The 144,179-nt window shown below is 39.3% G+C and overlaps 1 protein-coding gene across 3 annotated transcripts; it reads left to right on the top strand.

Moving 5' to 3' along the window:
* The first annotated feature begins 35,540 nt into the window (after window positions 1–35,540).
* Window positions 35,541–137,644, top strand: L3MBTL3 (L3MBTL histone methyl-lysine binding protein 3). Of its 3 annotated transcripts, none has more exons than XM_087718501.1 (22): window positions 35,541–35,627; window positions 56,144–56,255; window positions 71,735–71,846; window positions 80,025–80,184; window positions 81,558–81,681; window positions 82,559–82,643; window positions 84,494–84,585; window positions 87,149–87,253; window positions 88,092–88,227; window positions 91,344–91,435; window positions 93,158–93,309; window positions 96,354–96,430; window positions 98,194–98,279; window positions 100,386–100,496; window positions 101,916–102,030; window positions 102,646–102,748; window positions 115,472–115,621; window positions 117,477–117,614; window positions 130,063–130,151; window positions 131,713–131,876; window positions 134,861–134,923; window positions 136,469–137,644. In XM_087718501.1, exons 2-22 carry the CDS (start codon window positions 56,154–56,156, stop codon window positions 136,610–136,612), a joined length of 2,400 nt encoding a protein of 799 aa, XP_087574627.1. In that variant the 5' UTR covers window positions 35,541–35,627; window positions 56,144–56,153; the 3' UTR covers window positions 136,613–137,644. The 3 variants fall into 3 exon arrangements, with proteins under 3 accessions (XP_087574627.1, XP_087574625.1, XP_087574626.1); XM_087718499.1 differs by lacking the exon at window positions 35,541–35,627 and adding an exon at window positions 37,661–38,073; XM_087718500.1 differs by lacking the exon at window positions 35,541–35,627 and adding an exon at window positions 47,814–48,137.
* Window positions 137,645–144,179: the final 6,535 nt, after the last annotated feature.

The raw sequence follows: 144,179 nt of genomic DNA, 5'->3' as shown, positions 1-144,179 counted from the left end.
TGAAATAAATAAACTTATTCTGCAAGAGCCACAATTCCCTGCAGCAGTCATATCCAAAATATTCCCCAGGTATGAATTATATCTGGGGCATTCAGTGCAAAATATGAAATGCATCCCACGGAACAAAAACATAGTCTTTAAAGTGTAGAAAATAAATGACAATTTCCTACACAACTCATAGAAAGAAAGAAAAACTGTAGTATGTTTAGAAGCACCAGCATGGAAACATCTTTAGATAACAGTGAAAGTAGATATGAAACATATCTGTAACCTAGGGATAAATTAGATATAATACTGAAGATTAGTGAATAGGATTATCAACCTACATTTATTTTTAACAGAGCTACGGCGAGAAAATGGGGACTATTATATTGTACAATTTTCCAAATGCCTGATCTATTTAATCCTTATCCCTTTTCTCATATTTTCCTTATCAACACGATCAACCTCTCAAAATTGAGACATTGCATGTACCAGTGTGCCATGGGTGTGAAAACTGTGGTCTTCCAATTATGGAATTACAATTCTCAGTAGCTTCAGTCAGCTTGGCCAATACTGAAGGATTCTGGGAGTTGTAGGATAGCTAAACATAGAGGCCTGTGGTTTTCCCACCCCTACTGTGCAACCAAGGTCATAAATTTTTTCCATCCTCGGTTTTTTAGAAACGAAACCTATCATTTATTGCTTTGATAACCACTATTTATATATAATCTTCGTTTCACAGTTTTGTTTTAAACTAGGTTTAACTGCGAAAACTACTATTAATTCAGTCACTTTCTTAGGCCATTGTCAGATGTATATCAGATCTGTCAGAGAAGCAAGCTAAGCATCCTTCCTCCACAGAATAACTGATTATCTTTAAAATAAAGCTGTTAAAACCAGATACAATTTCAAAGGTCTCATAAACCCGGAACCTGCTGAAATCTTGATTAAGAAAGAACGTCACTTAGTTTCAGCCTTACATCAGGAGGATGTACATAGGGGTGGGCTGCTGTGGTTTGCCCAGGTTCAGGAAAACCCATAGCTAAAGCTATGGCCGGTTCAGAAATCCTCCAAATCCCACCCCTGGCTGGCTATTATTGAAGATAACAGAGTTCTGTGTGTCTTCAGTGTTTAGTCACGCCAGCCACAAGACCACAGAGACGTCTTCGGACAGTGCTGGCTGTTCGGCTTTGAAATGGAGATGAGCACCACCCCTTAGAGTCAGGAATGACTAGCACATACTGTATGTGCGAGGGGAACTTTTACCTTATAGATAATCTTAACATTCCAGTCCATCTCTTTCAATATATTTAGCTTTTAAAAAATCCTGACTGGAATTGATCGTACCAAATATTTGTTAACATTCAAAAACTATTTGTAAGGAAGCCATCTTTCAAGCATGTGAATTACCTTGCACTATGTGATTTTGAAAAATTCCCCACTGACTTGCTCAGGGATGGACTCAATGCACATACGTACAATGATCGGTGATAAGAGTTGAATAGAATCTATTACAGATGAAATGAGTAAAATAAGGTACACTGTTGTTTGGTCAGCTATATATGATAAAATGTATCCCCTGAAACAGACAATAAATAATGGCACACATCACACCTTTGATGCAGTTCAAAAGAAGGGATCTTAGAGCTGAGTGCTGTAAAAGCCATTGTTACCAGAAGTATTCTCTAGAGCCGGGTTTCCCAAACCATGGCAATTTTAAGATATGTGGATTTCAAAATCAAGGGTGGCTGGGAAATTCTGGGAGCTGAAGTCCACATATCTTAAAGTTAACAAGATTGGGAAAACCCTGCTCTTAGAGTAAGTGGTAATCAAAGGTATCTGCCAGGAAAGTTGCAAAAAAAAAAGATAGTTGGTTTTTATAGTCACATCATGGCATCCAACTTCACTTCTTTTATAATTCTGCAAAATAGCAATAGCACATATGCTTCCACAGCAATGCCAGGATCAATCCATTATTTGAACTGTGTCAGCTATCTTGGGCTTCCAAAATTCCCAATCTCTGGGCTCCAAGTGATTAGCTTGATGGGTATTGAGTGAGCTGGCCCAGCATATTTTACTGTGAAAAATGGCCTCCGGTGGGGGTGCTTATTATTAATGTTTGTGTCTACAATCCACAATCTAAAGCTCTTCAGAGCAAATATGTAATGCAGACCATTGGAGAGTGAAACCCAAATAGGAATATGAAACTATCAATATCCATAAGGTTCACACTGTGGAGAGAAAAATGCTTATGGAAAAATAATCTCAATATTTTTAGAGTGATTCACTCCTTATTAAACATTATTTTGTTAATGATGTGACTTGGGACTATGTAAAGGAATTCAGTCTTCTAGAATAATGCCATTTGTGCCTACTTGGAAGTTGCTCCTTTTACATTAAATGTGGATTATTGTAATGTCAGTAGGAATAGGACTGTAGATTTAGAGATACATGTGCTTACACACCCATATGTAAAATTGAAATATACATTTCTGCCTCAGATTTCCAGTAAAAATTGCATAAAGCATCCAGCAACAGTGATGCAATTAAAACAGAGTAATAAACTATAACAATGCAATTACAGCATAAAATCATGGGAGGTGGATGGAGGTAGATTACATTACAATTCAAAACAATATAGATAGTCAGTTAAAACCAACTTCACTATGGTTACAAGTCTGGTTATAAACAAAGATGGTCTCTGGGAAAAAACCTTTTTTTTTACTAAGGAAATGAGTTTAGTAGAGATGAGTCTATCTTGACTCTCTGACAATTTGCCATGGCCAACTCACTACAGTCAACTCACCATGGCCAACTCGCTACAGCCAACTCACCATGGCCAACTTGCCACAGGACAACTTGCCATGACCAACTCATCACGAGACAATTCGTTGTGGGACAAGAGTTACACTAATATCAAAGAAAAGGTGGGATAGAATTATTAAAGAAAGGAAGCAAAAGGAGGGATTGAATGAAATGTGAATGACAAAAATTAAAATATTTATTTTGACTAATTAAATTTAATTGTTAAATTGTCCTGCGGCTAGTTGACCAGTGGCAAGTTGGCCATGACAAATTGTCCCAATACAAGTTGTCCATGGGGAGTTGGCTATGGAGAGTTGGCTATAGTGAGTTGGCTGCAACAAGTTGGGTTTGGCAATTTGTCCCATTCCAGGCTATCTTATGCCTTCCTAGTCAAAGCCATCCAGAGCCTAAGAGCAACCGATGAAAAGGCCTTCTCTTCCAGTCTTGTCAAATATGCTTTTAGTTGGTGACAGACTAGACAAACAGCTTTTTCTGAGAATCCCAATGCCCTTCATTCCAAGTTACATCATTAACCATTAACAAAAAAATACTTTGAGAAACATCTCAAAGTATATTTATGGGATTAATCAAACATTCGTGCCCTACTTTTTTGAAAATTGTTTAAGGGGCTTGCAAATACAATATCAATAAGCCTGATAAAGACAAAAGCAAAAGCCGTACATTAAAAAAAAGCCAGCAGCGGTATGGCTTTAAAGCAGAAATGACCCACTTAAAAATAAAAATCATAGAGATAAGTTAAACATTGAGACACTGTTAGAAATGTCTTCAGCAGACATCAGAGGCTGATTTCCAGACTGTAGGCTGTCAGGATAAAGGGACAATTTTCCTAGGATAGAGGTAAAAAGAAAGAAAGCTAATTGCAGATTCTTATCAATTCCTGTAGAGGGAATAGAAGGGCCATAATGGTGGAAGCAGAAAGGCAGTAAAAGATCTGGAATCTAATGATTTATGACTATATATTTCTTTAAAGGCACGTGCTCTGGAAGAACTGTATAAAGGGAATTGGACAATATGCTTGATTTTGAATTGATTCCAGAGCATCAACTATTCTGAACAGAATAATGCAAAAATCTCTACATTTGGTGTCATGGAGAACACCAGGTTAAGAACCCCCAGTGTCCCTGGGACAACAATTTTGTCAGCAAAAAACAATCACAACCCCCCCCCCACACACACACCTATTTTGACATAGAGCTCTAACACTAAACCACAGTCTCTGTTCTTATATGTGATAAAAAAGAAGGGTCAGCTAAACCATAAAGTTAATCAAGCACTGGATCCCACGTAAAACGTATTTAGCAAATTTTACATCATTACAAATCTGAATTTTATTATAGACAACCTGACACTGATAACTATTTCAATAAATAAATAAATAGTGGCTATGGAAATAAAGCATAAAAGAGCCGTGTTGGCATAGTGGTTAGAGTGCAGTACTGCAGGCTATTTCTGCTGACTGCCGATTGCTGGCAGTTTGGCAGTTCCCATCAGTTTAAGGTTGACAGCCAGCCATTCTTCCGAGGTCGATAAAATCAGGACCCAGATGGTTGGGGGCAATATGCTGACTCTGTAAACCACTTAGAGAGGGCTACAAAAAGCACTGTGAAGCGGTATATAAGTCTAAGTGCAGTTGCTATGCTTTATTTTTTTTTAACAATCAAAAATATTTCACCAGGGAAATAAATTCAATATTATTCAATTAGGTTTCTGGGGGGGGGGGTTTGGTAGCAGAAGCTTCCTTATTCAACTTTCATGTATCCGTTTCCCAAATCTCATCCAAAGGATTCTTGAATGGGAACAAATCTGGGAGGGTCACCTGAGAAGCTGTATGTAGGAAAAGGAATTCAAAATATCTGTTCAACCCAATAACATCCCTTTCTCATTAATATTTATTTACAATAAATTTACATGTTGGGATCAATGGTGAGATTCAATTTTTTTTACTGCCGGTTCTGTGGGTGTGGCTTGGTGGGCATGGCATGGCTTGGTGGGCATGGCTTGGTGGGCATGGCAGAGGAAGATATTGTAAAATCTCCATTCCCTCCCCACTCCAGGGGAAGGTTACTGCAACATCCACATTTCCTCCCAATCAGCTGGGACTTGGGAGGCAGACAATAGATGGGGGCAGAGCCAGTCAGAGGTGGTATTTACTAGTTCTTCGAACTACTCAAAATTTTCGCTACCGGTTCTCCAGAACTGGTTAGAACCTGTTGAATACACTTCTTGTTGGGATTATTGTTGTTATCTTCCTGCATCTGATCACTTACTGAAATACTATTGTGGAAGAAGCCTTATTAATCCTTTGCAGAAAAGCAACAAATGGTTCTCTAGTATTTTAAAGACTAACAGCTATATTGAGGCATAAATACATGACTTTATTGGACCAAGTGGATTGTGGTACTTGAACACTTACGTCACCTTACATTTGTTAATCTTTAAGGAATTCCTTTTCTTTGTTCAATTTAAATCAAAATTATTTCTTTGCATTTGCCAAACCCACTAGGAATCCTTAAAGCAAGGGATTTTTTACCCTTTGCCCCCAAAATACAACTTTCTTCTGAAAGCTCCAGTCTATTTATGTTTTTAATAGAGACCAGGTCACCCAATCATAAAGTTTATGTACAATTTACAAAAAAGTAGATCATAAAAGTGTCCCATTTTAAAACAGCAGCTATTTTCATTCAACTAAATCTTGGCTTGAAGTATCCATGCATTCTTTAGAATCACTGAATGAACATTTTATACTTGTTTTTACCAATGTAAGATAGATAGAAATTTATTTTATTATGTTTTTGCATGGGGGTGGGGAAGAGAAAAGAAGGGAAGGGATTTTTGTTGTTCCAAGACTTGCAATGGCCTGGAGCAGGGCACTGATTGAATTTTATTTTGTTTTGCACTCTTCTTATTGATCAACTGGTGGGAATGCATTGATTGACTTGTGGTGTTCCTCATTTCCTCTGTGTGAAGATGGAGAAACAATGCCATGTGAAGCGTTCATTACCACAGACTTGCATATTTATTTTTCAAGTATGAGATTCATATCCTAATATAGTTTCAGTTTAGTCTAATAATTTAATAATCATATGCATTTTATGTTACGTCTAATTAATTAGGTTTTCTCAGTTGTCCATTGTTCAAATAATGAGCCAGGGAAGATGATAATATAAATCTGGCCACTCTAACTTTCTGTTATTTCAAACTGATATATTCCAGCTCTGCTTATTGTTGGGTTTTAACCGAGAAGCTGGGTTTATATGGTTTTGTACCCAATATGGTTATGGAATGCTTTTTCCTTTTAGGATCAGTCCATATTCAACCATCAGTTCTCCTTTCTGAATCGAAAAAGCCAATATTATGGGAGAACTTGATCTTTGTGTGTATACCAGGGTGTCAAATTCAATTTTATTGAGAGCCACATCAGGGTTGTGTTTGACCTGGGAGGGCTGTGTGTGTGTGTGTGTGTGTGTGTGTGTGTGTGTGTGTGTGTGTGTGTGTGGCTGGAGGTATGGCCAGGGTGGGCGTGGCCAGCTTAACATCTCATTAAAGACTCTGTTTTTGGCTGTGACGGCCTCCTGCAGCCCTCTGCCAGTGAAAATTGAGCTCAAAGAAGCTGTGCATGGCCTGCCCAGGGTCTTTTTTGCTGGCAGAGAGCTGCAGGAGTCTGTCACAACCAAAAACAGAACCCGGGTGGGTCACACGTGGCCGTCTTGAGCTCTGTTTTTGTTGGCAGAGGCAGTGCGGGTCGGTCCTTCACTGTTTCCAGAACAGGCTCGCGGGCCAGATCTAAGGACCCTGAAGGCTGGATCTGCCTCCCGATCCTTGGGGTTTGCCCCATTTTATGACCTTCCTTGCCACAGTTGTTAAGTGAATCACTACAGTTGTTAAGTTAGTAACACGTTTGTTAAGTGAGTCTGGCTTCCCTATTGACTTTGCTTGTCAGAAGTTTGCAGAAGAGGATCACACGATGCCAGGACACTGCAACCGTCATAAATATGAGTCAGTTGCCAAGCATCTGAATTTTGATCACATGACCATGGAGATGCTGTGATGGTCGTAAGTGTGAAAAGGGGTCATAAGTCACTTTTTGCAGGGCCGTTTGTAATGTTGAACAGTTATTAAACAAACTGCTGTTAAGTCACAGGCTACCTGTAGTCTGTTTTATTATATTCTTTTCCCTTTTTCAGTCTTTCTGATCTCTAATTTAACTCTTGGCAATGAGAAACAATGGTAAAAGTTTCTTTCTTGGTTTGAGAATACATTTGTTGTGCAGTGTCAGTTCTCAAGTCAGATAATCCACAGGAAGCCTTATTTTTGTCAATACAACTCTTCTCACCATCTAGGATCTATTGACCTTTAGCACTGTTGCTCTGTTTGCATCAGAATATTTTGCCCTTGCTGCTTGTGGGAGGGTAGCCTTTTTTTACTTCAAATATTTAGCTAAAATTATGGTCTTGGGGCAATTTACGTTTTTTTTTCTTTCAAATCTCTGAGAAGAATTAGGATGTCTACTAACAGGCTATAAATCTGAGGAAATGTGAGACATGACACGCTTTGCCTCTAGGTTTTTTTGGAGACGATTGTTACCTTTGTCTGTGTCGTGCCTTCCGTATCAGGTGAATTTTGATATTGCTTGTGCTTCTTCCCAGGATAAGGTCTAAATAACCAACTTTTTCTTTGGGTTTATGTATTCATTCATTTCATTTATACGCTGCCTTTCTACACAAAAGAGAAACAAAAACAGACTGCAAGTTAATTAAAACACGCTATTAAAATTGATAATAGAATGATTATTAAAGCCATTAATTATCCATCTTGCTTTCTGTTCTAGCTTAATTTTGTTGTTGTGGTATTCTGTTATCCTGTTATTGGTGTCTTAAACACAGAGGTGGTATTCAGCCAGTTCTCTCTGGTTCAGGCGAATCGGTAGTGGCGGCTGCAGGAAGCTCCGCCCACACACCCTGACATAATATGTGAGTATTGCGCATGCACAGAAGGTGGTGTGCATGCGCAGATGAAGTGCGTGCACTCACTGTAGGAAAGGGAAGTGAATTCCACCGTTGCTTAAACCTCTTGTCACAAGCTTGCATCTTATTATCCAAGGAGATAAAAAATAACTTATTTAGCTAGGCTGATTATACGTATTGATTTAACTTGGATCCTGTTTCTGTGACTATTATTATTTTTGTGACTTTCTTAGTTTCCCCTATATTCCCCATTTTGCAGTAAACTCGTATTATACCTATAGATCTGCTTAATTGGCTTTAGAAGGAAATTTCTCATTTAAAACTTCCATGTTTGCAAAACTGCATGATTACATAACTACTACTTATGTTTCAGGATCGGCAGAGTACAAAATTTGTCAAGATTTCGGCAGAAAAAATCCAAATTGCCTTCCTTCTTTTAATTAGAGTAAGGTTCAAGAGAAAAGCTCTGGATAAAATAGCTAAGAGTTCTCTACATCAAGGCAATAGTGGCTATAATCCCTTACAAGGAAACTCTAGGAAAAAGAGATATATCAGGGAGTTCTTAAAATATCCTTTCTTTCAAGTCATAAAAAAATGTCTGGAAGTGCTTGGATATATTTGTAAGATTTTACAAAAACTCCAATTGGGTAGTAGTAACTAAAACAAGGTTTCCAAAGTAACTTGGGAATTGGAAATGCAAACCCGTAGGCAACTCTCTGTGTGTGTACGCGCGTGCATGTGTCAGAGGTGGTATTCAGCAAGTTCTGACCAGTTCCGGAGAACCGGTAGCGGAAATTTTGAGTAGTTCAGAGAATCAGTAAATACCACCTCTGACTGGCCGCGCCCCCATCTATTCTCTGCCTCCTGAGTCCCAGCTGATCGGGAAGAAATGGGGATTTTGCAGTAACCTTCCCCTGCCATGCCCACCAAGCCACGCCCACCAAACCAAGCCATGCCCACCAAGCCACGCCCACAGAACTGGTAGTAAAAAAAAATGAATCCCACCACTGGTCTTTGTGCGCGTTGGTTTTAATCATAACAGGAATTAGGAAGAATAGAAATGAGAAATAGATCTGCTGTGGTCCAACTTCAATAGAATTAAAAAAGGAATATAATATTCTTTAGAAATACAACTGCAAAAGGAAGACTTAAGAAAGCATGTTAGAAAAAGAAGACAGAGAACAAAGACGAAAGGTAGCAAAATGAAAGAACAATTCAGCTATAAAAGTAAAAGACTTGCTAGAGCAGAGACCTATTCACATGACCTGCAGCACGAAGTAAAAAAAAAAAAAAATCAAGGAAAAGGAGTCCCTGCAGATTTTGCTCCCCTAGTTGTTGCCAACTATAGGGGTGGTGTTCTTTTCCATTTCAAGGCCATTGAGCCTGAAGATATTTCTAAGGCCATGTCCCACCAAAGTGGTACTTATTTATATTATTGCATTTGTAGGCTTTCAAATTGCTAGGTTGGCAGAAACTGGAACAAGGATGGGAGCTCATCCCATTGTGTGGAACTCAGGGCTCGAACCTGCGCTGCTGGCTTTCCAGCCAAAAGCCCGGCATCTTAACCACTGAGTTACTGTGCGCCTGCAGCATGAAGATGCACTGCTAAATATAGGATATGCTCTCAGGGTATTGTCCCATTCCCAGGTAGTTGCAGAAGCAGCTTAAAGCAGCTTTAAATCAATTCCAATTTTAAAGTAGTGTTTTCCTTTTCTTCCATGAGACATATCTTGTCATTGATACAATCTACAATGCTTCACTGCTGATGCTGAACTCAGAACTGGGATATGCCCAGCTCCAATTGGTCACTTGATTCTGCTGGAGCATGCCCTTTCTTCACTGGCCATTATCCCTGTAGCCATGTTGACATAAACTGCAACAGAGACCCACACCTGACTTCTGACTTCTGAGGCATCAACCCATGTCAAGCTCTTAACATTAATTGACAGCATTAAAATGTGCTGATCAGCCATTTTATGGGTTCCCTGTAGGTATTGTTGGAAAAAAATGCCCTTCTGGGTTCAGTTCCAAGTGGGGAAAAAGACACTGGAAACATGGAGGCTGCTTGGAAAGATCGTTTAATGGTGAATAGGATCATGTGGCTTGAGCTCCTGAACAGAAAAGGAGGATCACATGCTTCCAGGCGTTGAGTGAAGAATAAGGTGACCAGATTTTCAGATTGGTAAAGAGGGACACCATTGACCGGGAGGGGGAGGGGGGGCTTGATTAAGAATTTTATATTTGGTCAAAAGGTCACCCCAGGACACTGAAACCATCATAAATACGAATCTGTTGCCAAACAAAATTTTGATCACGTGACCATGAGGATGTTGCAATGGTCGCTAAGTGTGAAAAATGGTTGCAACAGTCGCTAAGTGTGAAAAATAGTCATCAGTCACTTTTTTCAATGCCATTGTAACTTTGGTCACTAAATGCTTTCCCCCTCCTCAAGACACCTCACTTCTTCCTTAATTCTTCTTGCTTATCTACCTTCACCTTATCCGTATTCTGCTCTTTCCCTCTCTTCCTTCCTTTCTCCTTCCATCCTCTCTTCTTTCCTCACTCACTCCCTTCCTCCTTTTCTCTTCCTTCCTCCTTCCATTCTTTCAGCTTCCTTTCTTTTGCCTATCTACCTTCTCTGTCTTTCTGCTCTTTCCATCTCTCTCTTCCTCTTTGCTTCTGTTCCTTCCTCCTTCCATCCTTTCACCTTCCCTCCTTCCTATTTCTTCCTTCTTCTTTCTTTCTGCCTATCTACCTTCACCTTCTCTGTCTTTCTGCTCTTTCCCTGTCTTTCCTCCCTCCCTCCTTTCTTTCCTTTCTAGTTCCATCTTTTCTTCTTTCCTCTCTCCCTCCCTTTTTTTCTTCCTTCCTTCCTCCTTCCTCTTGCCTATCAACTTCATCCTCTTTGTCTTTCTGCTCTTTCCCTCTCTTCCCCTTCTCTCCCTACCTCCTTCCCTCTTTTCTCCCTCCTTCTTTTTCTTTCTTTCTTCTGCCATCTTCCTCTTCCTTCCTCCTTCTATTCTTTCTCCTTCCTTCCATCTTTTCTCCTTCCATCTTCTCCCCCCCTTCTTCTTTTCCTTCCCCCTTCCCTCCTTCCTTCCTCTCCTTCCCACTCTCTCCTTGGGAGGGGTTGGGGGCGGGGGGCAGCAGAGACCAAATAAAGTCAGAAAATCTTATTAAAACTTTCCTATTTGTTGGATCGCATTGCTGCGAACTTATAAACCAAATCAGGGGAACATTTTGCAACCAAAGGTGCTGCAAGGAAAGTGGGGAGGCAGCTCTGCCATTTTGCAAGGAATGAGAAACGGTGCTTTAATCCGAAGGAACTGGAATTGGAACCGCAGACAGGGAAAGAAAGAAAGAAAGAAAGAAAGAAAGAAAGAAAGAAAGAAAGAAAGAAAGAAAGAAAGAAAGATCCTTGTAGCACAAAACCCACCTTTGCATGGTTGTGAGAACATAGGTAAAACAAAACAAAAAAAAAGCACAGGGTCCCTCCGCCCTCTGAATGGGACTCAGAGTGACTCCGATTTGAATAGAAGGACATGGAGCCGGGCGGGGAGATAAGCACCTTCATTTGCACTCTCTGAGACCATGATGCTTTGCGAGGAACAATCCCAGGGGCTCCCCGTGACTTTTTGCAGATTTTTCCTTTTGTGCTTAAAAAAAAAACAGGACTTTTTAAAAACGCCACAGAATGAACTTTCAGGCTGACAAAATGCAAACCCTTCCTTCCTCCTCCTCCTCCTCCTCCATCACTAACAGCTGGGGGCTCAGAAATTGGAGTGAAAAGCCAGTCCTCCATCTCTTCCCTCTTCCTGGATTCACTCCGAAGTTTCTTAAATCTCTCCCCCCCCCTATATATATATATCTGTTTGTCTCTCACTCTCTGTGTGGCTCTTTGCCTCTATCTCCCTCCCTCCCTCTGTCTCTCTCTCTGTCATTCTCTGTGTGTGTCTGTCTCTCTCTGTCTCTCTCTCTGTCTCTCCTTCCTCCGTGTGTGTGTGTGTGTGTGTGTGTGTGTATCCCTGCCCCCGTGGATGGGCTCCGGACTAGCAGAGCCTCCTCTTCCTCCTTTTTAACCAGGCGATCTTCGGCTGCTGCACAATCCCAAGGGCATGCGCTGCCCGATTTGCTGAATCCGGCGCGGCTTCAGAGAAAGAAGACATGCAAGAAAGCCCCCCCCCCCCCGCCGCTGCCTGAACGTTTGAATGAAGGAGGCTGCAGGCTCCTTTGTCCTCGGCTATGCAATTTTCTTTTGTTCTCTGCTGCCCGAACGAGTGAATGAGGCAGAGGGAGAATGAAAGGAGATTGCGTCCCTTCTGTCTCCCCGTTGCTTAGAAAAGCAACTCCGAGAAGGTCCTTTGGTGGTGGCGGCAGACGTCCTAGAACCTGCCTGCTAGCAAAGGACCTTCCCAGAGTTGCTTTTCTGAGCAACGGGGAGACAGAAGGGACAAAATACCGGCCGGCCGGGATGGGTATACAGGGCTGGGGGCGGGGCAGGCTTACTTCTGGGTCCAGTCACAAAAATCGGGACTTTTTAAGAATGCCCCGGGACGCGGGACAAATTGTGCAAAATCGTGACTGTCCCGCAAAAATTGGGATGTCTGGTCACCTTAGTGAAGAAGAATAAGAGAAAAAAGGACTTGCTGAGAGTTTCTGAGTTTTTTATACTCTCTGTTTGGCCCCACCTCTCTGTTTCCTGTTCCTGTATAAGAAATGTATTCTGATTGGTTGTCAGACTCCCAGGGGCTTAGCTAACTTTGTAGGTTGTGTGTCTTTTGAGTCCCAAGCTTGGTTGAGCATTGCTTCTTCCCAGGTGCCCTATGGTAAGACAAGTAAAGGGCTAATACTATCATGCCTTAATCCCATTACCCTGGAGCTGAAGGAGGAGATCTTTGTTATGTAGAATAGAGTGACTTAGGCATTTTAATGGCCCATTGACAAAGGTGGGAGCTATTAAGAGTGAGTCTGTTTCCTACCTAAAAACATGTTTCTCCATTTCTTATCCAGGGAAATATAATATTCTGCCTTTTCAATATTTCCCAGGATATTTCATTTTTCTAGGAGAGGGGTGGGTGCAAACTTCCTACATTATGGCTTCAGAACAAGGGCTAGATTTTTAAAAAAATATGTGTAGTGTAGTTTTAAAAAGCGCTGAACTTATGTTTGTAAAACTAGACTTATGCTCTTTCATGAGATGAATTATCCTGCAAGGCAGAAGAAGTCAATCTAAACTAGGAATCTGTACAGATTCTCAGTCATCCAGATCATGGTTGTCCCAAATGTGTTTTTTTAGGAGGGAACTGGACTTTCTGTTTTTTTTTCTTTTGAACCTATTTCGTTTCTCATCCAAGAAGCTTCTTTAGTTCTGACAGGATAGCCCTTCCATTCCCCATTATCCTGTCAGAGCTGAAGAAGCTTCTTGGATGAAAAGTGAAACGTCTTCAAAAGAAAAAAAACAGAAAGTCCAGTTGCCTCCTGAGAAAGCTCCTTTGGGACTGAACTAGGAACAATGGTTAGGTGATGCCAGCTGGTTCTGTTACCAAGGAATACATTATTGGTTCTTTCGATAGCATGTTTTACAATAGCCATGTTTATTTTTACTATTTCAAGGTACTGTTCTGTCCATTCTTGCAATGTTTTATTCTTCTCCATGCTACTTTTATTCCCTAATCACTCACTGCCATCACCTTCGTGTTCCTAATGTTCTTACATTACACTGTAGAGCTTGAAACTAATTCCCAAAGGGAGCAGTCTAGTTTCATACTATATGCTTATCTTAGGTATCTTACTGATGAATTATTTTTGTATCATACCTGTGTTAAGAAATGATTACTATTAATAAAGTTGCTATTACAAGAAACTAGACTTCAGTGTGGAGATATGAGATGCCACAACAAGGATTTGAAAGAGTGACTCTTTGCTGATAACAGGTAATAGATAATAGATGCAACTCAGGTTTTGTTTCTCAAAAGAGCCGGATTTTGCTTTTCTGTTTTCACCAGAGTCTTCTCCATAGCTCTTAGGTAACTTCCTCTTTGCTAGTTTCATCCAGAACATCATAGATGGAACATTAGACTTTACTGTACAAAGTCTTCCCCTAAAGGCTGACGTTCACTTATCCCTTTCGCTTATTCTGTAAAACTGAAAATAAATACTCAGAGAGCAGGGAAAAGATCTACCTAGGAAATCTATGCGGAAGACCAAGATGAATGTCTTCAACCCTCTAAAAGATGCTTAGTGCTATGCCAAAATAGGACTGAACCCATGTTTAATTATAGCCTGAACAATAGTTGACACACAAGAAGACTGGGACTATGAAGCAGCAAAGAAAAAGATGATTATCAATCTCTTCATCTTCATCTTGCAGGTCAGCCATCCTTCAATTTTATCAGCCACACTCGATAGACGACCAGAACAAGAAATCATCTTCACATGAGAGCTAAAGCTACTTTCATTGAGATTGTTTATAATAACAATCTCAGAACCTATGACCCATCATTCAGCCCAGTGGTGGGTTCCGGATCCCGTCGCAACAGGTACGGTACGTACTTACTGCCTGCGAAGTTCCAGCTGCTTGGCGGAGTGTTGCGCAGGTGCCGTACACTCCGTGCGCGTGCACGGAAGCCCCGAAGAGCTCAAATACCGGTAAGGAGTGCGGGCAGGTGAGTGGGCCCTCCGGAGCACAGTACCGGAATGTTATCCAGTGCTCCCAGCAGGCACAGGCATACCACTCATAACCACCACTGATCCAGCCTATTTCAGAACATGAGTTGTTCTCTTTTTATCACAATTTACCGTACATGAAGAGAAGTTCTTGAGAACCTGAAAGACTGCACATACTCTGTCTGATTTTTGAGCCTAACAATTGTATTATCCAACAGTTATAATTTTTAAATAAACTAGAGGTAGTCCTCAACTTACAACTTTTCATTTACAACTGTTCAAGTTACAACTGCATTGGAAAAAATGTGACTTATAATTGTCCTCATGCCTATTGCAGCATCTCCACAGTGATCAAAATTTGGACACTTGGCAACTAGCATATATTTCTGACAGTTGCAGCATCCCATTTATGACCTTCCCAGATGGTTTCGGATAAGCAAAGTCCATGGGGGAAGCTGGATTCACTTAACGACAGCATGGTTCACTTAAGAACTGCAACAATACACTAAACAACTGTGGCAAACAGTTGTAAATCTGGGGCGACTGACTTAACAACCATCTTGGTTAGCAATGGGAATTCTGGTCCCAACTGTGATCGTATATAGAGGATTACCTATATTGAGAATCTAATGCAGGAATCGAGGGATATGGTTGTTACTTTTGTGTATATGTAGTTAGTTAGGATATCTGAATGAATGTCCTTTAAAGTGCTTACCATTTGGCAATGTGAGAAAAACCCTTAGTATTCTTATCAGGAGTAGTCTAGTGCTTTCCATCCATGAATGGATGTTTTAAAAGCAATCGAGAGCAAAATAGCTAGAGCCCTGTAAGAAGTCAACGCATCAGTAAATGGTACAATTACAGGAATGACTCACTGAAAAACTGGCTTAAAGGGTTGAAGAAAAAGAATCTGGAAGAGATGATACTACTAACGGATAGACACCAAAGTCCAGAGCAGTTCCAGAACACCAGCTACTTAGGAATCCTGGCCAGTTTATAATGTATTCATCATTCTCATTCAGAGTAATAAAACTGGATAGCAAAAGCATTAAGACGGCCCTTTGCAATAGCTCAGTTAATAAGAAATATGTTCAATCTTTACATTCATATGCAAACCATTTAAATCAATTTTGATGGAATAAATAGGATTGTCGTTACTTTGCTCTGAAGGGGGACACATCTACAAACATTCATTAGTAAAATGTTGTGTGTTTTCTGCAAGCCCTATTGTGGGGGCTATGAGAAAAATGATTATTGATTCTTAGCATTTTCTGCAAATATATTCTGGTCATAGAATTTTTAAAATTGTGCATTGCTCAATTTTTAAAACGGCATAGAGTGTGCTTGCCTATGTGTCTGCTCAGGCATGAATCCCCACTGAATTTAAAATTGCAGCTATGATCAATTAATTTCTGGAATAGTAGTCAATAAATTGAATTATCAATTAAATTTGTGTAGGTATAAATCAGGATTCCTGATTTTAAAATTACATTTCTTTACTTGAATGGATGATATCCATGTTTGGTTCCATATTTTAAAAAAACCCAATTCTAGTCTCTCTTATTTTGAAGGTGACTGATGAAGAGCAAGGCACACCTGAGACATATTTGATAAAAAGAAGTTCTTTGGATTTAATCTGAGTTAAGAATAAAACCAGTCACTCTTATGACCTTTTTAGGGAGGAAGGGAGAAAGAATATGACCATATTGATTTTCCTTAATCTCTTGGTGATTTTGGATGGTCGTGACTACAATAGTTTCCTAGACCAGCTGTGCAAAAGGCATGATTTTCACAATGCTTCTGCGCCTACCCACATGATAGTATTCAGAGGATAATGCAAGGCAATTGTACCCGATCCTCATGGCAATTAGATTCCATTTTGTTCCCATATCCAGATGACATTGCTGAGGGAGGCTTCAGCAGTATGTTGAAGATTCCACACCTATTTTTAAAAAATATCATCTGAATAAGGAAATATGATACTGTGATAGGGACAATACATTGAATCTGAGATTTGATCAACTAGACTTTCCCATCTTCTTTTTTCCAATAATTGGGAAGGTCGCTTACTGTATTGTACTCTCCTTGAAAGACTAGGAGTTTTATCTGGAGTAACTCTATTGATGGATGCTTAAATGGCCTTTTCCAAGGAAAGGCTGTTCATCAGATACATAACTTGCTCTCAGTTATCTCTACACTGGAAGCCTTCATCCTGGTTTCTTACTTCCTGCTGTATATGGGTTAGCATGAGAATTATATCCAATGTAAAATGCAATGCAAAGTTTGGCAAGCAAGTATGCTGCAAGCAAATAGAGTACTTATTCAAAAGACATCATCCTGACTGGTGATTTGCTCCCTAGTTTTGTTCAGAATACGTACAATAACATACAAAAATGTAAAGAATTAACTACTTGGACAAGGAAAGGAGTCTTCCTTCTGCACATTCTTGCCCATCAACAAAGATTTACTGGTGATACTTCTCTTGAGAACGCTGCATCTGCCAATGAACTGCTATGCAAGACCTTGACTATGGACATTCTCGGTGCAAGCCTCCAATCTACCTATCTGAGACATTTCCTCCCTAGTGAGATTTTTTTGATTCCTCCTTAAAACCTATGTCCCGAGTGTTCAGTTATACTACCCTACTGTCAGTGGTGGGTTTCAATTTTTTTTAGAACCTCTTCTGTAGGTGTGGCCTGCTTTGTGGGAGTGGCTTGATGGCCATGTGACTGGGTGGGAGTGGCTTGGCAGTCATGTGACTGGGTGGGTGTGGCCAACTTGTAAAATGTGGTGGAACTCACTTAACAACGCTCTTGCTTAGCAACCAAAATGTTGGCTCAGAAACTCTGGCATCTGAACCACACAAATCTTAAAGCTGTCAAGTTACAAGACCCTTGCACCCCTAACCCTTTAGGAAAAAACCCCCCAGGGGTGTTCAAACTTGAGAGCTTTAAGACTTGTGGACTTCAACTCCCAGAATTCCTCCTCTCGCTCTTCATCTTGATGATGTGCGGACAGATGGGGGAAGGGAGCTGGAACCGGTTCTAAACGGCACTGTACATTTGTGGAACTTCTTCTATAGAAGAGGTTAGAACTGGCAGGAACTCACCCCTACCTACTGTATTTCTGAAGAAGTTTGGTATTTTCCTACCTCATAACTTTTAAGCAGTTCACGGCCTCAAGCATGGTATTTTAGAGGCTCTTAATTGAATTATTTATATTTTAATTGTATTTAATTTATTGTTAATGGTTTCCTTCTTTGAGATCGGTTTATGGAAAAGTGGGTTAAAATGTCTCAAATAAAGTTTTGTTGTGAGACAGCTAAATGCCTGACTGCTATTTTCAACACTATGCACTGTACATTGAAGCTAACATCATGCAGGCATGCCCTTGCTTGAGTTGGCCTGATCCCAACTGTGTCTGGCCAAATGTATGGAGTTTTTAATTCAGTGATGTGGTTTCCCTGTGACATTTGGGTTAGAAGAAAGAGAGTAGTGTTCCACTTCCCCATTTATTTGTTGATAAGTAGAGGTTTTAAAACTTTAGGTTATGACCCCTCAGGGGGGGTAGATAGATTAGAAGGCTAGTTTTGCCTTGGGTATGGTAATAGAAATTGGACTTTCAAGTATTGCTAAACTAAAGTATTAGTTTTCCACCTACCAGCCTTTCTTAAGAAAATGACTATAGCCACCCACATTACTGCAATGTTATTTGTGTGCTTTAAGTATCTCTTCTTCTGCAGCATGCAGAAGTATATCCATTATCTTTTGAAGAGTAAAGAGATGTCTATATAATTGAAGCTCAGTATTTTCATCCATTATTTTTTTTTTATATTTCTAGTTTTAAACGGAAAAGGTTTTGTTGGGTAATAAAAGAAAAATAGGGGAAATAACATCAATAGTGATGATAAAGTTATGGCTAAGTCAGTGTTGGGTTTCAATTTATTTTACTACTAGTTTGCGCTTGTGTGCTCGCACAATGCTTCTGAGCATGTGCAGAAGTGTCCGGGCGGGTGGGCGGATCCCCTGCCGCTGCCACTACTGGTTCACCTGATTCAGGGCAAACTGGAAAAAACCCACCTCTGGGCTAAGTCAAAACAATAGGAATCTTTTTATTCCACAAGCGTTTTTGCCACAGGACAAGAACAATCTTAGTGTGTTATTTATCAAAACAACATCAACAGCAGACCACTGTCCATTTACAATATGAAGCCAAACAGACCAAAACCATCCATATGTAGAAACAAGTTCATGGCAAAATAATACGATTCTGTTATTGTTATCCGAAACTGATTCAATGTAATTATTAAAAATAAAGTGTGTATTTTATTTTGCTTAGCCCTAATCCCAATAAAATCATTGGTTTAGTTTGGAGGAGGGTGGGGGAGTTTGCACATATTCTTTTATTCTTTTAAGGATTATCCTTTTCTTTTAAGAAGATATTATCCCACAACCTTTAAGAAGTCCTGTACTCGAGTGCAACTATAGGGGTTCAAAATTTACTCCAATTTCTAATATTTGTGGTCTTTTAGACCAGTGTTTTTCAACCTTTTTTGTGCAAAGGCACACTTTTTTCATGAAAAAAATCACGAGGCACACCACCATTAGAAAATGTTAAAAAAAATTAACTCTGTGCCTATATTGACTATATATAAAGTAATTTTCCCACGGCACACCTTACACTATGTCACGGCACACTAGTGTGCCGCGGCACAGTGGTTGAAAAACACTGTTTTAGACTACCCTAATGTTTTTGTTACAAAATTAAACTGGATGAAACATTATACTGCTTTGAGAAAGATTGAGAAAAAGTATATAAGAGAGATATACATGCTAATTTGATGATAAATTGTGGCTGTTGTCTTTGAACTAATTAGAATCCAGAGTATAAAAACACTTACATTATCACTAGCTATTGAAGTAAACTCGTGTTCATAATAAATTATTAATACTGAATAAAACAGGCTTGACTGTATGCACATTAAAACATGATGTACATACTAATTTCTGAAACTGAGAAAACTACATAATCAGCAGTTCTGCAGAAAAATGTTTGCCAGGACTCTGAACATTCTCATGCTTACTAATTAAAATGAGTGTGAACTTTTTTTTTTACAAAATGTGTGTGAATGTGACAAAGAAGAAGTTTAATGATATTTTGAATGCTGCAAAATAAAAGTAATTGAGGCCGAACAGGATAGCGAAAGCAAAACGTCACATTCATATATTGTAAAAGTCACTTGTGATGATTGACTTGAAGCAAACGATTGGTTTTTCATCCATGTTGGGCTATATAAATTAATTATCCTGGAAGCATAAGTGACTGTTCTCTCCCTTGCTAGCTGATAAGGACAAAGAAATCTTTGGTAAAGATTTCACTTATGAAAGAAGTGAATGGAAATAACTAGGATCCCTTTATGAAAAGATTCTTAGAATACAATTTGCATCTTTAGGCAATTCTGGTACCAAACCTATAGATTTATGTAAACACTACATCTCAGGAATAACTTGTACTGCAGTAATATATGGCTCCAACTTGCGATATTAATTACAATCAATTTTAAAACATGCTCCAAGTTAGTATATGTTAATAAAGTTATAGTAGCTATTTCTTATAATAGACGATACGTTCTTGAAACAATGCAGTCTTGGCAAGCACTGTTCCTTCTATTAAGACCCCATACAACTATTATTCTCTATTTTTGAATCAATGTTGTAGCCTTGAGCTTCAATAGTTCTAATGTGAAAAGATGAGTGATATATTTTATTTATTAGCTACCTTACATATAAAGTCTTCCGGATGATAAAAGCAGTATCACAGTATAATGCTGAAAAACCCACTACTTTTGGATAAGCGTGAGATGTTGTGATGCATTTATAAAAGAGATTGGTTTTCATCAGTCTGGCACATCTTGCCCTCCACTTGCATGTTTTTGTGGGGAGGACAAATATTTTTTGTATGTCACTATATTATTTTTGTATGTCACTATATTAAAAAGTTCCCTGGATAATTTAATTTATTAGTAAGCACAATTTGAATTCAGTCTACAATAGACTATAACACTGTGTCAAACCAACAAAAAGTACCAATTCCACCCCACCCAAAACAAAGCCATAAAGTATCTCATACTTAAAAAAAAAAAAAAAAACAGAGAGGCCCAGAATATATGAGTCATTCAAAAAGTTTCAGTGACAGTGAACTCTTCACCTAGTTTTCAAAACAGCTGTCAAGCACTTGGGAAATCAGGAGATTCAGGCAGTTCAAATGAGTATAAAGATTTATTGCAAGCTTAAGCTCTCTACAAAAATCTGACCAACTAATGGTCAAAGGAAATGAGCGGGAGATAAGAAAGGCACTCAAGGTGAGCTGGATTTCTTGCAGGCACACAGAAACTCATGATTTATGATGTATTTGACCTCACCCTTGAGCTCAGCTTGGTCATCTCCTACAAAAGCTTAGATCAGGCAAAAATGTTCCTGCATTCCCCTCCCCTCTTCCCCCATCTCCAATTCTCATTAAATTTGATTAAAGAGCATGTTTCAGCAATTGTGTTTCGAGGGAAAATAGTTTTGGAGAAATCTCATGACTGGTATATAGTATTCTTTCACTTTTAGTTATAACTTGGTAAGAAATGAATATATTTATATAATCATCTCTACGTAATTTGCAGCCTGCCTGATTAGTCACATGTCAATTAATCCCAATAGATCATTCATAAGACTACTTCCTTCCAAGGTAACTAATACAATACAATAGCAGAGTTGGAAGGGACCTTGGAGGTCTTCTAGTCCAACCCCCTGCCTAGGCAGGAAACCCTATACCATTTCAGACAAATGTCTATCCAACATCTTCTTAAAGACTTCCAGAGTTGGGACATTCACAACTTCTAGAGGCAAGCTGTTCCACTGATTAATTGTTCTAACTGTCAGGAAATTTCTCCTCAGTTCTAAGTTGCTTCTCTCCTTGATTAGTTTCCACTCATTGCTTCTTGTTCTACCCTCAGGTGCCTTGGAAAATAGTTTGACTCCCTCTTCTTTGTGGCAACCCCTGAGATATTGGAACACTGCTATCATGTCTCTTAAACTAGACATACCCAGTTCCTGCAACTGTTCTTCATATGTTTTAGTCTCCAGTCCCCTAATTATCTTTGTTGCTTGTTCTCTGCACTTTTTCTAGAGTCTCCACATCTTTTCTACATCGTGGTGACCAAAACGGAATGCAGTATTCCAAATGTGGCCTTACCAAGGAATTATAAAGTGGTATTAACACTTCATGTGATCTTGATTCTATCCCTCTGTTTATGCAGCCTAGAACTGTGTTGGCTTTTTTGGCAGCTGCTGCACATTGCTGGCTCATATTTAAATGGTTGTCCACTAGGACTCCAAGATCCCTTTCACAGTTACTACTGTTGAGCAAGGTACCACCTATACTGTACTTGTGCATTTCGTTTTTCTTGCCTAAATGTAGAACCTTACTCTTTTCACCATTGAATTTCATTTTATTAGATAGTGCCCAATGTTCACGTTTGTCAAGATCCTTCTGTATCTTTAGCCTGTCTTCTGGAGTGTTGGCTATTCCTGCAGCTTGGTGTCATCTGCAAATTTGATGAGTTCCCCATTTATTCCCTCATCCAAATCATTGATGAAGATGTTGAAGTGAACTGGGCCCAAAACAGAGCCTTGGGGTACTCCACTGCATACTTCTATTATAATACAGTAATATTATTGCTTGGATCATCAATCACTGATAAATTGTTGAATGCTTTTGCCCTCTGGAAACTGGGAGAATTTATCCATGAAATCATTCTGCCCACAAATTTGGTGGAAATTTTCAAAAGATCATTTGTACCTAGAAACAAAAGTAGAAAATCTAGACTAGGGGTGTCAAACTCAAGGCCCAGGGGCTGGATCAGGCCTGCAGGGTGCTTAGATCTGGCCTGCGGGTCTCCCTGGAAGCAGCAAATGACCAGCCCACTGTGCCTCTGCCAGTGAAAACTGAGCTTGGGAGCCTGTTTTTACTGGCAGAGCATCATGCCACCACAGGCACCCTCCGACATGAGTGACATCGAGCTGGTCATGCTCACCTTGTCCACACAGCCCTGCCCCCCCCCCCAAGGTCAAATACAACCCTAATGCGGCCCTCAATGAAATTGAGTTTGACACTCTTGATCTAGACAAAAAGGTTTTGGGAAGTCTTTCTTATATCTGGTCTATTACTGAAAAGCTCTCTCTGAAGTTGTTTCTTACCTCAGTTCTTTCAGCAAGCAGAGCTAGAATAGAAACCCTGACAAAACCCTTACCATTCAGGAAGTTATGATAGGACAGAAGACATGTTTCGTGAAACCTGGTTTCAAGCTGATCAGATTTCTGAACTGTTGCATCTGAAAAAGTGCAGGAGTGGCATTACAATTAAGAATTAAGAGTTGTAGAATTCCAGATGACTACTCGAGATAGGTAACTCCTTCCTCATCCATGTCTTTCACATGATATAATGATCAACCGGATTATTGCAGATCAAATCTGATAATCTGCTAAAATAGATAAAATACCTACTGTACTTCTGGTTAATCTGGTGGTCCTGTTCTGGAGCAAGTGTAGTTTCCAGACCATGTTTAAAAAGGACCCCATATAAAAGATACTGAGATGGTTCCTTTGTATTAACATACAGTTCCATGCTAGAATGTTTCTATATTCCCCCCACCCCGCTCTTCGGAAAGTGTTTTTCCCCCATCTGTTCCTTCCCGTTTATGCACAATCCACACAATCTTATTGTTACTCTCTATTGTTTCATTTTTCTAAATATCTTTTGTTTGTTGTTTCAGTCTTTATTTGTAGCAATCTTTTTGTGATAAGAGACAGCTGCAGCTGCAACTGCAACCTGTGCTGAGATTTTCAAGGCTCATGTCATTGTGATTTCAAATCAAGCACTTCTTATTTTCAAGTTCACAGCCCATGCATTATTTGCTGTTGATCCTAGTAAGGTGAATTAGTGGTGATTTGCCCCTGAAAAGTCTTTTTATTGTCACAATGTCAGTGGCAGTTGTGGTGGTGGCAGCTGCTTTAATTACTAACTTATTTCCCTTTATCCCTTTTTAATGGCAAAATAGTGTCATAAAAACAGTAAATAACCATCTTAAAAGAAAACAGTGAGAGGAAATGATTAATTTTGTTTCCCTGCTAGGAGGAAAATCTGGATGAGACAATTTGCAGGTGGCAAATGAGAGGCTATTTCTCATTCATTCTCTAATTCTCACCTGATCAAGGGGAAAAATAAAAAAGGGAATGAAGCACAAACAAGAAGCTTTCATTTAGCATTTGAAAGGGTGTTTACTGAATAGAAGGGCATTTACTGAGAAGACATTAAGAATCTTAGATGGTTAGAGGGAAGCATGGCTGGATAAAATTGAAGAGATTAAGAGCTGTGTAAGCCATCCATTTAGATTCTACTTGGATCTAAGTGGGAAAAATTGCACAGACTGCTAGTAAAACTGAAGGTAGAAAGCCACAGTGCAAAATGCTTGAACTATATCTGAAGTTGTGATGTTACACAGTTAACTGAATAAGTACTTGCTACAATTCTTCCATTTTTTTTCTCCCAGCACAATGGCAGTGTTTCTAAGAGTGTTTATCATACATTGCAATTTCAAATCTGAATTTCCCCCCAACTCTGACTGTGTAAACTTTGAATGGAAACCTCTTGAAATAAATGTGAAACGCCCATTTACAAGTCTAAGGAGCTTGGTTCTTAAAGCAGTAAAATCTATACATAAAAACTTACCAGTAAGCTTTTTTTAAAATACATTTTCAAGGCTGTTTCAAACTATTTCTGACTGAGACAAAAAACAAAATGTTGCTTTCTCTCTCATTTCACAAAAGTAACTGCTGTGGTAGATGAATCTTAGTTCAATCCCGAGAATGGAAGATATCCTTTACTATATCATATTTGAAGGTAACAGCAGATGTAATTAAGTTTGCAGGAGTTGAGTTTGGGATAATTTGCCTGTCACATCTTGTTCAGACATCAGCTATCTGCTTCTAATGTGATGTTTTTCAATGTTAGCTACTTTAAGATACGTGGACAATGCTGGCTGGGGAATTCTGGGAGTTGAAATGTTCATATCTTAAAAGTTGCCAGGGTTGAGAAACACTGCTCTCATGAATGAAGTGCTTTGCTAGCCAAAAAATTATAAAAATAAAAGCCAATCATTCAGAATATTATAATTCCTCATTTTATGTGTAGCCTGGAGGTCTGATATGTAATTTTACTGACTGCAAAAATCAAATGGTTTGATTGTTACCTCATATCTGGCCCACAATTGTATAGAGAAGCTATGTATTTACAGTATGAACATTCTCTTTTACAATATTATCTTTTTAGAAGACATTAAGCCCAGACAGTTTTCTGCCTCCTGGATTTATTTATTTATTTGTCACAGACTGAATTGGAAAATACTTTCCATTTCCTTCAGTTTCCAGCCTAGCAGCAAATATTCAGTCACTTTAAATCTGCATTTTAAATAAAATATCTACATTGGAAATAGTAAACATATACATTAGACGGTGAAATCCTTGGTACTCTCTGAGCTTGTTTGCTTGCAGATAATTCATTGCCCAACTAGGTTACATCATCAGTGTTGGTGAGAGTGGGATTTATTCTCTGTTTATGAACATATATGCTAGGCAGGGAAACTAAAAGTGACATGAGGAATTGTACAAAGTAGTTTCTTAATAGACAGAATCTTGCCAGACTAAATCACATTCTGCATGAATATCTGATAAGTGATGTGAAGAATTAGGGAGGATCCTTTCTATGTCTCTTCCTGCATAGCAATGATTCGAGGCTAATGTCGCTCTTTGCTCCTCCCTCCAAAACTAAGCACCAGATTCCATCACAGTACATACTTACAGAATAAATATAGAAATGTATACCTACACACACACACACACACACACACACACACACACACACACACACACACGTTTTCCCAATCAGTGTTAGTGGGGATGAAGTTTTCTCCTTGGTAATTCTTTAATCAGGGTATTGTTTTTTGCTTGATTGTTTGTCTGAAATTAATCCATGATTATCTAAGTGTTGATTGCTGAAGACGTCCCCTCTACAATTCCAACCAGCTCCTCAGAGATTAAAATCAAGGAAAAGCTTCCTTAGATCACAGGAAGAATTTGATAAATTTAAAAGTAGGGTGGACTTATGGAAAGCTACAAAAAATGGCTGAATCCTGCAGAGGAGCTGGCACCTGGCCCAGAAGAAAACTGGGAAGTTTGGCAATCGCTAAATAGACTGTGCATAGGTACAGCAAGATCAAGAGATATCTTAAATAAAGGGGTTACTTGGTGACTTCTGCCAACTGCGCATGCGCAAGCCTGCAGAATATCACACACAATGTACTCTTGAGGACCTGAGGACCACACAGCAGAATGCAATCAAAGTTGTATGCTTCTGGATAAGCACTACTTAAATTAGGCTTATATACACTTTAAATGTTATGTTTGTATGTTTGTACTTATACTTATCACATACAATTTAATAACGTGCTTCTGACACAAATAAATAATACATACATTATTTGCTGAAGATGATGTCTACTGTGTTTTTGTATGCAACAGGAATAAGGAACTTTAGGCCCTCCAGGACCAATTCACTAACATCTGGAAAGCCAGTTTTGCCCTTTCAGACATATTGTTTTATAGGAATCAGACAGTAGTCAATTATTTCTGATTTCCGTTTTCTCTATAACTTATCTGTCTTCCTTCTTTTAAATGTAATGTTTACTGACAAAACTATATTGATATTATATATGATGTTTTTATATTTTATGATTTCTTGATTTTTTAAAAATAATAAGTGCAATGTTTGGAGTCAGGCAACCTCTAAATTGTATATAACAAAGAAATACCGTAAAGTATTTGTTCCTTTCTTCAAAGGGCTGCTCTGTTTAGTAATTTTACATGTTTAATTGAGGTGAGGATGTGGAAAGATAGTATCATAAATTCACTCCAATCCAGCCAAAGTCTCAGACAAGTAACCAGAGAGAACTACAGTATTTCCATGTGGTCAGCTACATTGTCCATATTGCTGGGGAAGGAAGGTGCTAACTTCTCTGCCTGCCAAGAGGAGAGAAAATGACCTAGATTGGACCTACAAAAATGGAGCCTCTCTAGGCATCTCATTTCCATGGCTATTTTTGTTGTGAGTGTCTGTGGCTAGGAGACGGGGGTGGGGGAGAAGCAGAAACTGGTAGAAATGGCAAACAGCTGTAATATTGTTGATCCCCATACCTGTTTTTTTCCCTAGTAGAAGAATGTGAGAAAGGAACCAGTCTCTGGTTCTCTATGGCAGTTGAGAGGAAGTTAAAGAAGATATTGTCTCAAAGCATTTACCAATAGGCTAATTTGATTCACTCTTTTCTTATCCTTTACTCCGAAAGATACTTTTGGATTTAGAATAGAATACAATTGGAAGGGACCTTGGAGATCTTCTAGTCCAAGCCCTTGCTTAGGCAGTAAACCCTATACCATTTCAGACAAACGTGACCCGTCAAAACTGCGCTTGACTAAACCGCGCCTGATTAAACCGCGTCGCTGATTTCATCAACAGGGCGAGAACAGCCAGTGCGGAGAAAGAAGGGCGTTTTAAATAGCGCTTTGAAAGCAAGCCGATTCAACTTAAGGTAAGGGTTAGGTTTAGGGTTAGCTTTAGGTTTAGGGTTAGGTTAAGGGTTAGGATTAGGTTTAGGGTTAAGTTAAGGGTTAGGTTTAGGGTTAGGTTAAGGGTTAGGTTTAGGGTTAGGTTTAGGATTAGGTTTAGGGGGGTTAGGTTTAGGTTTAGGGGTTAATTTTAGGTTTAGGGTTTACAGCGTGCTTCTGTCTCCACGCTGTTGTCACCCTGTTGATGACGTCAGCGACGCGGTTTAGTCAGGCACGGTTTAGTCGGGCGTGGTTTTGTCAGTGAACCACAGACAAATGGTTATCTCTTTAGATCTTAAATAGGGCTGAACACAATCAAGACATCTCTGATAGTGCCAGTGCATGGAAGTGAGATTAAAAAAATGTTGGAAAAAGGGGAATGTCTTCATGAGTTGTGTTATGTCAACACAACTTTTATAAAGGCATAAAAACAATTCCTATTACATTTTTCTATCCATTTTTCTTCAGTTTCTAGTTTCAGTTTTTGTTGGCATTCATGACTCCCACTCTGTCAAATATTAGTCATTTTTACTGAAAGAAGAATGTGCTTCATTGGCATAACTATGTTTTTCATCTTTATTATAACTGTGCTGCAGTGGTGGGCAGGCGGTACGACCCAGTACAGGCGTACCAGAGCCTGCCCGGAGCACAGGGTACCATTCTGGTACGGTGCTCCGGAGAGCCCACCCACCCACCTGAGCTCCTTACCTGTCCTTTAAGCCTTTGGCACTTCCACGCACGCACATGGCACATACGGCCTGTGCAACACTTGTCGAGCAGCTGGAGCATCGAGGAGCCATTGCAGGCAGGTACGACGCATGTGGGCAACACCGGGCCCGTTCCAACCATACCAGTTGGAACGGGATCCGGAACCCACCACTGCTGTGCTACTTTTAAACTCTTTAAATCAAGTATGGGCTTTATGTCAGCAGTTCATGTAGGTTGGTGAGATTAGAGAAAGGGCTCTTAAATTTAACCACTATCTAAGTAATAGAAGTAGTTAAGCTAAGTAGTAGAAAAAATTCATCTCACTGTTAACCCTGACAAATTTTTGTGATTGCCTAGTTACAAAGTGCCAGTGTTTGCAACTGCTTGTGAATTGCATGAAGAGCATTTGCTTTTTAGTTTTCCATTTTTGCAGCAAGAGAGCAGGGAATTCCTCACAAGCAATCAAGCAGTTTCCTGATGAAAAAGAAATGATAGTCATGCTTTTTCGAAAGATTTGTCTACCATTCCTGATCTTTTCCATTACATTTATTTCAAATCTCCATGCTATTCATTGTGAGGATTTGTCTTCATTTTGTTACCTTGATGAAGATGTATTCATAAAGCTGCATTTTCTGAAGTAGAAACTGGATTCACGTTCTATGGTAAATATAAGTATCTCTTACAAACCATGTCCTGCACATCATCTATTGCAGGGGTGTCAAGGCTAGCATGGGTGCTTAGATCTGGCCCTCAGGGCCGCCCTGGAAACAGCGAAGGACCGACCCACGGTGCCTCTGCCAGCAAAAACAGAGTACAGGAGGGCTCTGTTTTTGGCTGAAAAAGCCTTCTGCAGTCCTCTGCCAGTAAAAAACGGCATTCGTGAGGGACGCTTTCATTGGCAGAGGGCTGCAGGAGGCCTTACAGCTGAAAATGGAGCCCAGGGGGGCCACGCACACTCTCATGAGCTCCATTTTTGCTAGCAAAATACATTAGCGGTGGACGTGATGAACCGGGGTCTTGAGGCTGTTAAAGACTGGATGAGAGCTAACAAACTGGTACTCAACCCGGACAAGACCGAGTGGCTGTTGTGTTTTCCTCCCAACAATTTGGCTGACGTTCAATCGCTCAGGCTGGGGGGGGTCAAAATTTATACCCCTCAGACAGGGTCCGCAACTTGGGAGCCCTCCTGGACCCACAGCTGAGTTTTGACCACCACTTATCAGCTGTGACCAGGGGGGCATTTGCCCAGGTTCGCCTGGTGCACCAGTTGCGGCCCTACCTGAACCGGGAGGCCCTCACAACAGTCACTCGAGCCCTTGTGATCTCTAGGCTGGAATACTGCAATGTGCTCTACATGGGGCTGCCCTTGAAGAGCATCCGGCGACTTCAGCTAGTCCAAAATGCAGCCGCGCGAGTGATTGTGGGCGCACCACGGTTCGCCCACATAACACCGATCCTCCGTGAGCTGCGCTGGCTACCTGTTGGTCTCCGGGTGCACTTCAAGGTCCTTCTTACCATCTATAAAGCGCTCCATGGTAGTGGATCTAGCTATTTGAGAGACCGCCTTCTGCCGATTACCTCCCTCCGTCCCATCAGATCGCATAGAGTAGGCCTCCTCCGAATTCCATCCGCCAGTCAGTGCTGACTGGTGACTATGCGGAGGAGAGCCTTCTCAGTTGCAGCTCCGACGCTATGGAACAATCTCCCCGTGGAGATCCGCACCCTCACCACCGTCCAGGCCTTCCGCACAGCCCTCAAGATCTGGCTATCTCGTCAGGCCTGGGGATAAGACTTTACTCTCGCCCCTCCCGAATGTTGAATGAATGTTGGGTTTTTTTTATTGCTAATTATTTCTATTCACATTTTCTTTTTGCGTTTTGTCCCGCACTCCCCTCCCCTATTATTGTAAGCCGCCCTGAGTCCCCTCAGGGAAAAGGGCGGCCTATAAATGCTTAATAAAATGACATATATTTTTTTTAGCAAAATCGGCATTTGATCACACAAGTGACATGAGCTGGCCACGCCCACCCTAGTCATGTCCACTCCACCTCCCCCCCCCAGGTCAAGCATAACCCTTATGAAATCAAAATGTGCTATTGTATAATTAATGTGAGTATACTAATTGGCATCATTTTCTTGATTTTAGCATGCATGATGTTACTTGCATTGCCCCTCACCCATATGGTAAGTCATAATATGATTTTGTTGGTTTTGACTTAGTATATTGTATGATCCGAGCCTTTGTGATTAGAAAACCATGGCTTATAACTTCAGCTGTGCTCAAGTGATATTTTTAAGTCAAGATTTATTTGATCATTGGTTTATAAAAAAAACCCAATTGTTAGCTGCGTTCGTACAACATCCCAAATCAAACCAAGCACTATCTCCTTATGGCTTGCTTTTATGTGTAAACCCAATCAATTATGGCTTACTCACTAAACTGATTAAACAAACCTGTCAGTATAAAACAGTATTATATGTCTCATTTATGTGAAGGCGAGATTCGAGAGACATCTTTGGATTCTCCTGGTTTATTGCTTTCTGTTCAGTTTTTATTGGCTTTTATAATTTTAACTGTGCTTTGATGTTTTAGGTTGTAAATTGATGGAAGTCATTTTTGTTAAATCTATTAGTATAGAAACAAAATAGTCTGAAGATCATTTTATTCAGTTTATTTCAGATTCTGTATCTTGACAAAAAGAAACATTCTTTTAACAAGATAATAAGACATAATTAACCTGATATGTATATTCATGCCATACCATAATGCAATTGAGTTGCCTGTCTTGCAGAGTGAAGCTTGCCATTACATAACAGCTATTAAAACGTGATTTAGGGTTTAGTGTTTTGTCTGAAGGCATTGATTTATTTAAAATATTTATTCATATTAACTCTATATCCTCCCATTTTATTTATATAATCTGTTAAGGTGCTTATAGCAGTGTCCAAGGAGAAAATAAAAAACCCTCAAAATGGCAGCCACAACCATGTGAATGAAACCCTGCATGTTTTACATCAGTGTTTCTCAACCTTGGCAACTTGAAGATGTCCGGACTTCAACTCCCAGAATTCCCCAGCCAGCATTCTGTTTTACATGCATGACAATTGTGGTGTGGTTGTGGCTGCCATCTTGAGATTTTTTTTAACCCCCTTTTGAAAAACAACCTTAGTTGTTTACATAAATTAATTGTAATGTACTCAATAAACCGGGGTTAAAGAGGTAGTATAAGGTGTGAGTTCAGTCCACCTGCAGCATTCAGCATATAAAAGCTCTTTTCTTGGCTAAAAAGACAAAGACCTTTGACAAGCATTAGCATTCTGCAGTAAAGTCAGGCTGCTGACTGGCCAACATCACTGACACTGCCAGCCTTGCTCTTCTTCTTTTCCCTTGCAAATTCTTCACATTTTATCACATTTTTCTATAGCTGAGAGATAAAATAAACGATGAATGTATAATTCTAAAAATGTATGCATGTCCCCATGCTGCTTTAAAACATTTATAAAGAGGTAGACAATACATGCCTAAGGTTCAGTATTGTCAGCATTTTGGGACTTTCATTTATATCCAAGTACATGTGTGAGATAAATGGTGAAGCTGGATTTGCAATCCTGTAACAAAATTTTCAGTGTTGTTAAAAGCTACTTTTTTATTTATCTTGCTCAAATAACATCCATTTTGACCAGCATATTTGTTTCAGTTCATAGCCTCAGAGTTGTGTTTTGGGTCTGTACTCAACTCTCTGGCAGAGAAGGCCTGAAGCAAATAATCTAGCCTTGCTAGAGAACTAACTTTATGAAGAAACAATAAAAACAAGAAGATCAATCCACTCTGACTCCATGTGATCAGAACTTAATTCATCAGAGTGCCGTATGACCAGAGTTTGAGACGCCGTGGAGTGCATACATGCTTTTCAAGATTTGAATTTAAAAAGATAGAACATATTTCAGCGTGACCTTTTGGCTAGGCCTACAATCGTATCTTGGCAAGAATGATTATGTGTTTTATTACATGTTACACAACTAACTGATTTTAAAACAAAGAATTATGATGTTATCCTTCTTACAGAAGTATTATTCTAGGTTTTGTGCATGCATGGTATCAGGTTGCTCCAACAAAATAGTCATCCCATATGGTAGCCAAAAGCTTACAAATATATAGGTTGAATTTGGTGGCTTTAAAGGCAGAAGGCTAAATCTTGCTATGACGTTCAAAATTACAAAGGTGAGAATGGTGGCTGAGTGTGGTGAGATTCAGAAAAATATTCCAGTTGTTGTAATCAAAACTTCATTCTAATATCCCTCTCGTGATTAATTGCTCATTTATGACTTCTTTTTGTTTCCATTATAGTTTTATATAAAAAATTATTCTTTCCTAGGTGTTCTGTTTATGATGTTTCTTGTTAGTATTCAGCTAAGTTCCTCAACAGTAATTTGTGAATCCCATGTTTGTGAACATAATAAACCTATATAACATACAAAACACAAATTTCTTCCTTAGGCCTATTTCTTTCCTTCCAAAAAGAATTGGGAAGGAATGGGATACATCTCTAGAATTAGTAGACCATGAATGACCAAGTTTCTTCCTAGTCAAAATGGCAGGATTTGCATGAGGTTTTAAAGCACCTTCTAACACAGGGGTCCCCAATCCCAGGCCACAACACACTACCAGGCCTTGAGCTGTTCAGAAACAGGCCATGGAAGTGGTGGGCAAGTGCAAGGTGGATGCACATGCCCACTGCTCATACAAATGGAGCTGCACATGTGTGCATACTTGCCTGCCACTCACCCATCCCATCCAGCCGGTCCATCATATCTTGTGTGAATCCAATTAAAGGAGTCTGGGAGGTGAATTTGAAGCAATATATGTTTTAGGCATTTTTACATATGATACTAAGTACAGGTAGTCTTCTATTTACAACTATTTGTTCAGTGACTGAAGTTACAAAGGGCCTGAAAAAAGTGACTTCTGACTGTTTTTCACACAACCATTGCAGCGTCCCTATGGTCACGTGATCAAAATTTGGATCAAAATTTGGCAAATGACTCATATTTATGATGGTTGCAGTGTCCCGGGTCACATGATCACCTTTTGCTACCTTCTGATAAGCAAAGTCAATGGGGAAGCCAGATTCACTTAACAACTGTATTACTAACTTAACTGCAGTACTTCACTTAACAACTGTGGCAAGAAAGCTCATAAAATGGGGAAAATTGACTTAACAATTGTCTTGCTTAGCAATAGAAATTTTGGGCTTAATTATGGTCATGAGTCAAGGCTATCTATATGCCTTTTTGCGAAGGTTTTAATATGAGGTATCATGCACTAAAATGAAGAGATTTTTAATTTTTTTGCAATAATTTAAATATGAATTGATTTGTGTACACACATTCACATAATTTGGCAATGTGTTAAATATATTTCTTAATAACAAACATTTAAACATAGAGTTTATTATAGATAGCTTTTCATACCTTTCAACATATACACACATTCTGTCATTTCTGTTTATGCTTTTTAAATCAGATACAGTAGTGACAGACTGCACTGATGTAATCTTTGATGAGAAGATTAATAATAACTCTAATTCTACTGTGGCTAGAAATAAATCATGCTATTAAAACTCCACCCATTATTTCTAGGAAACCGTGTTTTGATCCTTTTTTCTTTGATGGTATGGAGTAATTCAGATTTCAGATCTAATAAATAACTTATTACATGGAAAATTTAGATGGAATGTAGGATTTATACTTTGGATCAAATAGCAGGTGAAGATGATTTTTAAAAATCCTTTTCCATTATAAAGGAAAAATATTATTTGTCTGGGATGGCACAGTATAGTAATTGTACATCTATTACACTTCGTCCTTGACTTACAACAGTTCTAGTGACCATTTGAAGTTACAATGGCACTTGAAAAGTGACTTATGGCCATGACCATTGCAGCATCCCCAAGGTCACATGATTTACATTCAGACACTTGACAACTGGTTCATATTTATGACAGTTGCAGTGTTCAGGGGTCATGAGATCCCCTTTTATGACCTTCTGACAAGCAAAATCAATGGGGAAGCCAGATTCACTTAACAACCATGTTACTAATTTAACAACTGCAGTGATTCACTTACCAGTTGAGTACTACCTGGTATTGCTACCCCAGTTTGGACATATGTCATTTTCAACCTCAGAAACATCTAATCTACTACAATGGGTAAATCCTACATTTCATACAAATTACTCTTTATAAAATTCTCTTGGCAGTCAAATTAATTTCATATGAAAAGTTTAACGGCAAAAATGGAATAAAGAATTAAAGGTTTTGTCTAAACAATGAGAACAGTTAATTTTAATAGCAAGAATTGAAGTAGATCTTAGAATGTGTCTTACTTAACAAAAATAGTGTTTTGGCTTTATTGGGCACTGCTTATGTAGAAAAGAAACATGAAAATTGTTCTTTGAAGATGCATTGAAATTGATGTTTCTTTTAAACATCTTGGTAGTGTCCTATTAGAGTTCAATTTTGGGAGGAAATTATAACATATATAACCTTTGACATAAGGTTTAGCATTTTCATGTTTAGATCCTACTGCATGAAAACTGACATCTGAACAAAAAATAGTGGATTCTCCATGCTGAATTCATTTTGCTGTTGTTAGCTGCAAAGTTGTGTCTGACCCATTGCGACCTCGTGGACAACGTTCCTCCAGGCCTTCCTGTCCTCTACCATCCTCTGGAGTCTATTTAAGCTCAGTTAACTCCCTCCGGCCACCTCATTCTCTGTCATCCCCTTCTTTTGCCATCATTGCCAGCATTGGGCTCTTCTCCAGTGAGTCCTTCCTTCTCACTAGGTGGCCAAAGTATTTGAGTTTCAACTTCAGGATCTGGCCTTCAAAAGACTGTCAGGGTTGATCTCCTCTAGAACTGATCTTCGCAGTCCAAGGGACTCTTAGGAGTTCATAGTTACAACAATTGTTCTTCAGCTCAGGAAAGACATGGCCCCCAGGTACACAATGGACTGTAGAGTCAATGTCATTCATACATGTTTGAGTTGTTGTTTGGTGGAAAATAGGGAATATTGTGTTCATTTGAGACCTTAATTATAAAATAATAAAAGACAGGATAAAAAATATCTAAGAAATAATTAAAGAGTGTAATAAAATATGGCTATCATTTATGAAAATAATTGGATAGAACTTTTTATGCACAAATCCACGAATACCTTTTCTGTTCTGTATTTCTCTGTTTTTGTTTTCTTGCTTTTTTTCTTTCTAACTTTGTGTGGGACTGTTGTTTTTCTTCCTTTTTTTTTGGCGTATCCAATCAATACCAGCAAAATAAATAAATAAATAAATAATGCAACCCACCGCTCGAAACGTGGAGAGAGTTCAAGGCTGCCCCTCAGACGTTTTTCCCTCTTATTTCTCTTCCACGGTTTCCTTTCTATCGCTATTGCTCCCGACGCACCTTTGAAGATGGTGATCTTGGCGGATCGGAGCGGCGGCGCGGTGAGGGGAAAAGAAAAGAAAAAAAAACCCACCCAAGATTACGGCTATCGCCTGCCTGCCTTTCCCAGAGTCTGAGACATAAAAGCGAAGGGAAGAAAAGCCACTCCGGCGGCGGCGGCGGCGGCAGCAACAGCAGCAGCAGCAGTTTCCCCTTTCCCCAGCCCTGACTCTACGGGCGCATGCTCACTTGCGCCCGCAGCCCTGGACCATATTTGTCAGGACTACTCGAGAGACGGAGAAAAAAAATAAAGAGAGAGAGAGAGGATTTGGGGGGGTAAGGAAGCGGCTGGTTCGGATACGATCGCTAACCCATTAACTGCAATTGCACAATGCTCGGGATGGCTTTGAAAAATTGCTTCCGTTCCTTCGCTGGGGATGAAAGTTGAGAGAGGGGGGGGGGAGAAGGAGATAAAGGAAGGCAAGCGCACCTCCTCTACCTCCCTCATAAAACGGGCAAAAGCGGGGAGGGGGGAAGGTTTATTATTCTTATTTAAGAAATTGGGAGGGAAGGCTTCCCCTTCAACGCACCAAGCGAAGGAAATGGAAGTAATCTGGCGAAAGTGGCCAGATGACTCTGAAGTGGCCGAGGAGTGGGTGGGTGGGTCGCGGGGAAGGAGGGGGGGGAAATCTTTCCTAAAATCTTAAGTGCGTGAGAGTGAAAGAGGAACAAAAGAGCGAGCGAAGGAAGAGGGTGCCTTCTCCTTATGCGCCCCCCCCCCTTTCCCCGCCCGGGCTCTGCTTTTTTCCCCACCCGAATTCTTGACGGGCATCGGGAGCGGAAAGGGGGCAGAAGTGGCCGAGAAATAAGGAATCGGGCAACCCAGTCGCTCACATATTGATGTGGAGGGGTGGGGGGGGGTGAGCGATTTGCGGCGTCCTGCCCTACCGCTGGTGAGCCAGGGAATTCTTGACACTTCCCTAGGAATGCCGGGGAGGGGGAGGAAAAACGGGTGCCGCCACAAAGATTTGGGGGTGTCGGGCGAGAGGGGGGGGCGGCGAACGGGAATCGTGCATCCCAGCGCTCACTCTCTTATGTTTTCAGGGGGATCCCTCGGGAGGGAGAATAACGCCTTGGGAAGGAAGCACCCAGGTTCGCTTGCAGCGGGATATACCGGTTGAATGTGTAGCATGTGTTGTGTCTCCTTTTGCAGAAGGGAGGGAAGGGGAGAGGGGAAAAAAAGGCCTGTTCCGATCAGCGCGTAGCAGCCGCCGCCGCTGCCAGCTTCGGAAGGGAGGATTATTTTGTTCGCGAATTGGGGTAATTTCGCTTCCTTGTCTCCCTTGTGCCGCTTATGGACTTTGTGGCGTTTGAGTGCGCGCGTGGCGGTGCACCCGTGCGCGCGTGTCTCGGGCTATAGAAATATAATACCGAGCTCCCCAATTCCGCCATTTTGGGCAAACTTTGCACACGCACGCACACACCACACGCGCAGAGAGACGCGCCTAGCAGTTTGTAGTGAGAGGGAGCGCGCGCGCGCGGACGCGCGGGGAGCGGGGGGGGGGGGAGAGAAGAGAGAGAGAGAAAAAGCCTCTCGATTCCTGTGCATGTCTTTCACTTAAGTGTAAACATGTGTATGTGTATGTGGTGGGGAGCGGGGCTCTTCCCGAGGGAGAAGAGTGCAATTCGAAGGTTGTCAGCAAATACACATACACACAAAACCCGGCCGGTGAAAGATACGGCGGATGGTCGCTGCGTAATTTTCGAGGCAGCGGGAAGATGCCTCGTGTGAATTCCGCTTGCCACTCGCACCTGGGTGCCCCTCGCGCTCTCCAACTTTGCTTGCCCGCCTCTGCTTTAAAAAAGCGTCTGCGCTTCCTGGGAAGCCTATGAATGAAACGGGAGCTGGAGACTCGCGTTGCACACTTGTTCGCCGCTCGTTCGCGGGGAAGGGGGGGGGGCATCCTTCCGAAGCTCGCGTCGAGGGTGTGAGAGAACCCGGGCCCGATCTGGGGCGCGTAAGGGTAGAAAATAAAGAGAAATTACGTGCGTCTTTATGCGTGGGCGCTCCTGCGGCCCCTTGTTTTCTTCCCAGTCGCTTATATGGCAAGAGGAAGGAGGGTGACAGGGGAAAAGTTTGAAAGGAGCCAGCGGTCCCCAGAGGGAAGACTCCCTCTGTCCGCCCTCTTTTCTCGGCCTCAGGTTTGGGGCCGGGCTAAGAGACTGTCTCCCCTCTCCAGGAGGGAGGGGGGGAATCTGGAGTCCGCCCAGGAGAAGCCTGGATCAAGTGAGGCGGGGGAGGAGAAGAAAACAGCCTTGACCCCCCTTTTTTCTCCTTGGAGTCGAAGAGGGACCTGGGTCCCCCCCCAAACTCCCGTGGATGGGGGGGGGGAACGTGGAAGGGTGTTTCCAAAATGAGGGGACAAAAGGCTTCTTGAGCTGGCTTTCAGCAGCCTCCCCTTCCCGGTTTCCGTCGCAGCCGCCGTAAGAAAAACGGGACTCGATTAACAAACAAGAGCCTTTCATTATGCAACTTCCTCAGTCGAGCGGCCGGTTTCTCTCCTCTCGCTCCTGCCCCGCGTACACCTTTTTTTTCGCCCGCCGCACAACAACCGCGCCTCCCTTTCGGGCTTTTCCCTGAGGATGGAAGGGAAGCCGGTCGTAAAAAGTTATTTCGGGCGTCCCAGGGCGAGTTGATCCGAGCTACTTTTCATTTCTAAAGAGAGGAAAGAGGCAGACTCGGTGGGGAGGGAAGGAAGACAAATCCCGCTGCAACCTGAAGGTAGGCTTGCGTTGGGGGGGGGGGGAGCATAGGGAAAGATGCAGGCAAAAGACCACATTTTTCGGCTTTCCCCCTCCCCCCGCCGCTCTTAATTTTAGAAAAAGTCATTGGGGGGGGATCTGACGGGCTGATCACTGTATTTCTTCAGGAAAGTTTCAAGTGCAGCAAAAATGTAGTTCAAAACTGGCCAAGGAGGGACCCCTACTGGTCAGACGTAGGCATTCACCTTGGGGAGCAAAGTTCAAATTTAATCCTCAAGTTTTTAACAGAGACTGTTTTTCGCTGGGTATGAAAAGGAAGAGAACTAGGCAAACAGTTTGAAAAGCATGTCTTTATCTTCTCTTCCTAACTGTTGTTTCCACTGTTTATGTTTTGTATTTCAAGTAAGGAAGAGTGATTGTTATTGAATAACTTAATAGGTAAATATATCTGACAGTTAGATACAATTGTAGCTACTAGTTTCTATTCCTTATTTACCGTATATACTCGAGTATAGGCCGACCCGAATATAAGCCGAGGCACCTAATTTTACCACAAAAAACTGGAAAAGTTATTGACTCGAGTATAAGCCTAGGGTGGGAAATGCAGCAGCTACCGATAAATTTCAAAAATAAAAATAGATACCAATAATGCCATTGCCCATTGAATAACATATACAGCCTGCCTGTGCCCATTAAATATACAGTAGCCATTGTAAAAATTTGCTCTGCATAACAAATTATTATCACACAATACCGGTGTATTCAATGAAATACTTCACTCACCTCATGATGCTGATGTCCCGCTGTGATGATGATGTCCCGCCTCCTATGACACACGGCACAGTGATTCCTATCATTGGATCACTGTACCAGAGGAGGTGGGACATCGCTATGTGGCTGCTTGCCATAACAAGGAGGAGGTGGGACATCGTTGCAGAGCGGCAGGAGGGGGAGGAAGGGGAATCGTAAGATAGCCCTGCATTACATTAGAACGTGAGGAGGGGGGATGGTGCGGTGCACGCTGCGCGGCAAACTGACACAGAGGGAGGGGAAACTCAGGGGCGCTGGGCCATTCACGAGCGTCATCCAGCGGCATGGCCCCGCCCCTTTTTCTCCTCCATTTCGGACAAATTTTTCACTGACTCGAGTATAAGCCGAGGCGGCTTTTTTCAGCTCAAAAAGTGGGCTGAAAAACTAGGCTTATACTTGAGTATATACAGTAGATTTCTTGTTAGTTCTGGTCAATTTCACCGTTGTTTCTAAAGCTAATGGCGATAGAAGGGGACCTTAAAACAGCTTTGTTTTGTTCATTAATATATAACTTTAGGCAATATTATGAGATGCTCTTTGCAAGTTATCTTTGAATTGAAACTTAGATTTCCTTATAAAACTTGGAAGTAAGGTAAAGTTATGCCTTTTGTATATTTGAAAATGGCATTCAGAAATGCTGAAACTAGAAGCTGGTTTGCAAAAAGCTGAAGCAATGAAATTCTGTAAGATAAAAAATTAGAAAATTGATGGAACATTTGTGACAAATTAATCGTGTGGATTGTAACTTGTTTCAAGACCTGTTCTATGGATATAATGCCTGTGAAGAAGCTGTTCTCAGGCCATTTCCCTAGTAACTACTTATTACCTTCAAGCACCATTCAGCTATTTTTGACATAATATAAAGCCTGTTTATACTGAGGATTCTGACTTTACTCAACTGGCTGATTAAAGTTAGCTATTTAGATGGTGTTGAAAGAATCCTCCCCCAATAACAAACTTTTGTGAGTGTTGTAAAAAGCCAGAATCATAAAAACATTTAGTCTCTGATCTTCCTATAATATTATTCATCATCCTTTCAGTTGTTTATTTTATTAAACAGTTTGCTTCATTCTATTTGGGCATTTTCAGTAATTGTACATGTGAAAAATCTGATTGGATAGCGGAAAATGAGGCCCCTGAATGAATACTCCCAGGAGATGGCACTGCAGACCTGCTGCTCAGCCCCTTGGTCATTATGGAATTCTGGTCTTTATGCTTTTAGCATCTTCTTAAAGCTTATTGAGGAGGTCACCTGGTTCATGTCACCATATCTGATCATACCTAGGTCTAGCCTTCTTCCAACTAATGCTGTGTTGACCACTGAAATCTTGAACATGCTAAATGGGCTATTGAGGGTGAGTTGAGGTGAGACTATTCTTTCCATTGATAGACCAAATAGTGATTGAAGGAACTTTTTGTTCTAGTTGGAAGAGTTCTATTTCATGATTTGGGAAGGAAGGAATGGTTGTTGTGCCTACCAGTGCCATGGTTGGTGCAGAAGTTGAATAAGAAAATTAAGGCTGACAAGAGTTGATTTTAGCAATCTAGGGGTCCATGGCACAATATTGTAATCTTTTGTGAGGCTGCGATTGATTAGTTACATAAAGTGCAGTTATTATCAATATATAATTCCTATTGCAACCAATTATATGAACATGACTCTAGTTTAATATTTGGATCAAATTCTACTGTGTGTTCCACTATGCAGAAATCTAGTCCAATGGGGACATAAAAGAAGGCCTTTCCAATGGTTGTAGTTAGATTGTGGAATTATGTCTGTAAAGAGTACAGATTGCCTCATTTTTGTTTGGTTTTGTGTGTATGCTGAAGGATTTCCTCTTTTTTTTAGCTATTCAGTGATTTCAGATATGATTACTACTTCTCTGATAGTGATTTTCTTTTTGCTGCTGTTTTTTAGCGGATATTTTAAACACTTTTAAACTAAATATTATCTTGGGAGCTTTTTGGTGAAAAAGGACAAGTCATAAACAATCTAATAAATTAATATAAAAAGTTTGAAACATTTAAAATTTGGTTATTAGAAGGCCTTTTTAAAACAAATATCTTCAAATGCATTTATTTATTTAAATTTATATGCTGCTGTAAGCCAAACAATGCTATAAGGAGCTAATGATCCAGAGTTAGCATTCTCTTCATTTTTGACCTATTCACTCTTAATTGGGAGAGATAGCCTTTCAATTGTAAGGATGATATATTCTCATGGGGGTGATACAATATAGGGATATTTCCTTCCTGCATTTCCATGAGATGCATTTTAGCTTATTGTAAGTCTTGATAGTGCTGGGAATATTGCTAGTCCCTGACAAGTAGTATGACTTCATTTACTCTCAGTTTAGCTCATTACTAAATCAATTAAATAAATTACATTAGGATAGCTTTTTCACATAGTCCGATGTATGCATTAGGAAATAGTTGTTATTTTAAAAATTGTTTCATTGAATCAGTCTGATTCAAACAGTACATTTCAATACATTAAGTTGCCATCAGTTTTGGAAACGAGATTACTTGAATGCAAGATAGTGTTTATTATGTTTTATTTAAGAGCTTGGCCTTGAGTTGTTCTTGAGTTGAAATGAACAGGCTTCTCCTGATGTATGTTGGCAAAAACAGTTTTCTGATTGATAATAAGAATTTCTTTCTTTCTACACATTGCTTATTTTGCCCTCTCTGAATAGATACTCTGAATAGTGCTATTGCAAAACATACTGTATTGATTAATGTTGAAAGGTTAAGCAATGCTATCTCATTTAAAACTTGAAGAACAAGCTAATCGGTTGTAGAACAAATCTGTAAATGGCTTAGTAATGCAGTAAATTAGATGTTTAAGAACAAAATATCATTAATGCTAGAATTATTGTCTCAATTTATTTCCAAATAAACTGTCTTTAGAATGAATTTACAAGATTGATGCTGAATGCCAGGCCAATGTAGCAGAATGGGATAAGTAACTGAAGATTCCATAAATAACAGCGAGAGTCCATAGCATAATATATGATCTGTGAAAAAAATCATAAATGTTCATTGAGCATCTTTTGTTTTTTCTTTTTTCCAAATTTGAATTTTCAGTCTTATTATTGCTGTATAACATACTGCCCTGCACTCCTGTCCATAGCTTGAGGGGCTATCTAGTTATTGTATTTTTGTGCTAGGATGAATTGGATTGTGTATTAGCTGACTTGCTGAACTGAAATTATTATTGCAGTGGAGACCTTCATTCAGCTTCAGAATGAGGCAAATTTTCTGCTACAATATAAGCGCTATGAAAATGTTTTTATAAATCCGTAGTTAATTTTTGATTTGATTATTGTTAGTTATCCATAGTGTGCTATAAGCAAATCCATTTATCTCCCTCCCCCCTTAACAGTATATATAAACAAAGGAAAGAGATGAGATTAGCCAATACTCTTGTCTACAACTCAGAGGAGTTCCAAGATTACCTAACACAAGCCTTAGGCATGCAGGATACAGTGAGAAGAAAATTAATGGCATTTATGGTTGAAACAAAATACACCAAAGCCAAATATACTGAAGGCTCTGACAGCCAGAAGTATTCCAGACTAAAATGGGGCAGTCTGCACTGTTGACGTGTTTGCAGGTGAAAGAGTTACATCTGTGAGTGATAGATTCTCCGTTGACTATCTAGGACCAAAAGCTTTGGATTGTACATACAGCATGATTCTGTGCAGACTGCTTTGAAAGTAAATACAGATAGTCCTCCAATTACAACAGTCCATTTAGTGACCTTTCAAAGTTACAGTGGCACTGAAAAAACTGACTTTTGACCAATCCTCACAGTTACAGTTTGTAGGATCCCCATGATCATGAGATCAAAATTCAGATGCTTGGCAACTGGTTCATTCTTGGGACCATTGCTGTGTCCTGGGGTCACATGATCTCCTTTTGTGACCTATTGACAAGCAAAGTCAATGGGGAAGCCCGATTCACTTAACCACCGATTTATTAACTGTTCAACTGCAATGATTCACTTAACAACTGTGGCAAGAAAGGTCATAAAATGGGATAAAATTCACTTAACAAATGTCTCAATTAACAAGAGAAATTATGGGTTTAGTTGTGGTCAGAAGTCGAGGATTACCTGTACCACTGAATGCCATTCATCTTATTGCTAAAGAAATAGTTGTAGGCGCTTGCCTAAAATAGATTGCCAAAAATAATGAAACTAATTATGATTATGCAGCATCAACTTCTGCGATGATGTACTGTAGATCGCTTTTCTCCAGGATAATTGTTCCCAATCTGGTCTTTCTAATATTCCAACAGCATACCCATTGCTGCTGTAATTGAGTTCTCTTGCTTGCCCTCTTGTTCACGTTGACTCTGCCTTTCCCAGCATGAGAGAGACAAGAAAGTTAGGTCTCTGCCTAATATGTCCAAGTATGATAATTTGAGCCTGTTCATTTGTGCCTCAAGTCAGAACTCTGGGTTGATTTGTTTAATGATTCATCTGTTTGTTTTGTTGACTTCACTGCAGTTCCAAAACATCAATACTGTTTCTACTCTGTTTCTTCAAAGGCCAACTTTCATAAAGTGTCCCAGGCAAAACCACTGCCCCCACAGTTCTAATCTTTATACGTATAGACCTAGGTCAGCTCCACGGTGTACAGCATATCACATCAAAAAAGTAACTCCAAAGCATAGTTAAAAGTACTTTATTATATTGCCAATTGTAACAAAATTTCTGCTTGTGCTTTATTTCGGCCCCCTTCCCTGCAGTGCTGTGAATGGAGGAGGTTTTGTTAGAGTTGTTTCCTCCTCTCTTCAGATTGTTATGGACTTCAGCTTTTCGCCTCATTGCATTAGGAACTGATCAAGGTCATCTTCTTTGCGTTCTACATCATCATCTGAATATCTTTTTCAAGGCCTTCAATGAACATCCGAGGCTTATTTCTTGACTGCTGGGTTTTTTGATTGTTGATAATCAGCCTGAAAGCAAGCTATCTATACTTCGGTATCTGCATTATCAGTTCTGGGGCTAGTTGCTTATACCTGTTCTTCATTAATTTGATCTTTTTTACTATGTGATTCCCATGTTTTCACTTTGCTCCTTGAGTTTTCAGTTCTAGATCTGGCAGCTCCTTTACAACTATCAGCATAGTATAGTTTGCTGTGTGTCCCGTCCCCCCCCCCCAATTTTAAGTCATGCTCCTCTTTTTTGAGTCCAGCCTCCATCAGGTTGAATAAATAAGGGGAGAACTCATAGCGTTGTCTCACTCCTTTTCTGATCTGAAGCCAGGCTGTCTTGCCATTTCCATCTGGAGTCAGGCTTCCTCTCCTACATATAGGATTTTACACAATGATAATGAGAGTTTTACAGATTCTTCTTTTGTGACTTGCCACAAATTTCTATTCCATCAATTCCTATAGTGTTTTGATAGTAATTATCTAACTGATCAAATTTTATTTTCTAGTACTAGAGGTTATTGTAAATACTGCAGGGATTATCTTCTAAGGTATTTGGGAGATGGATATTTCTACTGTACAGAATGTCAGTATATTTGCTCTACTTTTGCTTTGTCTTCTTTGAATCACTATCCTATAGCGTACAATTTGAGGTTGGAATTCCTTCAGAGTTCAGAGATAGTTTGGAAGACTTCCCTCCCCCCCACAATCTATTTCCATCCTTGATGTTTTGTTGTAATGCTGCATGTTGTCTCTTCCAATAACTCTCTGAAATTCCTGATATCTTTATCTTTCTTGTCTTGGACTTCTTTCTTCTCCTTAGAAGAAGAATTCTGTCCTTTATTCCTGAAATCTAGTTTTCTGTTCTTTTCTTTGGCAGTCTCTTTTTCACATCCATCCTTATCAATTTCTTTGATTTCATTCTACAATTTTGGTCCCCTCTCCACCCCTCTAGTGATAAAATGAAGGACAAAGGCCTATGGTTGAAAGATTGATTGAATTAAAACTCTATTTATTGCTGATTATCTTGAATTAAGAAGAAAGGAATAATTCTACAAGAAGTCTGCAAGACAGTCAATACTGGGAGGCTTTTGTATAATTGCCTGTGGACTAGGCAGACAGTATAAAAACTTGACTTTTCAACCAGCCTGTAAGGGAAGGAAAAATAAAAGATGATGAGATTCCCCTCCCCCCCTCCATCTCAAGTTAAGATCGTTCAAGGGAAACTAGTAGTTTGGAGTCCAGCTCTGATCTTTCATCCTTCTGGCAAGCTTTTCTTTATGCCAGGAAACTTTTCTGAGCAATCAGAAAAGCTATATCTCCTTAACAGACTGGACTTGAGCCTGGCCAGTGTGACCATGAAGTGGGCAATTGGACTTGCAATGAAGCCTAAAGAAGGTAATTGGGCCATGGAGGATTAAAGTTAGCTCTGGGGCATACCGGTTGTAACTCACCACTGATATGTACATACACAGACATACTTGTATGCGGAATTTCACTGGAAAACAGTGTGAAATTGTGACTAATTTAAAATATTGCTATGAATCCCCTTATGTGAATAAAATTTCACAAATATGTTTGAGTGATTTTTGTTATACACAGGGCAGTTAACCAACATAGTTCTAGACTTAATTCAGGTTATTGGTGAAATCCTATACAGGTAGTCCTCAATGTACAACCACAATGAAGCTCAACATTTCCACTACTAAGCAAGCCGGTGGTTAAGTGAGTTGTGCCCCATTTTATGACCCTTTTTGCCACAAGTGAATCATGTGGTTCTTAAGTGAATCTGGCTTCTCCCATTTTTGCTTGTCGGAAGCCAGTTGGGAAGGTTACAAATGGTGATCACATGTTCCCCAGATTCTGCAGCCATCATAAATATATGTCTGTTGCCAAGCATCCAAATTTTCATCACGTGACTACAGGGATGTTGCAATAATCGTAAGTATGAAAACCGGTGTTAAGTCACTGTTTTCAGTACCTTTGAACTTTGAACAGTCACTAAACAAATGGTTGTAAATCAAGGACTATTATGTAATGCCTTTCATAGTCTGGTTCTCAAATATTTTGAAGAATAACTATCACTTTTGTTTTACTTGACTTCTTAAGCTTACCTTCTAATCTTCAGGCAAAATAAATTAGCGGTGAGGAAATGGCTTTCATCTCGTTCACGGCCTTGGATCAGCTCATGTCTCTGATCCAAATTCCACACTATATTGGCCCTTTGGAGGATGTATTTTGGCTTCACCCTTTAATTCAGCTGCTTACTGATTTTAGGAGTGTATTTTTATTAATACATGTTATTGACTTACATTGTTTTCTTACATTGCTTTTATTCTATGACAGGCCTGAGAAGCTTCAAGACCAGGGGTCTCAAACTCAAGGCTCGGGGTGCTTAGATCTGGAAACATCGAAAGACCTGCCTGCGGTGCTTCTGCCAACAAAAATGGAGTCAGGAGGGCTGTGCGCCACCTTCCCAAGCTCTGTTTTTGCTGGCAGTCCATTGCAGGAGGCCGTCACAGCCAAAAACGGAGCTCAGGACTGAGGAGTCCCAGTGCCTTTGGAGTTTGAGGGCCTGGCTGGGTAGTTACCCTCTGCTGCCTAGGGCTCTGGCAGTCTGCGCTGCCATCCAGGGCCCTCCACATGGCCTGAGAGGGACAGGGAGGCTCCTCTCAAGGACAAGGTGTTCTCCTGGTCTCACCTTCCTCTGCTGGAGGCAGTGGATCCCCCCAGTCCTGCTCAGGCCACCACAGATGCCCTCAACACAAGTGAGGTCGAGCTGGCCACACCCACCCTGGCCATGCCCATCCGGCCCGCTGAGGTCAAATACATCCTTGATGTGGCCCTCCATGAAATCGAGTTTGACACCCCTGTTCAAGGCAGTTAAGGAATAGATTAAATACAGTCTAGCCAAGGAATCCTTTAGATGGTGGTGCTAACAAAATTCTTCACCTATTCTATGTAGCAAATATTAAATAATATGCTTGACCATATCATACAACATATTATCAAATAAGCAAGATTTGCTTTCATACATAACGTTGACATTGTCTCTCCACTTTTCGGCCTTGAGCTTAAAGACTTCTGAAGCACACCACTGAGGTTTTGTTTCAGATGCTTAATGTTTTTCTCTAAGACATAATAGTACTGGCTGAAATTGACAAGACCTGGGCTAATGAGGTTGGCTTTTCAGTCATTGGAACCCTATTCCTTGGTAATAACACTATATTGCTGTATCTTACTTAGGAATCTCATTTCATACTGAGTTTTTGAAGTTGGCATATTAAAGCAACCTTCCTCATTGGGGAAGACGCATTGGGCTATGAGTCCCAGAATTCCCACTTCATTGTTAATTGATACGGAATTTCTATTTGTTCTCTGGATTCTTCCAAATGAACAGCACCATAATTCTGCATTTGTAATCATGCTTAGCTCACCTGTTCAGGACACAAGTAACTTGTTTATTGTAATCATTTGCATTCATAATTAATGCAACTCTATACCTTAGCAAGAAATGCCAATTCGGTGCATGATCTTTAAAGAGCAAATGCTTCGGTTGAAAAATCTATTTCATTATTTTATATTTGTGGGATACATATTATTTACTGTATCTGGACACTCATCTGAGCATACGACAGCAGCCAAATTATGCAATTTATTATCTTTAACATTTCTGTACTTGTAATATTTTAGAATATGTATCCCTTATAGATATTTCTTTCATTTACTCAATGTTTTATCCATATGTTTTTGGAATGAAGGTTGGCAACTATTTAGCACTTCTCAAAATTCAGATGATTCCCACACCACAATGTAAGAATAAAATGAAAGCACAATTAAAAATCAAAATGGAATCAACATGGATAGTTTAGGTAAGCCATATGGTTCATTGGGGCACCATTATGTGCCATGGCCAGCAGTATGTCCCATGACCTATTTCTTTGGTATTTATTACTTTATATTGAAATTTTGAACAGCATCAAAAGGTTGTCAGGACATAAATATGGTACATGTTTTTGATTATTGTGTTTAAGCGTATTTGATTTGAGGTATGCCTGTGTACCTTTAAAAAAAGGGTGGGAATGTAGGTAATAGAGAGCATTGGTGATGGCTAGGAACAGGGACACTGTTATCTCATTCACAATGAAAACAACTTGCATAGCTTTTAAGGGATGTTGGTTTTAAACTACTGAACTTTAAGTGTTGCAGGAAGTTATTATGAACCCTGGTGGTGTAATGGTTAGAATGTACTATTGTAGGCTGACTCTGCCCACAGCCTGAAGCTTGAACCTGACGGGGCTAGAGGTTGACTCAGCCTTCCATCTTTTGAAGGTCAGTACAATGAGAATCCAATATGCCAACATTATAAACTGCCCCAAGAGTGCTGTAAAGTGTTATTGATACTTTATTGCTATTACATATAGTATATGCAGAAATGATACTAAACTGAAGAATATTTTAAATATATATATATATTTTACAGTAGGCATTTGTTAGAACATAATTGGGTTGGATGCACATATGTATGGATTCACCTTCTGCTGTTTATACCTGTAATTATATAGAGTGCATACCTCATCTTAGAAGCCTAGGCCCAAAATTTGAGAACATAGAAGGGAATTAAGGTACCACAGATTTCAAAGTCTTATTCACATCCACTGATGATATTGATTCAGACCATTAGGTCAAACTGTTTCTATACATTATATTAGTTATACCAATCACAGAGCTTTTGTGTGTTAATAGTTTAGCTGGATGTCATATTTTGTCTGTTGGCAATGAAAGATATGTGCAAGGTCATTCACTTACATGATTTGTTCTTGTGAATTATTGATATATTTTTGGAACAATATTTTAATGTATATATAAGTTTATAATTATAGGGGAAATAGGAGGGAGAAATATTATATTAGATTAGTGTGTGTGTGTGTGTGTGTGTGTGTGTGAGAGAGAGAGAGAGAGAGAGAGGATGGATGGCTAGTGGGATAAAAATGTAGTAATAATCTCATAATATTACAGATGTTAATTTTATGTGTAATATTCTTGTCAGTTTCTTTTGGGTTGTTAGTCTAAAATTAGTGTTATACATATACCTGTACATGAGATAATAAAACTGAAAACAGAATCTTAGATTGACAGTATTTTGATCTGATGCACCTTTTTTTTCTCCGTATGTTAAGGTTTATTTTCATGCAAGTTTCAGTAGTTTTCCTAGTTTAAGAGCCAGTTGATATTGTTTTGAAGGGTGACAACTCTCTCTCTCTCCCTCCCGCTCTCTCTCTCTCTGTCCCTCCCTCTCCCTCCCCCCTCTCTCTTTGGTAAATTGCTTCGTGGAGGTAAATTTGGTCAAATATATAATTAATTATGACAGGTTCTATAATTTAGAGTCAGTTTTAATTTTAAATGTTCGAAATCATGGCACGCTGAAGTTCTCAAGATCATAGCTTTTGTGATCATACAACAGAATAAATATTTGACTATGATTTGGATTGTAAACATTAATAAACATCAGCAATTAATTTAATTTATGTAATTATCATAAATATCTTCACTTTCGAAACTTTATCCTACATTTTAAAAAACGTATATTTTTGTGCTTCTTGTAACCAATGAATTCATCATAATGATGGATTCATAGCTAAAGGATATGTCCTGTTAAACTCTTGGTGAAATCTTTCTTACAAGTAAGGATTATTGTATCTCAATTCTGTTATCTATATGTATATGTATATGTATATGTATATGTATATGTATATGTATATGTATATGTATATGTATGTGTATATATATATATATATATATATATATATATATATATATATATATATATATATATATATATATATATATATATATATATATATATATATATATATATATATATATATATATATATATATATATATATATATATATATATATATATATATCTTTTGGATCTGACTGAAATAAAATAGATTAAATCTATATTCATCTCTCTTGTTCTTACAGCATCTGAAATTATAAATTAAGCAGTTGCATAATTAGGACCCTTTACTTATGAGGCAAAAGTTAAAATGGAGATTTTGGAATTAAGAATATTGCTAGGATTTATCATGTTTAAAAAAACTCCTTAAAATATTTTATAGCACTTCTCATGCCAAGCATCTGCCAGGTCTGTGTGCATTAAAATATTGTGTTTGCAGTAAAACTCATAAAGCAATGAAAAAAAAATTAACTTTGTAAAGTATATAAAAAGGCTATTATTGTAGCAGTGTTATTAGAAGGCATCAAATGCCAGGGTAAATGTTTTTATTTAAATATTTAAAAATATCCCCAAATAATATTAGGTATGTCCAGGACTTCTGGGGAAGAAACAGCAAACTGAAGACAGAACGGAGCCAATGAGTATGGCAGAATGAAGAGACGGCAAATGGACCGGCTCTTCAGAATACTTTTACAGTTAGGGAAATGACTTGTGAGTGCACACAGGTTCTCCTCATGAGGAGTCCATAGAGCAATGGTCTTCAGCAGGTTTAGACCTCTGAGAGATGAGAGTCACCATTGTCCAAACCCAAGGTGCATGCCTTTATGGACCTAGGATTTTTGTACTTCCCATTCTAATAACTTTATGAAACTCTAACTGTGTTTCAGTGTTTAGGAACCTTTGAAATGACAAGAGTTGTAGCCTTGAATGAGTTTCCTTTAATTCTTAGAGAAAAAAACTTTAAATGTAAGTTTAAGAACTTTAAAAAAAATCTTTTTGGGAATAAACTGCAAAAGAGCGATCAATTTTGGAAAATTACAAATGGACTAAGTTGACATGGATTTGAAATAAAATTTTGGAATTAATTGTAAAAATTCTTCTCATGGGAAAAAGCTATTGTTTTGAATTCTTAAAAAAAGATGAAACTTTCAAAGTTGGATGTACTCGGGGGAATTAAAGATAACAAGATTACAATAAAGGACAAGAATATTTAAATTTGGCTTATTAAAACAGAATGGAGCAAAATACTTCAATGTTGGATGTTGTCAGCCTCTTGCCTTGCTGCTGCTTCAGCTACCATTGAAACGGAGAGGGGGGGCATGGTATTTGGGAGGGGAATCATTATGTGCTGGAGGAATATTCTAGAAGCTGTCCTGACCATCTCATTGCGCATGTGGAGGAAGGGAGCTTCCCGCCAAGGTTAACTGTCCAGCATTCCACCCTGATGAGGTTTTTTGAAGATATCTCCCACCTGACAGTTGGGTGAATTATTATTGGACTATGGACTGGGGTGCCAAGGGGAGGGGATTGAACTATACATGATATTCATTGCTTTCGCGCCTAATTAACCAGACTCAGCTTTGCTTTGCTACTATTCGTTTGTAATTAGTAAAAATACACTTAATTTCAAACAAATGGAGTTGAGTGGTTTCTTGTGATTTTTTCATGTTCCTTCTCGGCGACCCTGCTATCACCTGGTATTGCGATGTCTATGATTGTGACCTTATTTTTCTCAACCAGTGTGATGTCTGGTGTATTATGTGCCAATATTTTGTCTGTTTGTATGCGAAAATCCCACAAGATCTTGACCATCTGATTTTCAGTGACTTTTTCAGGCTGATGTTCCCACCAGTTTGTTGCTGTTTTAATATTATAATTTTTGCACAAATTCCAATGGATCATCATCATCATTATTATTATTATTATTATTATTATTATTATTATTATTATTATTATTATTATTATTATTATACAATTGTATCACAGCGGCCAGTTGTTTCGCCGGATTTGGCATTGGTTACTAGTCGGGCCCCACCCAGGGGCCTAGGACGTATTATTATTATTATTATTATTATTATTATTATTATTATTATTATTATTATTATTAATGGATTTATAGGCCGCCCAATCCCGGAGGACTCCGGGCGGCTTACAAAAAAAAAAAAGTAATTAGTAAAATATAAAAGAAGACAATTTAAAACATCATTATGCACCCAATCTAGTCGGGGCTGGACCTCAACAGCCCCAAGCCTGCCGGAATAGCCAGGTTTTAACGGCTTTTCGGAAGGCCATGAGAGTGGGTAAGGTCCGGGTTATCGAATCTCCCACAAGGGGATAGAAATAAGGTCAAGGCTGTCACCGAATGGGAGGCCCCATGTACCCGTAAGCAATTAAAGAGTTTTTTTGGGATTTGCTAACTTCTATCGTCAGTTTATTCCCTCGTTCGCTAAGATTGCTCTCCCTATAACTAACATCCTTAAATCGAAAGGAGGGGCTAAGACCAAACCTAGCAAACCATTAGACTGGACTATGGAGTGTCAAGCAGCTTTCGAGAAGCTGAAATGCCTCTTTGCGGAGGAACCGGTCCTGAAGCACCCAGACATGGACGTGCCTTTTTTGGTCCAGGCTGACGCCAGTGATGTGGCAGCGGGGGCGGTACTGCTTAAAGCAAATAGCCAAGGTAAATTACAACCCTGCGCTTAGACCTCTTGCAAACTGACCGATACGGAAAGATGTTGGGCTATTTGGGAGAAGGAGGCTTTTGCTGTTCGTTGGGCTTTAACAACCCAGGGCCATTTTCTAGAGAGTGCCAAACACCCTTTTGATGTGTGGACTGACCCTAAAAATTTGGAGGTGTTGAGTACCCCCAGGAAACTATCTCCCAAACTGATGCGCTGGGCTCAGCATTTCAATAGATTCAATTTTACTTTGAAATACATTCCGGGAAGAAAATTTCTTATGGCTGATGCTTTGTCCAGACTTCCACAGTACAACTGTTCAAAGCTCAGTGTTGTCCAACCTGTCATTCCCACAAAAAGCCTGGCTGCTCCTGTTGTCACTAAAAGTCAAACAACTTCTAAATTGGAGGTCACAAAAGACTTTATCTCTGACCTAAAGGAAGCCCTTGCAAAAGATGACTGGTTCCAGCAACACATGGATGAATGCACCATGAAAGATGGATTGGCTTGGATTGGTGCGAAATTGTACGTCCCTGTGTCCATTAGGACCATTGTACTCCAACGGGCGCATGACTCTCGCATAGCTGGACACTTTGGGTTCGTCAAGACCCTATATCTCGTGAAGAGGCAATTTTGGTGGCCTTCATTGAAAAAGGACATTGAGGCTTATGTGGCTAGTTGTCCCATTTGTGCCGCAGCAAAACGTCCTCCGGGAAAACCCCAGGGATTGCTCCAGGCAGTGGCTCACCCAGAAGCCCAGTGGAAGGAGATTTCATTGTTGAACTTCCAGAGAGTCAAGGGAGTCTGGGTTGTTACTGACTTGTTCTCCAAGCAAGTTCATTTCATTCCTTGTTCCAAAATCCCTTCCGCTAAATCTCTCGCTAAGATGTTCATCTCACATATATATTGCCTGCATGAGGTACCCGACTGCATCATTTCAGATAGGGGTGTTCAGTTCACCTCCCTATTTTGGAAAGAATTCCTAAAACGGATTGGCTCTGCCCAGGAATTAAGTTCCTCCTACCATCCTCAGACTAATGGCGCCTGCAAAAGGACTAATTCTGTGCTAGAACAGTATTTACGTTGTTTCATCAACTACCAGCAAGATGATTGGGTGGAATTATTGCCTCATGCTGAAGTGGCTTACAACAATTCCGTGCACAGTAGCACCGGCTTTACCCCTTTTTGCATGGTATACGGGCAGGAGTTTGTCCCCATTCCAGAGATTCCTTGCGAGAAACCACAAGTGTCTTCACTATCTGAGTGGAATGACCGCCTTCGGGAAGTATGGCCTTTGACACTTCGGGCTCTAGATGCTGCACACCGCGCTCATAAGAAACATGCTGATAAGAAGCGAACTGAGCCCCATGACTATAAAGCTGGTGATCAGGTTTATTTATCCACTAAGTTCCTTCAAATGACTCAAAAGTTGAAGAAGTTGGGCCCCAAATATGTTGGCCCGTTTCCAATCATCAAGATCATCAACCCTGTCTCCGTCCGCCTCCAGTTACCTAAACACCTCAGCCGAGTTTATCTTGTTTTTCATGTTAATCTCCTAAAACCCAAACTTACTTCTTCATTGAGACCCCCTCTTCCGCCTCCACCCGCCCCACTTTTGATAGAGGGTGAGCAACATTTTGAGGTCCGTGAGATTTTGGACTCTTGTAAATGGAGGAACCGTGTTCAGGTCCTTGTGGCTTGGAAGCATTTCCCCCCATCTCACACTGAATGGATTGACAAGTCCCATGTTCGAGCTCCTTGTCTGCTCCACAAGTTCTACTCTACCTACCCTGACAAGCCCTGATTCTTGGATGGACTGCTAATTTTCCTGTTTTTTCCCCCTTCCCACGTCTCTCTTCTATGTCCTGTTGTCTGTCTGTTTGTCTATGTTCTCTCGTTTCTGCAGGTTTGACCGCCCTTTTCTGGAGGAGGGCCGGATGTCAGCCTCTGCCTTGCTGCTGCTTCGGCTGCCATTGAAACGGGGAGGGGGGGCATGGTATTTGGGAGGGGAATCATTATGTGCTGGAGGAATATTCTAGAAGCCTGTCCTGACCATCTCATTGCACATGTGGAGGAAGGGAGTTTCCCGCCAAAGTTAACTGTCCAGCATTCCATCCTGATGAGGTTTTTTGAAGATATCTCCCACCTGACAGTTGGGTGAATTATTATTGGACTATGGACTGGGGTGCCAAGGGGAGAGGATTGAACTATACATGATATTCATTGCTTTCGCGCCTAATTAACCAGACTCAGCTTTGCTTTGCTACTATTCATTTGTAATTAGTAAAAGTACACTTAATTTCAAACAAATGGAGTTGAGTGGTTTCTTTCCTGATTATTAAATGAAGCAACATCTGACAGATGTATTGAGAGATATTGGAAAAAATGGATCCAGAAGTTTATTTCAAGAGTATGCCATTGCAAACAGACTATGTTTTTTTAAAAAGTTATGGAAGAAAAAGTTTTACTGGACAAGACTGAAACTGATTTGAAAGTAAATAACAGGTTATAACTATGATATAGAAAATATTCTACAGTAGATATACAAACCAGGTGATATCTTAAAAATTAAAAGGGATATACAGATAGCAAACCTAAAAAGTGAGCTAGATAACTTTTCTACATTGGATTTTCAATAACCAATTATAGTTTTGAAGAGTTTTGTTAGAGAGGATATGGAAAAAATAAAAATAAGTCAACTTGAACAACATTAAAGATCAAAATTGTAAAGTAAAACAAAGGAATATAAAGCACTTTATTTGATCAAGCTTGAAATAGCTATGTTATCTCTAGTAACTGTTAATGGACTTTTGCTCACCAGGACTGAACAACCAGGTTTTACGATTTCTTTATAGATGAGATGAAATTTTAGAAAAAGAGATCTCCTATTTTACTTTAAGATAAAGTGATAAATTACTAAAATTGTTTATATTTGTAACAAAGGGAGAACTTATTTTTTTCTATATTTTTCTATATTTTCTTTTTCTTTTTTGTTCTTCTGTTCTTTATATATCTTAATTTTTGGCACTTTCTATTTTTATTTTTTAATTGAAACGTGTAATAAAATTATAATTACAATAGCTTGGTTCACTGTTTACAATTCTTTATGTGTTTTATCAAGTTGTTTTTTATAATGAGCTCTATTGGTCAGTGGTTAGAACGCAGTATCGCAGTGGTAGAATGCAGTATTGCAGGCTAATTCACTGTTCACTATCAGGAATTCGATCCTGACTGGCTGAAGGTTGACTCAGCCTTTCATCCTTCCAAAGTCAGTAAAATGAGGACTCAGATTGTTGGGGGCAAAAAACACTATGAAGTGATATATAAGTCTAAATACTATTGCTATACATACTGCTTGGTTTCAGGCTTTTAAAAAATCAGATTCCTTGATAAATTAGCAGTTTTTATATTAGTAAAGTTGGAAATTAATTTTAATTGTTGTATATGAATCATTTTGTGTAATGCTTAAGGTAGTTTTTTTGTATCTTGAAAATATACACATGGATAATATTAGCTTCTTTATTCTAGCAGTGATAGGTTAATTTAACTTTTGGATTTAATTTCCATTAAATTCAATGGGGCTTACTTCTGAATAAGTATGCATGTTCTATCTCCTTTGCATTATGTTTTGACAGTCTCTGAACATAGACTTTTCTGTGCCCTGTATTTTTTCCCAACACTCAATTTGATTCATATCCAAGATAGTGAAGAATCCTAGTCAACTGAGAAGTTTCACACTGTGACATTTTCCTTGCTTCTAAAAAGGATTTTGTGAATTTTGGAATCATGTAAAACGTGTTATTAAATAATATTGAAGAGATGTTTTTTTTAAAAAAATATCTGATAATGCAGTTTTTAAATGGAAAAAATATGAAATTGAATTAGAGATATAACCTTCCTGATTTATTTTACAGGGTATCCACCATGAATGAACCAGCTTGTAGTGGAAATGGGCAAGACTTTGATGTATTTAGTGTAATGGACTGGAAGGACGGAATTGGTACCTTGCCTGGAAGTGATTTGAAGGTACTGTAATTGCAAAGATGTATACAGAAAGATGTACAATGTTTTATTAAAAGGTGTGATTATTTTAATTAAAGAACACAAAAGTATATTACTTTTAATTGTAAAATATTACATAACAGTAAAATAACACTAAAGGGAGCAGTGCATAATATAAAAGAAGCAATAAAATCACCTAGTAAAAACAAGAGCAGCATATTAAACTTAAGTCTTAACTTTAACATCTTAATTTCAAAATGTTAAAAATAATGAGGTTTGCAAAGAAACTCATCTGATAGTTGGAATATCCCCACACAACTACAACTGTCACAACATCTCTACATGACATGATAAAAATGCTGGCAACTGGCATGTATTTAGAAAGGTTGCAGCATCCTGGACTCATTTGATCTCCATTTGCAACTTTCTCAGTCTGCTTCTGACAAGCAAAGTCAAATGTGGGAAGCTAGATTTGTGTCATGACCATGTGAATCACATAACAATTGCCGTGATTTGCTAACTAACTATGGCAAAAGTCATAAAATTGACTGGGACTCATTTAATAACTGTCTTGGTTAGCAATGGAAATTCTGGGGTTGTAAGGACTCCCTGTAAGGATGTCACCTTGTTCAAAACAAATTGAACACCATTTCTTATTCCTTCAAATCATTCATCACAGTTTTTCAATGATTTTCAGCTTATAAAGTTGAATTTGCTTCTTGGAGTTTTATTAAGATGTTGCGTAATATGGAGCATAAAGAAGGCTCTGTGACATTCTCATCCATTGAACAATACAAAAGCTGCACGAACTCCCAATTTCTGACACTTATAGCTGATCTGGAAAGATAGCATGGATTTTTTTTTAAAAAAAAAAAACTTTTATGAATTTTTTATACATATTAGTTAAGGATATTGAAGACTGGTAGAATTAAGGCAAATTGTCCATGAGCAATCTCTTACCCTATTTTTCAGAGTATAAGATGCACCTTTCCCTCTCCCCCCTCCCCCCGAAAAAGTGAGTGAAAATTTAGATGTGTCTTATAGACTGAATATAGGCATTTTTGACCTCCTGAACTCTCCATGTGTCATATTTTTGCCCTTCCCAGCCCCCAGAAATACTCTGCAGGCCAAAAACAGGCCTGCTTTTGGTGCAAATGGGCCGTGCGGAGCACAGCAGAGTGCTTCTCGGAGCCAGGGAGGATGAAAACGTGATACGCGGAGGCCAAACACTATTTTTTTCTTCTTTTCCTCCTGTAAATTTAAGTGTGTATTATAGTTCAGTGCATCTTATAATCTGAAAAATATGAGTATTTTATACAATTTAGCTACTTTAAGTGCTCTGTGTTTAGAAAGCATTATATGAGATTAACTAAGATATTTTCATCAACAGTATCAGTAATCTTCCAATCATATCACAGAAATTTGTGTATTAGTCAGCACTTCAGTGAAGGAGGTTAAAATCTGGAAGATACTGTTTTGAAATTTTTTTATAGCTTCTTTGTGTGTGAATGTTGTCCCTTTCCTCCAGTGATGAAAGATCATTTTGATTTTGTACTGGCTTCAGGTTGTTCTTTCTGCTTCCTCTAATTAGATACAGTAATTGTGCTAGTACTTCTGATACAAAAATGAATATTCCTCTCTGATTTCTCCATTTTCCGCTTTAGTATGTTAAAATAAAATGAAAATTGTACTTTTCTAATATATTCCTATAATAAAATATACATTGGAAGGTGCACATCTATGCATGTATGAACCACCTCATAGAAAGTTTGCTGGCCCAAATATATGAGCATGATTTTGTAAGATTGAATTACAATAATATGCAAGCTTCAACCAAACCATAAAGACATTGTTATATCATGGATTAAGGAACTGTTCTATGAATGAAAACACTGAAAGGTACTCATGGGGAAAATGATGGTAAATGGGACAGGGTTGGAAAATGACATGGTTGTAAAAGACAGTGTCACATGACTGCTGACTTTTGACAGCAATTCTGGCAATTCCAGTTGCAGTTGTTAGGTCAGTGATGGCTAACCTTTTTGTTCTTGCGTGCTGAAAGTGTGTGCACGTGCACAACACTGCATGCTCACACCCACAATACAATGCACACGTCCCCACCCACACGGCTTGTCTGCCTTCGTATGTACATGCAACCCCTAACTGAACTCCCTTCGCACATGCATGTGCGACCCTCTGTGCCCCATTTTGGGCCTAGCAGGCCTTCCTGAAGCTTATTGGGACCAAAAATGGGGTGGGGGCAGCGCAGGGGGAAACCACACATCTCTCGCTCCCCCCAGCTTCCCCTGCATGCGTACGCTATTACAGGTATTATGTCTGCCTTGTATGCAGCTTTATTCCTCTCTAGCATTCATTTCCATTGTTCAATGATGCATTCCCTACCTTTCTAGGATTTACCCCATCTGCTCCTGTGAGGCACTTTCTCTTCCTGTTGGATGTATGTAGTTAAATTCTCGATGGCTTGCATAGTGTTTTAACTGCATTTTGATTAAACAACACACATTGCAGAGATCTGAAAATCAGCAGGAGATGCACACCCATATGTGGTGGAGCTCAGCTGGGGTGACAACTCGTGTGCTGGCAGAGAGGCCTCTGCGTGCCATAGGTTCGCCATCACGGTGTTATGTGAATCCTCCATGGTCATCAGATGTGATGTCACAGGATTGCTATTTGCAGTCTCCTGCCAGATTTCTAATTGATTTTGTTCATTAGAAGCTGGCAATGAAAGTTGCAAATGGTGATCATGTGACCGTGGGATACTTGCAAGCCTTGTAATTGAAAGCCAGTTGCCAAGGTCTTGAATCACAATCACACGGCTGCAACATTGAGTCATGTGGCTGCAACGTTGAGGATTGACCATAAATCTCATTTAGTGCCATAATAATTTCTAATGGTTGATGAACAAATGGTCGTTAACTGAGGGCTAAACCCTAGAAGTCACATCTCTGTATGCTGATATAAAGAATCATCTCCAATTAACACTGCAAAGTGATAAACTTGCCAAATGTATCAGTTGATCGTAAACAGTGATAAATACATTTGTTTCATATTTATTTGGGGATATACACAAAGATATAGTGCTTAAAACAATTCCGGTGAATAGTTCTATGGGGCTGAATGGAGATTTGATTCCAAATTGTCTCCTCAGCTCTAATTCTACTTCTAGACTGCTGTACAACATTTCCATGCTCAGCGTTCAGAATGTTTAATTGAGGGAAATGAAATGTGTCCTATTAAGTTTTCAAGGATCATGCTGTTTTGCCTCTGGTGCTTTCATCTTCTCTCCTTCGTTTCCTTGTTCTCTTCTTTCTAGGCTGAAACTTGAAGTTTAGCGTTAGTCCTTTTGAATTTCTGAATAAATAAAGAGAGGATGTTTCACACCCATGTTTTATTCTTTTTAAATAAGATGTAGGTGTGTGTTTGAGAAGAAAGCTTGGACTCACTTGCTTCTTCCTGTTCAGAAAGGGCACATTTTAAAGACAGTCTTTTAAACCCAGGCTTTCTGTTCTTCGTTGCCTTCGTTGTGCTGAGGAAATGGCTTCTTCCTCCTATCGGTTTGCTTACATTTTGGAAAGTGGCTTTCTAACTAAAATGACTTGGGGTTTCCATTGGAAAAGGGATCAATACAGCTATAATGCCAGAATACTTTGTTATTAATTTATTATTTCTCCAAGTTGTTTAAAAATGTGACCAAGCCTAATGTAGGCCAAATGCACTTTTTTCCCCAAACACCCCTCCCGCACATTCAATGCATAGAAAGTATCTTACTTAAGTATTATATTTTTTTTATTTTTCTACAGCACCTACAGTTTGTCATTGCTTATTCTTCTCTGACTCCAGAATTTGCATTCAACTTCTTCCCACCTAAATATACTTCATACTTTACTCATACTGTACTATTCATGCACAAACCCTCTATTATAGTTGATCAGGTTTCTTTAACTTGGAAGACATGAGAGAAACTCTCCTGCTTTGGAATAACAGTAGTTTGGGGCAATCTTATTAGTAATTATATTAAATAAAAGATGTTGCCCCTTATTTAGTGGTAAAGGTATCATTAATTATGATACTCAAGGAAGTGGATCAATTTTATTTGGATTGCCCCACATTGCTAAATACCAGAGCAGTTTTTAGGGTAGAACTTTGAAAATGAATAGTTTGGAGATGATTTTCTTTTTAGCTTTCTGTCAAAGTTAGAGGCTTTTTTATTTTGAATATTTTATTTATACATTTTTTATAAACATAAAATAATCAATGTCTACATGAACAGTGTGTTGCCTGAGTACAGTTAATTTTGAGAAATAGTAATAATAGTAATAATCTTCATAACATTAATAATAATCACATAATAGTAAGATTTATTTATTTATTTATTTATTTATTTATTTATTTATTTATTTATTTATTTATTTATTTATTTATTTATTTATTTATTTATTTATTTATTTATTTGTCTTGTATGCCGCCCACTCCCAGAGGACTCCGGGCGGCTCACAAAAGACAAGGGAAAGGGGGGAACGAGACAAAGACAACATATTAAAAACAAAACCAACATTCACAAGATTTGCTTATCCGTTTCAATAAACCTTCCTTATATAATTAATCATTCTCTTAAGCTTTTAAAATGCCAACTTCTGTTTCTGTTAGTTAGCTATTGATAAAATGAATCCCATGTTAAAAAAATATTTTGTTTCTTCCTTCTCCTTAATTTTAAGTGTTAATTTATCCATTTCTGCACATTCTAGTATTTTTAATTACACTTTCTTCTGTAGTTGTGAGAGGATCTTAAGGCAATTCTATGAACTTTAAATCTTTAACTTGATCCAGAATTGATGGCTTTTTATAATTTAAAAATGAATTAAGATTTGTATTAAGTGAAAAGGCTTAGAATCACACCAACAACAATCCTAATTGGTGTGGGCAACTTCTTCCTAACCTCAAAAGAAGGCAGATCAAACAGAGATGATTCCAGAAAAAAATATTTATTAGTAGTACATTAAAATACAGGTCCCTTGAATTATCTAAAACAATTCACATTGCACTGTTGTTTTTCTTCTTTTTAGTATAAAAGGGTAGATTATTTATAGAAAGCAATTTCATACATGAGCCATTTTTTCCAAGTGAAGACTGCCTGCAAGAAAATTGGTCTTTCATTCATTATTCAGATTTGTTTCAAACATTGTATGTTACAAAATCTTTCAACATCCAAATGTGTTAGTAAAACATTCAGACAAAATGAAATAAAAATGCTGCAGCAGTCTGGCTTTTAATGCAATAAATAACTTTCATCTCAATCAGAATAGAGCTGGAAGGGACCTTGGAGGTCTTCTAGTCCAACCCGCTGCTGAAGCCTATACCATTTCAGACAAGTGATTGTCCAGTCTCTTAAAAACCTCCAGTGATGAAGCAGCTACAACTTTTGCTGGCAAGCTGTTCTACTGGCTAATTGTTCTCACTGTTAGGAAGTTTCTCCTTAATTCCAGGTTGCTTTTCTTCCTGGTTAGTTTCCAGCCATTGTTCCTTGTTCTGCCTTCAGGGGCTTTGGAAAATAGGTGGACCCCTTCCTCTTTGTGGCAGCCTCTCAAATACCATAATCTTACTATCATGTCACCCTGGTCCTTCTTTTCTTTAGACTAGACAAACCAAATCCTGCAAGCCTTCTTCATATATTTTAGTCTCCAGACCTTTAATAATCTTAGCTGCTCTTCTTTGCACTTTATCCAGAGTCTCAACATATTTTTTGCAATGTGGTGGCCAAAACTGGATGCAGTATTCCAGGTGTGGTCTTATTAGGGTTTTATATAGCGGTACTCTGCTGTGGAGTTTCAAGGTTTGGGACTTTTCCATTTGTCAGGCAAAGCAGTATGTTCAAATCAGAAACACTTCAGCATATTACAATTGCTGTAAACTGTGTAGAGAGCTTGAAAGTTGATACCTTCCAAACTGAAGGGCATATATAAAATGAAGGACCCTGCTTTTCTGAATCACTCTGATGACTAGATACAATCACCTTTGGATTCAAGTGCTCCAATCAAATCGGACAAGCTACAATAATTTAAAATTGCTTCGTGGTAAAGTAGCAGTATGTTAAAACACTTTTTTTTGGGGGGGGGTGTACTTGTGTGCTTTTCAAGTGCCTTGTTTTCGAAGTGACGTTACAAGTATGCTAGTACATTGTTATTGCTAACTAAACAAGTGAATGCATCTATTTTAAAAAGCATTCTGAAAATAGATATAGCTGAGCCTGAGAATACATTCAGAAAGGATGTGTGCCAGAACCTAATGGCCAAATAGAGCTAGCCAGGAATAAATCTATTATCAAATCTGGTTTGCAACTATCTGAAAGTGCCTTAAATTATTCCATTTCCTTTCTTGGAATCTATATTAGTACATTCCATTTACAAGCAGTTCCCATTGTTATTTTGTGATGCAGAGGTGCCAGAGATTTAAGGCCTGGAGGTGCTATTTTGATTATATGTAGAACCTAAGGTAGCAAACAGGAACCAGCTGCAAAAAACATGCCTTAGAATGCTGAGCCCCAGAGGATTCTGCCCCTCAAAGCAAATATCGGTGGATGGATCCTCTTCAGGACCACAGCAGGAGAGAAAATAATTAAATTCTGCCATCTATTTCTGCAGCTGTCCTAATCCACTCTCCCAGCTGCTGCTATTTCCATTTTTAACCACTTGTATGTTAAGTGCAGTTGTCACAGATATGCCTTGCTTTGAGAGTGCAATACTTTGAAGGAAAAGCACAAATTGAAATTTATGTGGTTGAATACAGGTAGTCCTCCGCTTACGAACACAGGATCAGAACCTCAGTCACAAAGTGATTTTACGGCTTGGTGAGGTGTTTTTTTTTTTGCCATGCTTGTTAAGTAAATCAGCATCGGTCATTAAGCGAATTTGGCTTTCCCTCCTTGACTTTGCTTGCCGGAAGCTTCTTGGGAAGGTCGCAAATGGTGATCATCTTACCTTGGGATGCTACAATCTTTGTAAATATAGGCAGGTTGCCAAGTTCCCTGATTTTAATCAAGTGACTGCAAGGAACCTGTGGTAATTGTAAGTGTGAGGGACCAGTCGTAAGTCACTTTTTTCAGTGCTGTTGTAATTTCAAATGGTCATTAAATGAGTTGTCATATGTCGAGGACGAGGTGTAGTGGAGCAAAGTGGCTGGTTTTTTTTCTTGACCTATCAAAGTAATTTTTTCACATGGACAGAAGCAACTTTCTTCAAGGCAAAGGCACCAATTTAAGGATGACTAGCCTCGTACCAATGCTTTATATTTCACAAAGCAAGACTTCTCTCAATGAAACACTGAAATGGAGTGCCTATGCTTTCTATATCCCTACAAACACACATTTATTTTCATTTGGACCTCTCTTAAGATCATAAACTCAATGCAAGTAGAATTTTATCAGGAAAGCAATAAAATTTGGCACAATAGCAAAGAAACATTGCATCAAGAATGTTTATATAATCTAGCATTGGCTGAAATGGCACTAATACCAAACCAATTTTTATATCTAGGATGTTGATATTATGTGTAACATGAGTGAATAGTACATAAAAGTTTTTTAGACTAAACTCTTATGTATACTGTTCATTCTTGAACGTCATAAAAGTGTTAGTGTGTATGTACAGAGCAGAAAATAGAGCCCCCTAGCTCTAAGGCAGGGGTGTCAAACTCAATTTCATTGAGGGCTGTATCAGGGTTGTATTTGACCACAGCGGGCCAGGGTAGGTGTGGCCAATTCGATGTCACTCATGTTGGGGGCACCTATGGGCACCTCTTGAGCTCCGTTTTCAGCTGTGAAGGCCTCCTGCAACCATCTGCCAGCAAAAACGGATCTTGGGAGGCCGGCAGGGAGCCCTCCCGAGCTCCGTTTTCATTGACACAGGCACCGCAGGCCAGTCCTTCACTATTTCTAGGGCAGCCCTGCAGGCCAGATCATTCAGCCCCTCCAAGCTGAATCTGACCTCCAGGCCTTGAGTTTGACACACCTGCTCCAAGGTGTTTACAATCAAACATTTTCTAGAGGGTAAACAAAAAGGAAAGGAAAAGGTAACAGAGACAGGAGTTTACTATGCAGTTGTCTTTGAAAAAATGCTGGTATACTATCTTGAAAAATTGATTTTTTTGTTGTTGTTGAAAAATGAAACTGCATAAAGCCAATCAGTCCTATTCAGAAAGTTCATTTTCCAAGGTATTTTCAATGGAATTATATGTGACCACTAGATGGTACTGGCATTCTACTGTTATTTTTTTCCCATTAGCCTTACTTAATTTTACTAGCATTTAATTATGTAGCTTTGTTTATTTTATGTTCACACTTTCTGTATTTTTCCCCAACATTTTCCTCTTTGATATGCATGCTTTCCTGAGAATTCTGGTCCTCCTTCAGTATAAAATTGGAACAAATGTTTAAAGAATAAATAGAAAACTCAGATTTTTTTCCAGAGGAAGGGAGGGAGTGGTCACCTGTGGGTATTCTCAAAGCCTGATTGGTCCAAAGTCTGAGAGCAAAGACTTAAATACTGGTGCCTTCCAATCCTGGCCCAGTTTCTCTCAGTCTTTCTTGGTCCAAGTACTGTTGAGAAAATTCCATAGGTAGGCTTTATTGTATTGCGATCTGGTTTTCTATTTGACTTAATTGGGCACTTTAAAAGTTTTACTAAATTCTAAATTGTGCAGCTGCGGCCCCAAGGGACAGTTCTCTGCCTCGGGCGGTTGGGGAGGGCCCTGTGGGGCATTTTAGCCTCCCCCCCCCCCCCGCGGGCCCGGAGCTACAACCCTATCCCCGGGATTGCGGAGGTGCCAGCTCCCATTTTCAGCTGCTAAAGGAGCAGCTTTCCCGGTAAGGAGCGGCAGCGGCAGCAGCTTCGGCGTCATGTGGAGCGCACAAGACACCCACGGAGCAGCCGATCGCTCCAGGTGGCTGCCACTCTGCCAAAATTTCGCTTGCTATTGAGGGGGATGAGCGAGGGTGAGAAGAGTGTGCCTGAGTGCCGCGTGGCTCTCCCCGACTGTGTTTTGTGCACGCTGGCCCCTGGAAGTCCGGCTGAGCCGCTTGTGATTGTTGGTGGCCTCTCGAGGGCGCACAGAGCTCCGGCAGCCACCACATGCTTGGGACCTCTTTTCGGCCTGCAGCGACGGTGAGGCCTGAAAAGGGGAGTTTGCTGTAGTTCCTCCACAGACTTTGGGCCCTGGTCCCAGCGGGTCCTACGGAGGCCCGTGTTCCTGCTTCCCTTGTCGGGCATGTGAGTAGCTATGGACGAGCAAGTGGAGATCCCCCAGGGCCAGGTGGTGGGGCTGATCAGGGGTGAGGAGGCTCTGGAGCAGGAGGTAGGGCAGAGGGTCCCCCCCCCCTGGGATCCTCCACCAGGGAGGAGGCCAGGCGGCATAGGGCGATTGAGAAGACGTTTGCCAGGACAGAGAGGCAGGCCAAGTCAGCCAGGCCCTCATCCTGAGACAGGTCCAGGTCCCCCCTCGGGCCTATTTCTAGCCGGTCTTCCCCTAGGGGGTTTAGCTCTTCTTCTTCCTTGAGCTCCCCTGGCAGGCCTCAGGCCTTTTCCAGGAGGAGGGGTTCCCCCTCCCCTTCAGGTGATCCTTTGGAGGGTAAGTCTAGGGGCCCCTGTATCTCTCGAAGGTTGGTGCCTCAGGGGCCTAGTTCTGCTTATGGGGATGTAGAGGATTTGGATAACCTCCCTGAAGGTATTAAAAGGCTTATTTCTGCAGCCATTTCACGGGGCATTGGCCAGGGGGACAAGGGCTCCCTTTCTTCCAGGCATGGGGGGCTAGGCAGGGCCCAGTATCAGGCTTCCTCTCCTTCCATGGTTAGCGAGGCTTCGTTTTTGGGGGTGGAGAACCTCCAGGACATGGGCTTCTTGGATGATGAGACTGCGGGTCTTCCAGATGAGCCCTCTTCTAAGGGCCTCTTTGTTCCAGCCATGTTCAAAATCCTCTTGGACAAGGCAAGGCAAGGCAGACCACCAAGGTAGGAACGGGGGATTCTTTGGTGCCCCCCCCCGGGATCCTGACATGGCCATGTTTTCTGCCACGGCCACAAACAAGGAGGAGATTCCGGCTCCTCCCCTGTTTCTGGAGGTCTTGACCAACCAATGGGCTCGCCCCTCCAATTTCTCGGCTCCTGGGAGTAATGACCGCCGGCACTATAATGTGGAGCAAACCTTTGCTCAAACCATTCAGCTGCCGGCCATTGACAACCCGCCCTTGTTTCCTCCTCTCCGGTGGTATCAGGCGATGTGGCGGATAAGTTGAAGCCGGAGGATAAGTGCACGGAGCTTACCCTGTGGAAGAATTTTAATGCCATGGCATGGGCTATCAAGTCCACGGCTTCGGCCTCCTACTTTAACTGTGCCACTGTCATGTGGCTTAAGAAGCTCCAGGAGCACATCCCCATCCAGGACGAGCAGCTCCACCAGGATCTCTTCAAGATCATGGCGGCCTGCCAGTTCTCCGCCGATGCAACCCTGGACATGGTCAAGTTTGCGTCCAGTGCCTTAGCCACTTCTGTCACTTCTCACAGGCTCCTTTGGCTGTGTCACTGGCAGATGGATAACAAGACTAAGTGGGACTTGGCGGCCGCTCCTTTCAAGGGGCCCAATCTTTTCAGGGAGGCCCTCGTCCCCATTCTAGTAGAAGATAAGGACAAGAAGAAGGTTCTTCCTTCTAACACTAAGAAGCCCGAGACTAAGTCTCACCCTTACCGTAGGCATAGGTATAGGACTGCAGATTATGACTATAATCAGCGTTTTTCTTCTTTCCGCTCTGATAGGCAGTTCCCCAGGTCGTCCTTTCAGGACAGGAATCGTTTCCAGAACCAGTCCAGGTGGCCCTTTCGTGGAGGAGGAGGCCGTCCCTACCGCAGGGGGAAGTGACTCGAACCCAAGTCATCCCATTGCCGGCTGCCTTTCCCTCTATGCGGATCAATGGGACGAGATCACATCGAACGCTTGGGTCCGAGCCACGGTTCCTCACGGTCTCAGGTTAGAATTTCTCTCCACCCCTCCGAACCTCTTCAGGTCATTCCCTCCGTCTCGGAGCCTGGAGGCTCGCTGCCTGATGGATCAGGCGATCGCCCACCTTCTTGATATTTGGGCGGTGGAGACAGTTCCTCTAGAGGAATGGGGCCTGGACCACTACTCCAATCTGTTCGTGGTTCCCAAGAGCATGGGGGGCTGGAGGGTGATTCTAGACCTCAAGCTCTCTCAAATCTATCCTTCAAGGCATATGGAAAGGGGACTTCCTGGCCTCCGTGGACCTCACGGAGGCCTATTTTCACATACCTATTCAGCCTGCTCACCGCAGGTTCCTGAGGTTCTCGCATGCGACCCGCCATTACCAGTACAGGGCTCTTCCTTTCGGGCTGGCCTTGGCTCCCCGGACTTTCACAAAGGTTCTGGCGGCCCTGGCAGCTCATCTGCGTTCCATCCCAGTGCAGCTCCCAATGTTATTTGGACGATGTCTTGGTTCAGGCGGGGTCTCTTCCTCAGGCCGTCTCGGATCTTCGGCTCACCATTCGGAGCCTTCAGAGCCTGGGCTTTTCGGTGAACTTCGCCAAGAGCCATCTTTCCCCCTCCAAACGTATTCTCCACCTGGGGATGGTCATAGACTCCGTGTCGGGGGTGGTGTGGCTGTCCCAGGAACGTCAGAGCAGCCTTCATCAACTGGCGGAAAGTGTTCATGGAAGGCAGTTAGCTTCGGTCCTCTCTCTCTGTCACAGTTATTGGGCAAGATGGTCTCTTGCATCGGGATTGTCCCATGGGGCCAAGCTTCACCTTCGGCCTCTCCAGTGGGAACTCATCCCCTTTCAGAGGGGGAAACTGAGCAATTCTCTTCGGACTCTCCGTCTCCCGGCGGGGGTCCAGGTCTCTCTAGTGTGGTGGCTTTCCCCAGCCATTATACGCCCCTCAGACAGGGTTCACAATTTGGGAGTCCTCCTGGATCCACAGCTGACTTTAGAACATCATCTGTCGGCTGTGACCAGGGGGATATTTGCCCAGGTTCGCCTGGTGCACCAATTGCGACCCTACCTGGATCGGGAGGCCCTTCAGATAGTCACTCACGCCCTTGTGACCTCAAGACTGGATTACTGTAACGCGCTCTACATGGGGCTCCCCTTGAAGAGCGTTTGAAGACTTCAGCTAGTCCAGAACGCAGCCGCGCGAGCGATTGTGGGTGTACCCAGGTACACCCAAGTTACACCTATCCTCCGCAAGCTGCACTGGCTACCCATTAGTCTCCGGACCCACTTCAAGGTGCTGGTCGTTACTTATAAAGCCCTACATGGCATTGGACCTGGGTACCTGAGAGACCGCTTCCTGCTGATTACCTCCCATAGACCGATCAGATCTCACAGGTTAGGTCTTTTCCGGATTCCATCTGCCAGCCAATGTCGGCTGGCGAGGATCTCCCCGTGGAGATCCGGACCCTTACTACCCTCCTGGCCTTCCGCAAAGCCACTAAGTCCTGGCTGCTCCAGAAGGCCGGGGGGCTTTGAAATACCCAGCCCCACGGTAACTGTGAATGTTGTGTATTTTAAAGTGTTGTTTTGTCTATTTATTCCCTTCCCTTGTTTATTGTAAGCCGCCTGGAGTCCTTCGGGAGTGGGCAGCATACATACAAGACCAATAAACAAAACCAATAAATATCAAACACCATTCAGCGGGGCTGCTGCTTCTGGGAGCCGGACAGGGTGACCGTCACCACGGACACGAGTCTGTTTGGGTGGGGGGCCCTGGTAGATTCTCGGATGGCTCAGGGCAGGTGGATGGCCTCAGATCTCCGCCACAACATAAATTGGCTGGAGCTGAAGGCGGCCGCCTGGCTCTGCGTCATTTTCAGTCCTCGGTGGAGGGGTGTCACGTGCTCCTCCTGACGGACAATGTGGCCGCCAAGGCCCACATCAATCGTCAAGGGGGGACCCACTCGCGGGCCCTCTGGCTGGAGGCTCTGTGGCTGGGCTCCTGGGCGGAGAGGCACCTGTTGTCTTTGATGTCATAACATATCTCTGGGCTCTCCAATGTCCAGGCAAATTGGCTGAGTTGGGTGACTCTGGACAATGGCGAGTGGCAGCTCCACCTGTCGCTGTTTCGGGGGATTTGTCAGAGGTTCGGGACTCCTCTGGTGGATCTGTTCGCCTCGCCCATCAACTCCCAACTTCCTCGGTTTTTCACCTGTTTCCAGTTCAGGTCGGCGGAGGGCCCGGACGCCCTCAGGAGCCTGTGACCCTCGGGCCTTCTTTATGCATTTCCTCCCATTCCCCTCATCCCAGGGACCGTCAGGAAGGTGGTGACAGAGAGGGCCCTGGTCATTGTGGTGCCCCCTTATTGGCCCAGGAGGCCCTGGTTCGCAGACTGGTCCAGCTGTCGGTGGCCTCTCCGTGGAGGATTCCGTGGGGGGAGGTGGTCTTGCTGCAGGGGGCTCTGATTCACCCAGAGCCCCAGTGGCTCCATCTGACCGCCTGGCTCTTGAATGGCAGCTTCTAAGGGGGGGCTAATCTGTCCTCCAGGGTCATTCGTACCATCGAGGTGTCTCAGCGTCCATCGACATAGTGCATTTACAATTCCACCTGGGCGGCCTTCGTCCGGTGGTGCTCTCTTCTGGGCATTTCTCCCGATAGGGCCATTATTCCTAACGTCTTGGACTTCCTCCAGAAGGGCCTTGACAGCGGGCTTTCGCAGAATACGTTGCGGCGCCAGGTGGCAGCTTTGTCGTCGATCTTGGGGGGGGGGTGTCTTCTTCCCTCTCCCATGTCCCCCTGATCAAGCGTTTTCTGAAGGGGGCGGCTAATCTCAGGCCTTTCCCCATCCACAGGTTCCCCACATGGGATCTTCCCCTGGTGCTCAGGGCTTTGACAAGGGCCCCATTCAAACTACTCCGGTCTGTTCATCTACGGTTCTTGTCACTGAAGGTGGCTTTCCTGGTGGTGGTTACCTCTGCCCGACGTATTTCAGAACTGGGCGCCCTGTCTTCCAGGGATGACCTTTGCCATTTTCACCAGGACAGGGTGATGCTTCGCCTTGATCCTACCTTCATCCCAAAGGTGAATACTCCCTTTCATAGGGCTCAGGAGATCGTCCTGCCCGACTTTTGCCCGGGCCCGTCCAATGATAGGGAGAGGCTCTGGCATCGGTTGGACGTCCGCCGCGCTCTGCGGATCTACCTCCAGCGGACAGAGGGGGTCCGTAGGTCGGAGGCCTTGTTTGTTTCGTTCCAGCTGGGAACGTTGGGTTCTAGGGTGTCCTCGGCCACCATCGGCCGTTGGCTGCGTCAGGCCATTGTGGAGGCTTACGGAGCTTCTGGACGGCCGGCCCTGTCGGGCATCACGGCCCATTCTACTAGAAGTGCCGCAACCACAGCGGCGTCGGCCACGAGGGCCTCGTTTGAGGACATTTGTCGTGTGGGCACTTGGGCTTCTCCGATGCCTTTCATCCGACATTATCGTCTGGATGCCTTCGTGTCCGTGGACGCATCCTTTGGTTGGAGGGTCTTGCAGAGGGTGGCAGCTGATGCTTCACTTGCTCCCCAAGTGGTTTTCTTGTTCTCCCTCCCTGGGACTATAGCTTGGGTATGTCCCACAGGTGACCACTCCCTCCCTTCCTCTGGAAAAAGAATGTTGGTCTTACCTGAACATGTCTTTTAAGAGGAAGGGAGGGGGTGGTCATGACCCACCCTGGGGGTTGTTCCGTTGGGGCCAGGGGAGGGCCCGGGTGGTCCCGGGGGCGTTGTTGTTTTTGTTGTTTCAGTTCTACCATTCGACTTCGAGGAAACTGGGCCAGGATTGGAAGGCACCAGTATTTAAGTCTTTGCTCTCAGTCTTTGAACCAATCAGGCTTTGAGAATACCCACAGGTGACCACTCCCTCCCTTCCTCTTAAAAGACACGTTCAGGTAAGACCAACGTTCTTTTGCAGCTCAGGAATACATTCACTGAGGCAGATGCACTCAGGGATAAGCATGCTTTGACTATTATTTCAATTCAAGTGGATGAGACTGTTATTTTTAAAATTCAGAAGATAATATATAAATTATGTACCAAATGGGGAACAGCAGCATAAGTGAATCAGTCAGTACCCCCATTAACTTTGCTTGCCAGAAGATGGATGGGAAGTTTCAAATGACAATCATGAGACACTAAGATGCTTCAACCATTATAAATATGTACCAATTGCCAAGTGTCTAAGTTTTGAACATGACCATGAGGATGCAGCAATAGAAGTAAGAGTGAGAACCAATTGTAAGTCACTGTTTTCAGTGCCATTGCAAATTTGACTGGTTGGTAAACAATGGTTATAGCAATATAAAAGCTACTTCTTGCTTTATTGTCTAAAATCAAATCCATTGGCAATTTAAATAAGTAATGAGATGATGAATAATAAACATCACTGTGTGTGGGTTTTTTTGTAAAAAATACAAACTAATTGATACTTTTCATATTTTTTCACATTTTAAAATCAGTTTTGTGTGAATGAATTTGGAGCTCTAGAAGTAATCACTGATGTAACAGAGATGGAAAGTGTTAAGAAGGCTACAGCTACCACAACTTGGATGGTGCCAACTGTCCAAGAAGGTCAGTGCAGTGATTTTAATTTTGTTTCTTGGCATCACAATTTTATATGGATATCAGTGTGTCCAGCTGTCCTAAGCAAGGTTATAATTTCTGTTGTGCATACATTTGAAATAAGAAGAGAAGGCATCTGAGCAGAATTGTTCTACTCTAAAATCTGTTTCAAAGAATGAATCACAATGTTAGCGTAATTTCCCATTTTTAATCAGTTTGGGGTAGCAAGTAATGGGAGAGGAAGGAGGAAGTGAAGATCAAGACCAGAGATACGCATTTGGCATAATCCAAGCATTCTTCCTTAAAAAAACCATGCTGTTCTACCTTCCCTGCTATAGCCACAAGGGAAAGAAAGGACTAGACCTGTTTGTCTGCCAGATGGAGCCCCAATCCTGATCAAATGTTTGCTCTCATGGTCCGGAGACAATAGTCAGGTGAAATGCAGTTAAAACATTCACACAAACATTGGTGCTAAATTAACAGGATTTATATTAAAAATAAAATGTTACTGTTAATGGATTTTGCTTAGAAGAAGGTTGCAGCTTCTGCTTTCTTGTAATGTGCAACACCATCTCTTAGCTCACAGAATCATATTTTGTCTCTTGAAATAGTTAAGCCATAATCCGAAGACTGAACTAAAAATAAAAGTGGCACCAGATAAAAGAATCAGAGAAGGCAGTTCCATAGATTATTTAAACTGTTTGTGGTTCCTATATATTTGTCTGTGGTGAAGCTAAAACACAATCTTCTTTTTATGCCCATGGAAAACTAATAAGAACCAATTAAGAACTAGGTGATAGGATTCTGAATATTTCAGAAAAGAGCTGCTGAATTAAATTGTGTTCTGGGCTGAACAATTTCTAGCCTCAGGGATGTATAAGGCTGTGTGGGAAGCCCTGGAAATTGTTTTGTAAGCCCTGAAGTGGCCTTAACCCAATTTAGGAAAAAAGACAAATTATTTCAACTACTTCAGCTCTTCTCACTCATTTTTCTGCTCACTATGGTTTCACCCTCCCCCAAAGTTTATATTTGATTCCCCAATAACTAGAATATTGCCCATTCCTGTTCTAAATGCTGGATGTATACAGACTTACGCTTCCAGGAAAAGGAGCCTATCTTTCATTTATGAAAGAGACCAGGTTCAGCAAAATCTTACAAATAGAGAAAGTCTAAAGGAGATTTAATTTGTGAATTCTCTTGTTGCCTTGCAACCTTCATGCTGCTCCACAGTCCTCCGAAGCATCTCTGCAGGAAAATGGCAAATTCATAAAAAAACACATGTCCTTATTTCTCTTGTGAGTTCCAGTGAGCAGATCTTTGCTCATCTGGGATCCAGTCCAATAGCTTTTATATATTGAAATCTGTTTGATAGAATATTTTTACAAAGTTCTTAAGCTTTCTTGATATAAGTAGTAATTTAAATGTAAGAACTTAAAAAGTATCTTGCTGGATTGGACTGTTGGTCAATCTAGGTAATTCATCCATCTGTCCTCGCAGTGGCCAACCAGTTACACAAGAAAGAATTATTCCATAAATTTGGCCAACCCTTTTTTGAAACCAGCTGGGTTGGTAGCCACCATTATATCTCATAGTTCCAAATTTTAATTATTTATGGTGTAAAAATACTTCATTTTGTATTGCTGGATTCTTCCAAGATTCATTTTCATTAACATCTGCGTCTAGTATTTTGGGGAGGGGAAACAGCTTCTCCTTATCCATATCATGTACAGTTTTGTACACCATATTTGTGTTCTCTTTTGTTGGCTTCCTTTCTAAAATAAGCACGCGCACGCACACACATACACACACACCCACACCAACCAACTTGCAACATTTCCTTGTAAGATGCAGTCCTTTCATCAACTTAGTTTCTTTCCTCTGAACTTTCTCTAGTTCCACTATATCCTTTTTAAGATGTGGTAACCAAAACTGCACACTATATTCTAGATGTGGCTGCAACATTGATTTATATAAGATCTTTATTTATTTATTAATCTGTTTCTTTATGTATTATGCCACCCATCTCTATAAGGTGACTCCGGGTGGTTTACAGATTATGAAACAGAATAATAATTACAATATATTAAACTATTAAAACTGTTAGGAATATAATCTAACGGTTGGGTTGGCAATATATAAATCATGTAACAATGCTGTACCTGTTTCTTAAATCATGCTGTAAATGTGATTGGTTGCTGTTTCCTCAAGCGACCATAAGATGGAGCCAGAATCACTGTTAGATGCTGATCTGATCTGAGTGTTTGGAAGCTGGCTGTTAGAAGTGCCGTATAGTGATCAGCGTGAGCTATTATAAGTTTTGCAACTTCTAGCAAACTTTGTGTACCGGACTGTTTGTATGATTATGGACTATGTTATTTGAATTATCCCTTAACTGAAAGACGTTGATGACTGACTGTCTTAACCGTGTATGACTTGGACTGTTTGATGGACTCTGATACCTCTATTTCCACGAAAGTAAAAGCCTATTTAAACTGCAGTGTCTCTGTATGCTGGTTTGTGTGTTCTCCAACACCAATCTCACAACGCTTCTCTGAGCGCACTCGCTCTCCCAACGGGAAGCTTACCTAACACTGGTTATGGGCCCAGGTTATATCAGACGTAGCTAAAGGAGAGTTGGTGTTGATACGCAATACCGCATACAGACTGCTGTTTCGTTAGTGATTGTTACTATCCTAGAGAAGATGGCGAGCGACTCATCAACAAGCCTATCGATAATAACCTGGTTGGATGGAACAAACTATGTTTCCTGGTCTATGAAATGCAGTCTACTCCTGCGTAGGGAAGGTTTATGGGATGCTGTACAGAATCCACCGGATGTAACTGCTTGGAATCCAGATAACGATGATGATGCCAAGAAGATAGCAGATTTTCAGCGACGCAACAAATGGGTGTTGTATATAATTGGTCTAACACTGAATGATCATCAATTAGTACACATTCATGGAGAAAATTCTGCTGCAAGATGTTGGGAGAATTTGAAGAGGATTTATGTACGTGACAGTAGGTGCACACATACATCTTACACGCAAACTGTTTAGGGCACGTCTTCTGAAAGTCGGAGATATGTTAGCTCATTTAAACTTTATGAAAGGGGTTTTCCAGGAGGTACATGAAAAATAATTATTTTTTTTCGAGCTACATCAAGTTTATATCATACTCTCCTCGCTGGATGAGTGTTATGATGTTTTTGTATCTTCTCTTGAAGTCCTAAACCGAAATGAACTAACATTGACTGACATTACTGCATGACTATTGGAAGAGTCAAGAAGAAGGATGGAAAGAGAACAACTGAGAGAGAAACCACCACAACATGAGGAGTCACCTACTGCCTATACTGTTCGAAAATGTTTCTCTTGTGGGGCTAAGGGACATATAGCTAGATTCTGTAAAAAGGCAAAACAACAGAATGTGGGAAGAGCTAGAAAAAAATGCTAATGTCAACTTAGCTATGTCTACTTTGGCTATGTCTAGCAATTTTCCTGTAAACCATGATTTGTGGGTTGTTGATAGTGGTGCATCACAGTGCATTGCTAGAGATAGAAAAAGATTTGTAAAAATGACCACAAGCAAGGAACATGTATTTTTGGCAAATGGATGGAAGGTGAGGGTGTCTGGTGAAGATAACACATATTGTTCATTCCTAAATGAGCAGTTACCAATGTTATATGTACCTAACCTAAAATTCAACTTACTATTGGTTAGGACTCTGGTTAAGATTGGCTATGTGGTAACCTTTAGGGGAGATATCTGTATTATTGAAAAGGAGGGTAACAGGGTTACTGCTACTTTACAAAACAGTTTATATGTTATACCGGATGGCCAGATGGCTAACACAGCTTATCATAATGTTAAACCCCATGATGAATGTATACATTTACTTCATAGATGCATGGGGCACATTAATTTCAAGTTGCTGCAACAAACCGTTAAGTTGGCAGAGGGAGTAAAAATAAAACCATGCGGAAAATATTTAAACTGCAATGTTTGCAATCAGGAGAAAAGCAAAGTTACTCCAGCAAACAGACTGAATGGTTTTAAAACAAAACAACCTCTGGAGGTTGTTTTTGCTGATATAATAGGACCTAAGAAACCCAGTTTGGGAAGTGCAATTTATTTTTTGAGTATCATGGATCATTATTCCTGATACGGTTTCTGTTACTTAATGAAAAACAAAACAGAAACGTTTCAGAATTTCTTTAATTGGCTGAGGTTTGTGGAAAGAAAGATGAAAGCCAAGGTTATTACTGTAGTTACTGATAATGGGACAGAGTTTACCAATTATAAATGCCAAACAATGTTAAAAACAGCTGGAATAGAGCACAAGCATTCTGCTCCTTATAGGCCACAAAATAACTCTTTTGTAGAATGAAGGGGGCAAACATTACAGGCCATGGCTCGAACTATAATAGCTGATTCAGGTTTGCCGGAAACACTGTGGGGTGAAGCTATGATGTGTAGTAACCATGTTTTAAATAATGTGGCGAATACAACAACCGATTAATTGCCATTCACTAGGTGGCATGGCAGAAAACCAGATTTGAGTTACCTACATACATTCGGAGCCCCAGCATAGATGCATATACCATCACAAGTGAGACTGAAAGGGCAACATAGAGCTCGACAGTTATTTTTTGTAGGATATGAGGCTAACCATAGATCATTTAGGTTTTGGGAGAAAGGCACAGCTAAGGTTTACTGTAGCGCTAGTGCTAGGTTTATGGAACACGTGGGGTGGAATAAATTAGAAACAAATGAGAATGTAATTATCGACACTCAAGTAGTCTCTAATGATAAGGTAGTAAAACCAGTAATTAAAGAAATTAAGGAAGAAGTACAGTTACAGGACGAACCAGAAGAACAGGTTATACAGGAGAGTCCACTGGTCCACTGGTGAGTCCTGAAATACCTAGACGTTCAACTCATGTAACGAGACCACCTGACAGGTATCAGGCGTCTATAGCATGTCAGGCAAATAAGGTTCCTGCTAATTACCAAGAATTAACTCTGAGGAACAGAAAGCTTGGAAAGATGCAATGGAAAAGGAATTAAAATCATTGCAAAAGTTAGAAGTATATGAAAATGTAAAGTTACCACCAGGTAAACATGCCATTGGTTGTAAATGGATTTTCAAAATTAAAAATAGTGTGGATGGGACTGTTACCCATAAAACCAGGTTAGTTGCACAAGAGTTTGCTCAGTCAGTAAATAACTATGATGAGGTCTTTGCACCTAGTTTAAAGGCTACAACGTTATGTGCAGCATTAGTGTGGGCAGCTAAGAATGAATATATAGTTAATTATTTAGATGTAGAGACAGTACATCTTCATGCACTGTTGCAGCATACTATATATTTACAGAAGCCTGCAGGATTCAAAACTGATTGCTGGAGGTTGAAAAAGAATCTGTATGGCTTGAAGCAATCAGGTTATGAATGGAATCAATGTACAGGGCGGGGCATAACCTTTTCCTAGGGGGTCACAGCAAGATCGACAGCAGTTTACAACTTCCGCGACACCTCATTTTAAAGCCCATAAAAAACTGAATTGAATGAGCTATTAAATGTTAAATTTGCTTTAAGAATGGCTGGAAAATTCGATTCGGAAATGCAAATGCGACTCAGCAATTGTTAAAGGAAAACAATGTCGAATTTTGGGGCAATGACGTCTGGCCGGGAAATTCGCCAGATCTCAATCCGGCAGAGAACATTGGGGCCATAATTAAGGATTAAGGATGAAGTGGAAGCTCTGATGATTCAGGAGCAAGGTCAAAATCGATATTCGGTTGAAACTTTGAGAATGAATTTGGAAACTGTGTTGAAAAATCTGGAAAATCGAATGGAACTGTTTGAAGATTTGTTGTGTTCTTATCCACCTCGTTTGAATGCTGTTCGAAGGGCTAATGGTGGTCATACTGACTATTAAATCGTGTCAATAAACTCAGTTTTTGATGGGCTTTCGAATGGTGTATGAATTATTTGTGTTGTTATTACAAGTGTTGCTGTGACCCCCTAGGAAAAGGTTATGCCCCGCCCTGTATAGTTAAAAGTTAACTAAGATAGGTTTTAAAGCTGGCATGGCTGATCCATGTTTGTTTAAGAAAGAAAGTGATGGTGTGATTTCATTGTTGCTATTGTTCACTGATGACATAGCATTAATCACTAAAACTGAGCAAGAAGCTATGAGGATTATAACACTGTTAAGGACGAAGTTCAGTATAAAACATCTCGGTGAGATTAGGCAATATCTTGGTTTACAGATAAATAAAACTAGGGGAGGATACAAAATCTCACAAACTAAGAAGATTTACCAGCTACTCAGAACGTTTAAGATGGAACTGTGTAAACCGGCAAAAACTCTAATGGGCCAAGAGTTTAGCCACAATGACGAACAAAGCCCTATATTTGATAAAGGTGTTTATCAATCATTAATTGGTAGCTTATCGTATCTGAGTAATTGGTCAAGGCCCAACATAGCATATAGTGTAAATCAATTAGTCAGGTTTAATGTTGAACCTACTGAAAGGCACTGGCAAGCTGCTAAGAGGATATTAAGATATCTTAAGCAAACGATGCATTATGCATTGTATTTAGAACCTAAGGATGATCTGAGCTTAACTGCATATGCTGATGCAAGTTTTGCTACAGATGTGTCTACAAGGAAATCAACATCAGGGTTTGTTGTATTCCTGGGAAAAGCACTAATTGGATGGCAGTCTATTAGACAAAAACAGTTAAGTCTATCAACTATGGAGGCTGAATTCTTGTCATTATTATGTACGGATTTGATTTGTTACAAACAACTCCTACTGGATATGGGAATTAATGTACGAGAGCCTATTGTTGTTTATGAAGACAATCAAGCAGCAATTCAGATGGCATCCAATCTTGCTATAAAAACTAGGTCAAAACACACTGATCTAAGATATCAAAATGTAAGGCAAAGTGTGAATGGTAAATTAGTTTCATTGGAGTACTGCATGTCTGAACATAACATTGCAGATCATTTTACTAAGGCCCAAGGTAATATAAAGCATAAACATTGTTGCGAGGAATACGGATTAAGATTGTAAAATTTATATATTGTCCTACCCAAAGGGGAGAATGTTAGGAATATAATCTAACGGTTGGGTTGGCAATATATAAATCATGTAACAATGCTGTACCTGTTTCTTTAAATCATGCTGTAAATGTGATTGGTTGCTGTTTCCTCAAGCGACCATAAGATGGAGCCAGAATCACTATTAGATGCTAATCTGATCTGAGTGTTTGGAAGCTGGCTGTTAGAAGTGCCATATAGTGATCAGTGTGAGCTATTGTAAGTTTTGCAACTGCTAGCAAACTTTGTGTACCGGACTGTTTGTATGATTATGGACTATGTTATTTGAATTATCCCTTAACTGAAAGACGTTGATGACTGACTGTCTTAACCATGTATGACTTGGACTGTTTGATGGACTCTGATACCTCTATTTCCACGAAAGTAAAAGCCTATTTAAACTGCAGTGTCTCTGTATGCTGGTCTGTGTGTTCTCCAACACCAATCTCACAACGCTTCTCTGAATGCACTCGCTCTCCCAATGGGGAGCTTACCTAACAAAAAGTATACAGATTAAAAATTAAAAACTAGACAAAAACAAAACTATAGTTTTATGATATTGGCTTCTCTATTTTCATACAAATTCTTATTATCCTTGACACACAATTGACTTTTACAGCAGATGCACACTGTATTGAAATCTTTATTGAACTGTTCACCATCACTCGGAGAAATAAGCTTGTTGTTGAGTAAATGGTTTAGATGAAGCTTGTAAGATTTTCCTAAAGTGTCAGCACTAATTGCTTGTGGGAAGCCTGAAATAATTGATAAATGTTTATCAGTAATTAAAGAGGTGCAGGAGGTTGAACTCAAAAGCAAAAAGATGCTTTGAAGCATGAAAGTTGTAACACATCAGCCAAATATGCTTTTTGTCTATAGATTGTCCTACAGCTGCAAAAGCAGCCACACAATCCTGGGTAAAGATATGGCTGCTTTAAGAAATGGCAGACATTATACTAGGTGTGTTTCCCAGTTAAAAGTCTTGGTCATTTTGTTTGACATAATTCATTATCTTTTTTTGCTTCACCTGTATGTCATCTTGAAAATTCCCTGCTGTCTTTCTTCTGTGTAGCATTCTCAGAAAAAACAGAAGTACCACCAAAATTGAAGGAAACTGCAAAGGCAGATGGGCTTCATTTTTGTGAAAATTGTTTTCAATCTGGAACATCAGTGGAGTTTGTAGCTGGAGAAAGAACTTGCAGCCAGAAATGTGCCCATCTGTTTAAAAACAAGTAAGAGTTAATAAAATACATACAACACAGTATCATGGCAAGTACAAATTCTGTTGTCGCCTAAGGGAACACTGGATAAAAATACTTGCTGAGCTGTCAGTTGATTTAAAAAAAATGGAATCTATGTTGTATTATTATTGCTAATTACTGCTGGGGTTTTTTGTGTGAAGCAAAGGAGAAAAAGTAGGGGGATATTAGAGGCACTAGGTGCCATCATAAAATCCTTATAGTGGTTGCAGGTGAAACCATCCACCTGTAATAAATTCCAGGGCTAGAACACCGGTGATATCACAAGAATTCAAACATGTATTTAATAAGAATGTTTCTATGCGACTTCTAGAATGCCATTTGGGGATATTGTACATAGGGTAGAGCTTTTGATACCACATTATTGACCCCTATTCGGTTATAGAAAACAAGGAATATGATTTTGACAATTACTTAAACAAGTTTATAAATAAAAGAATCCCCAAGAGCTTGAAACAGTATTGACCTTACAAATAGAGAAGCCATATTTTCCTCGGTAATTACCACTGTTTGTTTGTGAGCATAATATAAATCTGCCAGAATAGTTGCATGTTTGATTACCATTCAGAATAATTCATAGCTAAGTGTCAACAGGATACAGCCTTGGGTGCAATCTTGTGTACATTAGTGCAGTCATATTCTTTGAAAGAGAACAGGAGCATAAGATATTCAGAAGCATGTTAAAAGAAGCAGCAGAAGTAAACCTGCAAAAGAAAAACACATGGCTGTCAAAGATAGCTGCTTCATTCACATTCCTGAGTGCTATAAGAATTTGAACAGTTCTGATACATATCTATTAAAAAAATAAATTCCAGTAAGTTTGACTTCTAGTTAATAATTGCAGCACCAGTATTTATTCATAGAATTTTACTTAGTTTATGAGTGTATGATAAAAAAAAATTGCATTATACACTTTGATTTTGTAAAAATTCTATTTAGCTACAGTCCATTGTATTGGAATTTATGGCAGGAAAGTCATGTGTTTTTATTCAGGACTATGCATTAATTTAAAAAGAGCATATTTTCTGTTTTCTGTTAGTAATAGTGTAGTTCAGTTTATCACTAATGCAAATAATTATTGCATAGTTGTTTTTACTGTGCTCATTTGAGAAATTTATTTTACTGTCTTACATAATAATCTCTTCAATCTTTCAAGGGATTGCAATCTTTCTATTATTCCACTTGACAGCATTCAAATTTGCTATTTCTTTTCTTTTAAAATGCCCCTTTAAAGTATGTGCTTTGAGAAGAATTAGGAAAGGAAAGGTTTGAAAGATGCAAAGTCTTGTTTTGTGTATCACAACTTTTTCCTTGTGGTAATTAATGCAATTTAATTCTCATTCTAGGGAATCAAAGGAGGAAAAAGACGTGTCAGAATGCAGTGACGAAGACTATTCTAAGGGCGTTCAAAAGAGAAAAAGCAAACTGCCATCCAAAGGAGAGGTTATTGAAGAAAAAGATAAAGAAACAGTTAGTATTTTTCAGTCGATTGTTCTAGATTAGACCATTTCTTGTAGTTTAGTACTGTTCAGTAGTCCCTGCCTGTAAAACCTGCACGCTTTAAGCCCGTTGCCAATCATTATTTGTTCAGTAGTCGATTGAACAAACCATAAATGGAGTGGTACGTTTTAACTGATTTAACTAAGTTTAACTTATTTGCCCCAATCTCATGAGATTTCTGGACTACCTGATATTTCCACAGCCTCAAATAACTCCCCTTCCCCCAATGAACTTGATTTTTTATTAGAAATCTTATAAGATATAAAAATATTGAAATCTTGTAAAATTCAGCAATATCATGGCATTCCAATCATTTGATTGATAAACGAACAATCATTTAATTTTGTTATTGACAAATGTTATGAATGCTTGCCCAATTGGATGTTGTGGTTGTGGTTGGGCTAGTGTTAAAGAAATATATACCACTCTTCTGACTAGTGCATTTATTTTCATGTAGATAGAGTAAGAATAGCAAAGTATACATCTTGTCTACAGTGTAGTCATTTTTTAAAGAGTCCTACAGAGAGCATATTATTATTATTCTCTCTTGTACTGAGAGAATAATTAGGAATGTCCTGTATTGTAGTTCATTGTTTAATATTGCAAATCAAAACTGAATTTTATTCATACATCTGGTTTCATGGTATTCTTAAGTTGTTCATAATACTATCTTCCTAGTTTAATCAAAAACCACTCTGCAAGCTGGTACTTCATTTTCCATTGATTTTTACATGAACTGAATTCATATTTAAATATTCAAAATACTGTCAGAACAGGAACTTCTTTGTTTGATAATCAATCACAAATGATAATTATGCCAGTCGCAATATTTAATTTTGCAATTTAGGAAGACAATGCTGAAGGAAGAATACTGAGAGTATCTCAAAGAGCCACACGGAAAAGGAAACGAGAGGTGGCAATTTTAAAACAAAGTAAGTTGATTTATAATACTTTAGCAGAATAAACTTTTCCTTCAGTTCCTCAAAAAACTTAAAATATGTCTTGAGGTAAATGGATTGATTAAGTGTACAATCAGAAGTGAACAACCACATTATGTGAATCTGTGAATTTTACATATTTATACTGTTTGCAAATATCTTCGGATCATTGATTTTCCATAATGCCATAGATGAACATTCCCACTGTGTGTTTGGTTGATAAAATTGATGCAGCCGCCACCCTCTGGAACATCAAACCACCCCCCCCTCCCAAGGTGAGATTGATCCCAATTCTGTTAGTTTTCCAGAAAGCTCTTAAAACGGGAGGGTAACTTTTATGAGTTGTGGACTTCAATTCCCTTGATGGCTTAGGAATTCTGGTAGTTGAAGTCCACAAGTCATAAAAGTTGCCATAGTTGTCCACCCCTGCCTTCAAACATAGCTTTATCAACTAGCATAGTGATGCTATGATACAGTAGAGCCTGTTAGATGGTTATATGATGCACTCTGTTTTTATGCCATTGGTTTTTAATGATGTATTTTGTTTCTGTTTTGATTTAAATTTATTGTTTTCAATCAGTTTTTATACATTCTTGATTATTAGGTATGCTGCCCAGAGTCACTAAAGTGAAATAGATGACTATAAAAATATTACATTAATTAATTAAAATAATATACTATCATATGTAGTCAATTTTAGCTATCCTATACATAGCTATTTTGTAAAAGTATTTTGTAAAAGAAAAAATTGAAGAGCATCGCCCTTCAAGTGCTTACAAGTTTTATTAAAAGCTTCAAATATTCTGCCTTTAATGTTTCCCATTCCATAGGAGAGTTTAAAATAAAACTATAAATGAAATTAAGATTATTCTCTTTCCTGAACACTGATGGGGATTTCTATTCCACCTAGGTGAAATTGTTCAGCTAATTTTTGGAACCTGTAGAAAATTAAGTGTTGCATATTTTAAAAAGTGACAAATCCAAAATGTTAACTAAGTAGTAAAATGCTATTACTGTGGAGTCAGTTTCCTAAAGGGGTGAATATGCTTCTTTAAGGAAAATAATAAGATTAGGCAGTAATCGTTACCTGTAAGCGGATCTATAATTTTCACTTTGATGGTAATCATCTACTATCCCTGCTGTCTTAATTAACAGCAAGCTGTTGTGGTACTGTTCACACAAATACAGATAGTCCTGAACTTACAACCACAATTGACCCCAACATTTCTGTTGTTTTGACACTTGTTAAGTGGGTTTTTCCCCATTTAAAGACTTTCTTAATTCTGGCCACAGTTGTTAAGTGAATCACCACAGTTGACAAGTTAGTAACATGGTTGTTAAGTGAATATGGCATCCCCATTGATTTTGTTTGTCAAAAGGTTGCAAAAGGCGATCACATGACCTTGGGACACAATGTGAGTTAGTTGCCAAATGTCTGAATTTTGATCACATGATCACGGGGGATACTACAAAGGTGAGTGAAAACGCATAACAGCACTTTTTTCAGTGTTGTTGTAACTTTGTTACTAAATGAACTTTGGTCACTAAATGAACTGCTATAAGTCAAAGATTACCTGTTTAGTAATATCGTGTTACTAGTTTTGAAGTATATAGAATGACATTACTATATTTACTTAATAGTAATACAAGATTTTTCACCAAGATAATTATTATTTATGAATGGGGCAGGAAAGAGAATCACCCTATACTTGGTGATAAGATGCTTTTCATGAGTTTGAAAGCAAACCAGGGACAGTTACCTGAGTGCAGATAACAGCTTACACATGTTTTCTGAGAATAGATTTTATTTTCTATTTTTTTAACAGTTTGATTTCTAATTTCAGCTTTAATGTCAAAGGGAAAGAAAGCATGGAGTTGGTCTTCATATTTGGAAGAAGAAAAGGCTACAGCAGCACCTCCTAAGATTTTTAAAGAGGTAAGCTCTCCTGTAAAACTAATTAATTGGTTTGCGGAATATATACTTTGCTAGATAATTGTCTTAAATAAAGGCAAATTAAAATTTTGACATAGCTGATAGGGTTATGTTAGTTCCCTTACTTATGAAAGGCAGTTCACAGATGTTGCTATGTAAATATGTAATAACTGATGCAGAGGAGATAATCTCAGGTGGTATTCTGTTATAGGTAATCCACATATAAGTGGGCAGGTTTTCACAGTGACAACATAGTTTTGGAGTTCTAGTTGTATTTAACTCTTCTAAACATTTTTTAACAGCAGCCGAAAACCTGTTTGTTTTTCCCAGCAGACTTTAAATGTTGATGTTGATTTAGCTAAGCATGCTGTTGCCACCGTTTAAAACACTATTATGCATAATGTTTGAATTATTTCATACTTTCTTATATTTTTATACTGTTGGAGGTATTTAAGATTATTTCTGTATGCTACTAAGTGCCCAATTCCAAAACATTGCAATTAGAATTCATTGGTGTTATTACTGCTGGCAGCTTGAAGTTTGAGAGCTAGGTGTATGTATTCATGCTTCGTTTTGGTTTGAACACCGGTGAAGATAAGTTTTTAACTTGTTTTCCCTACCCTAAATTCTTGGATAAGTTAGCTATGCCCTTTTGGAACAGATGGCCCCTTTTGATTAAAGTTTTTTTTTGGTTCACCCATTAATGTTTATTCCCTTTTGTTTTATTTTAGCAATTGAAGCACATAGTGTGAACAATCCTGAACAGAAAAGAAACCTTTCAATAGTTGTAATAGTTGACAACAGTTAATGGCTTTTTAAATGGACATTATGTAGAATATTTTTGTATAGACTAAAATAAAGATTGTGTCAGAGAAACAATAAACATGACTCATAATTTTACAGGGATTTAAATAATTCTAGATTATATCATTTTGGCATACAAAAGCAGTACTCTTTATATGCAACATTTCTCTGCCTCTTTTTTCATACTGCATCCATTCCTGGTATTCTTCTAATGCATATGTAGATGCTGTTATACATACAATTTTGGTTCTGTGAAAATATGGAGCAAATTTAGTAAGAATTACAAGGATAACAATAGTTTTGAGATGAATGCATGTGGATCCTTTGTATTTTGACAGGATCAGTGGTTACAGCCTTGATTACTAGCAATCTCTGGTGAGAAGCTTCAATTGATGCAACTGTACATCAATAATTTTATGGAAGTAATCCTAATTAACCACAGTTAATGTGGTTAATAACAGTCATTAGCATAGACAAAAAGGAGTGGTGAGACTTGGGTTCCTAGGAAAGGATTAACAGAAAGTTGTGTATAATCTTGTGGCACATCCCCTGCCCCCCTCACCCCCCAGACACACATAGACACACAGAGCTTCTTAATTGTGATTTCTTGACTTGTTTTGTTGTATGTCAAGCAGTTTTAAAGAGCGAAACAATACACCTATCGGAAACTTGCAAATCCATTCATTCTTACATTCATTTCAGTACAAGCAGTCATGCAAAATCCTCCTTGTAAAATTATTCTTTAAAGTAAATTGATTTTTGCATGGTTATATTTTCATGGCATAACTAGAAAAGTCATTGCGGAAGAAACAGATACTTTTCACAAATCAGCATTTATATAACTTCATATAAGAAATTTGTCAAAATCTTGGTATTAAAATTAGTTTTAGCATTGTGGCAGAAAAACTTCGGCAATACATACCACCCACTGGAGAGGATCCAAAGAGTCATTTATTTTTCAAAGCTAGCAGATTACTACTGACAGTCATTAGGGGTTTTTTGTACCCAGAATGAACCAAGAATAATAACTACTAGATTACATAAGTCTTAAAAAGAATACTTAACAGACAATTTGACAAAGTGTATACATTTATAGGAGGTGTCAGTAGAATTATTTTACAATGGTTAAAGAAAATGATAACAGAAAGGAAGACATGAATATCCTTCATTGTGTGAAAACATAGAGATGTGTTTTTTGAAAGGCAGCTTACTTATATATATGACTTTTAATTGTTATTCCAGCAAGCAATGCCTGCGCTTTGCTGCAGAGAGAGATAAGGAAACACAGCTGTACTCATCCTTGTATTTACTATGTCTGCTTAAGGCACAAACTCTAAAATCAATTAGAAATTAAAAGGCATAACTGACACAGTAAAGAAAACCGCATTTTTAAAGGTCATGCAGGCATATATGCAATATTGTATTGTATAATGAAGCATATGATGACATAATTACTTAACCCAAGTTCAAAATACAACTCGCACAGCAGGAATGTAAAAGATGAGAGAGGCTGAGCCATTAATACAGAAATATATTAACATATTTATTACTTAGGAAATGCATAATGTACTTTTTCCTGAAGATTTTGATCTAGTTTATGTCCGTATAGTTTTTTTTTAAATGAAGGTGGAGAAAAAAGTTTCATTAGCTGGCCTTAGTGTGGAAGATCTGGATTTTCTTCTTAACTGAGAAAAATAAGATATCTATCTTGGCATATTTTAGAAATGTTTATGTTAAATAAAACTTGGCATTTTCCTTCTAGTACCAGTCTTTCCCATACAACAAAAATGGATTCAAAGTTGGAATGAAACTAGAAGGAGTGGATCCTGAGCATCAGTCAATGTACTGTGTGCTTACAATAGCAGAGGTGAGTGCCAGAATGGCAAAACAAGATACTTGATTTTAGCAATATTATCTATACAACAAATTATAGCAGGCGATAAGAAAATAACTGCATCCCATCATTTAGAGCTAGGTAATATAGAATTAAAAACTATAAATAAGAATATAGGAAGAGTTTTGTTGAAAAGTCATACTTTCTAGAACTTCTGTAAAGCCTTTTTTAATTATACTAAATTTCTAAATTTATCTAAATTCGTAACCAGTGCATATTTTGTTAAACATTGTGTGACTCAACTTCATTGATTAGACTTAGGTAGGCTCTAATATTAAAAGAAATACTTAGAATGTTCCCTTGGATTATAGCTGAAAAGAAATATTGGATTTTTACTTATAAACTCTGTGTGTGTGTGTGTGTGTGTGTGTGTGTGTGTGTGTGTTTTGAATGAATCTTGAGAAAGATGCGATAGGTTTGCACTATTGCATTGAATGATTATGCAATCTAAAGTTTGTTTGAGAATTGTTCCCCTATTCCTGTGATGGCGAACCTACTCTATGGCACGTATGTCACAGGTGGCACGCAGAGCCCTTTTTGCAGGCATGTGAGCCAACACCCCAGCACAGCTCCACCCCACATGTGCACACACCTCCCGCTGGCCAGCTGGTTTTCAGGTCTCTTCTGTCCATGCATGGGGGACTGGGTGCACGTTTTGGGGTCACGCACACATTGCATTATGGGTGTGTATGCGTGCTTTTGGCATGCAACAACGAAAGGGTTAGCCATCACTATTCAATAATTGCCTTGTAAGGCCCATGAGGAGATACGCTTCTACTCATATGTATATTTTTATATATTCTGATTTTAGATTTGTGGCTACAGAATTAGACTCCATTTTGATGAATACCCAGATTGTTACGATTTTTGGCTGAATGCTGATTCTTCAGATATTCACCCTGTTGGGTGGTGTGAGAAAACTGGGCATAAACTTCATCCACCAAAAGGTACTATGTTATCGATAAACAATTTATGAGCTTCTTTAAAAAAATGTGTTAAGGCAGCATAGATGTATACTTTTATAGTGAGAGACAGGCATCTACAAGTAAAAAAAAGTGGTACATACTTTCTTTTCATGTTTTCTTACATTATAAAATATAAGTGAATTCTGAAAAATTTAAATTCCAAGATCTGAAAATGTCTACGGCATATTTTTTATGTTCAGAAGATGCACAGAAATTATCCTTTGACCAATGCTTTAATGATTGAACAGCTAACAAATGAATTACACAGTACTCTCAAAAGAAAGCCTCATGATGAAATTTTAATAACTACCTTAGTTTAACATTAGGATGCTTGATGAGAATATCAGTGGTTTCAAAAAGGGAATAAACCTAAATATTTTTCTCTTCTTCCTTAGAAGGAAGAAGAAGAAGAAATAATATATAGTTGAAAGCATTATATCTTCATCATGATTATGATTTGTGCCTACCCTGAACCCGTAGCTGAAGAGATTTTGGAGAAAGTCTTCCCCTGCTGCACATCCTCACAGACAAAATTCTGGTATCAACTTCTCAGAACATTACAAAGTTACCAAAAACAGTCTTTTTCCACCTGTGCTTAGGCAATACATAAATGCCTCTACAGCACAGGATAAGAAGACCAAAAAGCTAAAGGATACCAGGACACAAAAGAATTACTGTTCAGAAAGATAAATGGGTTGAAATCATCTTTATCAATGTCTTCTGCTGTTCTTTGGTCCATAGTGCCCCAGTTAATTAGATCAGTGTATCCTTTTTCTTATAATAGTGCTTACCTACTCCTATGTAATCTTTCTGATCCCAAGGGTTTCGGACCAATCTCAGAAAGTAGAATAAGGGACCTCTCTGTTACATGGAGTGGAATTTTTCTGATCAGTTGATGAGATTCAGGGGAACTTTTATCACATTTATCTCTTTTCTCTGAGTCCATCCATATTTCGTCATAAATATGTGAACACTGATCAAAATAGAATCTGGTTGTATCACCTGGATAATGATTATTTTCCTTACAAATATTTATGTGCTTCCCAACCAGCAGGACAATTAGCAGGAAGGTACTTGAAGTCGAATCAATCTCCTTCAAAGGAAAGAGAAAAAGGCTTTTATTTTCAGTATTACTCTATGTTGAGAAATATGGAGGAATATGGTCTGTTTTGGATTTTCAAAATAGTTGTTCATTTCAAAAGTGAACAATTGCATCTAATTCATAAATTCCAAAAAATGGTTCTACAGAACATCTTGGCATTATTCCATTAATAGGAGTGTTTTGTCAGTGAACTGTGTCATTGTAATATTTTGGCCACATAATTGCCAAGAATTATCTCTATATTAGCCATCCAGATTTCTTCACTATTCTGAACATCATCTAAGCTTTTGAATCCAATTCTTTGGAACCAGATCTTACAGGTTGAGTCTAAGAATATCATTATGGTGTGTTACATCAACAAGCAAAGGAATACTGCAGTGCTTTGCAATTTGAGAATTGCCTAACATTTTTTTCCTTTTCTAATTCATATTGTGATGGATCTTCTAAGCTGTGATCATACAAGACTCATAAATGAATGCTTTATCCTTCTATGACACACTTCAATTTTAGCACCCAATTGTAGCATTGATAGCAATTCTATTTTCTTGCGCCACAGCAAGAGACATTTTCTGAGGTGTATTATTAATATTGATATAATCACCTGGTATTACTTACATTTTAACAGACAAATATTTGTATGTATCTGTATATAAAACACACACAAACCCAGATTTTTGGTGGCACTTTTCTTTTTATATAGATCCTATGTTTTATCTCAAGAAGGTAGGCCTGCATTGTGACCTCATCTTGCTCCTTGTATCTGACTTTTGCCTCAGTGAAACTATTCTCTTTCTCTCCTATTCTATACTGAAATTGGAATTGAATCGTTTTTTCACTTTTGTTTGTCACGTCTTGGCTTTTTGTATGTTCATAGAAACTTCCCACACAACATTGTAGATTTTTTTTTTACTCTTTGGAAAACAGAAATATTTCTATTTCCTCTTAGCAATTTTATCACTGGATTAAGGACACCAGATATTAACTGGCAACCTTCTTATTTGTTAATTTTTGTTTCTGGAAACACTATATTATCCATACTGGTTGGAGAGTAAGGTTTGCTGTTCATCTACAGTTGCTTATCTGTAACTGCCATCCCTAAAAATAGTCTGCATTCACAGCATGCTTGAACCATCAATTAATGGATATTCCTAAGCCCTATATTGGGTGGGAACATAGATGTCTTTGTGCAGATTTCCACCAACATTTTTATAGTTGTAGAAGGTTCTAGAGAAGGCTGCAGCATAGGCATAACAGTCATAGAATTCAATGTCAACTTTAGTAAAAGGGCAACTTCAACTTTGAATGCATTTGATTCACACCACCATTCTGGTAGAAGATTCTTCTTTATTTCTCTCAATGCAAAATATGTTTCTCTGGGACAAACCACAAAATCACAACCAGAAAAATAGAGGAGTGTTTGGTAACAGCATGCAGTAGTTTTTGATTTTTAAAAATGGTTTGGATATCATAGGTTTCTTTACATGTAATGCTTACACTAATTAAGTTTTCTTGGCACACTGTTCTTCATTTTTTTTGGGGGGGTGGCTTTTTAGACATAGTTACAATGAAATGATCAAATATATTTCATATTGTACATTTATACCAGGATTGCAGACTTTGACTATTTTCACTTCACAAAATGATAAAATACTAGACCTGTTAGTTACAAGAACTAGACAGACTTTCAGTGTGTATTATCTGCAAATATTGCATTTGGACCTTTGTTAGAAAAAATATGTGTGTGTTTCTGAAGAGAAACTGGTGCTTTTGGAGTTTTCAGGAGGAAAGATATTACTGACTGGTCTTGTTTTTAAATTATATGATACCTGTAATTATATTCTCAAGGGGCTTTTAAAAGTTAGATGTTTTCAGTTTGTACTTGAAATGGACAGTTTGGCAGGCACTGTATGGTGATACTGACAGTAACAGCTGCAATTAAAGTAAGTGCACCTCAAACTAAAAGAATATTTGCTTTATTCTTCTTTATGGTTTCCAGGATATAAAGAAGATGAATTTAATTGGCCTGCATATCTGAAGAAATGTAAGGCTCAAGCTGCTCCTAAATCCTTGTTTGAAAACCAAAACACTGTAAGCTTTTTCCTTATATTTATCTCTGTGTTCACATTAGCATTTGTGTAATATATTGATGTGCCCAATCTAGTTGAAAATGTAATGGATTTTATCAATGTAACAAATGAACTTCCTATAGTAAATTTATGTAATAAATCTGTACATATACACTACCTATGTATTTACTTATCTTCATGAGGTATTTTTTTATTTTCTACATCTTTTTTCTGTGCTGCTTGATATTAATTTAATTACTTGAAAGTGTGTGTTAAAAGCTTTAAATTTTCATTTAAAACATTTTTAAAAAGCATTAGAATAGTGTTTTCCTATATGGGGAGAGGAAGGCAGCCATTAAATTCTGCTTTGCATGCCTTTTGTACATACATATGTATGTATATCAGGGGTGGGTTTCTCGCCCCGTTCCAACCGGATCGGTTGGAACGAGGCCTGCGGCGTCCTCGCGCACGCATGCGGCGTCCTCGCGCACGCACGCGGCACGCGCGTGCGTACTAGCGTCTGCGCGATGCTCCAGCTGCTCCTGGAGGATCGCGCAGGCGCTGTATGCGTTCTGCGCATGCGTGGAAAGCGCAGAATTTGTAAAAACCGGGTAAGGAGCGGGTGTGCGGGCGCGCGTGGGCGCGGGGGGGGGGCTTTGCCGTTCCCGGAAGTTACTTACTTCCGGGTTCGGCGACCAACCGGATCGCAGGGACCGGTGCGAACCGGTCGAAACCCACCCCTGATGTATATGTATATATGTGTGTGTATGTATGTATGTATATATGTATGTATGTATGTATTTAAAATTTTTAAAAGAATATGAATTTTTTTAGAATTTTAGAATTTTATTAGTATTTGTAGGCCGCCCTTTTCCCTGAGGGGACTCAGGGCGGCTCACACAAAACTGGGAAGGGGGAATACAAACATTAAGACAGAAACATGTAATAAAATAGTAAGCAACATACATTCATCATTCGGGAGGGGTAACTATCCTAACCCCAGGCCTGACGGGCGAGCCAGTTCTTCAAGGCTATGCGGAAGGCTTGGACGGTGGAGAGGGTACGAATCTCCACGGGGAGCTCGTTCCAAACCCACCCCTGATATACATACATATGTATGTACAAAAGGCATGAAATCTAAGAATTACAGAAAAGAAAGGAAAAAAAGAGAAATGTCCAGAATTTGCCAGTTTGATGTAAGGTTCCAAGCTAGAAAACAGACTGCAAGTTCTAGTTCTGTCTTAGGTATGAAAGATAGGCAGTCAATAAAATAAAATAATAAAATAAAATAGATAATTGAGAACTTTTTTTAAAAAAAAAATCAAGATTATGCAAAGTCAGAAGAATTTGAGGATGTAGAGCAGAGTTTCCAATCTTTTCAGCTTTGTGGACTGGATGGGTGGGCAGGGGGGGGAGAAGAGGGGATGGTTATAAACGAGTGGCCGGCAAACACATACAAATGGAACGCTCACACGCTCACATAGTCGCGCAAATGGAGATGCGTGCACTTCTGTGGCCCGATTCTGAATGGCTCATGGCCCAGTAGTGGGCCACAGTCCAGGGGTTGGTGATCCCTGATGTAGATGCTTTTAAAAAAATAATAATTTGCAGCATTATATTTGATACTTGTCTTTTTATTGATCTGCAGCTTTCTGTCTTATGTTTTCTTTTGTGCTGTCTTGCTTTATGTGGTTAAATAGCCAACCTTCTATTCAACATTATTTTTGAACCTCTCTTTGATTAGACTGTGATCCCATCAGGATTTCGAGTAGGGATGAAACTTGAAGCAGTAGACAAAAAGAATCCTGCTTTCATATGTGTTGCTACGGTAACAGACATGGTGGACAATCGTTTCCTGGTTCATTTTGACAACTGGGATGAAAGCTACGACTACTGGTAGGAGTGTTTTGATGATAGAATTTTAGAGATGCTTTCTTTTTTTCCTCCCTCTTGTCATTTTTCTATTTAATTAGGATGATCAGTTTTTTTAAAAAAAAATCACTTCTCTTCTAGAATAATTTTATATGTTACAGACCCCCTTAAAGGAATGTAGATGTTGGTAGCAGTATAAAGATAAAGGCATAATAAATATGAATGTCAGAAAGAAAATAATCTGAAAGTTGGGAAAAAATACAAGCTGGAATACAAGAAAATGTACTTGAAGTCATAGGAAAGTTTTTGAAAACTTTTATGTGGTCCTCCTAGGGTTAAGAATTGGATGCGGAAAGGCAGAAACATGCAAATAATGAAGCTGCTGACCTTTTGCAGTCTGCTGATGAAGCCTGGTGCATTTTTAAGCGAAAAGGGTTGAAAGACACAGGACATTTTTTGAACCTGATGGATAGACAGTCTATAGAGATTCTCAGTCATCCAGGTCATGGTTGATGGGTAGACAACAACTGAGCGTTTTTTTTCTGCCTCAGTTCAGATGATTTCCTTCTTTACTTCCCTCTCCTGCATACTCCATCCAATAGGAATTTTAGGTAGGGCCTTTTCCGGACACAATGAACTGCTTAGGAACCCCATCCACATTACAGGTAGTCCTTGACTTACAACAGTTCATTTAATGATCATTCAAGTTCACAGCGTCACTGACAAAAGTGACTTGTGACCTTTTTTTCACACTTACGACCATTGTAGCACCCCCATGATCATGTGATTTACATTTGACAGCTGACTCATATTTATGACAATTGCAGTGTCCAAGAGTCATGTGATCCCCTTTTGCAACCTTCTGACAGGCAAAGTCAGTGGGGGGAACCAGATTCACTTAACAACCATGTCTTTAATTTAACAACTGCAGTGATACACTTAACAGATGTGGCAAGAAAAGCTGTAAAATGGGATAAAACTCACTTAACAAATTTCTCAACATAATTTTTTGATTCAGTTGTAGTCGTAGGTTGAGGACTATCTGTATGTACAGTGATTGCAGTGGAACAGAAACCAGTTTTGAATTAATTTGTCAAGGGAATCCATGCTTTCCCATGGATTCACCCCATGGAATGGCTTTACTTTATAAAAGAGCCACCTGGTAACTCATGGGTTGGCAGAGTCTCACAAGTTCTTAATCAGTTTATTAAATTTATATGCCAGTTTATTAAATTTATATGCCGCCCTTTCCCCCCGAAGGGGACTCACTTAATATGACATCGTGAAAGCAGGAGAACTTTGAGATGCTTCCAAGACAAAGCTTTGAAAGGGCAAAATCTATGACCTCGTGGAAAACTATATTGCAAAAAATATACAAACAACGATCCTATAATTTAAAGATTAAGCCCAGCACCCTTAATAAAATGAGGACAGAAATAGAACTATTTTAGGTAGTTAAAATCTAGGATAAATGGTGCCACACTTATTTATTTAACAGTGCCCTATTATGGCAGTAAACCTGATAAGCTGGCTCTTTAAAAGTAGCAACGGCACCATGAAATGAACTCCACAGAAAATATTCATGTTGCGCCATTAATGCTTAAATGTCTATTTGTGAATAGCCTTCCAATCCTCTTCTCCACATTCTTCTCCCTATCTATAAGTACTTTTTCTTCTGGAAAGCAGCTGCAGATATCTTCAGATTTAGGAGGCGGCAAAGAGAGATAATTTAACCTTTCTTAGCAGTGTATCCTCTCAAATTCCTTTTATTTTGCCACAATTCTCTCCCTCAGACTGAGGAAAAGAACCTTCATTTTTTGGTGACTTGGATGCAAATAAAATAATAATAACAACTGCTGAGAAAATAACTGGTTATAATTTGTAATTAATGTATGAGTTTAATTCAATACTGCATTTAACTATATTCCTAGTTGTGAATATATAGACCTCCAAAGTCAAGAGTCATTTGTCCCATTCCAACTTACACTGTTTCTTTCCTGGCTGCAAGTGAAATGAGCTTTCCCTCTTGGTTGCAGACTATAGAACATTCAACAAATATGCATTTTACTTCTAAGGCAACATCTCCATAAGTAAAAGACAAACAAAAAGAAAAAGGAAAACCTTTCTCAAGGTTTGTTTTTAAAACCTTTGGAAGATAAAAAGTGGATTGCTGACAAAACGGCTTTCCGTTAACATAAAACATGTATGGCTTATAAAGTTTCTCCTCTGAACACAAGATGGGGCTAGAAGATGATCTGTATATTGTAAGATTGGTATCTGATCCTATTAAATATAAACCAACAAAAATATTTAGTTGATAATATTTTTGAGCTATCCCAATTAAAAAAATGAACAGTATCATAGGTAATAGAAAAACACAGGCAGAAATTTCATTATGTTTCGTTTACTAATGCTGTAATAACTTTTTAAAAAAAAGCAAACTATTAAAATTAGTATTTAAAACTAGTATTTTGTATGTAGTTTACTATTTTATTGTATTTATTTCTACGTTTCATTATCTTCTTAACTTGTACCTACCTAGGACACAGTTTTTTATAGGACAAAAACATGTAATATAATGCAATTTTAATATTCATTTTTCACTTCTTTGTATGCTTAAAAGTAATAACTAGTGTTTATAAAAATATGTTTATGAAATATAGCAAATATAATAATAAAATTTGGTAATAATAAAATAAATTAGTTTCAAGTAATAAGAATATTCAGCTGCATCCAATGATGTATGAAGCATCTATACAGGGCATTCTTTCTGAATTAGAAACTTTTAAAGTATAATTTTGTGTGTTAGATTGTCTTAAATCAAATGTTTCTATTAGCAAATATTTATTTCAGCCTTTTCTAAATATGGTTACACACACTCTCTGAAAAAGCATTCCAATACAATAATTAATTTATTCAGTGTCCCCATTTAACAAGCAGTCCGGGTGTTCATGCGTGCCCCACTGGCCTTGAACTATAATAGAAAAAAATCTTAAATGCAATTTAATAATATAATATAATTTTATTTATAGGAAAGATGCACAATTAATACAATATTTTTCCTGCAGGTGTGAAGCAGCTAGTCCACATATTCATCCAATTGGATGGTGTAAAGAACATAGAAAAACACTTGTAATTCCTCCAGGTCTGTATAATAGCATAACTTTACTTATTTATTTCACTTGTTTAACATTTTTAATGAGAAATTATTAATGTGCCAAAATTTAAAAATATCTCAATTTAAGAGTGATTTAGGTAAAAACAAATAAGAATTTATGATCTGATGTTACGATTGGACAAGCTAGTTTCACATGCATTTTGTATACTGGCTCAGTACAAAGGTAAAGATTTTAATTCCATGCAGAACTTACATGAATGAGAACACTAATAATTAGAAATACATCGTATAAATTATGGATAACATGTTGTAGTTATAAAATTCTATATAAAATATATAGAATGCAAATTCACATCAAACAACCTTTACATAATCTATAAATATTTAACCTGTAAGTAAATTAATTGTAGTTTCTCAGGAACAAATTCTGTAATTTAGCCCACACATATCAATGGTATAATTCATTGCCATACTATGAGTCACTTGGAAAGGTGATACATTTAAAATTGTTACCTATTAACAGGACATGTTTTATCAACACAGGAAATTTGAAATAGGCCTACTAGCATTAACAACTTTTCTCCCAGTATGGCATTTAATATAAAACTTACATTAACGTTTATATACAGTCTTCACAGAAATTTTGTTCGGTTGAGCTTTGCTAAGAAAAGGCTTTACCTGTGAATATCTATACCTGTTTTTCCCTGAAAATAAGACCCTGTCTTATAAAAAAATTGCCACCAAAAAAGGCACCAGGTCTTATTTTGGGGGTGGGTGGGTGCCGTCCACTGACTCATCTCACTTGCGCGCATCACCCCTGGCCTCCTTTTCACTGTCAGAGACCAAATTCCTGAAGGCCTCTGCAGCCGATAACAGAACCCCAGTCGATCTGGAGCTGATCAAAGAGTGCAAGAGGTATTTATCTCTCAAGATGTGAGAGTTCTAGGCTAGTAGATCTAGAGGGATTTTTTGGGGACTATCTAATGGTTGTGTTCTGACCAAGGCATCCCAAGAGTACGAAACCAACTCCTCGTCCTGGCAAAAACCCCTTTTATTAATTTACAATGAATTCTGCTCATTCACACCCAGCAAAGTCTTTCCAAGGAGGATTTACAGTCACACACCTTATCTGGCATGGAGAGCTGACCGGCTGGTATCTGCAGGACTTCGCAAGGAGTCTCTGAGAGTCACTAACCAATTAGCGAACTAATTGTCTCCTGCAAACTCCACTCTCCTTTTGCTTTTTGCCTTTCATCGTCTGGCCTTACCCACAAGTCAACCCCTGCTCTTTAGTTGTTCCCTTCGTCTGGCAATTGCACATGCGCTCCAGCTGTTCATCTGCCTTGCTGTCTGACTCTGACAACAGCTGATAACTGGCATACAGTTCTGGCCCCCTCTCTGACTCCAACACAGAGCCCTAATCAGAGCCTTCCCCAGACGACAGGCCTGGCCCATGTTCCATGTTCCTCCCCAACCACCTCACTGTCTCAATCTGCTGCCAGATCCACTGGCCACTGGAGGGCCACAACAGGTAGATTCCACTAAAAAAAACCTTTGTAGGGTACTTTGCAGTGAGAATAATATCCCTCCAGATGTTAGTGAATGACAATTCCTGGTACTCCTCTGTATTAACTATGTTGACTAAATCTGCAAGATGTTGTGGATCACCCACTACAAGGCAGTGTAGGTCATGTTTACTTTATTCCTTTTAATTGAAGTCCGATGCACAGTGCTTTGAATATATCCAGTGTATGATATATTTAAATCTTGTATCATTATTTATCAATTAGACTACCCACATGGCAAACATTTTTCTTGGGAAAAATATTTGGAAGAAACCAGTTCTTTACCTGCACCTGCTAGAGCTTTTAAAGTGGTAAGAAACATCTATTGCTTTTTTCATACTTATTCTGCTTATCATCTACCACCACTATTTCTGCTATGATCAGTATTAATATCTAACCTTTTGACCTTGTTGCTTTGAGCTGAGATAATATTTTCCCCATTTTTGGAATTCAGCAATAATTGGTCTTCAGGCCAGATCCAACACCCTGACAATATCTGCATATTTAATATATTAAGACAATATCTTAACTTTTCTTTCTTCCCTTTTTATTCTTTAATGATATTTCATGAAAGGATAATGAAGGAAATGCACTACCTAAACATGGCTTATTTTCAGTGTATAGGTAGTTCTTGATTATGACCACAGTTCAGCCCCAAATTTCTGTTGCTAATCAAAGCAGTTGTTAAGTGAGGTTTGCCCCACTTTATGACCTTTCTTGCCACTGTTTTAAGTGAACCATTACAATTGTTAAATTAGTAATGGTTGTTAAGTGAATCTGACTTCCCCATTGACTTTGCTTGTCAGAAAGTTGTAAAAAGTGACCCTGGGACACAGCAACTGTCATAAATACACGCCAATTGCCAATTGTAACCATGGGGATTCTGCAACAGTCATAAGGGTGGAAAACAGTCATAAGTCACTTTTTTGATAGTCATCATAACTTTGTCACTATGGTCGTAATGAATGGTCGTAAGTTGAAGATTATCTCTACCATTTTGTTTCCTGAATCAAAACAAGAAAAAAGGGGACTTGTTAACTATTAGATACATGGCTTATTTTTTTTAAATTTTTTTTTACTTGGCTTATAGGGCTTTTAACTGGATTAAAAGCAATATAGCTAAATAAGGTGGATTTTTTTTAAAAAAGTATATTCTAATTACATAAATGTTAACATAAACATAGGGGACAGTGGTGGCTTAGCGACTAAGACGCTGAGCTTATCAATCAGGAGGTCGGCAGTTCAGTGGTTCGAATCCCTAGTGCCGCATAACGGAGTGAGCTCCTGTTACTTGTCCCAGCTTCTGCCAACCTAGCAGTTCGAAAGCATATAAAAATGCAAGTAGAAAAATAGGAACCACCTTTGGTGGGAAGGTAACAGCGTTCCGTGCACCTTTGGCATTTAGTCATGCCGGCCACATGACCACGGAGATGTTTTCGGATAGCACTGGCTTTGTAATGGAGATGAGCACCGCCACCTAGAATCAGGAACGACTAGCACACTTATGCGAGGGGAACCTTTATCTTTACCTATAACATAAAACAGTGAGAAATATTCAAAAGAATAAAACAATTTCTTTCTTGGGAGGGATAATTACAGTGAACCAGCCTCGATGGCTTGATAGACAATCAAAATTTTCACTAATTTCCTGAAAGCCATGAGGAAGTTGCTACTTTGATGTTGAAGCTGTTATTCCTTGATGGGAGGGCAACAATTGAGATGGCATAATTTCATGGTCCCTGAAGATGGCAGCCTTTGATAGAGGGACACAATCTCTTACATCTTATCAGACAGATAGATGTTGCTAGGAAAAGATGTTTCTGCAGAAACTCAAGTTTTGAATCAGGGGTCAGGGGTCTCCAACCTTGGCAACTCCCAGAAGTCCTCAGATAGCATGCACAAGTCGTAAAGTTGCCAAGGTTGGAGACCCCTGTGATGGAAGCAACCAAAAGCTAACCAGTATAGCTTCAAGAGTAAAGGTGCTATGTGGGTACCAGGAAATGCATGTATAATTGCTTGACTTACTGTATTTTGGAACAATTATAGCTTCCAAATGCTCTTTAAGGGCCATGTAGAGTGCACTAACAATATTATAATCCAATTAAAAAATCACTAACGAATGTGTGACAATGAATAATACTTCCCAATACGCAATTTGGAACATAAGTTTAAACTGTGCCAGGGCTCTGTTGGCCACAGTTGCTACCTGGGAGCCCAAGGGAGACCAAATTGTCAATCAACTGAATAATAATTTATACAGTTAGTTAACATTTTATAGAATATCATCATCATTGGTTCCTTTCTTGTGAAATGCAGAGAACAGCAAGCTTCTTCCAGTGACTCCTATCCTCAGCATAGAACATTGTGGTATAAATAATAGATACAAATTAAACTAAAAGTACTTTCCTCTGTTGTAGAAACTTTCTCATGGATTTCAGAAGAATATGAAACTTGAAGCTGTTGACAAGAGGAATCCTGCGCTTATCAGAGTAGCTACTGTGGTTGAAACAGAAGATCACAGAATTAAAGTAATTTCTATTCTCGTTTTTAAATATCTTGATTTTTAAACAGGAGCAACTGCTGAACAATTATAAATGATAATATCTTATTACACATAATACTACTCTGGTTTCTCTATTCACTTCATTGAATAGGAGGAATATAGCTTCATCCTATTGAATTTGTCCCCATTCAGATAAAGTCTGTAACAATTTTAAGTTCCATGATTAGATATGAAAGTGTTTTTTTATTTGTGGTGGACTGATCTCTGATATATTACTCACCAGTTTTAACTCATCACCATGTGGTGAGACGTAGTGCTCTCACACATTCACAAGGTCCCCATAAATTTGCACTCTAAATCTCCAAGAAACACATAATCAAGACAAAAGCTCTTTCTTTCTGTCTTTGTCAGTTTGCATGGATTGTGAGGTTTGCATCCTGTGGAGATACCATATTACACTTCACTCCTAATTGAACTGTTAATTTGTGCTGTCAGCAGTTGAAGAAAGAATCAACTGTTTTCAGTGTTAATCCAAATGTGATTGTACCAGCTGTTACCACTGTTATACTGTGAGGGAAGTGACACCTTAGTTTGCTAATTTAGTAAATTAACCATGGTTTGTGATTTCAGACCTACCGAGTCAGTCAACATCATCATGACTTTTATCTTTCTGATAACCAGAATTTAATCTCTTTTGAATTATATACTTAACTCATAATTACTAATTGTTATGATTAGGATAAATCATAACGACAAATTTCAGTGGTTAGGATAAAGGAATTTCAGGATCTAAACATTTGATGCTTTGCTTTGGAATAGTTTGAGTACACTTTGGAACACCTTAGTTAAGAGAAAATTCAAGTAGTCCTCAACTTACCATTGGTTACTTAGTGACTGTTCAAAATTACAACTGACCACCCAAAAGAACTTATGATCAGTTCTGAAGTCTGGGGGGAACGAGTTGAGTACCTATGTTTATAGCCATTTGCAGCGTCCTGCAGTCACATGACCATGTTTTACTATGTTTTTGCCAAAAGCAGGCATTTACTGCTGGATTTTGGGCAAAATACCCCGTAGCAAACCTTATACCAATTCTGACATTTGTTATACCTTATTCCAATTCTGATGAGCATTTGGCAGGCTTAAGGGAAAAAAATGGGCTAAGCTGCATCTGGGAGCCAAACATAATTGAAAATTGAATTTGGAAACATCTTAAAGCTTTAAACTCATGCTTTAAAATTTTAAAGGGTTTGTTAAAATATAACTGGAATTTTTATCTTGGCAAAGTAAATATAAAGCCACCATAATTAGTACAAACACGATGTGCTTTTGTGTGATTTGTTCTTTATAAAGCTCAAATAAATAACCTACTAATTTTTATTTAAAAAAAGGAAAGTAGTCTGAAACTACAAGGATCTCAACATTCTATATCTTTGGGTTTTAGATCCACTTTGATGGCTGGGATAGTATTTATGACTATTGGATTGATGCAGATAACCCGGACATACATCCTGCAGGCTGGTGTGGAAAAACTGGACATCCTCTTCAGCCCCCTCTTAGTAAGATAATTAAAATGCAAAAATACAATAAATATTTACCAGTCAGTTTTCTTCTGCCATGTCAAATTAATGTGCGGTGAGAGAACCAAGTTGTGTAGTAAATCATTCATAGAGTGATTGCAAGGTCTATGGAAATCGGTGGATATCTTGGGAAACACTTAATAATTGAAGCCTCTTATATTTGTGGGTATTCTGATTTTCAAGAAGAGAAAATGTATACATGTTTACTAACCCATGACAAGAATTCCAGGTGGATTTCTTCAAAGTTGTAGAAATCATTGTTTTACCTATACTCAGACAATTTGATTAAAAAAGCAGTCACATTGTTGCAATGTAATTCAAATATTTTATGTTCACTGGAACTTTGTTTAGTTTTTAAAAACATATCAAAAGGGGGTGTCATCATTTAGATTCTACTGTAGACTTGAACATTTTATGGCCCACATCCAACTCTTCACTGAGGGAGGAGGGGCAGGATGACGGTCCGCCACAGGAGAGGACACGAGAAACGAGGCCATTTCTTGTGTGTCACCTTAGGAAAATTAATTGCCCACTCCTGTGATTTGAGTAAATATGAGGCTAATGTTGAAGTTGGTTTTTGTATTATTTGTCTAGGTCCACTGGAATTAGTAGAAGCTTTAGAACAAGGAGGGTGCCCTACAGCAGGCTGCAGGGGAGTTGGACACATAAAAAGAGCCAGGCATATGGGCCATCACAGGTATGTGTTATGAAGAACTGGTACTTCAGTAGCTTAGCAAGAAGTGCCTCGTTAGAATAAGGCTGTGAATTTGATTTAATTGCTGTCCATGAAACAAGATGTTGTTGCGAAGAAAAAGGACCATCAAGTATCCTTTTATTTAGATTGCTTTGGTGATTATCAATTGCATAACTTCATTGTGACCAGAATATAACACCTGATTAAGAGAGTGCTCTTGACCAATAATGTTTTAACTGATATGATGCTCCCTAGTAAGAGATTTCTCCTTAACATTCAGTTAAACTAACAGCTTTGCCTGTTGAATATGGCCCTTATTTTGTGTAGAGCTGTTAGTTTCATTCCTTAATGAAAATGAAAATCTCAGTCTGTATTGGCATTAAAGCTTTAATCTTGTAGTCTCACAATATAGTATTTTTTCATAATTTTATTCTATAAACCAAATATTTGAAGTCTGTAAGTTATTATGAGTCAAAGTTCAACAAAATGTTTCAGTTGTATTGAAATTGATCAGTAAATATTATACATTTGTCATTTGACTAAATCACAACTCAAGTATGTATTCAATTTCAATATTTTACAGTGAACATGAAAACCAATACTCTTCTTTAGTGTTCAGTTTTTCAGGTCCTCATTTATATGGGATATAAGAAAGAATACCTTTTAAAAAACTCTACCTGATATTTATCTGCTATTCTATCTAAAAAATTCTCAGGGCTGCCCCTTCTCCTTGGATGGATCTTGACTAGAATGCAGATTTTACCTTTTGCCTAAATACGTGTTTATTTGTATTTGAATTATGAATGCCTTAGACCAATAACAAAGAAAAATGCATTCAGTGACCAGGCATTATATTGATTCTAACTAACCTACTTGGCTAAATTAATAGTTTGAGGAATTAGGCTTACTGGGTTTCATTTTTGCCTCTTAATAAATTGTGGGCTTAAATATTTTCCTTAAGATGGAGTGGAAAATAGCATGTGTAGTGGGAGTCAATAAATACACACTACATTTATTATTGTATTTTTTGATTATCAGTTCTAGGAAAAAAGAGCAGAAAGGTGCTATTATCTTATGGGCTTCCTGTCAGCAACTAGATGTTAGTAACTATGACTAAGAATGGGGAACTAACCTATGAAAATAATGCTTTTACTTAAAACCATAAAATAGTTGTAATAACTTGTATTTTCTGCTACTGTGGTTTGTAATTTAAAGTGGTTACAAATTTGCTATACGAAAAGCATTGAAATTTAAGAGTGTAAGTAGCACTCATGGAACTAACATAATGTTGATATTCTCCCTGAGCAAATCCATTTTGTCCCTGAACTCTCAAATCAAAATTCCATTTGAATTAACAGATGTAGGATAAAATGGGTATAGTCATTTACATCAGACTTCAATCCACTGTTTTTTTAAAATCTCTGTTGAAACTTTTACTTAAATATACTTTTGGAAATGTTCATGACAAGGTGCATTTATGTTGTCAAGTAAATGTCTGAAACAGTGGTGGGTTTCAATTTTTTTAGAACCTCTTCTGTAGGTGTGGCCTGCTTTGTGGGAGTGGCTTGATGGCCATGTGACTGGGTGGGTGTGACCAACTTGTAAAATGTGGTGAAAATCACTTAATAACCAAAATGTTGGCTCAGAAACTCTGGCATTTGAAGCATGCAAGTCTTAAATCTGTCAAGTTACAAGACCCTTGCACCCCTAACCCTTTAGAAAAAAAACCCCAGGGGTGTTCAAACTTGACAGCTTTAAGACTTGTGGACTTCAACTCCCAGAATTCCTCCTCTCGCTCTTCATCTTGATTATGTGCAGATGGGCGGGGGAGGGAGCTGGAACCGGTTCTAAACGGCACTGCAGATTTGTGGAACCTCTTCTATAGAAGAGATTAGAACTGGCAGGAACCCACCCCTTGTCTGAAAGCAAGTTGATCAGTCATTTTCTGATAGCACAATGCTTAAGTTGGATGAAAATGTGCAGTGACAAAGTATGACAGGGCTCTAATGAATGTCTTTTTAAATGCAAATGTTAATAAGGACCTTGGAGTTCTACAGTAATAAAAAAGATTCAGATTTGCATACAAATGAATTACTCAATATCTTGTGTTTCTTTATGAGAACTCCAGCTATATGGAATAGAGTAGACATGCCAAATGTTTTGTAATTTAAGTTACTAAAATTATTTAATAAGTTATTGTCAAGTTATTATCCAAGTTACTAAACTACATACCTGCATGCTCTAAACTATATGTAAGTGTAAATTATTCACAAATACAAAATGACAAAAATAAGAATATTTTCAATTGGCTGAGGCCACCAGTAGTTAGTAATGTACAATATTACAAGTAGTAATATACACGAGCCAACATGGAAGATGGAATATAGGTAATCCTTGTATTGAGCTCAGAATTTTGGTCATAAGTCATTTAATTTGTAGGTCGAGTCGCTATATGACCAGACTCGACTTTACAACCATCTTTACAAAGGTTGTTAAACAAGTCATGTGTTCGTCGGTCCAAATCCAACTCATCTGATGGTTGTTTTTTTGCCAACAAAAAACAAAACAAGATCCCAAACCCTCCAAGCCTGTAAAAAGCCCCATAAAATGTGATTGCAGGATGCTGCAATTGGTTGTAAATGCAAGCTAGTTGCTAAGTGCCTCAAATATAATCACGTGACCACAAGGTTGTATGGCAATCAATAGCTTTCAGTCCATAAGTAATTTTTTTCAATTCTGCCATAACTTGTAAGCCAATGATTACCTGTATCACAAAATTGAAAATATTTGGGAGAAAAAATAGGCTATATCATGGATACCAAGTTATCTTCTCTTGGGAGGACATTCCACATTTAAGCTTCATTAATAAACATTCTTTTAACTTCCATTTTCCTCACCTTATTTGATGGGGAGATGTGGGAAAAGGACACTCACTGAACCTTGCTTGAGACTTCAAGACATAACAGCAGATAGGCTTTAATTATATAACTTGTCTTCTGAATTTTCGGACTTGTACTGGAGCCCATCCTCAGAGAATTTTCCCAAAAGAACGGGTGCTATTGGCTATTGGGCTATTCTGTGTGTTGGACTATTCTGTATTTTGTGGATATAAAAAATCCAAAGCACACACTCTACTTGAGAGAAATTACCTGTGGATGGGCTTCAGTATGAATCTGAAAGCTCGGAAGACTAAAGTTCCAGTCCTTGTGGCTGACTCAGATTGGATCCTGCTATAATATTGATTTTTATTTTTCTCATTATCTTCCCCAATTTCTCATTTTGGTCCTATCCCTGCAGTATGTTTTAAGGGAATCCCTCAACAGTAAACTAGCAGATTGTGAATAGCTACCATGTTTCCCTTAAAATAAGGCCTAATTGGAAAATAAGCATGATTTTTCAAGGTGCTCGTAATATAAGCCTTATCCCAAAAATAAACCCCAGTTAAGACATCAAAACGGATGAATTTAGTACCTGCATTTCCCCAGAAATAAGACCTAATGGGAAATTAATCTTAATATATCTTTTGGAGCAAAAATTAATATAAGACCCGAACTTATTTTCAGGGAAACATGGTATAACAAGACTTCATTTGGTAGACTTCTACATATTCTATTAATCTGAGTAAATCAAAATCTGTTCATCAAGTTGAAAGAATATTTCAAAATGCAAATATAACCTTTTAGAAGAAAGCCATTCAATCCAAAGCAGACAGATAATGGACAAAGCACTATAATCAATATCTCTACAATATTAGTGGGTTGATTTCTTTTCTTTTTGTCCTCCATCCACCTGAGTGTAATCAACATATTAGTGACCTCTTAACATAATGAACAGAACAGAATAGAAATACAATACAATGCAATACTTTATTGTGACTTTGAATGTACACTAATTGGCATACATTAAAATAAAATTACCTTGCATACACTAGAAATCTCTCAATAATTTCATGTAGATGTTGAAATTTCACTTTGTTCTGAGAAATTAAGTCTATATTTCAGTGAGGTTGGATGGGTCAGGTATGGAACAGGTATGGGAGAAAGTCTCATGCACAAGATTCCAATACAATTGTAACAGGTTTTTCCCTTGCATTTGTTCCTATTGCTCTTATTTCGAAGGATTAATCCATTAATTCCCCATTTTTCTAGTGTTTCTTAGTTTTGCTTAGTGCTCTTCGAAATTTATAGTGCATGTACACTGCAATAAAGTTCTCAAAGAGTTAATACAGAAATACTGTGTTTCTTTTGCTTTGTATTGCCTTGAAACTAGGAGATAACATTGAGAGCTCTATTATTCTATTAAGCATACTTATGATCTATATAGTAATTACTTAAATTTAAATCCTAAAAGCTTGAAAAATCCCTTCTTTAGCAAAATTGCTGTCAAGCGAATTGTATAATTTGTTATTCTTCACAAACATCCAATGTTCATGTTTTACTTGAAGGGGAAATACAATCCCATTGTGTTCAAAAGCTCTGCCTCAATTTATGGAGTAAATCAATTAACATTCGCTCAGTAATAAAAGGCTTGTTATACAGAGCAATGATGACGAACCTTTTTGGCACTAAGTGCCCAAACCAGAATGTGTGCATGTGCACCAGTGCTGGAAACCTGAAGTCCAGTATGCATGCGCCGGCCACATAGTCTTTGGGTTTCCAGTGCTCTGGCACGGGCAAAGACCAGTTGTCTGGCGCACATGCGTGTGCCGGAAACCAGAAGAGCAGCTGGCAATGGTGTGCATGCCCACAGAGAGGACTCTGCGTGCCATAGGTTTGCCATCACGGATATAGAGGCTTGGAGCCTATCTTTACTCACTGTTTTAAAAATCTGTTGGCTTCAAAGGATAGATAGAATGGAAATGGTGGTTGATGGCTAATAGTTGATTGAGCTAATAGTCAGGGATTAAGATAAACAAAGTCAGTAGTAGATGGAACTAATTAATTCTACTTTTCTTTCCATTCTGCATCATTGCAAAATCATTAAGAATTTTTGTAGGTATCTGCAGTCAAAACTGAAGGTCTTTATTTCAAATGTTGCTTCTATTCTACAGGGCTGCAAATTTATATATAATAATATGAGCCTAATTATCTTGTTCACAATAAGGCTTTTCTCTTAATACACTAGAAAGGATTGAAAAAAAGCATATTAACTGAGTGAGGAAAATCCCAGGCTAAGCATCATTGTGGAGGTAGAAAACCTATTGCACCTGCATGGGTCAGCAGGGAACTATGGAAGAAAGAAATAATCGAATTAATGATTGTATATTGGTTGACTAATTGAAGCACACCACACAATGCAGATTACATTTATTTATTTATTTTATTTATTTAATTAGCTTGTATGCCGTCCACTCTCAGAAGACTAAGGGCGGCTTACAAATAAAAAAGGGAAGGGTGGATATAAAAAATAAAAACAACAATTAAAAATTCAACAGCATTCATAACTTAGGATGGGGCTGGATAATTCAACAGCCCCAGGCCTGCCAGAACAGCCAGGTCTTGGTCGCTTTGCGGAAGGCCGGAAGGGTAGTAAAGGTCCGGATCTCAACAGGGAGATTGTTCCATAGGGCCGGAGCAGCTGCAGAGAAGGCCCTCCCCCGGGGGGTCGCCAGCCGACATTGGCCGGCAGATGGAATCTGGAGGAGGCCTAGTCTGTGCGATCTAATAGGTCTCTGGGAGGTAACTGACAGGAGGTGGTCTCTCAGGTAACCAGGTCCAATACCATGTAGGGCTTTAAAAGTAATGACTAGCACCTTGAAGCATGTCTGGAGACCAATGGGAAGCCAGTGCAGCTCGCGGAGGATAGGTGTAATGTGGGTGTACCTAGGTGCACCCACAATCGCTCGCGCGGCTGCATTCTGGACTAGCTGAAGTCTTCGAACACTCTTCATGGGCAGCCCCATGTAGAGCGCGTTACAGTAATCCAGTCTTGAGGTGACGAGGGCGTGAGTGACTATCCGAAGGGCCTCCCGGTCCAGATAGGGTTGCAATTGGTGCACCAAGCGAACTTGGGCAAAGGCCCTCCTGGTCACAGCCAACAGATGGTGTTCTAGTGTCAGCTGCGGATCCAGGAGGACTCCCAAATTGTGAGCCCTCTCTGAGGGGCGTATAATTTCACCCCCCAGGCTAAGAGATGGAATAGCTGGAACATCCTTGGGAGGGAGCATCAATAGCCACTCAGTCTTGTCGGGATTGAGTGCAAGCTTGTTTGTTCCCACACCCTGACAGCCTCCAGGCACTGGCACATCACTTCTACTGCTTCACTGAGTTGACATGGGGCGGACAGATACAGTTGTGTATCGTCCGCATATTGATGATATTTAATCCCGTGCTGGCATATGATCTCACCCAGCGGCTTCATGTAGATGTTAAATAGGAGGGGGGACAGGACCGAACCCTGCGGCACCCCATAATTGAGGGGCCTAGGGGTCGATCTCTGCCCTCCGACCAACACCGACTGTGACCTGTCCAAGAGGTAGGAGAACCACCGAAGAACAGTGCCTCCCACTCCCACCTCTCACAACTGTCGCAGAAGGATACCATGGTCGATGGTATTGAAGGCCGCTGAGAGGTCAAGAAGCATTAGGATAGAGGAGTGACCCCTATCCCTGGCTCGCCAGAGATCATCGATCAGTGCGACTAAAAGCAGTTTCCGTGCTGTAATCAGGCTTGAAACCAGACTGAAAGGAATCCAGATAATCGGTTTCATCCAAGGACCGCCGGAGTTGAAAGGCCACCACTTTCTCAACAACTTCCCTACAAAGGGGAGGTTGGAGACTGGACGATAGTTACTCAAAATGGCTGGATCCAGAGCAGGTTTCTTCAGGAAGGGGTCTCACCACCGCATCCTTTAGGAGGTGCGGGAAGGATCCTTCCCGAAGAGAGGTGTTAACTATCGTCTGAATCCAGCCACGTGTCATCTCCCTGCTGGTCGAGACCAGCCAGGAGGGGCATGGGTCCAGTATACAGGTGGAGGCACTCACCGCTCCCATGGCCTTGTCCACTTCCTCAGGAGCGACAAGTTGAAACTCGCTCCATGAAATCCACTCAAGACCTTCCCCTGGTACCTCAGCTGGTACCATGCAATTGGAGTCCAGATCTGTCCGAATCTGAGCGACTTTATCCATTAGAAACTGAACAAATTCCTCAGCTCTACCCTGTAAAGGGCCGTCCACATCCCTCCCTTTCAAGAGGGAGCGGGCTATTCTAAACAAGGCGGCTGGGCGCGATTCAGCGGATGCAATAAGAGTGGCAAAATGCGCACATTTTGCCACCCATATTGCCACGAGATAGGTCCTGATATAGGCTCTAATCAGTGCTCGGTCTGATTCAGAGATACTGGCCCTCGAGCGGCACTTTAGGCATCTCTTTTGGCGCTTCAAGGAGCCCCCCTGGATTCACTACCTCGGAGAGGCCGTAAAGGCGCAATCCGGTTTAGAGCCCCCGCCGCCGCTGTATTCCAAGCAGCGACTAAGGACTCTACTCGACTGTGGACGAGAGCGTCAGGTATTTCTCCAAGCGCCGTCTGAAATCCCATAGGGTCCATCAGGCGCCTGGGGCGGAGCCACCTAATCAGTTCCTCCTCCCTACAGTGGGGGATTGATTTCCGAAAGTCAAGCCTCAGTAGGAAGTGATCAGACCATGACAAGGGCAAGATCTTAATGCCCCTCAAATCTAGATCACGTCTCCACTGCTCTGAGAGGAATACAAGGTCAAGTGTGTGACCTGCTGAGTGAGTCGAACCCCGGATTACTTGGGTCAAGTCCATGGCTGTCATGGAAGCCATGAACTCATGAACACCCCATCAGTGTTCACCGAGCGAAGGCAGGTTGAAATCCCCCAGCACCATAAGCCTGGGGAACTCTACCGCCAGCTCGGCTACTGACTCGAGGAGCGAGGGGAGGGCTGCTGCGAGGGAAGGTACGTTAACAACAAGCCCACTTGACCCTCAAGGTCCAACTTCACCAACAAGGACTCCACCCGACAAGCTCTGGAGCAGGGATCCTACGAGGAACTAATGACCCTCGGATGATGACAGCCACTCCCCCACCCCTGGGGTCCCTGGGGTCGCGGCTGATGAAGCACCTGAAACCATTCTAGGCACATTTCAGTGAGGGGGACTCCTCCCTCCGGGCCCAGCCAGGTTTCAGTAATACATGCCAGGTCTGCCCCCTCGTCTAATATTAGGTCCCGGACGAGGGGAGCATTGTGAACCACAGACCTGGCATTTAGCAACAACAGCCTGAGACCAGGGCCCTGACCACTCTCACCATCTGGTCCTGGAGTGGAACTAACAGGGCCAGAAGGAGGGATCGCTGTGACGTAGCGGACCCTCCTTCCCCGGTAATGGCTAGCCCTGAAGTTCCCGTCGTACCTGCTCCTCCCTGTCATGACCATAATGTTCCGGCCCACTCCCGGACCCATGGACCCCATTTCCCCTCCCGTAGCCTCCACTCTCTCCGGCAGGCCATTTATCTCAATCATTCTAGGATAGGAGGTAGGCCTGGGCCCCCTACCACTTCTGCAATAGCACTCAATGGAGGAGGCACCCGGCTGTACTCCCAGTCCTCTCATACATACACAGTCACTCACTCACTCATACAGTCCCCACATAAGTCAATTTAAAATTATAGGGTACAATGATAATAAAGATTAATAAAAGTGGGTACAACCATCAACCATCCATCACATACATACCCCATACAAAAAGAAAAATTACGCCGCTGTTAAAATGTGCAAAGTTCATACAAAGTTTGTGGCGGGTTCAAAGAGTCCAGTCTGCTGAAGTTAGCGGAGATATAGAGGGAGAGAAAGTTTGTCTTCCCCCTTTCTCGTGCGATAGGATGGTGTAGTAATAAGATGGTGTAGTAATATAGAGGTCCAAAAAAAGTCTGCAGGGGCTGAGGTGGTGTCCCCGGGCATCAATGGGCAGTGGTGGTCACACCAGATGGGGCCAGATCGCAAATCCAAAGTCCAGCAGCCGTGATCAGGGAAGCCAGATGACAAAAGGCCCCATATGCATGAGGGCAAACAGAGGACACACAAAGGAAGGGCGCACCACAGGGGAAGGTTGAGTCCAGTAAGATGGAGGAGGGGGGAGTCTAGAGGGTCGTGGCAGTGGCAACGAGGCCAGCAGTCTAGTCTCTTACAGCGCCATACCAGGCTGCCTACCCCCCTCTCTAAAACAGGCCCACAAAGTCCAAGAAATCCCAAAAGCGGGGGCAAGGATGTCAGGGAGTGCCAGAAAACGCCAAGCAACATAGACCGCTGAGGCTGAGGGAGGGGGGCGCCTAGGAGACCGCGGAAGCAATAAATAGGCCAGAGATGAAAAGGCCAGCCGCCTCGCCTCGTGCAGCGCCGTTCCAATACACCCACCTCCTCTTTGATAGCAATAGTCCTCAAGCAGCCAGGTCACTCGAGGGGCTCCTCCCAGTCAGCAAGAAAACAGCCAAAAATAGCCAAAAGAACCAGGACTAGGGCCATGAAACGCCGAGAACGGCGTCTTCAGCGCGGCGGCACCATTTCCGTCATCATCGCCGAATGCTGCAGAAGTTACTCGGGGCGGCCGCGTGGACCAGAAGCCGTCCGACAGCGGCGACCCCTTAGAATGCCACCCCTTTCGGTCCCCCGAATTGCGCTCTGTTGCTGGGACCCCTTCTCGCAAGACTCCGAATCAGGTTGCCGATTTTCTCAGGCGTTTTTCCGTTATAGCAGGTTCTACAATACCCTGGTCTCAGGGTATGTATATTCAAGACTACATACATATTTGTGTATATAGACATGTGAACTGCACACATTTGACTGAGTTGCTGTATTCATGTTTATCATTAAGAAAGGTTGTTCAGCAGAACAAAGGCAATTCCCAAAATCTCAAGTCTAGTCTTTCTCTCTTCCAGACTTGTGGTACAATATTGATTTTCTTTGGCATGAACTGACATACTTACCCTTCCACCCTCCTTCCCTCCCTCCCTTCTTTCCTGAAATTTATATGGCCACCTACTTGCTCACAATGACTCTAGGCGATTTACAAGTAGAAAAAACAAAAAACAATAATTTCCTCCCAACGGAACAACACACAATCAAAGGAGCCACTTGATGGGTTCCATCCCACTTTGGATTTCCAAGTCTTCAAAGCCTTTTGAAAGAGTGTCAAAGTGGAAACTGGTCTAATTTCTGAAGGTATGATGTGCCAAAGGGAGGGAGCCACCACTTTGAGTCTTTAGCATCAGAGGCCTGCTGACTTAGAAGTCTAAGAGTTTAACATCTGACTTTCTGCATGCAACTATCAACCAGTGATTTCCATGCCCTCATTCATATTATTGAACTTAAATAAACGGGCACCGCTCTTTTGAGCATAAAATGATCAGGATGAAAAAGAATCCACTGATTTGTAAGAAAGTGACAAAATATATTGACTCCTTGTAGCTGATGAAGTCAGTGAAATGATAAATGTGCCTTATTTGAAAAGACATAATGCTTAAATCTTTAAATATTTGCAGAAAAATGGTATGAACAAAAATAGATTAATACGAGAATGAAGGTTTTTTTTAGTGCACAGCTTTAATTTAAACCTCAAAAAGTGTGTTATGGACTATTAAAAATGAGCTAAACGTTACACAAACTAGACTGCTTTTGTGGCTAACATTTCATAATGAATAGGCATTTGGTTAGGATTCTCAAGAGGTTTGTGATAATTTTGTCACAATTAGTGAAATGTGAGATAGTATGTGGGAAAATGTCATTGGCTTTGGGAGAAAAAGAAGCAGCAGATAAAATGTTAGGATTTTTTAAAAAAAAAACATATGAAGAAAGGCCTTCTTGGGTGGAAAAGAAATAACATATCTCATGAAGTCAGGTGCTTCAGTTTATTGACAAGAAAAATCTTACTGAAATTTTTAATAAACCCAGTAAAACCTGATGCAAACTAAACTGGAAAAAGATCCAGAAAAAAGAAAAGGAAAAGGAAAAAAGAAGAAAAACAACAGACTATAATAAAGAATTGACTTCCAAACTTTATGACACTGAGCATAAGCTAATTTGTGCTCATTTTTACAATTTCCTGACTTTAGAAAAGAATATTGAAGGAAAGCAAGTAGGCAACAGTAAAATGTTTGGATTCAGTAATACTATGGTATCTTTGCTGATTTCATAAACAGGGTTATCTTTTCAAAAGTTCGGGGAAAATAAAGCTGGCTGCTTTTATCTGAAGAAGCTAAATTGAGGAATAGAGATACTGAAGATTAGTATCACATGGAACAATAGGATGGAAGTGACATTTTTGAATGGTCTTTTGGGGAACCTTCAGATTCCTCAAGCAGTTAATGAGGTTCCATGAAAGACTAAAAAAAAGTATTCACTTGAACATTGCCAGTTTTCTATTAAGAGCTTTGTCTCTTGATCAGATTAAAGTGGTTTTTTTTAAAATGAACAGCTCCACAACCTGAAAGTTGGAAAAACCTGAGATAGACTGTGATCCTCACACTGATATTTGTAATTACTTTTCTTTCCTCTTAAGAAAATTCATAAAATGCAAGACTTCATATATTTTCTTGTCATGTGATACAACATGGCAATAATATTTAGTTAAAATAACATACATACATACATACATACATAAATACATACATACATACATACATACATACATACATACATACATACATATAATGTGTGTGTGTGTGTGTGTGTGTGTGTATACACACACACCGTATTTTTCAGAGTATAAGACACACCTTTTTCCCCACTAAGAGTGTGGAAATGTTGGTGCGTCTTATACATTGAATACATTTATTTTTGGCCTCCCGAAGTCCTGCCCCCTGCATCCCATTTTTGCGAAAAACGGGCTGTTTCTCACAAAAAATGGAGGCGTTTTTGCCTCCCCCCCCCCCTCAAAAGCACTCTGCAGGCTTCAGCAGGGCTAGGGGAAGGCAAAAAATAGTTTTTGCAAAAAAAAAAAAAAATGAGTGAAAAAAAGGCAGTTTTTGCAAAAATTGAGGTGTTTCTGCCTTCCCCCAGTCCCCAGAAGCACTCTGCATGCTTCAGCAGGCCTGGGGGAAGGCAAAAATGCCTCCATTCTTGTGAAAAAAGTCCCATTTTCCTCCGGTTTTTCACAAAAACAGCGGTTTTTTGCCTTCCCCCAGCCCTGCTGAAGCCTGCAGAGTGCTTCTGGGGACTGGGGGAAGGCAGAAACACCTCAATTTTTGGGGTGGGGGTGGGGGGAAGGGAATGACAAAAAAAAATTCTTACTTCTTTGCAATCTTGGTGCATCTTATACACCGGTGCAAAAAATATGGTAGTCTCAATAGAATGGTCCCACAAAAAAGAAAGGAAAAGTGAAAAAGGAGAAACAACCCATTTTTATTCATAATTCTTGCTACCCTGTCAGAGTACTGTGTTATTTTGTTCATTCCTTTAACCTATTGACCCTTGAGAATATGGCTTTCTTATTTCTAATAATAAAGAAAATATTTGTCTTTAAATTATAAATATCCATCACAAATGAATAAGCTTCATAACAAGCTTCTCTGAAAATAAACATTGTATGCTTCAATATACTTGGCAGAAAGTGATGCTGCTGTTAGGAACACAAGGCATTTATGCTTCTGTCTGTTAATGAATTCCAAATAATTGTAAAGAAATCGTAACCAATATGATGTTTGTTTGTTTCAACCAGGAAGTGCTTTAGTGTCTAATCTTCTGTTTTTCCTTCACTGTCTCTAATTTTCAGTGTGATCAACTGCCCGTATTCTGAAATAAACCTGAACAAAGAACATACTCTTTCGGACCGTTTAAGTGGGGAGACCCCTTTAAATAATCCACCTATGCATTGGAATCGAAAATCAGAAATAAATGAAAGATCAGCCTCTCCTATAATCAAGTAACTATGTCAATGAAATTATGCTGAAACATTATTGTACTATATGTGTTTTATGTGCGTGGCTGATCCTGAAGTACATATGTTGTCTTGTGTGATGTTTGTTTCAGGATACAGGGGCAAACTCAAAAGGCCTTGACTGATTTTTTTTTTAAAAAAATGTGAATTCTTTAAGTAAGTTCATTTTGCACTTGTGAGAAGAACTTGGAAATGCTTGTGACTCATCAGTATGTATTTCTAAGACTGAAAGAGAAGTGCTTTTGGTCTCCGTTGTAAGGTTCTAGTTATTCCCAGGGGATTTGGGCTTTTTTCTTCCTCTTGAGCAGTTTAATCCCATATATCATCAGAAAATGTGTTTGAATCTTTCTACATTTCAAAAAGAAAAGCCATGGGGAACTGCTGATCAAGAAATAACAATCCCAAATCCCATTGGGCATTGGGAACAAATTGCAGTGATTTCAATCCTGATAAGTATAAATGTCTTTTGTTGATGGCATATATCGATTATACACATGCTCATATTTATACTGTGTTTCTCCGAAAATACAACCTGTCCTGAAACTAAAGCCTTGCCACATTTTTTGCGTGAACAAAAATATAAGCCCACCACCGAAAATAACCCTCCGGACAATCCCCCCCGTCTCTGGCCAGGCAGACCACCACTCACCGGTATCCTGAAGGGGCCAAGCTGCAGGAGTTGGAGAGAAAGGCCCTCACATTGCTTGCCGCCTTTGGGATACCTCTAGGTTGGGGAGTGGTGTTCTGCCTGACCGGAGGGGGTAGTTGCCCAGCTCTCCCTGCAGCAGCAACAGCTGCTGCCGCACTCCAAGCATAACGTCTTCTCCGGTTCCAAACTCGGCTGCCGAGTCTTCCAGCAGCGGCCGCTCTAGGAGTGCGCTCTGTGGTTGTGGGCTGGCTGCTGGAAGACTCTGTAAGAGAGTCTTCCAGACAGAGAGTCTTCCAGCCGCTCCACTGCTAGAAGACTCAGCATCTGAGTGTGGGAGTTTGGAACTGGAGAAGACGTTATGCTCGGAGCGCCACGTCGGCTGCTGCAGGGCGAGCTGGGCCCGGACATGTTGAGGCTAGGAGGCATGCCTGCTGAGGGCAGAACAGACGCTCGCTCAACCCCCTTCTCCAGCCCAGCATGCACTGACTAATGTTCCAAGCCGCGGGAGCTGGGGAGTGGGCAGAGCACCACGTGGCTTGGTGCCTTAAGGATACCCCTAGGTCAGTGAATGGTGCTCTACCCGGCTGGAGAGGGGGTTTGCCGGGCGGTTGCTCGTGAGCTTGGTCACCTCATGGCTGCTTCGCCCCTGAGGCTGTGCCTGGCTCTTTGGGAGCCAGTTCTCAAGGAAGCAGCTGCCCAGCAACTCCAAAACAATAAGCCCTACCCTATAATAAGCCCAAAGCCATATTTTGTAAGTAAGAAGAAAATAAGACCCTATCGTATTTTTGGGGAAACACGGCAATGCATGGTTTTATTGAAGACAAATCTTTAAATCAGATGCATACAAAGCTGGAGAATTAGATTACACATTTTCTCTTTTTGTGAGACTAAATGTATATGTTAAGGTAGTGCTTCTTCACCATGGACCCCCTTTAAAAACCTTTTGTGGCCATGGACGATGGTTACAGACCACCAAGACTTAACTCAAGATCTAAATCATAAAATTTCTTCAAGCCTTTGTGAACCACCTACGATGACTTCATGTAAATGCTTTAAATAAATAGCCAGGTATATGCTAATTATATTCAATTAATAAATAAGAGATACTCAGTAATATTCAGCTTTATTTTCCAGTTTAAGTTTTGCATCAATGCAGAATTTTAAATAATTGCTTTTTTATATATATAACAGTAACAGAAAATGTCCTAGTCCCACTCACACTGGAGTAAAGCCTGCACCTCATTTACAGTCTTCAAAGGAGGAAGATACAGATGTGAAACTTCTTTGCAAAAAGCCTTTAGTGTGTGATGTCAAAGAAGAAAACTGCAGGTATCTATCTGTTTTGTTTTAAAATACTATATATTTTAGCTCTGATCTATGTAATCTGTAATCTCTTTTGCTGCTTTCCAAAACATAATCTTTTATTCAAGATTTTAATTGTATCATGTAAATGATGTGGCCTACAAATCCATTTACTAAATTTTTGAAAGGGCAAAAACGGCCCTCCAGGATCTGAAGTCCCTCTGGAGGCCGGAAACATTCTCCATTTCTGGCACCAGGAGGCTTCAGTGAAGACCTCCAGAGCCTGGGGGAGGCCATTTTAGCCTTCCCAGAGGCTCGAGGAAAGCCTCCGGAGTCTGGGGAGGGCAAAAAACAGAAGTTCCATATTTCACCGTCTACAAGCTCCGGAGGCTTTCCTGGAGCCTGGGGAGGGCGAATACCCCCCCCCCCGGAAGCCCTCTGAAAACAGTCTGTTTCCAAACTTCTGGTAGGTCTGGAAGTTCCATTTTTAACGCTACCCAGGCTCTGGAGGCTTTCCTGGAGCCTGGGGAGGCCGAAAATCAACTGGCTGGCACGCTCATGCGCGCTGGAGCCTTACATAGGGCAATGGCTCGCATGCCCACAGATGGCGCCACATGTCATCTATGGCACATGCGCCATAGGTTCGCCATCATGGGATTAGACAGTCACTTGTCTGAGATGGTACATGTTCTCCTGCTTGAGCAGGCGGCTGGACTAGAAGAACTCCAAGGTCCCTTCCAGCTTCTATTCTAATTCTATTCCTATTTCCGTATAGTTTTAATTCCATTCTTAAAAGAAACATATGGTAGTCCTTCACTTACTTGTAGCAATTCTTCTGCCCTTTTCCCCTACAGGTATAGAGGCTTATTGCTTTAATTTTTATAATAATAATAATAACAACAACAACAACAACAAGGGTTCTGTTGGATGCTATGGCTCCTGGGCATTCTGCACAAAATGAGCTACAGGGCTCAGCTCCCTCTGCTAGGCAACCAGGGCATGGAGCTGACAAGCTACTGGAAGAAAAAAATGAAAAGCGAAAAATCTGAACTAGGGAAGAAAACATCTCTATTATGAAAGCTTACTATCAGTCTGAGCCAGCAAAATGTGGATTTCAAAAACGAATGCATCAGATTGGAAAGTGAACCACACAGACTGTGATATCAGTGAACAAAGGCTAATGGACCAACGACGTGTAATTCTAAGCCACAAATTTTTCACTACAGCAGAATTAATAGGAATAGAAGAGAAAGCAACTAATGGTCTGAGTATACCAACAAAGAAGAGTAACATCAAGAATGATTTGAAGACTCAAAAGCAAACTGAGGAAGAAAGGGAAGAAGAGGATGCTGAAATGGATGAAGATAAACAACAAGGAAGCACTGAAGAACAAACACCAACAGATATTGCTCAATTAGCTGAGAAAATAAAGCATCAAATGGAAGATGCTGAAAGAACACGTTTGCCAAAGCTGAACCAAGTGGACCGGAAAGAATTGAGAAAGGTACTAAAAAAGGTCAATGAGGCTGTGCAAATCATTCAAACCACATTAGCTGAAACAAACCAGCTGATGTATGCAGCAGCCTTCATAACCACCAAAGAATTGGGTTTGAAAATACAAAAGAACCAAAGAGGCAATAAGAGGAAGCCTAAATGGAAAATTGGTTTGGAATTGAAGATCAAAAAATTTCGTGAAGACTTGAGCAACTTGAAGAACTTAAGGCAAGGTCAGCTAAAGAACAAGCAGGTCAAAAGCAGCCTGGAAGCAAGATACGATTTGGAGAATAAAGAGATTGCGATAGTAATTGAAAAGCTGAAGCAGAGGGTTGTTGCCATTAGTGAAAAGATTCAAAGATATGAAAACTGAGTAACTCAATTCAAGGAAAACTCACAGTTCAGAGCAAATCAGCACCAGTTTTATAAGAGCTTAGAAAGTGGAGATGGAGTAATAACAAATGAAAAGCCTGATAAAGAGAAAGCTCTGAAATTCTGGAAGAATTTGTGGGAAAACAACAAGAAACACAACAGAAATGCAAAATGGATCAAACAGATTGAGGATTCTATTAAAGTGCATAAAATGGAAGATGTGAAAATAACAAAAGAAATGGTGCAAAGACAGTCAAGAAAAGTGAAGAACTGGAGTGCACCTGGACCAGATGAATTACATGGCTTCTGGTTAAAGGCACAAGTGTGCACAAAAGATTGGCAGCCCAAATGAACCAGATCTTTAAAAAAACACCTGAAAATGATGAATGGATGACAACTGTAAGGACATTTTTGATCCAAAAAGATAAAGAAAAAGGAAAGCATCCTGGAAACTAAAGGCCAATCACCTGTTTGCCAACAACATACAAGCTCCTTACTGGTATCATTGCAAACCAAATTTATGGATATTTGGAAAGAAATAACTTGCTTCCTGTAGAACAGAAAGGATGCTGCAAAAATTCAAGAGGAACAAAGGACTAACTGCTGATTGACAAATTAATCCCAAAGAATTCAAAGAAAAGACAAACCAATCTGTTCATGGCTTGGATAGACTATAAGAAAGCATTTGATTCATTTCCCCATAGCTGGATCAAGAAATGCCTGAAAATCTTTGGCATCTGCAGCAACATACAAAAATTCATGGAAACCTCAATGAACCTGTGGAAAACGAAGCTTATAGTAATGAAGAAGTACTGGGTGAAGTTGAAATTAAACAAGGCATTTTCCAGGGTGATTCAGTTTCACCCCTACTTTTTATACTCTCAATGCTACCACTGACAATCATTTTGAAGAAGATGAACTACGAACTTGCAAAGAAAGGACTGAAAATTTAGCACTTGGTGCACATGGATGATTTGAAGCTGTTTGGTAAAACAAAAGCTGAACTGAACTGGACTACTGCAACGTGCTCTACATGGAGCAGCCCTTGAAGAGCATTTGGAGACTTCAGCTTGTCCAGAATGCAGCCGCGCAAGCGATCGTGGGTGCACCTCGGTTCACCCACGTAACACCTATCCTCCGCAAGCTGCACTGGCTGCCTATTGGTCTCCGGATACGCTTCAAGGCGCTAGTCGTCACTTATAAAGCCCTTCATGGTATTGGACCTGGGTACTTGAGAGACCGCCTGCTGCCAATCACCTCCACTAGACCGATTAGATCCCACAGATTAGGCCTCCTCCGAATTCCATCCGCCAGCCAGTGCCGACTGGCGACTACCCGGAGGAGAGCCTTCTCTGTGGCTGCTCCGACCCTCTGGAACGAACTCCCCGTGGAGATTCGAACCCTCACCACCCTCCAGGCCTTCCGCAAAGCCCTTAAAACCTGGCTGTTCCGACAGGCCTGGGGCTAAAGAGCTGTTGCCCCGTCTCGAATGGTATGACTGTTGTGTGTTTTTAAATTATGTATTGCTATGTTTTGTCTTTCATTTTCTGTCTGTACCCCCCTTCCCTTAGCCACAAAGTACATGAAGGCAAAAATTCAACATATTACCACCAACAGCAAATGTTGCCTCTGTAATGAGAAAGACGAGACAGTCGACCACTTGATCAGTGGGTGCAGCAAAATTTCACAAACTGACTACCTACAACGCCATGACCGCGTTGCTAAGGTCATTCATTGGAAATTGTGCCAAAAGTTTGGATTTGAGTACAGCAAAAACCACTGGGACCATCAGGTTCAGAAGGTTTTAGAGAATGAGAAAGTCAAAATCTTGTGGGACTTCAGAATTCAGACTGACAGGCACTTGGCCTACAACATACTGACATAACAATAGTTGAAAAGAAAAAAAGTATGGTTCATTGATATTGCAATACCTGGAGATGCACGAATTGAAGATAAACAGCAAGACAAGATCACAACATACCGTGTCTTGCAAATTGAAGTTGAGCGACTATGGAAAATTGTTTGTTGTCCCGATTGTAATTGGAGCCCTTGGAGCAATACCTAAAAGGCTACCTCACTATTTGGAAATTTTAAATTTATCAGACTTGAACATTTTGATTCTACAAAAAACCACCCTACTTGGAACAGCTTATATCCTCCAATGTTACCTTAACAGTCCCTAGGTCCTTGGTTAGGACTCGAGCTGTTGAGCTACCAACCAGCCCCAAAGGCTGTGAATCTCACCAAAGATTAACATGATGATGATGATGATGATGATGATGATGATGATGATGATGATGATTATTATTAGAAATAACAACTGAGATGGTCAAAAATTGAGTAAAAAAAGTAAAGAATTGGACATTACCTGGAAATGACCAATTACATGGTTTCTGGCTCAAATATCTGACCAGTTTACATGCAACATTGGCCAGGCAACTGAATGAAATTTTACAAAATGGTCAAATTGATGAATGGTTGACAACTGGAAAAACATACTTGATTCAGAAAGATGCAACTAAAGGAACAATACCTTGAAACTACAGACCAATAACATGCTTGCCAACAACCTTCAAATTACTCACAGGCATTATTGCAGATAACATTATGGATTATTTGGAAACAAACAACATCTTGCCAGTAGAGCAAAAAGGCAACAAAAGAAGGAGCAGGGCACAAAAGATCAGCTCCTAATTGATAAAATGATATTAGAAAATTGTAAGAACAGAAAAACGAACTTGAATATGGTCTGGATTGATTACAAAAAGGCATTTGACTCATTGCCACATAGTTGGATCATAAAATGCTTAGAAACAACTGGCATTAGCAAAAACATTACATACTTTACTGAAAAGGCGATGAAACAGTGGAGAACTGAGTTGGCAGTAGGGAATGAGAACTACGGAATGGTTAATATCAAGTGAGGAATTTTCCAGGGTGATTCACTTTCACCCCTTCTCTTCATCATCACGATGATCCCACTATCAGTAATCTTTAAAAAAAATGAAATTAGGCTACCAAACAGCCAAATAAGCTGAAAATATTTCGCATTTATTATATATGGATGATTTGAAACTCTATGGAAAGTCAGAAATAGAAATTCAATCACTGACAAACACAGTCCGAGTATTCAGCACCGATATTTCAGTGCAGTTTGGCATGGAAAAATGTGCCACTGTATCCATAAAAAGGGGCAAAATCACTACATGTGAGGGAATTGAAATGGCCAATAGCCAAGTGATTAAATGCAATGAAAATGAAGCCTACAAATACTTAGGCATTCTGCAGTTGGATAACATCAAGCATGGAGAAGTAAAAACTATTGTCGGGACAGTACACCAACAGAGTTTAGGAAAATTTTGAAATCTAAATTGAATGGTGGAAATACAATCAAGGCCATAAATACCTGGGCAATACCAGTTATAAGATACACAGCTGGTATAGTTAACTGGACACAAGCTGATTTGGACATTTTGGACCAAAAAACCAGGAAACTAATGACAATGCACTACAGTTTACATCCACGTGGTGATACTGATAGACTATATCTGCCCCGAAAATCAGGTGGCAGAGGATTATTACAAGTGAAGCAAATAGTTGAAAAAGAAAAACATGCACTGGATGATTATTTAAAAGAAAGTCAAGAACATCTATTAATCGAAGTAAAGAACAAAAATCTACTGAAGGCCCAACAGACGAAACAAGAATACAGAAAAGATGTGATAAAGTCAAGAATGGAGAGTTGGCAGAACAAAGTATTGCATGGCCAATTTCTCGAAAAAATAAAAGATAAAGTGGACAGCGAAAAGGCTTGGTTATGGTTAACAGCAGGTACATTAAAGAAAGAAACAGAGTCACTAATCCTGGCTGCACAAGAACAAGCTATCCGCCCAAATGCCATTAAGGCCAAAATCAAAAAATCCTCTGATGATGCCAAATGCAGCCTTTGCAAAGAAGCTGATGAAACTGTTGATTACATACTCAGCTGCTGTAAAAAAAATCACGCAGACTGATTATAAATTGCAGCACAATTCAGTAGCACAAATGATCCATTGGAATTTGTGCAAAAATTATAATATTAAAACAACAACAAACAAGTGGGAACATAAGCCTGAAAAAGTCACCGAAAATCAGATGGTTAAGATCTTATGGGATTTTCGTATACAAACCGACAAAATACTGGCGCATAATACACCAGACATCACACTGGTTGAGAAAAACAAGGTTACAATCATAGACATCGCAATACCAGATGATAGCAGGGTCGACGAGAAGGAACATGAAAAAATTGCAAAATACCAGGACTTAAAAATCGAAATTCAACGACTATGGCACAAACCAGCAGTAGTAATTCCAGTGGTAATTGGCACACTGGGTGCTATTCCAAAAGCACTGGAATTACATTTAAAACAGTTAAAAATTGACAAAATCACCATCAGTCAAATGCAAAAAGCCGCACTGCTTGGATCTGCACGCATATTACGAAAATACGTTACGACATCCTAGGCCCCTGGGTGGGGCCCGACTAGTAATCAATGCCAAATCCAGCGAAACAACTGGCCGCTGTGATACAATTCTGTTGTTGCTTTATAATAATAATAAACAACTTGTGTATGAAAGAAAAAAGAAAACAGTATCACAGCACTAATAGCAATAGACAGAGGAAAAAAACTGTTTGAGAATTTGATGTGGTGATTATGTTACAGATAGTATAATGAAATATCCCAGAGTTAATATTAAAATGCACTATATTCATAACATCCATAGTATTAACTAGTTATAACAACCTATGACTAGGGATAAAGCATCAGGTTGGGAAATTTAATTGCATACAGTTCATATTTCACAGCACTGTCTGGATTACTGTAGCATCCTATTTAATTAAAAAGCAATTCAATCCCTTAAAACTGGATCAAATTATTTTCAGTAATTATAATGTCTAGAAGTTTATTTTTCAATATTAGTGTCCTAGAAAGGAGAACAGAAGAACCAAAAATGAATATTCAGTCTTTTCCTAATTAGTAGGAAATTCTGCAGACCAATGCTAAGTACTGTCACAGAAATTCTACATCCATTTTAAAACTTCATTTAAAAAGTGTCTTTATCATTTTAATGTTAATTTAATGTTAATCTATGTTCATGTTTTTCATTTATTTTTGTATTCAGAGTGGACAATATCTCATTCTTCCTGTCACATCTGTTTCTGGAGTCTAGGCTATTTTTAAATGTGCATCAAATATCTTTGAAAGGTGTAACATAGCTAGAAATAAGAAAAATATTAGAGATTAATTACTACTTAAAGTACTAAGACTTTTAAAATTAATCAATAGCTTAACAATGACTACATTTTCCTGGAATAAGTGTCTTCTCCAGACCAGTGGTGGGGCCCTACCGTTTGGGCCAGTTCAGCCAAACCGGTAGTGGTTTGGCGGTCTGGGTTGTTGGAACCGGCAGCGACCCAGCCTGCCACACCCCCGAACTGGTTCTCTTGGTGGTGCCATAGCCGCCATCTTGTTTTTTGCTTCTATGCATGCGCAGAACAATTTTTATTGTACTGTGCATGCACACGCAGCGCACATGATGCAAGTGTGCGGCCATGACTGAACTGGCAATAGTGGCTGCCAGAATCCACCCCTGCTCCAGACGCTTCACAAATATGAAGAAGTGCAACCCAAACACTTCTTTTTTATTAGTTGAACCAGCCAAACCTCTTGATGAGTTTATATGCTGCTTAGAAAGTGAAGTGTCAGAAACTGAAGCAGCCACGTGAGTCTTAAACCAGTGTGGGCTGCTTTGAAGGTTTGAAGAGAGATGCTTTATTTGCAGTTCTCTGTCCTGCAAAGTCCAGAGAGTTGCAAATAAAGCAACTGTCCAGCCCTATTACATTGCTGAGTAGTATAGTTTTTACAGGTGATTCCAAATCGCCTTGTCCTTCCCAAGACACAAGGATACACTTACCATATTTTTTGGAGTATAAGACGCTCCAAAGTATAAGACGCACCTAGCTTTTGGGGATGAAAACAAGAGAAAAAAAATCTGCCTCTGCCTTCCAGCAATTTGCCTCCTTGCACCAAACAGCAAACTCTACAGAAGATATACACTGTGTGTGATATCACATTTCAGACTGTACTTGTACAGCTGCTGTTAAAATTGATGTGGCTTTCAGGAAGTATACATTATTCTCTGCTATTTAAAAGAAGATACAAAAGCACTTCAGATCAAGCATTTATTTTAAAAAGCTTCTTCATTTTAAGTTGTCTAGAACAATAATAAAGCAGTCTTTAAAAAATAAGTAATAATTTGAACATTCTGTAGGCATTTATAGTTATTGACTTACCTCCTTGCAGCAAATAGCCTGTTTCAGTTTAGCCTGATTAAAAGGAAAAAAAATCTGCCCCTCAGCAATTTGCCTTGTTGCAGAGAACAGCAAGTTTAGCTTTCAATTTCAGTTTAAACTCTGGGCCCCCGATCATCAGCTGTTTCAGGCTGCAGGGATTGCCATAGCCTACTGCCACCTTCGCAAGTCCCATTTTCTCTGTTTGCTGCAAAGAGGTAAATTTCTGGGAGGCAGAGGCCAAAGGGTGGGGGCCAGTGGGTGGGGCTACAGACACAGCCAAATTTTCACCCTCTTCTAGGGGGTAAAAAGGTGCGTCTTATATTCCGAGTAATGCTCTTCATAACTAGAAACTGCTTCCCTGAAACTGGAAGATATAAATGTTGAATGGCTGTTCATCTCTGAGCGGCCACTCAACATTCATTTATTCATACATCACATTAGATCATCATGCTTAAGAATTAGGTAGGTTCACAACACATTAAGGCACAAACAATGATTTATAGTTCACAGTAGCCAACTTCATGCAACATTCTAAGCAAAAATCAAAGTCTATGAATTGATATTGAAGTTTCCTTCACTGTATTCTGAACATTATTGAATTAAATATTTAAAATGAATTTGAGCTTGCATTGTAAGCAATGATAGCAGGTAATACCTAACTGTCTTATTTTGTTTTGACCAGTTTCTCTTAACTGTTTTCATTGCTGCAGAATATAGATATTGTTCTCTTACAGGAAACTCAGTCATAAGTTATTGTGATCATAAATTAAGACACCACTAGTCTGGATCCATTTTTTTAAAACTTCATAGTGATTAAAAAGGTTCAGCAAACCCATTCTTTTGAATGGGCAAGGGTGGGATTTTTTTGCCGGAAACTGGCAAAAATGCTGGAAACCCAACAAAAACATCACAAATTGGTCACGTGACCATGGGATATTGCAGCCTGTTGTAAAGTGCAGTCATGTGTCTACAGAAGACGTATTTCAGTGGGCAGAAGTGCATTGCAAACCATAAAGCACCCAGCCTGAGGTCTTTATAACTACAAACTTTCGTAAAACGACCAGCTGTTAATTAAGGATTACCTGCTTCTTGTTTTTCAATGTTGCACATTTCAGTATTGCAATATACTTATGATTCTAAATTTAAATAGTGGGCTTATTGACAGCAGATTGATTGACAGTTACATGTGTGTTTTTCCAATAAATACTCATCTGACTAGGTTCTATTGCAGTTATTTCTTTAAAACTGTACCCAATTCTTTGCTTTACTACTGAAATTAGGTAACTTAATTATTTTCTATATTTCAAAATAGAACATCTAACAATTAAAATTTATTTAAGTGCATCTCTATTTGTTAAATTATAGAGTTGTTGGTCAATCCTCCCTTTAATCATGCTTGGTTTTTTCCCCACATAATTGCAGTTGCAAAAGGAAATGTATGTGGCTAACCAGTTTTATTTTTACTTACAAACACAGGAAAATAAAGTAAATGAATCTGAGAAACAACATTTTTTTGTACAAGGAGTTCATGTCCTAAAGTATTTCATACTCTTACTTGCTTTAAACACAATTAACATTAAAAATCTAAGAGGTATTTCTGTTGATAGCAAGCATGCCAAAAGTGGGTTGGTGAAGAGCCCTGCTGTTGTACAGCTGGATAGCCTGCTGTTGAGATAAAAACGTCTTCTTTTTCAGCACGTTTTAGTTTAATGCATTTCCACATTAAATGAAGGACACAGAACCCTTAGGGCACTCTCCTTTCAGGTTGAGCAGCAAATGGTTTCTTTATCTAGTGGCACCTTGCTATAGGCTCATATGTGGAGCTTGCAAATAGATACGATAGTTGCACTGCTCACACAGCTATGCTAAGCCAAAATTGTTAAAGAAAAAATAATGGTCTGGTTCGGATATAACATAATTTCCTAGGCTAATCTATAACAATAAAAATTGCTTTATGATTTAGTCTTATGTGTCACTAGATCCATTGATAGTAAACAGAATTCCAATATAACGGGCCTTTTTTGCTTGATACGTTTGAATATAATTTTTTTCTCTCCTGAAATGGACCACCTGCCAGCATCTGCTGGCAAGAAACTGTCTTTTGCCCATATTCTTATTTCATCTGCATGGCTAATTAAAAAAGAATGACGCTTCGATATGAAACATCTTATGGCTTGGCATAATTTCCTATTCCTGAAAATAGTTCAGTCATTTTTCTGGAGTACAATGGGATACTGTAAATTCAACGAGGATCTAAAATGTCTTACTTTTCACAGCTTTGCTGTAGAATATATCGTGTAAAGGTGCCAGGAAAATTATTATGTACAAATTATCCTGAAAAATGCTAGTTTTTCCTCGCTTGTTTTCAAGGCTGTCAACTCTATGCATCTTTAGTAGTCAGACACCAAGGTTTTCTGTTTGACATTACTTCGTTATAAAGTTATTCATTCAGAGAAGGATAATGACTTCCCACTGTTCTTCAGTCCTTCCTCCCTCTGAAACCAATTCCAGTTAGCATTGATAGGGTGGAGAGACATCCAGCCCTAACTTTCTACTTTGTATTGTGCCATATGACTTGATTCTCCCCCTACTCCTATTGTACATATACATGAAACTGTCATCCATTAAGGTCATCCCTCAGCATGGGGATAAATGTCATCAGCACAATGATAATACTTAATTGTACACCTCTATCCCAGATCATCCAAATGAGGTGTTTTCCTAATGCATGGAGGAAGTATGGGTCTGGTTGCGGAAATCTTGGATTCAGATCAACCCTGGCTGTACAATCCTTCAATTTTCCATCATTAAGTCTGAATGGGGTTACACTGCCATAAGCACAGTTGGTACACAGCAAGAAGTTTCTACCATATTGATGGCTCCAGCTTGAGGAGCTTTTGTATAAATACATATTGTTCACTTGTTGCATCTGTTCCTAAATTGAGGGGCATTGCTTGCAACTACTCACGTTTTAGATGTTTCTTGGAAGAACGGTTGCAATGTATTCCATGTGAAGCTTCCTTTGAAGACCAATTGGAAGCTTAAGGTAGTCTGGGATATAGCAACAGATGTAATTTTGAGCGCACCATGGTATGCCCATTTAACCATATAACATATGGATTCCACTGGCTAACGGTCACTTTTAAAGACCTGCATGGCATGGGGCCAGATTGCTTGCAGGACTCCCAAATTCCAGTGGTTTCTACCCATCTCACAATATCTGCCACAGTGAGAATGTTCTGGGGTCCCTAGTGAAGCAGTGTCACTGCTGGGTCCCAGAAAGCATGCTTTCTCTGTCATGGCAACAGCCCCATGAAGCAGCTTCCCTTGATATGTGGATGATCTTGACTCTTTTAGAAGGCTGTGAAGACTCTTTCTCCAGGCATTAGAATGGGATATTAATTCTGGAGTTCTGGTGTGAATGTATGTGATAAGTGGAATTTATTTTCTTTTTAGTTTTAATAGAATGTTATATTTAACTTTGTTCACTGCCCAGATGTTGTTGGGTTGTTTTTTTTAGATGGATGGGATATATATTGGATGGATGGATAAATTTCGTATAAGTTGTAATTTAGGAATATACAATGCTTCTAGTTTTTGACTGCTGCGAACAGCGGTTTTTTTTTTACATCTACAGCTCCCCACTTTTATTGAATGACTTGCATCTTTTCAAACAGTCTGTCCAATGTCTTCGAATATAGCCATATTATCACTTGGTGGCTTCAGGCTTTTTAAAATTCCTTACATGTTTGAGCAAGTAATATGGTTTGTAGATCAAAAGGTGTTGCCAATTCCATTTGCTAGAACCATGATATCACATCCTTGGGGTTTTATATGCCTGGTGTGCATTCTGTGGAATCAATTATCTATCGACTCATCATTTAACACTTAATAAAATTGTAGAAGGAATTCAAAGTAATTTTATATGATGTTCCACTCTAAAGAAAACATCTTGCCTTGATATATAAAGATATCACTGTTTTTTTTTTAATGGAAGACAATAGAGATGAAAATATTAAGTTGGTTTTTGGTTTTGTACAATTTTATATAGTAGCCAGAAACATTAATTATATAAGTTAACATTAGTTTATGAAACAAGATTTCTTGTTATTGTTTTGTTTTGAGAAATAATTTTATTTCAATTTCTATATTTTATTTTACATACATTATAATTTGTATTATGTATCTTATAAAATGTTTAGCTAGAAGTGAAAAAACCCTATATTATTATCATTACCAGATAATTAAATGTGAAGCTTCTGTATTACTTAGGGGAGAACATGCCAAGGAACTCACTGGGAAAGTTGGCTGCGAAGAAAGAAAAATGGAAAATGAAGTATTATCTATAAATGAAACCAAAGGTAGCTGTTATTTATTGCTACATGTGCTGTACAAAAGTTTCTCTAGTGACACAAATTAATACTTCCAATTGGCTTTATGGAATAATTTCATTAATAAAGCATTTTATGAAAAACCAGAACCACACTAAGTTGCCTTCCAAACACTGTTTAGTTTTAGATTGCCTTTAGGGGATTCAGGCCATGTCTCCCTGAATTCTACTCTGAGTTCACAATGGTAAAAAATAAATAAATAAAGATATAAGTAAACATAAAAATAATGATTTATACTAAGTGACTAAAGATGGAATTTACTTAACTTATTTTTTATTTTAAGACGTGGGATTGTTTTAAATCCCAAGAGACTAGGCAGTTTATAGAATACAGACATGCTAACAAAGTCAATATTGTCATCATCTTTATTATCATCAAACTAGTAGTTGTAGTCAAAGAAAGAATGCAGAATTCAGTCTGAAAAAAATAGAAGGAAAAGCAGTCTCTCATAGGACAATGTAGAGGTAAAGCTTTCATTTTTGTTAGGTGAATTGTGAGTGACCAGCTATAAGTTGCAGTGAATTGTTCATCCAGGACTAGTGTGTGCTGGGTTTGTGAAACTGGCATTTATGGACAACCATAAAAAGGAGATAAATAGAAGAAAATATTACAACAGAGTGCCCAGTAAGAAATTTCAGGTTTGGGTTTAAAAACCAACAACAATGACAATCACAGCATTTATATAGACACCCATCTTATAACAAACTGGGCGGTTCCCAGAGAAAAATTAAAATAACCCAAAAGCCATATTAAAACCATTAAAACTAAAACCAAAATCATAGCACCAAGTCAAGCTTCCAATGTGCAGTCCACTTAACTTATCCCAGAGTTTGCAGGACCCCCAGGTCCTCAGTGCTTTATAGGAGGGTAGATCTTCAGGGAGAAGAGTGTTCCATAGCGCAGGGGCTTCCAAATGAAAAGATACACTTCCTAGTTCCTATAAGATGGCAATATTTAAGGAAGGGACTAGGAATTTCCCATATACCATTGGGAAATGAAGCAATAGTATAGGTTTTTTTTTAATGCAGAAAAAATGATGGCTGAACAGTTTCCATTGTTTTTCATAGCAGTAAGCACATAAGATAGTTTAGACTGTGTCCAGGAAAAGTTATGTATCTAGCCCAGAAATAATTAGTACAGATTAGAGTATTTCTTGTAATCTAGCCACAAGCCATGGTGGTGCAGTGGGTTAGAGTGTAGTACTGCAGGCTACTTCTGTTGACTGCCAGCTGCCTGAAATTTGGCAGTCGAAATCACACCAGATTCAAAGTTGACTCAGCCTTCCAAGGTTGGGTAAAAAAAACACTTTGTTGGGGGCAATATGCTGATTCTGTAAACTGCTTAGAGAGGGCTATAAAGCACTGTGAAGCGGTATATAAGTGCTATTGCTATACTCTATAGAATATAGAGTATTCATTAATTAATGCTATTTAGTAATAATAAGCCAAATGGGCCAAGTACGTTATACTGAACATACCTTTCCTTTACAAGTGTGATCATATCGTAAGACTTGTTTTATTATTGCTTGCAGACAGCAAGGAAACCAATAGCAGAAGTTCCCATCCACAGCCAGTCATTTTATCTTCCAAGCTCACAATTCCTGCATTTCCATTGCGGTGGGAACAGCACAGTAAGCTCCTTCCTACAGTGGCTGGGATTCCTGCCAGTAAAGTTTCTAAATGGAGCACAGATGAGGTATGACTTAAAATGGAATTTTCACTTTAAAAACCGGAAAGTTTAATGGCCTTTTTGCTAAAGAAAAAAAACCCTGAAACAATGATTTATGGATTTAATTATTACAGAAGAGTAATTATTGAGAAGAGTTAGAAATATAGATAGATAGATAGATAGATAGATAGATAGATAGATAGATAGATAGATAGATGATAGATAGATAGATAGATAGATAGATAGATAGATAGATAGATAGATAGATAGATAGATAGATAGATATTATATAATTTTATTTACGGTCACAGACCAAAACAGGAGTACTACAAAAGAGACATAAGATAATTGATCATAGCATCATAGCAATCAGTCACCAAAAGCTTAACTAAGGGAAGTTACAGCGTTCTCCTCTAATGGTTACAGCTCTTAAGAAAAATTTGGAAACCTGAGAGGTGATGTATGAGGGGCCATCTCCAAGGCAATATACAAACAAATTACAGCCATTAGGTCTAGAAGGGACGATTTCAAGAAGAGACAGTAACTTAGATCTGTCTGCGTTATACATGGGGCAAAATAGAAGGACGTGCTCCACAGTTTCAACCTCGGCTCTGTCACAAGGGCATAGCCGCTTGTTAATCGGGAGCCTCTTAAAATGACCATCCAAAAGTGCTAAGGCAAGACATTAAAGCGAGCTAGGGAAAAAGCTCTTCTATACTTGGGAATGGTTAAAGTATAAAAATAGGAAGCTATCCTCAATCCATAATTATTAAGTTGGTTGAGAGTCAGGGGGGAGCAAGTTTTGTTGGCTCTGGCTCGTAGATATTGTAAATCAATGTCCACAAGCCATTGAACTACCCTAAATTGGGCGTCCTTACGGCCGTAGTTTCCCAAGGCATCCTCCGTAAAACCTAGCAGATGTAATTTCTTCAGCAGCTCTTTCTCCCAGCAAGAAATATAGGAGTCCGCAAACTCTAGGGAGAGGTAACTGCCAGAAAAAGCACCCGAAACCACCATTTAAAGGTGTTAATCCAGGCCATACATTCCACGAATGGCGAAACCAACATAAGGGCGAAGACCCAGAAGTTTTCTAAGAAAAGCAACCTGGGTTCTTTCAATGCAATCCTTGAAACCCCGTAATCATATGGGAATACCGGGTTTGGGTTAACGTTTTGGCTTTGTAAATACGTAGGGCAGAAGGAATGAACTGGCCACCCTGGGTATAAAAGAATCTTAAAATCTGCTGGTGACTACAGGAGGCCGAGTTCAGCACCTGGGTTTGGTGTCTACGCCAGGCACCGGTGTTCTGAAATTGAATACCTAAATACTTAAAATGGAAAACCTGCTTAACAACATTGCCACTGATAGCCCAGTTATACAATTTCCAGGCTCTAGTAAACACTAGTACTTTCGATTTATCATAATTAATAGCCAAATGGTTTTCAGCACAGTAAGACCCCAAAACAGAAAGTAATATTTTCAGTCCTGGCCTTGACAATGAAAGGAGAAACGCATCATCAGCGTAAAGAAGAAGCAGGATCTTTGTAGTTGTCAGCTTCGGGAGTGGGACTCAATATGTCCAATGTAACCGGCCAGGTCAGATAAAAATATATTAAACAGAAGAGGAGCCAGAACACATCCCTGCCTTACTCCATTCTTAATCGGGATAGGATTAGAGAGTTCTCCCTGCAGACCACACCTGACCTGGCTGGAGGTCTGATTATACAAGGACCTAATTAAGAACAACAAACATCTGTCGATAGAACTTTTGAGCAGTTTTGACCACAACAGACCCCTAGGGACTGAGTCAAACGCTGACTTTAGGTCGATGAAAGCAGTGAAGAGTTTGCCATCTGGTATAGTAGTATATTTGTTGACCAGGTGCGCTAGGACAAAGCAGTGATCCAGTGTGGCACAACCCGCTTTAAACCCAATTTGTTCAGTATCAATAATATTGGATTCCTCAACCCAAGTGAGGAGTCTGCGATGAAGATATTTAGCATACAATTTCCCAATAATGGAGAGCAGGCTTATGGGGCGATAGTCAGCTGGGTTGCTTCTATTTCCTCGTTTAAAAACTGGCACAGTAATTGCTAAGCTGCAGGAGGTAGGTACCCTGCCAGAGGAATATACGTAAAGTGTCTTGCCAAAAGAGGAATCCACCATTCAGGGTTAGATTTTAGCAGATCAGGGGGAATAGCATCAAGGCCAGGAGCTTTGCCTGACTTGAGTTCGGAGATAATCTTGGTGGTCTCAGCATGGGTTACAGGTTGCCAGTCAGGGGCTACAGGAGACAGCTGTGGGTCAGGCATAGATGGAGTGGGGTGGGGCTTAGAGTCTACATGCTAAGCACTCTTGCTTTATCAACATTTACATCAGTAAATTTGAAGAGGCAAAAATGCATGATTTATAGATGAAATGCTGTTACAGGTAAGTACATCTACAGCTCCCCAGTTATGGTTGACCATAATTGACTCCAAATTTTCTGTTACTAAGCAAGGTAGTTATGTCCCATTTTATGATCTTTTTGCCACAAGTGAGTGAATCACTGCAGTTGTTAAGTGAATCTAACTTTCCCATTGACTTGCCTTGTTGGACGCCAGCTGGGAAGGTTACAAATGGTCATGGGGCAGTGCAGCTGTCATAAATACATGCCAGTTGCCAACTGAATTTTGATCATATAACCGCGAAGATGTTGCAGTGATCAAAAGTGAGAAAACCAGGCACAAGTCACTTTTTTCAGCGTCATTGTAACTTCAAATGGCCACTAAAAATTAGTTATAAATCAAGGACTTTAAACAGAACTAAAAAAGGTTAAGTGGAATATAGGCTTTAGAGAGCTGACCATTGCTGTTTATAAAATTGGAAGAAGGGATTGTACTCTTGCCAGCTTTTGAAACAAGCATTTGCTTTTTTCCCCTAATTTCTATCACTTAGAACCAAGATAATGAACTAAATGGACAGTTATTCTATTATTCTTATTCTTTTATTTTGTTAAAATTGATTGGCAGGTCTCAGAGTTCATTCGGAGTTTGCCAGGTTGTGAGGAGCATGGCAAAGTATTCAAAGATGAGGTGAGTATAACAGATCAGCCCTTTGAGTGATCAACGTTCAGCATCCTTACAGGGTTTCATATAATGTTTAATTGGCAAAAGATAACATGTCTATGTTAAATCAGTCCTGTTTTTAATTTCATTTCTGAAGATAGTCTCTCAGCGTGGTTTTCACTAAATTGCCTTAAAACTGACTTCAGTGAAATAAAATGTGTAATTAATTTTGTCCCAGAAATTCAAGTGGCATTGGAATTCTTCTTTCTTAAATCAAGGCTGCATTTTTAAAGGCACTGTTGTTAGAATATTTCAAGTGTTACTTTAAATTACGTGATATGCATATGTTATATGCATGTGGCAATGTCTAGTGCCTGGTAAGTTCAAAGTTTCAATGTGACATACATTTCAGGGAGTATAATTATTCTTCAAAGCGAGGTGTTCAGTAAAAAGAAATTGGGCAATGATACTAACCTCTTTTTTTAATTAATTATTCCCATTTAATATATTGGGATGTTGTTTACTGCATACATAACAGACTTGTGAATTTTTAAATGTTGCTAATCTAGTTCCAGTCCAAGCAGCATGGTAAGCAGTGCTCACAATTGTAATTCAGTGCTATCAGGAAGTCATCATGTTCTCTGTCCCTATTTATTGCTTGTAATGAAAAAAGGGGAAGACTAAACTAACCCAGTGTCTTTGATGCATTATGGTCTTGATTAAGATAAAGAGAGTGTTTAGGAAAATAAAAATATTTCTATACCACCATAATTTAAAATATCAGGATTTCTCTAAAGGATGGGATATAATATAATAACTTTACTGTCTATCCTATTTTAAGTCAAACTAGTGGCTTATAATTGGTATGCAGGAATTTGCATATAATCATTGTGACAGATTTCAAAAGCTACATATGAAGGCTGTGATAATCCTTTGAAAAGAGGTTTTAGAACCAACACAAGTATATCATCTTGAATTTGCTTGAAGTGATTATGCCTGCATACACATGCAGAAGAAATTACAGACAGCTTCAGCGGCCGTGATGCAGCTTTTTTTAAAGAACGTGAAAAGCGCTTTGTAAATATTCCAGCATATTCCAGAGAAGTTCTTCTGAAGCCTTTTCACAGACCTCCTACATACAGCAAGCAACATGCTTCTGGCGTGCTTCTGTCTTTTAGGAGATAAATTATTATTAGCTTCACATCCCTTTAGTCCTTGGATATAAGTTAAAAGAAACTTGAGCTGAACAGGTGCTCAAAGAATTCTGGAATAGATTATTATTATTATTTTACAAAACCCATCCTGACCTGTTTTTATAGCTGAGTCACTTTTGCTAACTAAAGAAGCAGGAGAGATGACAGTCTTGGTGGGGAAAGTTGATAAACACCATTGAGAAATATTTCTCATGCAATGAACAAATGAGAATTCAATTCACTTTTAAGATTAACAAATTCCATTTCACTATATCTGTATAGTGAACAGATAGGTCCCATTTTAAATTACTGCTATAGAGTTGAGAGTACATTCATAACACTGTGGAGTCATTAACATGTAGATTTTTTTTCCTTTCAGCAAATCGATGGGGAAGCTTTTCTTCTAATGACTCAAGCAGACATTGTCAAAATAATGAGTATTAAACTGGGACCAGCCCTAAAAATCTTCAATTCCATCCTGATGTTCAAAGCTGCTGATAAAAACTCTCATAATGAACTCTGATAAAAGGTCTACAAGACAACCTCTGCACTCCAGCCAATGTTTTACCCAAAGCACAAAGATACAGAAAGATAACCTAGGATGAACATTTCAAAAAGAAAAAGTCTTAAGTGCATGAAATAAAGATATTTTCCAAAAACTAAGGCAACTGGACACTTCTGAGAAGTGCTTAAGGTTTTTAGCAACACAAAAATTTAGTAGAGCAGGTACGTAAAGTTTGCCAATCTGGTGGTTTTAATTTTCCTACAATTAGCCACCTTAATTTAATTGGGGAACCAGTAACTAAGGGAACCTATTAGAATCATGGTTATATTAGCCTTTTTTAAAGAGTCACAAAATATATACTTTGTGAATTTATCCATTGGGCTTAGTTAATCTCTTTGTCCTCTTTGACCATTTTCATAAGAAATTGTTCACAATTTAAAAATATTTGAGGTGCAATTAGTTAATGGAAATGGTTCTCTTTAATTTTGCACTACTCTGAAAACTGCAGTGGGCTCTGGTTGGTTTATTCTAAGAAAACATTGCTGAAGATCAGTGCTGGTTTTTTTAAAATTATTTTTGCATGGTTAAAAGAAAAAGAAATACTTCCAATAGCATATTTGGTATGAAATTATTAATAAGAACTACAAAAGGTTAATGTAATTATATTTCATGTTGCATTATATTACTTTAGTTCATTCTATTAAAAGAGATACAAATTAAATGTGCATATGCAGAATAAAAATAATCCTGCATTGTAAAAAAAAAAACTTTTTATAAAGAATTAAATTGGTTGAAAAGAAATATTAACTCAATCTAAAAATAGCAGTAAAGGAGAAGTTAAAACAGTTCTATCCAATTTAAAATGAATTTGTAAAAGTTAGGTCACTTGACTTTAACATGTGCAATAGAAAACAATGTGAAACAAGATCATCAAGGATTATATTGCATTGTTCTGTTCAGTCTTTTTTATAAATGTTGCACCTTTTATATTTTGTTCTGATTTTTTACACTTAAAATTGCATTTAAAATTGTTATCTTCATAACTGCCAAAATGTGAAAGAACTTTTGTATGACTCATTTTTCATGCGGTTGGTTTGTATCAATATTAGTACAGTCATATTTTTTTCCACTTGTCTTAGTTTTCACTGAAGGTTGTGGTGAACAGTTTGCTTCAAAGATGAGAGAAGCCAAAACATTTAAGTGTGTTGCAGAGTTTTTGGAGAAATGGAATTCCAAAGACCAATTGGAAGCAAGAAGACCAGCAAGAGCAATGGCTCAGATTCTCCCTTCTCCCAAATAACATTTACGCACACACGCGCGTGCACACACACAAAATGGGCATTATGTTTCTAGCGCTGCTTTTTCACACTTTCACCTGGTTTAGAAAAGTATCCGTAAACATATGCTGACACAAATCCTGACATGACTTGCATAAATGAAAAATTATGAATATCAACATTCTCTCAATTCATTCTTTGAGAGTATCATTTCTCTTGACACAGAAATAGTCGCCTACCCCTCCTTTGGCCCATTTAGTTTACTTTGTGAGTCTGCCTGCAAGGATATGTGAATTGATCTTAGGGTTTCTCCTACCCTGCTCTCTGGAAAATTCCTGGCAAGAGATGATTCAGGGCCAAGAGAATAGCATGAAGATAGCCATTTTGCCAATTTTCAGCCTACAAAAACAGGCAGCTGATTCAGGATCCAATCTTTATCCCCCTAATTAATTTATCAGCTGTGTTTATGTGTGTGTGTGTATGCCTTGAGTCAGTTTTAACACCTAGCAACCTGCATTTTTTCATTTCAACATTTTCAGAAAGTTTGCCCTGGCTTTCTTCCCAAGGCTGAGGGGATAACTGGTCCATGCTCAAGGCAAGATCAAAACACTTATATATCCCTATACTAAACTGGCTCTTTATTATCTTTCGTGGGGGCGGGGGTGCCTTTGAGTCAGTACAGTTTTCCTGTCGAGATTTCTCAGGAGTGGTTTGTACTTCCTTGCTTCCTAGGGTTTAGAGAGAGAGTGATCAAAAGGTCATCCAACTGGCTGTGCATGAAGCAGGACTAGAACTTACAGTCTCCCAATTTCTAGCATTGTGCCTTGAGCACTGTTAGAAGAAAGTTCTGGATTCAAATCTAGGCCAGGCTCTCGATAGAACACAGAGGCAGATGTTATTTCAATAGCATAACGTGCAGTATAGCAGTCAAAAGATAGGCTAGGAACTTAAAGGTTTGAGATAGTTACCTTTATTTGGAAACCTTTCCTTTGCTCCTCCCAGGGATAGAGTCTGGCTCCTAGAAATTGATAAAGAAGAATATTTATAATTAAGGGTTGAAATGAAGGGGCCTTGCTCAGAGAACACCAAGGACCCTTCTAAGAAATATTGGAAACACTAATTAGCTGGATGAACAAAATGGGATGGTTGGTTAGACACCCTGTTGAGTTTGTGTGGGTTTTTTTCACTCATTTATTCTACCAACCGGCTTCCTGCTTAATTAACATTGCAGCTAGAGGTGGCAGTCCCATAGAGGAAAGGGTCTTTTGTTTTTAAATAATTTCTGGTATCTTGAAAGAAATGATTACCTGAATGGGCTGTCATCTTGGGCAGTTTTATCATCTTTAAATGCCTTGGTGTTAATCTTGGGTAATGAGTCCAAGTTGGGGGAATCCTATTATGTTTGTAAAGGATTTCCATATTCCTGAGGGGATTTCTTAGGGTTTGGTTGACTTAATAATGCCTGCCAACTTCCTATCAGTTTCCTCCAAAATATTAAGTTTGACTTCAAGGCTCAGGTGGTTCTTTAGTTTGTGATTTGGACTTTCCTGGAGGCAGGCATGCCCAAGATTACAGTGTTATCTGTCTAGAACAGATCTGGGCATTTTACAGTCTGTGGGCCATATCCAGGCTTATATCAGGCCCTATCTGGCCCACCCTTGGGCTAGAAGGTGTAATGGAGATATTTACCTTCTAACAGTACAATTCCATAAATTCTAAAGCAATTGGCTCTCTTTACAAGTATTTGGTGCTTTGTATTTAATGAACTATTACTACCCCTGAGAGAACAATTACATTCTGAAATGTCAGCAGCAAAAGCAGTCTTTATGTCAGAGAAAGCAGCTCTTTCCTTGGTGCTTATCATTTAACCCAGGAATGACAGCTCAAAAATTCAAATTGAAAAAGCAGGCTAAGTAATAAGTTACCAAACAAGAGACTGAACTGCTGACCTTCGTATTTAATACTAAGCAATTAATTATTGCTTAGAATTTCAGAAAGGTAACTGTCAAAGAGTGTATAAGGAAAGCAATCTCCACATATTTGCATTGATTTAATGACCAACATCTTTTCCCAAGGATGTTATCTCAGAAAAAACAATAGTGTATTGTTCTCTGGACCAAGGGTCTCCAACCCCCAGGGGCCACTGACTGGAATTGGGCCACACAATTGGAGGTGAATGGACAATGAGTTAAGCTTCATATAAATTTGCAGCTTCTCCCAAGCACTAGCATCACTGCTTCAACTCCACCTCAGATCATTAGGCATTAGATTAAATTAGAAGTACAAAGCCTACTGTAAACAGCACAAATATGCAAGGCATCTAGGTTGCAAACTCCCTGCTTCCTGGTCTGGAAAAATAGTCTTCCACAAAACTAGTCCTTAATGCCAAAAAGGTTAGGAACCTCTGCTTTAGGCTACCCACCAGATATTCAGCTCTTTACATATTAATACCGGGTCAGAAAAGCAACAATACATTACAGAAGTGAAGGCATGCCTGTCATCATATCTGGCAAAGATTTTTTTTTTTGGGGGGGGGGGGGAGAGAAATTATTCCAGGAATATATCAGTAGTCAAAAATGTTCAAGAATAAGTGTGGTCATAGCAGAATATATTTGGAATTTTTTCTTAGTGCTTAATATAATAAGATGAGACATTTCCATACTGTTAACATGACATATCTTTAGAATGAAAAAATAACCCATCCACCCACCCCAATTCTATAGAATCAAAGTTTTTCAGATTTGACAACTTTTAAGATGTCTGGATCTCAGCTCCCAGAATGCCATAGCCAGCATTCTGTGAGTTTTAAGTCCACACAACTTAAAAGTTGCCAAGATTGAAAAATACTGGTTTAGATTCTACTTAGAATCTAATATAATGAATCTGGGATGAAAAACTGTTTCCCAATGCCCTTTTTTGAGGTGAAGTTTGTTAATTTTAGATTTAGATTTTCTAAAATTATGATTGAATGTTGTTCATTTAAAGTTTTAAATTCAAACTGCTATACCATCTCCAAATGTTTTCATACATTTCCAAACATATTATTTGAGACTTGGTTTTTTCCTCCATAGAACAACATCAATTTAAATGTTCCTCAGCCAGTGTGTTGAATTGTGTTCTCTGCGTATAGTTCCAAATTCTCAAGGGCTTTCTTATAAATATCCCGGTACATTAGAAACTGAAACTCTGTAAATAGCTAAAGCGAGGGAGGAAGATGACATAATTCAGAAGAAGGGTTTTTAAGAAACTTTCCCTATTCAAGAAAAAGACATGCTTAAGATTCACTCTTCAGTTATTGTTTTAAGCAGCAGACACAACCTGAATGTCAGCTGAGATGCCCCCAAAAGAAGTTATATAAGGATCACTATCTTCGCAGGAAAACATATCACCCTGCAAGAAATGCAAGGTGGGATGAAGTGTATAGCACTTTTTTTTTGTTATCCAAAAAGCTAAGAAACAGGTGGTGTGGCTAATACAATGTGATAGTGGTAGTGTTGTAGAGATCTAGTGACCAAACCATTTATGTTGCCAACAATAAAATGGCAGGGCAACAAATGTGACTTCTCGAAAAATCACACTTGGAGTGTACATTATTCTAATAAGCAGAAATGTTTTTTTTTTAAATAAACATGCTGAAGCATGAACTGTACAGTAATGATTAAGAAGGGGGCCTTGCAGAATTCTTAAGGTTGGAATACTCTGAGGATTTATCATTTTATTCTTAGTTTTGGCAATTTTATTATCCTACTCTTCTCTCTTTCATCCTATGAATTTCAAACCAAGCTTTCATTTATCCCAGTGTCAGATTCCGCACTGTGAACATTGTTAATTTACTGAACTGTGCATTAATTAATTTTACCAAAATGCATTTTTTGAGAGGGGTCACAAGTGGGAAAATAGCAATGTAACCCTAAATCAAAGACAGCTCTACTATTAAATGAAATGAAGTGTTACTGCGACTCTAAGCAATGGAGAGGGATAATGCTAAAATAGGATCCTCCCCCACCAACTGTCCTTCTAATCCATCATTTGGGTATGTATTTATGTACTTATCATATTTACATGTTGCCCATCTCACAGAAACATGACTCTGGGCCAGGGGTTGGCAAACACTCAAAGACACATTTGGACCACAGAAAAGAAAACACCAGGAGCCACAAAATTCTTTTGATATCTAAAATGAAGATACTGCATATATCGGCCTACCAAGGGTTGAAAAGCTTGATAAATTGCATGCCAACAGGTGTCACACATTGGTGGTTGTGACACATATTTTGAGCAACGGAGCCACAGCAGAGAGATGAAAGAGCCACATGTGGCTCCAGGGTGCCGACCCCTGCTCTGGGCAATGTGCAATTAAAAAATTAGAAAATATTATAACATAAACATTGTAATTAAAAAAAAACCTAAATGGTAGGGATAGCATAGATATTGCAATCAATGTAGCCACTTCATTAAACCACATTTTGGTGAAACCTCCAAGTCTGTTGACATGACTCAAGTTTTAAGGAACTTCCAGAATGACATCAAGGAGGGTGTCACTCCTCCTCTCACTGGTGAGGCAATGTGATGTTCCTAAGCTGGCACCATCATCTGGGTCTTGCCAAATGTAGATTTTTAGCAGACAAAGGAATCCTTTTGTAAGCATTTTTCTATCCAATATCACTGGAAAACTGGAACCCTTAAGTACATTCCAGAGAATTAAAAACTACTTATTTATCATTATCTCCTGGACCAAAAATGCCTTATTTAATGCCAATTTGGTGTCTATTTAGTTATGCATTTAATTATCTGGAGAATGAATCCCTCCTTATAATTACCACAATTAAGTAATTTAAACATTGGTTTGAGCAGTTGATAAATCTACTAAAAAGATTATTACAGTGTTACTAACTAAAGCTAATCTCACCAGTAACTACAGGATAATACAACTAGTAATTATCAAGAGTAGCTTTAAAACTGAATTAGCATACTTGAAAAACACAGGATTAAGTTCCTTAAAACTAGAGGGAACTATTTTTTTTTTAAAGATAAACTAAGACTGTAGGTAGATTCTTAGAATACATTGCAACCAATCAAATGTATTAAGACCAACATTTCATTCAAAACTAACATGATTAACTCCAGTTTCCTTATAGCTTTCTTTGTATAAATCAAATTGCAAAAATCAATGCTACATTGGGAAATTTTTTAGCCGAACCTGAGTATCTTCTAGATGGAGATTGTAATTTCCAGAATTCCCTGTTATTTTAGCCATTGTGGAAGTACTTCCAAAACCTGGATAATTTATCCAAAATTTGGTACAAAGCCATTACCTAATCATAACAGGGATATTTAAATTCATAAAGTGTTTTGCCTACATTGGGCTAAAGGATTTTCTAATAAGCAGCTTTGGGTAATAAAGGAAAATGTTTGGGATGCACTGTATTACAGCTTCAACACACCTGGAAATTACCAGGTAGGAGAAGGTTAGGCTGTCTTCTATTCATTATCCCCAGGACCATATTCCTATGAAAGTGCTATCATTTCTAAGCATTCAAATTTAGGTTTCAGTGGCATCTTATCCCTCAGCTCAGGGGTATTCTAATCATCAGACACTTCCCTTATTTGCACATGTGCCAAATTGCTAATAAAATGAAGTCACAGCCATTGATAAATAAATGACTATCTATTAGAAAACTTATAAGAGTCCCAGAATGTGGCAGATCTTGTCTGAGCTTGAAACTAAGCAGAGTTTAGCTTTGTTGGTGTTTGAGTGGGACAGGATGTAGGATATATTGGGAAGTTGAAAAATATAATGGCAAAGGCCCATAGCAAATGACTGTGACCACTCTTTTCACCATAAAATGAAATTCAATGGTGAAAAGAATAAGGTTCTACATTTAGGCAACAAAAATGAAATGCACAGATACAGTATAGGTGGTACCTTGCTCAACAGTAGTAACTGTGAGAGGGATCTTGGAGTCCTAGTGGACAACCATTTAAATATGAGCCAGCAGTGTGCAGCAGCTGCCAAAAAAGCCAACACTGTTTTAGGCTGCATAAACAAAGGAATAAAATCAAGATCACGTGAAGTGTTAATACCACTTTATAATGCCTTGGTAAGGCCACACTTGGAATACTGCATTCAATTTTGGTTGCCACGATGTAGAAAAGATGCGGAGACTCTAGAAAGAGTGCAAAGAAGAGCAACAAAGATGATTAGGCGACTGGAGACTAAAACATATGAAGAACGGTTGCAGGAACTGGGTATGTCTAGTTTAATGAAAAGAAGGACTAGGGGAGGCATGATACTAGTGTTCCAATAT

The sequence above is a fragment of the Thamnophis sirtalis genome, unplaced genomic scaffold (assembly GCF_051295495.1).
Source record: "Thamnophis sirtalis isolate CommonGarterSnake01/CBP01778 unplaced genomic scaffold, rThaSir2_p1.2 scaffold_6, whole genome shotgun sequence".
Classification (NCBI taxonomy): domain Eukaryota; kingdom Metazoa; phylum Chordata; class Lepidosauria; order Squamata; family Natricidae; genus Thamnophis; species Thamnophis sirtalis.
The sequence above is the reverse complement of the archived record's forward strand: the minus strand, read 5'-3'. Positions and strand labels throughout refer to the sequence as shown.

What these genes read in the sequence shown, in the direction of transcription:
- L3MBTL3 (XM_087718501.1), top strand. Translation starts at nt 56,154, where the DNA reads ATGAATGAACCAGCTTGTAGTGGAAATGGGCAAGACTTTGATGTATTT. An exon ending in TAAACTTCATCCACCAAAAG is followed by an intron (nt 88,228 to 91,343) that starts GTACTATGTTAT and finishes TATGGTTTCCAG; the next exon opens with GATATAAAGAAGATGAATTT. An exon ending in GTCAAAGAAGAAAACTGCAG is followed by an intron (nt 117,615 to 130,062) that starts GTATCTATCTGT and finishes TGTATTACTTAG; the next exon opens with GGGAGAACATGCCAAGGAAC.